This window comes from Anastrepha obliqua, chromosome 5 (genome assembly GCF_027943255.1).
Source record: "Anastrepha obliqua isolate idAnaObli1 chromosome 5, idAnaObli1_1.0, whole genome shotgun sequence".
Classification (NCBI taxonomy): Eukaryota; Metazoa; Arthropoda; class Insecta; order Diptera; family Tephritidae; genus Anastrepha; species Anastrepha obliqua.
In genome coordinates, this window is record NC_072896.1 from 91,168,239 (window position 1) to 91,312,417 (window position 144,179).

Sequence of the window (144,179 nt, forward strand, 5' to 3'; positions counted from 1 at the left end):
ATAAATTAGGAAAAGCTGGCAACCTTCTGCCAATAATCACAAGGATAACAACTACCTAGATAAGCTTAGGAAGTAAAATGTGAGCCCGGCACCAAATTTTATTCAAATCACATTAAAATTATTCCCACCACTCACCATAATTGCTCGCTTAAATTAATAAATAATCAGGCACCTGTGTCGTTAGGCCGTAAAAAAAATCACTCTAAACACCCTGTTTCCGCTCTCATATGCGTTTATATATTATATAATCGCCTATGTACGAGTCTGTATATATGTGAGTAAGTGCGATTTCAATGCCATTATGATTAATCACATTGCAAATAAAAAGAAAAACACACACTTACAACAACTACTCACACACATACACACTCGCACCTCCCATTTCACAAATAAAAGCGCACGGAGCAACGTCACCATAGCAACACGAACGGCGGAAATCAGGAAATCACTCTCACAGGTCAAACGGGATGTGCAGCGGAAGTGTAAATTGACGCTGCAACAACATCCAACGGAAGTTGGCTAATATCTGGTGGCCTTAAGCGCTTGGCTGTGGAAAAATGGATAGAGTAATTTTTAATAAGAAAATTGTGGCTAACAAAAGACGCTGCAAAGGTGCAAGAAAACATGTACATGCACACACACACACACACACACACATCTATGTATTGCCCACCGGCAACTATCGTTTATTGAATTATATAATTTCTTTTTGGATTTACATTCGAAACATTGCCTATGACTGCATTCCAAAGCGCGTAGAACGCACAGCACACATTTTGCGGTCATTCACACAAACGAGCGGTTACTTAAATAAAATATCTACTACGAGTATCTAGCGACACATTAATTTTGTAAAAACTTTTAAAAGACGTCACCTTAAACAACAAAGTTTATAAGTAGTTTGATGTTGTTTTTATTGCATTGCTTAGTCATACTTTTTCACTTTAATGGCAAGTGTGTTCTCAGCGTTGCTTTAGGTGCTTTACTACGTACATATTTGTATGTGTGTATGTTTGCTCGCATATGTGTGTGAGTATGTAGGTGTTTAGTGAATGTGGGTACTCTCTTACATTCTCCAAAAATGGTTATTATCTTTCGTGCGGCGCTACTTTTTATATTTGTTGTTGCTATCACTATTTTAACGGTATCTCTCTGCTGACCGTGGCCACACATTCACCTTTGTTCTAATGACTTTGACAAGCACCAGCGTATGTGTGTATGTAGTGTATGTAGTGTAGTGTGCTCACTAGGCATGACAATCCCGGTATTTCTTGATGAAGTTGTTTTGAAATACCGAAATTCATTGTCGATCTTATGGATTTAGCATAATTTAGGAAGTGACATCAAATACATACTACAGAATACTACTCAGATACTACAATTTTCCATGCGGAACTTTTCGCCATAATGGAAACAGTGAAAATCGTATCCAAAAGAGGGTTCGAAAAAGTAAAAAGTAAAAATAAAATACTTTCGAAAAGTCAGATAGTCCTCAAAGCCTTGAATATCTTTATCGACTCAAGTATCTTTTCTCTTGCGACCCATCCAGATTGAACTTCTCTTTGTCACTTAATACTAATTTTTCCATTCATCGGAATCTTTATTTGTAACAGACCTCTAAGCCTTGCGGTCCCTTGCAAAATCGAGACGGCGTCTTTTCCGAAATTTATTCAAAGGTGTTTTTTTGTAATTTTTTATGCACACATCCAACGCTTTCAGAATAACCCTTCGAACATGGGATTTGCTAGCTGCAACATTGCCATTTCTTTAGTTTTTGCTGTTGGATGCGCGCAATCCTAAGGATTTTGCAGGTTTCCTTTAGTGTCAAAGGCATCGCAGTCCTGCCTTTGTAGTTCTTACCATAGGAGAATTCCAATAGGAATTCTGATTAAACAGTGTTACATTTTATGAAAATTTATAGGATTTTTTTCAAAGTTGCACAAAGTTTGCAATATGTTTTTTGTATAAGAATGAGCTATATTTACAGAGTACTTTCTTTTAAGTCAGCACCTAAGGAACTGAAAAAACTGTCCATTTATGAGAAAAATGTAAAGAAAGTTAGTAATTAGTAATTAGAATTAAATGAAAAACAAATAAATTGTCTAAACTTGCCAATAATTCCAAATGCTACAGTTAATTAAGGCAGTGTGCATATGCAGCCAGTACTCTTGGTGTTTCTGGAATGGTAGCTATTCGTTATTTACAGGGTGTGGCTCATCGTCCTCAACCCATAGTAGAGTGGTAACATAGATGGGATCGATCAGTCAACCCATAGGCTTATACCTGACTAGGTGACTAGGAAACACGACGACGTTGATTGACGGACACGGATGCTTTCTGTCGTATCTCCACCACTTTAAGCTGCTCCAACACAATCGAAAAATACGGAGGATGTTATCTTGAAAAGTGACCGTTTTCGAGGCGAGATTCAAGCGTTAAAAGTGCAACTTGGACACCCGGTGGAGGTGAACAATCTGATACCAGCCATGTGTGCGTCAATCAATAACAGGAATCTGTTTCTGAATCGCATTCTGCCGATGTTACCTTTGCATCAAAAAATGGAGCAATCGAGATGACAGAAAACAACCATATGTCAAGGAGGGGACCCTGGGCGCAGAATTCAATTGTGATCAATAGACATAAATGCTGTACCATCCCGAAGTAATGCAAAAAGTAGTTCCAGGAAGGAAGTTTCCCAGAAGAGGAGGAGCGATTACTTTAGTGAACATACCCCTCAACGCAGTAGTCGAAGGTCGCTGTCAGTGAGCATTTTGAACCCTACCTCACCCACAAAACAAAAAAGGGTGTGGTTCATAGGTATTCCTCTGAAGTTTAAGCTTGCTTTCTAACTCAACTCACTCATTTAAGAGGAATTATATAGTATTCAGATCGTGCGATGAAATGTTTTTGTGAGCGCAAATACTTTTTATAAAATTTAGCTGCGGGCTTTGAGTTATTATTTAGTTAAAATACACTTATTTCACCTTAAAAAAAGATAAAACAACTTTCCATAAATTGGTAATATTGCATATTTTGTATTTTTTATTTTAAGAGCGCAAAAGTGAGGTTTTAAGTGCCATTTTTACACACTTACTGATTTCGTTTTGGCGAGAATTTCTGAGGTTGAGTGGCTCGAATTGCGTTTGCTTGTTTTAATTATTTTTAGATCCTCATAATTTTATGCTTTTTTGGGACATTCAATTCAATTGCGTCATCCTTTATAAACTTTTCTACTTTGTATTACACAGTTCGATTTGCCAAGGAGGATATTTTGCCAATTGCCAATACACCTCAATAAAAATTTCCCTTTTTTGTCATAATTTTTCTTTTTTCTTAAATTGTTAAGAATCTTGCCGCTTTATTCGACTAAACTTTGCAGAAGATGCTTCGATTATATTTATTTATTGCAAGCATTTAAAAAATAAAAATAAATGCAACAATTTTCCCAATTATATATATACCCCTTTTTGGGTGTTTGATCGAGCTCCTCCTGCTATTTGTGGCGTGCGTCTTGATGTTGGTCCACAAATGGCATCGCAAGCATTTAAGCTCCCAAATTTTTAAACTTTTACTCACTTGGCTTATTTAAAGACACTCAGATGGTTCTTTTACCGTGTAAATTGCGAAAAAAAGTTATTTTTAACAAGTGCCGTAATTGTCTTACTCCCTATTTAAAAATAAAATTCTTTTCGTTTACGCTTTCGCAATAATTGTAGTAAAATTCAATAGAAGAAAAAAACTTCCAACTATTTCAAAAATTTTACGAACATTAAAGGAAAGAATACTAAAAAACTATACAATTTTATTACGCTCGAATAGTTGGTTATTTATTTAGAAAGTCATTTTAACTCAAGAGAAGCAATTGCGAATCCCGAATTGCGAATCCCGAAAATGAATTGAATACATTCCAAAATTAGGAGATCGATCTTGACCGCTGTAGTTGACATTGTTGGTGCTTCCATATGCGCCTCTATACACAACTACTTCAATATACTCAATACTGTTTGGTTATTGAATTTTATTTATTGTTTGATGTGCAACTGCGTTTCGGCGACATCCGCTGCGGGTCAAACAGCGCTCAATGTGCGGAGAACGTGACAGTGTGACGATTTGGCAAATACTCGGAACAACACGGAAAGGTTATTTGTGTTAATTTCAGCGCTGCATGCAACGTTTGCAGGAGTCGCAATTTTACAACAAAACTAAAAGCAGTGATGATGGTAAACTGGTTTGGTCCTTTGTAGTTTCACAACCTAAAGGTCATACTATTAGTCAACGTAACTAAAGTTACCCACATCGTGGATGGAAAAGTCATGATCGTGGATGGTTCATTTCGCATTGTCAGTCAAGTTGTTCCTAGCCACGTACAGCACCCCACGGTTAGACCTTTCATCTCATTCCAGATATTTCACCGTGCGAAGGTTAAATTTGAGTAAAAAATAACAAGATTTCAGTTCATTAAATATGTGAGAGAAAATTCATTACGTGCTCCGAATGAGCTGTTAGAAGAAGAATACACTATAGAAAACAAAACAAAAAATTTTGGCGTGTAGGTCTCGTTATTTATTTATTTCGCATATTTAGTCTATAAAACAATAATTTCTTACAATTTTACTTAAATTAGGGCATCAGAATATCAGTAAAAATGGTTTTAGGCAAAGAAAAATCAAGATCGACAGAAGTTGAGATTTGGTTAAATTCACAAAGAGCCCGTCCAATAGGTGCATTGCGGGCATAATTCGTCCCAGCACTATTTACATAAAAAGGCAACGATGCAGGAAGATACCTCCGCGGAACATTAAAATTTATTCTCTCTAAAAGTGATAAACTCCTTTTATAATACAAAAAAATAAAAGTTAAATATAGAATTGGCCTTCGCTTGTCGAGCGATTTCAAATTGAACAGCGCTAAACGTGCAATATATGAAGGCATAGGTAGGGTAGTTGTCGTAGCGACACACTTAGACCTTTTGCAGGTCCATTGTGATACCACGTAATATGAAGGCGTAGGATCCGAGAAACCCAATGAACGTAAGGCAAATTTGAGAAATACCTTCTACTCGCGCTCCATCCAATCCCTGTCGAAATGCGAGCGAACGGAATAGGTATAAAGCAGTTTCAAGGCATACGGATCATCAAATTCAGTGCTACTACGCCGCATAAAAACAAGCGTAGCGACGAAATTAATATGGCTGATGAATGAAAACTTAATATCAGAAATAACACTAAGATCCTTAGCTCCTTGAAGTGATTGCAAGATTTCTCCACGGAAGCTGTACTGAGTTTTTAAACTGTGTGATTTTGAAAAAAAAAAACATGGACTCATTTTTTAATATTTAAAACAAGATGTGATCTCATGCACCAAGAATAACATTCATCTAGTTTATCATAGTTTCGGATATAATAATAAATATTTAATTTTCACAAGAAGCGAAACAAGTAATGTCTTAGTTATAAATGTTGCAAAATTACACAAAATTTATAAAAATTATAAACCCAAGCAAATAAATACGACGCAAGTAAAATTTTGCGAAACTTTTTGGAAGCAACCCAACTCTTGAGTAAAAGCGGGTAGGTTAGATTAGGTTAGGTTAGATAAGGTTAGATTAGCCAGATTGCTTGTCTAAGATAAAACACTCGGTAGCCCTAAGGCCCATTGTGATACCTGCATTTGATTTCCACCCCCTAATTAAGTTGCTTAAGCCGCTCAGCTCTTTTTAACTCTGGTAACTATTCCCTCCACATTTCGCAAATCTCTCAGGCCTTCAAAGAAATAATCACCAAGATATTTGACACGGCTTCTTTGAAGTACTGGATATTCACTGAGGACATTTTTTCTTCATCTCCATAGCTCCAGGAGAAGTTATTGTGAGGTACACCCATTCTACTGGCTAGGGTAACAATAGCGCAGTGACCCGTTACAACACTTGTGAAGACGCTGGTGGTTGATCTGTTGAATCGAAGCAAAAATTTTATCCTTTTAAGATTCAGTTTAGGCCAGAGCGCTCAGCTTCGGCAGGAGACCCAGCAATTAGTAGTTAGAGTCCACCTTATATTGGCTTCCACGATTAGGCTCAAGTCAATCGCAGTGTATAGTTTGTTTAGAGGAATGCTTCTATCCTCTACCACTCGCTGAGGGACAAGGTCAGAACCTTTCCTTGCATACTCATTCGCTCTTTCAATTCCCTCCACTCCAGAGCGATCTGTGGTGTTGTGTTGTTGGATAAGCGAGAGCCACCTCGTACATTTTTTAACACATTTGAATTGATGCGCGTTGAGGCCAATGCCTTTATCGCTGCTTCACTATCAACAAAAATGGTAAGGTTTGCTGGAGGTAAGTCCATTAGTCTTACCGCTTTTGCTGCTTTTTGAGCTCGCCCTCCTATTTGTGGTGTGCGTCTTGATGTTTTCCCACAAAATGGAGGAACCTACAGTTTTAAGCCGACTTCAAATAGTAAATGGTTTTAAGAGGAGCTTTTTCATTACAGAAATACACTCGCAGGCTTGCCATTGTCTGCCGAGGGGCGACCGTTTTTAGAAACAACTTTTTCTTTCATTAGGGCTTTCATGCACGGAGATTTGAACCTGTGTACTTTCGAATGGTAGTCATGCACCAAGCCATCCGACTACGGCAGCTAACATACATAAATATTAATGACATCGGATGAAAACCTCGCCCACTTTTTATAAATTAAGACTAAATTTTCATCCATTCATCTGGCGTTGCAAGCTAAATCTCGCATTTTCTATGAGTTTTTTGTTTCCAAAACTTAACAGTCAGCCCAAAAAAAAATTTACTAAAATGTGAGTGGATATCCTTACTTCTGGGCGTTGTTTTTGTTGTCTTGTTTTTATTTTTATTTTTTCATAACTTGATTTTATTTTTTTTTTATATATATTCCTTCAGAACCAAATTTAATCGGTCTTACTTGTTTTTAATTTTATTTATTTTTCTTCAAAACGACCCCACTGTGACTTACGAAGTAACTGAGGCTATCAAAATATTTTTAAGTGCATTGAAAGCTTTGTGCTTTGCTTGTTCATACATTTGCATTCATGCGTACCGACAAACATAAAATCGTACAATTGTGCATCTGAGTTGTTAGTATGCGGCGTGAGACAACAACCGGTCGTTCAGTCAATCGGTCAACCAGCTCGATCTAACCAGCCGAATACGTCACGTTCGCTTGCTACAGTTGGCATTTCCCCTCCCATCTCTCCTCGTTCCTATCACAGACACATACCTTTTATAACAATAACAGCAACAGTGGAGAATAACCGTTGATGACCGTTGTGTGCGTTTGATAATAGCACTAAAATAAAAACAAAAACAAAAACAGAAAGCGTCCAGTCACACAACCCACAACTTTATTCAAATGTCTGCAAAACAACAACAACAGTAGTAATAGCAAAAATAGTCGCCACAGTAACCACATAAAAGCATTAAAAGCATAAATTTCCCAAAAACAAAACCAAAGCACAACAGAACCGCATAGAAGACTCCATAAAAAATAAGTACGCACAGTCGGAAAAATACAAACTAGGTGAGAGGGTAAAGAAAACGACAAATTTATGTGGAAAGTAAAAAGTAAAGCTTGGAAAATGAAATTATTATGCACTCGTTGCGTTCCCATACATTGACACACCTATACACATACACATATACGGGCATATTTACATATAGAAATGGGCTTGTTTGGTTATTGTGTTAATGGTGTTGTTGTTGTTGCAACTAAAGAAGTAGAAATTTGTTAATGTTGCCACAATTGTTGGAACCGTTATTTCGTTTTTGTTTCTGTTTTCATCTTCATTTCCACATCTTTGAATTTAGGTTGCTTCCCGTCATATTTATTATGGCGCTCTCGCTTGCATCTGCCTGTCCCGCTCGCTTACACAATTCATTGGCAAGCAATTTAAATTAAATTGCTGCTATTTCTGACCAAACACTCACTTTGACCTGCAATAAATAGAGGCCTATAAAGCTATCGTTCCGCATATGGGCAATAAGTAGGTACTGAACAAGAGATAATAAGGGCGTCAGGCCTGATTTCTATAAGGGCAAAAAAACAAAAAAATTTCAAAAATTTCTTAGCGAGTATCCCGCAATGAGCATAAGATGCTTCATTTTAATGTTCACCATTCTTTGAAGTATTGGATTGGAAGAGGATAAATGGGTTGTCCGAAAGATCTGACAGATCGTTTTGACATACATAGATTTTTAAGAAGAGTTCCCCTGTGTTGGGCGCCTTCTCACTTACTGTCGCCTGCTGGCTAATTGCCTACTTGGGTATCAAGGCTAATGCTGTAGATGTGAAGTGTAGCATAATTTGTGTAGCAAACCGTAACCAGGCTTAATGCAATTCACAATTAATGTAGTTAGAGCCGGTATCCGATGTGGTGTATGCAGTAACCCAACTAAAACTGGAGTTACTCTCTTCACTTCAAATATAACTTTGAATTTCTGAAGTAAATTTTTCGGCGGCCACCGTAGTTCAGAAGGTTTTTGCGTGGTATTCGATAGGTCCCAGGCTTGATGCTCACTGTGGACAACCAAAAACAGTTGGTAAATGAAGCATTTAACAGAAAACGTCCGAATATATTTCGGCCATACACAAACTTTTAATAAAATTCACTGCCTTTTCGAAGACAAATAACTGTAGGTGCCTGCGTTTGGAGAACAACAATAAGATGCCACAAATTTTCGGAGAAGCTCTGCTGTAAAGTGTTTAGGAGTAATCTGAGATACTAATGAGTTTTAGCAAAGTAGGAAAGTCTGCGCCAAAACATCGATTCCATTTGCAGACATCCAGTGTATTTATATTCTACTTGAGTGGACATCTACTATATGGAAGCTTTCTCTACACCGCCTGCCACTAATCTAGATGCACTGCTGATACTAGCGTCACTGACTTTAGGGCCAAGCAGGTACATGAAGTGGAACGATATGAAAGTTTCTGGTGGTAAAGCTTTAAGGGGCTATATACAGTTAGAAGGAAAAAAAAAACGAATTTTCCAGCATTTTTTCAGAGAAAACTTTTAAATTTATTGATATAAAAATTTGTACACATATTATGTTTCTTTTAACTGTATTTTAAGACTTAGTATTAGTAAAAATATTTATTTGGAAAGGAGCTACAGCTGATCTCCGGGAGCTCCTCACCAAAAAGACGTTTTGCGGTGACCACTATGTCTCTGAACTGGATCCTTTGAAATTAAAAAACCAAACAGATTTCGTTAAAGTAATGTTAAATCTAGTAATAAGGTGAAGGAATAAGCAAAATAATTTTTTTTGACAAAATGGCGGTTTCTCAAGCAAAAGCAAAACCGATTTTTTACCAAAATTTCTGCCTTAAATTGTTTATGAAAAAATAAAATATTTATCGATAAGAAAAAATCTTCAATTAATTACTCAAAAATATATTTAAGAAGCTCGTGTTAAAATTTGAGAGTAATCGGTTTAGCTGTTTTCGAGTAATGTTGGTCACCGCCTTCGAAAACACCATTTTGAGAAAAACGCGTATAAAGTTAGAAAAGCACTTTGCATAGGATACAATTTTTTTGTTTAACTTACAAAGAGTTGTCTATTCCAGGACCGCATAATATACCCTACCTACGGCTTCGGAAGCTTCGAATAACTCGAACTGATGTTTTTTGCGGGCCACTCTTCCATCTCGGGTGCTCTCACGCGCTCTGAGATCGAAAATGTTAACTTTATTCATGCACTTTAATAGCAAACCCACAACCCATCAAGCTACTCTGGGGGCCTAGTCAAATTGGCAGACTCTTGCAGATAATGCGACAAAAACGGCAATTAGATCACCATGGGAATTCACAATTAACCAATATATTAACCAAAAAAGGCATTAAAAGCGCCGTTTACAACCATCTCTTAAAATTGTTAAATTTGTACTGGCAAAATTACACAAACTTACGAACAAAACAATAAACCTTGGCCAGTCGACACCTAAGCTTCCTTTTGAACTCCTAGAAGACAGATAGTCATTTATACACGTCTTCGTCTTGGCCACATTGCGCTTAACACATACATAAATATCTCCTCGACAAATTTCAGCTATCTGCTTGGCGCTACTGCAAAATATCTATGAACTTACCCATATATTAAAAAATTGTCCAGAACTTGAATGCATTCGCCAAGAAATAAGCAATAACGGTTCAGAACGAACACTAAAAAATTTGAATACCACTAACATAAAAAATCGGAGCGCCGTGGAGGCTAACTGGCATCGTCAAAAGGGCTGATTATACGATTCATGAATTTAGTACACAAGGAATCAATATCGGGACGTATTGTACGACACGTAGCTTAATGTCACTGAAGCCAGAGCTCGAGGGAGCAATTATTTGCTCATTTAACCGCATTTTCTTTGGCTTAACAAAATCTTCATTTTCTTTTAAAAAAATAATTAAAATTCGCAAGTAATTTTTAGATGTATTTGGCTCAATAAAGAAATAAAAATAAATAATTGGCGCATACACTTCTGTTAGGTGTTAGGACGAGCTCCTCCTCCTCCTATTTGTGGTGTGCGTCTTGATTTTGTTACACAAATGGAAGGACCTACAGTTTTAAGCCGACTCCGAATGGGGAAGTATTTGTGCCAGATTCCCCTTTATAAAATATCTGTATAAGAAATAATATTTCATATTATAATATAACTTTTCCTTATACAAATGCACATTTTAAATTTTTTTAACTAAACTAAAAATCGCATTATTTTGCTTGCTGAAGCGGCGTGCGCAATTAAGCACATTACACTGTATATAATTATAATGCAATAATTTCCTACTTTTTGTTATTCTTATTGCTCCTGCTATTATAGACATTTACTTACTTTTATTTGTTGCTATTACTTACTACTCCACTTCGTTTATTTTTGTTTTTGCTATTATAAACATTAGCACTAATAAGTTCTTGTACTACTTTAGTTGGCGCTCTCCCATAACTTCTTACTCTACTTCTCCTCATATGCACCACTGCTTGTTATTGTTGTTATATATGTTTCACAATATTTCTGTATGTTCGTTTGTTTGTATAATAACTGCGCTTCGTTCAGTTGTTAGCGACTTTTGGGGCCAACTAGTCAACAATGAAAGTATTTAAATGGGAGTAAATATGCCCGCGCGCTCAAATTACTCTCTCCAAGCCCACCAACTAACCAACAAAGCATACAGATGATGGTATGTGAGTATGTATGTACAGGCAGGCCAACAACAGACCATCGCTACTACCAGTTGGGGAGTTGTTTCGTTGATTGTCATTGTTTGGTCGTTTGGGTTACGGCGCGGTGTGCTTCGTTGAGTTTAGTTGCTCGTAACGGTTCTTTGCGTATAGACGTGTTTTCTGAATTTGGACTTAGAACAAAGTAGGCAAGTGTTTGATTGTTTTTTGCCCTGTTTCGTGTTGAATAGTGATAGTGAAGGTGCATGAATGAATCGTGGTCGTGCGTGTACTGGTTGAAGGGGAAGGGAAAGGGGGAAAAGAATGAGTGTGGCGTAAAGTTTGTAAAGCTGTTAATAGTAAAGGTAATGTGGATAAAGTAGTGTGGCCACTTTGGCTATTTCAATGTTTGGTCTCTACTGACTAAGCAAAGCAGCTGATAAGCAGTTATCAACTTACAAGAATTGTGTAAAAATATGTGTTTAAAGTGGATGTGATGCAATTTCTGCCAAGGTTAAAAATTAAGTGATTGGAAATTAATGGAAAAATTATTGTGGGCTTAGAAAAACTAGTGCAAGTTTTTATATATTAATAAAAAGCGGCGTTTTACGAAAACAAAAACACCACAAAAATGTCTAATGAATGAGAAAAAATTAATGAGAAAAAATTATTAATAATGCATTTAAAGCTAATGAGGTCAGAAAAAATTTTTGTGAAAGATTAATAATATTAAGATAATTACATAAAATTTTATATTTTAAATTACAGCAGCCAACCGGTGTGAGATTTAAGTAGACACTTATTAGAGGAAGAAATATTAGACAAAGGAAATAATTATTTATTTTTTTTTTCAATTAAATGCAAATATTTCAATAAACCAACTGAATATGTGCGCCCAAGTGAATCATAAACAATTGAAGCGAACAAATCGTTCGAAGAAGTTCAAAAGGGCAACATAGAAAAGTATAAATTTAGCAATAAATTAATTCTGTGTGCAATTAAAAAAAATTTTAGTGCAAAAAGTGTCGTAAAATTCCAAAACCACTTGCAGACGAACTCAACACTTCAGTGCTTCAACAACAAAACAAACACCGACAAAACTCTACTGTCAACAAGTCAACAACAAACGAAACCAACGAAATGCCAGCTGCCATGCGCAGCAAACACAAACGAGCCACACCGCCCAACCCACAGCACAACGCGCGCCCACCAGGATTGGCAATCGCATGCCAACGACTGCAAGCAGCACTGCAACTGCCTCCTAGCCGTCTGCACCGCGCACTCACATTCCTCATTGTCGCACTCTGTTGGGCAGGGCCGGCGCCAACCTTAGCACAATTGCAAGGCAACACAATTCTTGGCAGCAGCGGCGGCGGCGGTGACAGCAGCGAAATCGAATTCGCCAGTCTGGATGGCGCCGGCACACAACTACTCGCTCCAATGCTGTCGGAGGCGAGCAATGTGGCGCCACAACCACCATTAGAGGTGATAGAATTTGTGGAACCTGCGCCAGCGCAACCAGTGATGTCATCGGCACCGTCATCGTCATCTGCACATAGCTACACTGAGTTGCAGGGTGGTGAAATCACCGGCGAGCGAACGTTGCGTTACAGTGAAAGTCCTTTTGTTGTGCGCCAACACATTGAGGTGACCAAGGGTGCCCGGTTGATCATAGAGCCGGGTGTGCGTGTGGAATTTGCACCGACTGTGGGCATAACTGTGCGCGGCATATTACAAGCGGTGGTGAGTAGAATAAAAAATATTTACTATTTGTTTAGTTTTCTGAAATGAGTTGCCGAAAGTGGCGGCAGTCGTGTTTGTTTTCTTCAAATTTATGTGACTTCTTCTTCAATTACTTGGATATTTATTAGTGGATTGTATGAAATTCTCCTTGATGAGCTTTTTTTCATGTAAGTAGTGCAAGGGTATGGCTTCGGGTTATAGGAAATGATGATTCGGATTCATAAGTAAAGATAAAACAGAATGAAAAAAAAATTACTGAAATGAAAAAATGAAGTGACTAATAACTAAGTGTACCTGAGTGTTGTTGTTAAATCATAATAATGTGAGACGAAATAACACTGAGCTCAGGGTTTTTATATACAGTTGCGTGCACAAAAATTCGGATAAAAAATTCAAATTTCCTTAAGTTACTTTTTACGAAATAACCAAATAACAGTTAGCTGAGGGCTTTTATATACAGTCGCAGACACAAAAATTCGGATTAAAAAAATTTAATTTCATTAACCTTTCATTAAATTTTTTTTACTAAATAACGAAATAACACTTAGCTGAGGGCTTTTATATACAGTTGGTGACACAAAAATTCGGATAGAAAAAAAATCAAATTTTATTAAATTACTTTTTATTAAATAACCAAATAACACTTAGCTGAGGGCTTTTATATACAGTCACCTACACAAAAATTCGGATACAAAAAAATTCAAATTTCATTAAATTACTTTTTATTAAATAACCAAATAACACTTAGCTGAGGACTTTTATTTACAGTCGCTTACAAACAAATTCGGAATAAAAAAAATTCAAATTTCATTAAATTACTTTTTACAATTTTTTTTTGTTAATAGCTGTAAAAAAGTCTTGCTAAAAAAGTGTTTTAAAATAAAAATACAATTTTAGCTAGCTTCATAAATAGCAAATTTCCCGTATTTTACGCTTTCATTGCAACATTTTTGGTATCCTTGAGGAGCAGCACACACTGCGCGGACAGCATCACGGCAAAAAGTGGTTGTGGGCAAAAAATTGTCATTCGCACGCAATAAAGCCTTGGCCTGGTCAGTTGACCGTGACTTCCAATGCACGAAGTGGTGATTCGATAACGAGAAGGAAGTGCCACCTTGTACATCTATACATACAAATAAGTATATAAATAATATTGAGGTGCCTGGCTATGATTTTAAAATAAAATTTTCTCAAACTCAAATAGCGATGACAAAAAAAAATTACCTTAATTAGAGTATTTATTTTGTTTGTCTGTCTGAACGTCTGAAGGTCCATATATCTAGGGACTAGTCCAGAATGTTTAAGCTGAAATTTTTGTAACCATCCCTAACATTTGCTTGTTTGTTTTTTTGGTGGGTGAGCTAAGGTTCAAAATGCCTTCACACTTACAGCGACCGTCATCCGACCACTAAAACAATCCCTCCTCCTCTTCTGGTCAGGATCCCTTCCCGGAACTACTTTCTGCATTACTTCGGGAGAGCCCAGAATGGGACGTCGTTCTATTCACCCCACCCCATGCTTATAGCCAGCTTCATTCTATAGGCTCGTCTTCTGTATGTGAGGCTTCGCTTTGTTGCACTGCGTCGAGGTCTATCTTTTTTCTCCGTAGTACGCCTTCAAAGTATCTTTTAAGCGCATTCCAGTTATTCTCGCATCCTAGCATCTTGCCAATCACGTTGGTCGGCCAGATGTCGCCAATCTGCTCTCTCAGAGCATATCTTTCCACGAGCCATCTGTCGCAACAAAAGAACCTGTGTTCGGCGTCATCGCTCGGTGCTTCGCAGTATATGCTCCTGAGGTCACTTACCTTACTCATGTTAAGTAGAGAAGTTTTCGGGGCACATTGTTATGGCCCACTAAATATGAGCTGTCGTCGAAATATTTCGGAAAATAGTAGTTATTGCACGAATTTTTGTTCCAGTCGTTAAGAAATTTCACATACTCCATCTCCTCACATAAGAAAGTAAAAACAACGTTTGTTCGAACGCGACAGTCAAAGTGTGGTCGGTGTTTATTATGGTGTTATTCCACAAATGGAAGTATCTACAGTTTTAAGCGGACTCCGAACGGCAAATATTTTAAATGAGGAGCTTTTTCAGGGCAGAAATACTCTTGGGGGTTTGCCATTAGCTGCCGACCGAAATTTTTGTCTATCATTTTGCTGTTTCATGCACGGAGATTCGAACCCACGCACTACCGAATGGTCGTCCCTCACCAACCCTTCGGCTACGACGGTCCATCAATAATGCGTCATGCTTTAAGATGAGGGGAGGTTTAGGCTTCTGTAGCCAGCCCTGGCACTGCAGCTTCTCTTTCAATAACTGGTCATGCTTTAAGCTGAGGGGATGTTTAGGCCTCTGTATCCAGTCCAACAAATTTTTCATCTTTGAAGGCTTTTGCTGACAAAAAACTTAACGGCTTTTTAAAACTCTCGAAGGTGTACATTAAGAATTACATAAAATAATAATTCGACTCAAGATACATAGCACTGGTAACACTATGAACTCTAGACGTCTAAGTGGAGTCTTTTTACATATCAGTCAACACTACCTGTCATTTTACTCAAGTTTAGCTTGACTATCCGACATAAAATTTGTCCTTGCTCCGATTCTTTTTCTACGATCACTTTTGTGGACGTAAACTTTTAGTTGCAAAAATACATAAAAATACATAAATTTTTGCAACTAAAAGTTTTTGTCTGGAATATGACAAGGTATATGCCCATTTTCCAACGTTTCTAGAGTCACGGTACAAGTGCACTTGCGCCGGTATTCTCGCCCTTCCATGGATCCGTCAGACTAATAAAAATTAGCGCTTACACCATTTATTGGGTGCTTGGCCGAGCTTCTCCTCATATTTGCGCTGTGCGTCTTGTGCGTATTTTTCCAAAAATGAAGAGATCTACAGTCGTATGCCACCTCCGAATGCAGATAGTTTTTTATGAGGAGCTTTTTCGTGGTACAACTTCACTCGGAGGTTTTTATTGTCTGGCGAGGAGCGACCGTTATTAGAAAAAAAAGTGTATATAATTTCGGTGTGTCCTGCCCGAGGCTTCGAACACGGGCTCTACCGATTGTAGTCACGCATCAACCCATCCGGCTACGACAGCCGCCGATCCGCGGATCCGTTAGTCTACCACTGGCAATCCCATTCAGACATTTTTTTTATAGGTCACATTCAAGAATAGTCGGAGATTAGACTCAGTATTTGTTTAAAGACTCCCTTAGCACCCCGAAAGGCTCCACTAGGTGTCCTAGTAGCACAGCGGGCAAAGGCAATTCGCGTAGACAGAACAGCAAAATTCAAAGATATGTTTTTCTCGAAGCTTCACTAAATTATAAGTAGTTTATGCATTATTTTATATGCAATTTTTTATATTATATATCTGAGAAAACAATTTGACAATTCTTTGTTAAAGTTTTCCCAGAAAACCCACCACCACTCAAGCAAGTGCAATATTTCCACCTGCCTTTCCACCTGTTGCTACGAAAATTTCATAAGCTACCCCGCCCAAGTATTTAATTCGATTATTCATACACACAATTAATCCCACAGACAACAGAGGTATTTGCAAATACTTACCAAGCGAGAGTTCGTATAGCAAAAAATTGATTGAACAATCGCAAAGTAAGTAAACGACGTTATCAGAAATCGCTTATCAGTTGAGCGATAAAACAGTTAGTCTGCACACACACACACATTCGTATATATTGCAAATCTATACTAATATTATAAAGAGGAAAACTTTGTTTGTTTGTTTGTTACGAATAGGCTCAAAAACTACTGGACCGATTTTAAAAATTCTTTCACCATTCGAAAGCTACATCATCCACGAGTAACATGGATTATATTTTATTTTGGAAATAGGGCTCGAGATATAGGTCAAAACGTGGACCCGGGTAACCTTCGGATGTGTATGTACAATATGGGTATCAAATGGAAGCTGTTGGTGAATGCTTTAGTCCAGAGTATTTTTCATGCCGCTCTGTGACTGGGGTCTCGAGATATAGGTCAAAACGTGGACCCGAGTAACCTTTGGTTGTGTATGTACAATATGGGTATCAAATGGAAGCTGTTGGTGAATGCTTTAGTCCAGAGTATTTTTCATGCCGCTCTGTGACTGGGGTCTCGAGATATAGGTCAAAACGTGGACCCGGTTAACCTTTGGTTGTATATGTACAATATGGGTATCAAATGAAAGCTGTTGATAAGTGCTTTAATACGGGGTAATTTTCATACCTATTGATGACTAGGGTCTCGAAATATATGCCAAAACGTGGACTCGCCGTGTCTTTGAACCGAATTAAACCAAACTTACACACATTGTTAAGAAGGTATTGAAGATGATTTCCGTATAGTTTGAATACCTATTGATAGATAGGGTCCCGAGATATAGGTCAAAACGTGGACCCGGGTAACCTTCGGACGTGTATGTACAATAGGGTATCAAATGAAAGCTGTTGGTGACTACTTTAGTACAAAGTATTTTTCATGCCGCTACGTGACTGGGGTCTCGAGATATAGGTCAAAACGTGGACCCGGGTAACCTTTGGTTGTGTATGTACAATATGGGTATCAAATGAAAGCTGTTGATAAGTGCTTTAATACGGGGTAATTTTCATACCTATTGATGACTAGGGTCTCGAAATATATGCCAAAACGTGGACTCGCCGTGTCTTTGAACCGAATTAAACCAAACTTACACACATTGTTAAGTAGGTATTGAAGATGATTTCCGTATAGTTTGAATACCTATTGGTAGATAGGGTCCCGAGATATAGGTCAAAACGTGGACCCGGGTAACCTTCGGACGTGTATGTACAATATAGGTATCAAATGAAAGCTGTTGGTGACTACTTTAGTACAAAGTATTTTTCATGCCGCTACGTGACTGGGGTCTCGGGATATAGGTCAAAACGTGGACCCGGGTAACCTTTGGTTGTGTATGTACAATATGGGTATCAAATGAAAGCTGTTGATAAGTGCTTTAATACGGGGTAATTTTCATACCTATTGATGACTAGGGTCTCGAAATATATGCCAAAACGTGGACCCGCCGTGTCTTTGCACCGAATTAAACCAAACTTACGCACATTGTTAAGTAAGTATTGAAAATGGGTTTCGTAAAATGTGGTTGTAATTCGGAGCACTGGCAACGGGTACATCGTTCTTTTGAACCAGCCATAATGTCGCTTACTTTTTTAACGCTTGGGGCGGAACTGAACTGTCAAATTGACAGTGTGAGTTACAATGTGTCAATATTTCTTTCTGATTTGGATGCCATAAGGAAAAAGTAAGTGCAACATGTAAAAATTGTTTGTGAATTTTTTTGGAGTGGATTTTGGAACAGTGAATAATTTCTTACGAAATTTGAGAATTTAATGTGAAATCCGAATGAAATTATGTGTTCGTGGAAAAAAAATTTTTTTCGTTTTTTTTTTTTGAAAAATATAAATGGATAATGGTTAAAAAAGCTCCAATGCTTAATAAAACATATAAATTGAAACGAAAAATTCATGGATGATCATATGCGTTGATTTGAAATTTAAAAACAATCTTCTTTTTTCCTGATTTTCAATTTATATTTTATATTTACTCAAAAACAAATAGAAAAACAAAAAATATTGTTAATGCCAAAGCGCTTGAATAAAGAATAAAGAAATAAATAATATGAAAAGCATATATTTTCTGTTCTAAACCATATCTATTCTATTTTAGTGTGCCCAGCGAAGGGGGCCGGGTTTGCTAGTGGAATATAAAATTTAACGCAAGTGAGAAAAAAACAGAGTTTAGGGTGCTGGCACAACCGATTAAATCATCATTAGCAAGGCAGGCGCTACGAGGCTTCGCGACGAATGTTAGGAAATTTATTCTGTATAATAATTAATCCGAACCTGGTATTAGGTTTCCACTGGACTTTTTTCCAATAATTGGCCCCCAAAATAGCCCTCTACTGTTCACACGGGGCATCAAATTGTAGAGTCATTAATTTTTATGGCCCCATAAAGATGCATGCCACACATTAGAAGAGAAGCTTGGTCCGAGGGTACTTCTTGGCATCGGTAGCGGCGTAACATGAAAGCTAAGGGGAAAATTTTCCGGCTGAAATACAGGCTTTGACCCCGCTGCCATACCCAACTCAGTACATGTAAATCCACGGAGTAGGGTCCGGACCGACTTTCGTGCACTTTAACATTGAATTAATCAACTTTAACAATTTTTCCTCTGCATTTGCGTTGAACTAAACTCCATCTGAATAAAAAAAAAACATTTATTAATAAAATTTTCAAAATAGTGGGACTGTATAACCATCTAGACATATTAATGTCTTTAGAGTTTAGTTATGAATAGTGTCTATCCATTGGGGGCCAACATTCTAACAACCGTTGATACATATTACTCTTTATTGCTCCATCTATTAGGATCAAAAAAATATTTGGAAAAAAATTTCTGTAAAAAAATTTTTTGTATAAAATTTGTGGAAAACAAGTTTTAATTGTCATTTTTGAAATAAATCTTCTCTCAGTTTTTTTTTTTCTACACCCTTGGATTATATATATATATATATAATTGGCGCGTACACCCTTTTTGGGTGTTTGGCCGAGCTCCTCCTCCTATTTGAGGTGTGCGTCTTGATGTTCTTCCACAAATGGAGGGACCTACAGTTTCAACCCGACTCCGAATGGCAGATATTTTTATGAGCAGCTTTTTCATGGCAGATATACAGCCGGAGGTTTGCCATTGCCTGCCGAGGGGCGACCGCTATTAGAAAAATGTTTTTCTCAATTTTGGTGGTTCACCGAGATTCGAACCAACGTTCTCTTTGTGAATTCCGAATGGTAATCAAAAACCAACCCATTCGGCTACGGCGGCCGCCTTGGATATAGCAGGGGATAAATATCGTACACCTGGTGAGTTTCATCAGTAGCTTAAAGCGGCCTATATAAATGTTATTAGCCACTATTGGTCGTCATCCTCCAACCCAAAGCCCCTTCTTTAGTTTGGTTCTTTTCACTCTGTTTTCCCCTCTGTATGGCTACACAATGGACGAATTTTGATTCTTTGCCCAAGTGGGCCCTTCGGGTGGCAGCCGATTATCCTAAATTATAAGCAAATATGCGGCCACTGAACTTTTTCTTCGTCTGAAATTGAAATTGAAAAAGTCGAAGAAGAAGCACTGAGGGATTTGGTAACTCCTCAAACACTCAGAGCTTGTATTTAAAGCTCTAGAAAGTGAAAGGGTAGATAGTCAAGGAGGAAAGAAGAGAAAAAATAGAAAGAAAAAGATAGGATAGAATAGAGAAATAGAGGTAATTAGACTTGTGAGAATTTTCGAGATTCTTTGGTAAATCTGAAAATATCATCCAGTTTGAGAGAACGAATTTCACTCGTTCTCATGACACCGGCACCCAAAATTCGTAACCTCGCTCTAGCAAAAGCAGAACACTCACAGCGAAAATGCTCATTGCTATTCGTCTCCTCTAAGCAAGACAGGCAAGTCCTTAATGATTCGAATGGTGGTCATATGCTGACCCCATGTGTTGTGTCCTGTAAACAAAAAACACTTTACAGTTCTGCAGCGTTCTAGACCAGATCATCGTTCTTCATGTAAATTGCATACAGAATCGCTGATCGAATTTATGATTCATGTAAAACTGATTCCGATTATTGGCACTGGTCCCTGTGGAGTAACTGCTGTTACGCAGTTGGCCTATTCATCGGCAATTTCATTCTCTTGCACACCGCGATGTCCTAGAACCCATATTGTACTTATATTGCAGCGTCTTATAATCTTGAATAATCTTTGAGGTTAGCTTCACGTTCTGCAGTGCCGTTCTCCAGCTACTTTCAGAATGGGAAAATTTTCGTTTCGAAAACAGTTGCCATTCCTGCCAAAGCGTGATGATACTTATAACTATCGTTTAAGTACTATCCGGCTCCAGAACCTATTTAATTGTTGAACCCATCGGTAAAGAAAATATCCGTCAAACCTCTTTGCATGCACTTTAGATTGCTCCATTGCTCACGCAATGAAAATTTTACACCAACTTTCTTTCCAAATGAAACTATGGGTTAGATGCCCAAAACAGTGAATACTGCTCAGATACTATCTTAAAAATTTCTCTGTGTCCTGAAGTAACGTCTTAGTGCCAGAAACTATATTTATGGAGTCTACACTTGCTTTTATTGCTTCCTGCTGTATCTTAAGATCTAAGGGTAGCAAATCAAGCATAGCATTTAGGGCATCTCCGAAGGTGTATACTTCATATACTGCAGCCTGTATAGTTCCCGAAGTGTGGACTTAACGATAGTTCCTCGCCACCAAACCACAGAGTCATAAGAGATTATTGGTGTGATAAGTGAGTGTTGTGTATATCCACCAGACCACAACAGGTTTCAGACCCCAGGTTTTGCCAAAGCCTCTACGGCATTGTTGAAAAATCCTTAATGCGCGAACCATCTTCAGCGAAACAGATGTTTACCAAGTCACACCTTTCAGTGCGAGAAGACTAAGTCCAACGAATTTCCGTTTCCTGGTGAACAAAACTAAGATAGTTTTGTACGAATTGACAGAAGGACCTTATCTCGTGCACTCGATTTTATCCAGAACTCTCTGCACTTTTATGCCTTCACAGGGATATCTCCGTTGTAAGCGCACAAAAACCGTCCGCATATGAAATATCTTCTTCTTCTTAATTGGCCCGATAACCGCTTACGCGATTTTGGCCGAGTTTAACAAAGCGCGCCAGTCGTTTCTTTCTCGTGCTAACCGGCGCCAATTGGACACACCAAGTGAAGCCAAGTCCTTCTCCACCTGATCTTTCCAACGCAGAGGAGGCCTTCCTCTTCCTCTGCTACCACCACCTGGTACCGCATCGAATACTTTAAAAGCCGGAGCGTTTGTTTCCATTCGGACGACATGACCCATCCAACGTAGCCGCTGGAGCTTTATTCGCTGTGCTATGTCTATGTCGTCGTAAAGCTCATACAGCTCATCGTTCCATCGCCTGTGATATTCGCCGCTGCCAACGTGCAAAGGTCCAAAAATCTTGCGCAGAATCTTTCTCTCAAACACTCCAAGCGTCGATTCATCGGATGTTGTTAGCGTCCAAGCTTCTGCGCCATACGTTAGGACGGGCATGATGAGAGTCTTGTAGAGTGTTAGTTTTGTTCGTCGAGAGAGGACTTTACTACTCAATTGCCTACTTAGTCCAAAGTAGCAAGAGAGATTCTCCGTTGGATTTCGAGGCTGACATTGGTATGGGTGTGTTAATGCTGGTTCCTAAATAAACGAAGTCTCTTACAACTTCGACGTCATAACTGTCAACAGTGAAGTGGGTGCCGATACGCGAATGCGCCGACTGTTTGTTTGAAGACAGGAGGTACTTCGTTTTGTCCTCGTTCACCACCAAACCCATTCGCTTTGCCTCTTTATCCAGTTTGGAGAAGGCAGAACTAACAGCGCGGTTGTTAAGGCCGATGATATCGATATCATCGGCATACGCCAACAATTGTACGTTCTTATAAAATATTGTGCCTGAGCGATGCTCGGCTCGTATGATCCTCTCCAACATCAGGTTAAAGAAGTCACACGACAGCGAGTCACCCTGTTTGAAAACTCGTTTGGTATCAAACGGCTCAGAGAGGCCCTCCCCAATTCTGACGGCGCTGCTGGTGTTGAGCAACGTCATCTTGCAAAGCCGTATTAGTTTTGTGGGGATACCAAATTCAGACATCGCGACATCCAATAACTCCTTTCCGTACTGTGGAATGCAATGGTGTGTGTCGATTCTCCTTCCATGGGTCTTTTCCAAGATTTGGCGTATTGTAAATATTTAGTCGATGGTAGACTTTCCAGGTCTAAAGCCACACTGATAAGGTCCAATCAGTTGATTGACGGTGGGCTTTAGCATTTCACACAATACGCTCGCTAGAACTTTATATGTGATATTTAGAAGTCTAATCCCGCGTTAATTGGCACAGATTGCAGGATCGCCCTTCTTATGGATTGGGCAGAGCACACTTAAATTCCAATCGGCAGGCATGCTAATGCATGTACCTTACCAGCTCCTCGCCCCCATGTTTGAATAGCTCAGCCGGCAGTTCGTCGGCGCCCGCGGCTTTGTTGTTCTTGGCAATGAAACAGTGAGCTAAAAGTAGCATTATCAAAAGCCCCCTCAATGTCTCCTGCCATTTGGATATTAAAACACTTTGTGATTTAATATAGAAAGGCCATAACTCATATTTTGATCAAATTGAGTTTTTAACGATAACTATAAACTCTAAAGACATCTTAAAAATTATTTCATTACTATATAAGTAGAAACTAACGTTAATATTTGCATTGAAAATAAATATTTCACTGTTTTGGTTACATTTCGCACTCAATTTTTTCTTCTCTACACTAACATAAATATGAATTACGGATTTTCATGCATTACGGTGATAATTTCCTTATAAATTTATTTATACGTAAAATGTATCTGTTAAGTTTTATATTTTTGAATATGTGCCCGACTTTAAGCCTACAGATAAAAACTTCCCACCTGTGAGGATTTTTATGCCCTCAACTTTATATTTCGCTACTCTTTTACTGTAGGTTAGGTTAGGTTGGTATGATTGCCCATGGAATGGGCACACTTGGACGAAGAAAGATTCGTCCTTTGTGATACCATTATGAAGGGGGAGGCGGGAGAGAAAGACCGATGGGATGCAGGGAGAGGGCGGGGAGAGGGAAGATGTGGTGCTGGGATGGTTAGGAGCGTGCGGATTGCGAACCATGACTATGTTTGCGTCGACCGCTTTATGCTGCTGATGAAATTCATCAGATTTTTAATGTCAGCGCCAGCTATATCAGCAGGCGTGGCAAAGAAGTAGGAGCCAAGATGACTAGATCTTAGCCCCGCCAGAGCAGGGTAGCTAAGGAGAAGAAGCTGAGATGATTCCACCTCATCCTCCATACATCCAGCGCAAAAAGGACTCGAGGTGATTCCAAGTCTCACAGCATGCATTCCTCGCGCATTGTGTCCTGTGAGAGAACCCACGAGATTAGAAAGCTGATTTTTTGTCAGCCTCAGAAGCTCGCCCGAGCGCCTCCGGTCCACACGTGGCCAGAAGGATTTCGCTACCTTACACGTTTGTGTACTTGCCCAGCGCTCGCTGAGTTGGTGCGATGCCCATCTTTCCAGGAGCAGACCGTAGGTAGTCAGGGGGATCCCAATTCTCTCCCTTCGCGGGGAAATCACCTCGCATATCCCTTGTCTGGCCAGCTCATCCGCCTCACAGTTTCCAGCAATGTCGCTGTGACCAGGAACCCTGATGAGGCTGATGTTAAAGAATTCGGACGCAGTCGAAAGCGAGGTCAAGCATTACTTGACCAATTCCGAATGCACCGTCATAGACCCGAGGGCCCTTATTTCCGCTTGGCTGTCGAAGTAAATATTTACTTCCTTGACCGTTAGTACGCATTTGAGCAGCCAATCAGCTGCCTCCTTGATTGCGGCTACCTCTGCCTGGAACACACTGCAGTGGTCCGGTAACCTGAATTTGAGTCTGATGGGAAGCTCCTCGCAAAAGACTCCTCCGCGTTTTACTGTAAGAAATATATCACTAAAGTTCCCATCAAAGATGATTGAGAGCAGGTATATGCCTATCTCGCTCTTTACACTGGTCATAACAAACTGATCCCACGATATATTCTCTTAAGCACGTAAAAAGCTCAATAGTTTATACTAAATTGAAAACCACGAACAAGCACTCCAATTTCATTTGTATATATGTGTGAACAGATAACGCCCTGAAAGTGGGGTAAACTGATTTGGTGGAACGTAAGGTGCTTCAGTAGATAAGGAAATACAAACAAAACAGGTGCAAGCGATAAAAGTGATATTGCATGTCACATACACGCACACACACACATACATACGATTACTTCTGTAATTTGCACTGCCGCGCTGTTGTATGATATCACGATAAAAGTAAACAGAGCGCCGCGCCACTCATTTGCTCATATTAAAAGTACACACATGCGTACATATTTTTTTACGCGTATGTGTATGCATGCGCGTGTGTTCTACACCCCACATACGGCCTGCACACATGCGCACGACCGATGTCAAAAGACCAACTTTTTGGGTGGGGTAGGGCAAAAATAGCCTATGCGCCAAGTGTGGCAATGCGTCGCGGCAATTGTGTAACAGCCAAACGGCCAAACCGCCATTTAAGTAGCCGTGGCTTAGGTTAGGGTCAATGGCTATTTGACGCAAGCGCAATTTCAGAGCTGCCCAATTAAAAAGTCGCAAATGTCGACTTTGGCTTTGAGTCACGGCGTTCATCTTAGTTATTTGTTTGCTTTTATTGCTCGCTCGCTTGCTTGTCCATCGCACGAACGGAAGTTGCTTTGATTGTCTGTTGTTGTCTGTTGTCGGCGGCGGCGGTGGCGGTGATTGTGACACGCCCCTCGGTGCGGTGCCGTTAGTTGCTTTACAACGCGCCTATTTTTTATTGCCCATTTCGTGGCCTATTAGCGCGCATATCTTTCTTCACTCTTTACTTAATTCGCCATACAATTTGTGATGTTGTCGTTTGATGGTTTTTTCATTAGTTGCTGCTTTGCTGGCGATTGTCTTGACAGACGGCCACTGGGTCGCGTTGGGTTAATTAGATTAGTTGGTTGGCCTTTTTATTGTTGTTGTGTACTTAGACGTAGGTACATACGCGGATGTGTGCATGAATGTAGGAGTTGGTGTGTCAAAATGTTTGGCGCTTCAATTTAATGAGCAACTGAATGAATGAATGAATGAATAAACGAGTGAACTGCAAATTAACGGCACTTATTAGAGTTATCTGTTTTTTTCAGAGTATTATTATTAGCTGTTGTTCATGACACAGTCTATGTAAATTTATTTAAATTGGCAAAAAATAAGAAATGGACAAATAAAAACACACTTTGACCAGAGAAACTCTTACTTTTTGGATATGCAGATTATGGAGGTGAAAAAAAAATATTAATGAAAGAAGAAAAATTACACTATAGAAATATTTTTCTTTACTGCTTGCATTACCACTTGCATTACCCAACTAATTTAGAAGTACTTAGTGGACAAGCAACGCAGTAACAGATCTTTACATCTGAGGTGAACAAAATTTAGGGCAGTGATGTCAAAAAGAGGGTATTTTCAGCATTTGTGGTAATTTTTACTTGTACAACAAAAAGTTGGGATTTTTAAAATATATATTTTTTCGCATGGTGAAAACAATTCAGGGGTGCGGCCAAGATGAGACCATTAACCGGCTCTCAGCACTTTTTAAGGAATAAACTGATTGGCTGACGTCATCGGGGTCACGACAGCGGCTCGTTTACGAAAAAACTGAGATTGTGTTGTGTTATACGAAAAAAATAATACAATCTTCCCTCGTGCTGCTTCGTTGTCGTTTGAACAACGACTACTTTTTTTAATCCATTTGTTTATTGCGATCTGTTTTTTCAACATTAAGCAATATTTTTACTTAAAGCTATTTAATTTATTTAAGAAAAAAAATTTTATGATCAGTAATAATTTAATTTTATGATCAGTAATAATTTGGACTTATTTATTATGATATAGGGTCTTTTGTTGACTTTCTCTTGAGTCTGATTGAGTGACCAAAACTCATTTATAGAGCAGTAGGCAGGCGTTGCCCAGGACCCAACAGTGTCGTATCGTCGTCGCGCTCAGCATTTTGCGAATGAAACCGCAATGCGGCACATTTTAAGGGTTTCGTCGCGTAAAAAAAGGTCTATTTTCTATTTTTTTTTCTATACTCGTAAAAAAAATTATTTATTTAATTCAAACTTTTTTCTGTCTTATAGATACATATTTAAAGAATAATTTCTGAAATTAAAAAAAAAAAATTAAAACTCCTCCATTGTGTCGTCATTTCCGGTGACCCCTCGAAAAAAAGGTGCGTCCGCGTTGTCAGCATAACTCCTGACAGGCTCATCAAAAATGGAAAAACAAAAATAAGTGCTTTAGTTAAGACCATAAACTCGTGCTTGAACGAAGGAAAGAAAAAAAGAAAAATTGGAGTTTTGGCAGAAATTTTTGCAAAAAAATGAAAATTTCGGGCAAATTTGCTTGACATTTTGTTTTTTTTTTTAATAGTTGTAATTCAAAAAAAAAATTCTTCATTCAAGCACGAGTAAATTGCATTTCGAACACCTGTGTAAAATTTCATCAACATCGGTTGAGTAGTTTTCGAGAACATTTGACAACCGACTTTGAAAACACAGTTCCGAGAAAAACGCGTTTAAAGTTTTGAGTAACAATAAAAGTGGCTTGGAGCGCACACATTCCAAAGGCCGTATCTCCGAATTTATTATTCGGATCGACTTGAAAATTTAGGATAATATTCCTGAGATGTTGTAGAAATTAATAAGCCAAAAAAAAAATAAATCGATTTTCTGAACCAACGAAACCCATGTAACCCCTTAAAGGATGATTTAAATTTGTTTCCGTATATAGTACAATTGACACAAAGAATATTGCCAACAAACCATTCACGTCGCTTGGAATAAGGCCAAAAGTCGCTCGAATGGTTGACACTGAACTCAATTTTTGGAAGCAAATTTTAATGACTGACGGGGCACACTTTAACCTCTCTGGCTGCGTGAATAAACAAAATTTTCGCATTTGGGGAACTGAGAATCCACACGAGATCCATGAAACGCCATTGCATGACCGGAAAGGAAATGTTTGGGCCGGTATTTGCGTCAAAACCATCATTGGGCCATATTTGTACCGAGAAAATGAAACGGTCGACGGAAACCGATATCGATGGATGTTGACTCATTATGTCTGCTCGCAAATGCGTGAGGAAGATTTAGACGGTTACTGGTTTTAACAAAACGTTGCGCCATGCCACGTTGCGAGTGCAACAATGGAGGCGACATCGACTGGCCCCCCAGATCACCTGACTTAACCCCCGGACTTCTTTTTGTGGGGTTATTTGAAAAGTAAGGTTTCCGCCAACAAACCGCAGACTATTAACCAGCTTAGGGTGCCGTTCGTGCCGAAAAGGACGTTATAAAACCAGAAATGCTTGGCAAGGTGATGACTAACGCAGAAAAAAGATCGCAGTTTGTGATTGCTAATAAAGATGGCCACTTCATTGATATTGTATTCAAAAAATAGTTTCAATAAATTGTAAATAACCAAACCAAATAAAAATACCTCACTTATACAAATCAGTTGTTTTTTTTTTCAAAGCTATTCAATGTTTTCATACCGACATAAAAGTTGGCGCACCCTGTATCATCCTTGAATTGCTTGTAACTCATTTGAGCAGAAACTCAAAACTCAGATTTGAAAAAGCTCGAATACTAAAAAATCCGTATTTTTAGAATCGTCGTAAAAATTCTAACAAGGCTTTGTAGATTGAACTAGTTATCATCCCACTAAGACATGCACTGTTCGGATTTATCGAGAGTCCTTTGTCTTGACACTAATCTTGCACCATGTCGAGAGCTAATTGCATACGATCGACTATAGGAGAGTCAAACTTTCCTCTAACCATAATAACTAGATCTTCAGCAAAGCCCTGAACTTACATATCCGAGATCATCAAGAGTTTGTAAAAGCTCGGTAACCAATAGCCAAAGGAGCGGTGATAAAACACCTCCTTGGGTGCATGCTTTGGTTGAACTGACACATAATCTTTTCGACCCAGTTTCACATTATATTTAGCCTATATATTATATTTCCTTCCTAACCATGCCTTCCTCAATACAGCTGAAAAAATGTCAACCGATGTGCAGAGGGCATTTTTTTTACCAACCAACGCTTTTCAATCTTACTCGTAAGGCTATCTATAGCAGCCTCAGACTGCGTATTGTTTAACATGGAGAGACGAATGATTCAGAAAGTCGTCTTTAATGTATTGATCAATTACTTTATTATTATTATTAAATTTGTATAACAACAAGTTATACAAATATAAGGAGGCAGCAGCACTAGCAGCATGGGCCATCGGCTGTCTGATAACAAAAAATGTAAATGTACTTTAAATAAGGTCTAACGTTAAGTAATTATCATAAAGGTTGGCCAAAAGTCTTGCGGTATTTCCGCAAGCTTGTCTTTGCAAGCGCGTAGTTCTAGTTGTATTCGTCGCATTGGAAAGCTCTTTTCACGTGCTAACACGTGTTTTATTAATAAAGAGAAAATACGGCATATTTTACAGTACTACTACGATAAAGGCAAAAATGCATCTCATGCTGCCAATAAAATTTGTGCAGTTTATGGACCCGATACAGTTTCCATTTCCACCGCACAACGATGGTTTCAACGTTTTCGTTCTGGTGCAGAGGTGATCGAAGATGCGCCACAGTCCGGAAGGCCTGTCGTCAAAAATTGCGATAAAATCGCTGAATTGATCGAAAGAGACCGGCATAGTAGCAGCCGTAGCATTGGCCAAGAGCTGGGCATGATCATCAAACCGTTATAAACCATTTGAAGAAGCATGGATTCAAAAAGAAGCTCGATGTATGGGTGCCACACGACTTGACGCAAAAAAACATTTTTGCCCATATGGATGCATGCGAATCGCTTCTGAATCGCAACAAAATCGACCCGTTTTTGAAGCGGATGGTGACTGGTGATGAAAAGTGGGTCACTTACGACAACGTGAAGCGCAAACGGTCGTGGTCGAAAAACGGTGAAGCTGCCCAGACGGTGGCCAAGCCTGGATTGACGGCCAGGAAGGTTCTTCTGTGTGTTTGGTGGGATTGGCAGGGAATCATCCACTATGAACTGCTCCCCTATGGCCAAACGGTCAATTCGGACTTGTACTGCCAACAACTGGACCGCTTGAATGCAGCACTCATGCAGAAGAGGCCATCTTTGATCAACAGAGGCCGAATTGTCGTCCATCAGGACAACGCCAGGCCACACACATCTTTGGTGACGCGCCAGAAGCTCCGGGAGCTCGGATGGGAGGTTCTTTTGCATCCACCGTATAGTCCGGATCTCGCACCAAGTGATTACCACCTATTTCTGTCCATGGTGAACGAGGTTGGTAGTCGGAAGTTGTCCACAAGAGAGTCCTGTGAAAATTGGCTCTCCGAGCTTTTTGACAATAGGGAAGGGAGCTTCTATAAGAGGGGCATTATGAAGTTGGCATCTCGTTGAGAACTCGTCATCGAACAAAACGGCGCATATTTGACTTAAATCGCATTATTATAACCAATTTTATGAACAATTGAAAATTCAATAAAAATACCGCAAGACTTTTTTGACAACCTTTATTTAAATGCTTACAACTAAATAAAATAAACAAAGGTAAATGTTAGATCCGTCTTAACAAGTCGTTGGCTTTTAGAAATTTGTAGACAGTCAGTATATAATATTACTTGCAGATGGCTCTTTAAGAAAATCCAGTGCGGGAGAGGATCCAAAGAACTGTTGTCTAGAAGTGTGTAGATTTCGACAAGATTGTAGATTGTGATCTAAGGTTGCGGTTTCGTCACAAAAGAGGCAATCGGCTGGCAGCGTGCGTAGGAGGAGGTGTGCATGTGTGAGAATAGTGTGGCCCAGGCGTAGGCGCGAGTACGGTTTGAGAACTTTTAATGGAAGGTCGGAAGGAAGTGATATCTTTGATCTAGAAGGATTTAAGAAAGCGTAGTGGTGTTGGTAGTTTTTCCAGTTATCTAACAGATAAATGCGCCGTTGTTTTGTAATCTCTAGGAGGATGTCACTTTTAGAGTAGCATTTATGAAGTATTGACGGTAGATTAGAAACGCTTCTAGCTGCGGCATCAGGGTTTTCATTGCCGGTAACCCCGAATGTCCTGGAACCCACATTAGCTAAATTTTGTTTGGATAGCTTATGAGAATATTTCTAATTGTATTTATATGAGTTTGATCGTGTGTGGGCAACCGATGGCATTGATGCATTATTGACTATCTGTGCATATAATTATTTTGCCTTTACTTTGTTTGGCATAAATGGAAGCTTCCAACAATGCCACTGTTTCTGCTGTAAAAGCAGAGCATATTGGGTGCAAAAAAACATGTTTGATCGTGTCCCCGTTTTCCTTTGTAACGCCAAAAGATGTTGAAGTTTGGGTTTTCGATCCATCTGTAAATATAAAATTCCATCCCTGTTTGGAGTACTTTTCCTTTTCGGATGTAAACAGTGCTTTGTAAATCTCCTTCGCTGTATGTTCTTTTGGTCGCTGCAGCGTGTTGATGGCAAATGGAGTTTTGTGTATTGTCCATGGAGGTTGCGTTTCAGCTGTGCGGTAGCGAATGGTACACGGCAGTTCAAGGCTTCTTTGCAAGCTGAAACATTTGACTACAACCGACGTAATTTTAGGATGCCTTTTTCTTAAAGATGCGTTTCTGAAATCTTTAATAAGATTGACATTGTAGGTGAAAAGTAGTTTTGGTAAAGGTTTATGAGTCTGTCTTCGATCCGATCTGGAATCTTTGGCAAACCTGTTTCCGCAAACACGTTTCGAAGTGATGTAGTTGGGAACGCTCTAATGCCCCTACGTATCGCAGAGTAATAAGGCGATGATATTTGACTAATTGAGCGTTTATCTGTGTTTCCGTATATTGGAAGGCCGTAATCGATTTTTGATAGGATGAGTGCTCTGCATGCATGAACAAGTGAAGACGGATGTACAAAAGATTTCTTAGAAGATAGGTATTTAATTATATGTAACCGTGTCATAATGCAATCCTTTATGTATTTATTGTACAATGTTTTTTAAACTTATACTTAGAGTCTATAATTACACCTAGAATTTTTATTTCTTTTACTGACATTATGGAATTTTTTTTTTTTTTTTTATTTATTTAAAACTTTATTTTGTATTCTGTCTATACTTACAATTCTTAGAAGACATTTTACAAATATTTGGTTACATTTAAGAGTGGCTTTGATTTTAGTATTAAAGGAATATTTCCAGTGAAATATCCTTTCTATTAAATAAATTCAATATTTTATAGATGGCTCTTGGACGAGCTGAATTGGTGTTTTTCTTTTCAACCTTAAAAAAACACATGATGGTGACATGAGGGTAGAGGCCAGTTCATTTGGGTGCGATTGAAGTCGATTTCGGTATTTACTGGTTACATTTTGTATTTCCTCTTTTATTGAAGGGATGTCTAGGTCTCGATGAATTTGGGCATTTGTCACGTACCACGGAGCGTTGACTAGGGTGCGTAGAGTCTTGGACTGAAAACGCTGCAGGATTTCCAAGTTTGAATTTGACGCAGTTCCCCACAGTTGTATTCAGTAAGTCCAGACTGGTTTTATGACAGATTTGTAGAGGATAAGTTTGTTGTCCATTGAGAGGGTGGATTTGCGGTTTAGCAGCCAGTACATATTACGAAATATTAAACCTAGAGCTTTCCTTTTTGTAAAGATATGCGCGTTCCACGTAAGCCTTTTATCCAAATGAATGCCGAGATATTTAGCACTATCACATTGCGGAATTGGAATACGGTTTAAGTTGATTTGTGGGCAGGTGGTTCTTTTTGTGGTAAAGGTTACGTGTTGGGATTTATGTTCGTTTACTTTCAACCGCCAGCTCCGGAGCCATTTGGAGATTTTATTTATGCTTATTTGGAGCATATAAGAGGCTTCTACGGGATCCACTGCTGTCGCCATAATAGCGGTGTCATCGGCAAAAGTGCCAGTTAGTACACCTTTTGTGGTTGGCAGATCGTGTGTAAAAATTAAGTACAGGATTGGACCTAGTATACTGCCTTGTGGGACCCCAGCTTTAATTTGTTGGAAATTGGAAATTTCATTTTCGTAATTTACGTAGAACATTCGTTGGTTTAGATATGATTTAAGGAGCAAATAGGCATTTAGTGGTAATTTCTTTTTTATTTTAAAAAGTAGGCCTTGGTCGAAGGCTTGTGATATGTCCAGGAAAACTGCTGAACAGATTTGTATTTTTTCGACAAGTCTATAGACTTGCTCAATTGTCGAATGCTCATTCCTGAAACCAAACTGATGTTTCGGAATTATTTGTTTGCGATTATGGAATGGCCAAAAAATTGTGTAGGCAACCCAGAGCAACTAGATTTTTTGCAAATGTGCAAAGTTTTGGATTTTTCGAAAGAAATTGATGTGCCTGAGGTTGAGAACCCTGTCATTATGTCTCGGAGAATGCTTTCGAAAATACGCGAGACTGAAAGAAGATTAGCATTTTTCGTGAAAAAGATAACATCGTCGGCGTAGAGCTAACATTCTATACTGGGATAGTTCGCTGACAGCTTGGCAATTTCATCGAACGCTATTATAAAAAGAAGCGCGGAGAGTGGAGACCCTTGTGGCATTCTATTCTCTAGATTTACAATAATTGAGGCAAAACCATTTATTCTCACTCTGCATTTTCTGTTAGTGAGAAAACTTTTAACAAAGTTTATAATTTTGGAACCAACCTTCAACTTAGTTAATTGTTTCAAAATGATATGCACTCCGATTCGGTTGAAAGCCTTCTCCAAATCGATTGCTAGAAGTGAAACATGGTTTCTTGTTGAGAGTGCGTTTGTGACGACATAGTCAAGGTGCAAAAGGGCATCAATTGTGCCACTCCCCTTTTTATATGCAACCTGGTTAGAACTAATAACTTTGTTGTTCTTAATATACCACATCAACCTATTTGCAACCAGTTTTTCCATTAGTTTACCCAGGCATGATAACAGAGAGATGGGCCTATAGCTTTCAACAGAAGTAGGAGGTTTATTGGGTTTCAAAATTGGTACGATATAGGAAGTTTTCCACGCTTGAGGGTAAAAGCCGTAGTTAAGAATTTGGTTATAATTACTTTTTTGATTACTTTAAGTAGGAAAGAAGTTTAAGCTTATGTGTCGAAAGGCTTTTGAGGTATGGCCTGCCTTTTGTCAGCTTTCGGAAAGAAAACTACGCCAGCTTTACTTCAATTCTTAGGCATTGTACCTAATTTCAGACTTATCCATAAAATATATGCTAAGACCGACGCTAATACATTCACGCCGTGCTGAAGTAGGCAGGGCTGTATGTTATCAACACCTGGCGATTTAAATGGATTAAGAGGTGAGATCCAACATTTGGTTTTGTTCACTGCTTTTGTTCACAATTTGTACGGCTCAAGGCGAGTTTCCTACTTGTAGATATTAAGAACCGAATGTGCCCGATATCTTCTCTGTCCTTGATCACCATAATACACTCCGGAAAGTGAGTGTCCAGCAAAAGCAGTCCCGTTTTCTCCAGATTCTCCGTAAAACTTCATTTAATACTCTCCAATTTGAAATGCTATTTGATATAAAAGAGTGAGATCCAGGACTATTATTTATTACATTTATAAAGGTCGGCTTATCGCCTTTATTTGCTACCATAAAATTATTAGTAGTAATGAATCAAAAAGTGACTCTTACGTTAATGTCCGTGCTCCTCCAAACCGTGTGATGCGCATTGATATTGCAGCATATACCCCATTGGAGATTTTGTTTGCGACAATAGCCTATTAGCTGCTGTAATTCGCGAGAAACAGCATCCTCCACATCACCTGGAAGATATAGCGAGGCCAGGACAATCACTCTTCATCCTCGGGCACTGGGCACTTCTGCCTGTACTGCCACCAGATTACGTTGTATGAGCTCTGAAATTGGAAGAAACTGAACATTGGTATTGTAAATCTACTTACAAGTTTTTGCCTGCAAACCTTTGACGCTTCCGTATGAGACCCATGGTTCCTGTATGACTTGACACATTTTCTCCAAATATCAGGCACCGAGACTGATTGAGGCTCTTTCTGCGCGGTGGAGATTTATTTGGAGACAGTGAAACTGACTCCAGCGCTTGTATAGCTTTTGGAGTGAAGCCTGGCACATTATTTCCCAGACTGGCCCTTCCAAACCTTACCACCCTTTTAGCTCAGAGCCGACCAGAAAGAGCGGATGGTTTTTTTCTTTGCCACTTCCCGCCTTTGGTTTTAGGCTTAGAGAAATTGAGCCTCGTTTTAGGTTTCTGGATGCTCAACTGAGCTCGAGTTGCTGCGGGAGTTGATGGCTAATGCCCGGCATCTTTACCGCATTATCACTTCTTGTTCTGGCGCCCTTTAGCCTAGATCTGAGGACACTGCCAAAGCCGTCAGAAGCCTTGTTGCCTCGCTTTTCGACTTTTCCAGCTGAACTAGGGTCCAGAGCAATTACGAGTTCCACCAGTTCACCTTTTTGAAGGCGGTATAGTACTCGCCATTCGTTGACCAGGGAGCTAAGGCCAGGGAGCTCTTTAGGTCAGGGAGATAAGCTTGGGAAGTAGGCAACAAAGATTGCAGCCTTTAACATTTCTGCCTCGTCCACAACCTTATAGCTTCCTTAGTCCAGGCTACCGTTTCGTTGTCTAGACAGCTTAAAACTAGCCATCCAGGCTTGAAACTGTAGCCTAAAACATGGGGCTTCACTGGGCCTTCACTACTTTCTAACAAGGCATTCTAGGGGGAATATATGTACTCCTGTGGAAATTGAAAGTTCTGTAGAGGGAAAGATGAAACCGCCAAACATATACTGGCATCGTGCCCAGCACTGATGCATGAAAGGGGCAAAACACCTAGGTAAACATATTTTACCAGAGGAGGAAAAAATTCAATAAAATAGGTAGGTAGGTAGGTGAAATGGTTGAAGTGCCAGTCTGGCACTCCTCAAGTAGCACTAAAGCGCCGTTTTGATACCATTATAAGACCTACAACAAGCAGATATCTACAGCCAACTAGAGCTGTTTTTATAATGGAGAGAAAGTGCAGTCTCCTTCTCTGAAAGGTCCCCACAGCTTCTGCAATGGGGGTTATATGGTAAACCTAGCTTTTCCGTGTGTGTACCGATCGTCCAGTGACTGGTAAACGCAGCCTCCGAGTTTGGAAATTGAATGGAAAGGAGTCCAAAGGACTTTCTGAGTCCTTCGTATATAGTACTGGGACCAAAAGGTTTTCGAAATAGCACATGAAGAAATGGAGCTCCATCTTTTCTGCGCTTTCCTGCGAAATATTTTGTGCAGATCCCCTTTAACAACTGCCAGGGGGAAGCCGATGACCGGGTAGGAGGTTTCTGAGGCCAATTAGTCCTCATCCTGGCAAGCTCAAATAGGAAAGCTGAAATAGGATAAGTGCAAAAATTTATTGTGGAAATTGAGCTTAGAGAAATACTCTGAATTCATGATGGTAGCAAAATAAATATTTCATGTCGTAGTGCTAAATCTCCTCATAATAATAATATCATAATTTGAAGTAGAAATTGAAGTTAGCTGCGCTCCTTAAGCAGGAATATGGAGCACTCGTTGAAGAAGTTGCTTGGGGGAATTCAGTCTTGGGCCTTACAGCTCAGTGTGCTCATTGAAGGGTGTTTTCTCGTGGCTCCTAGGAGGCCATACTATGCAAGCAATATTAGCTTTCAATGTCATAAGCAGGTGGAGAAGTGCAGGTGCTTATTAAGTGAACGAATATAGCGTAAATGGGTTAAAAATATTTATTTCAATTACAAATATGTATAAACAGTGATTTCTTCGTAGTCATAACTTTCACTTCATTTTTCCTTTTCTTTAATTTAATAATTCCCAATAATTTTTATATAAATTTTTATTTCAGGGCACACCCACATCGCGCATTACTTTAACAGCGGAGGGCCAATCAATAGCCATCAAAGGAATAGATATTCTGGATGCGGAAGTGCGTGGCGCGCGTTTAGTCGATGGGCCCACACCTTTAGAGGGTCGTTTGCAGATTTATCACAAAGGCACGTGGCGCGATGTCTGCACCAATTCCAGAAAGTGAGTAGCTTCAAACCATTTTTAGCGCCCAAATAAACTTTTCCTTTATACTCGCTTAGTTGGACGCTCGTGGACTATGCCGTCGCTTGTCGCCAAATGGGCTACGCTGGTGGCCACTTTTGGAATTGGGTCGAACGCACACCGGGCTACCATCCACGTCTACTCTACGAGCAGCCGCGCTGCAAAGGTAGCGAGAACACACTATGGGCTTGCGCTTGGTCGTCGCGACAACTTGGCTCCGGCGTGTGTGACTACCACAACGATATCGGCATACAATGCCGGCCCGTGCACAACACACCGCTCAGTCATTGGCGTGGACTCTACTTCGAAAATGCACCGGCCACCAAAACACTTGGCAATAATAATATTGTCTATACAGCGCTGTCACAGTCCACCCTCCGCTATGTGGACATTACTTATGCAGGTGTTGGACGTGACTTCAGCGTCAATTCCGCTGTGGAGGCGATCGGTCTGCCGCCCGTCATGCAACATGTTGTAGTTAGCCATTCGGCCTACACCGGCTTCAATGCGACCTTGCCGCTTGGTGGCTTCGTCATGCAGAACGTAACTGTGCGGAAAAATAATGGCATTGGTGTGTTCGTGAACTCCAGCCAAGGTATGGTGCAATTGGACGGTTGCAATATTGTGCAGAATGTAGCGGATGGCGTCAAGTATGTGGGGCATGATTTGCGCGCCAACGAACGCATGGATCGCGCATCTATCTATGACTTTTGCACGCTGCCCACAACTTCCGGACAAACCTACCCCATTACGCTGTCATTCACGCAAAAATACTACGCCGGGTCGGAGAAGGTGTGCGGCAAATACTTTTTCACGCGTCCAGGCTACCTCCTCACTGTGCACTTCGAATCGTTCATGTTGCGCAATAATGAGACGGCGTCAGTGGAGATCTTCGACGGCACATCGGAAAGCGATCGCATGCTGTTCGCTTGGAAAGCACGCAACTACACGCGTCCGCAGAGTGTTACCAGCAATCGTGAGAAACTCTTCATACGCATACAGGCGGATGCGCGCCAAGAAGTGAATGGCTTCTTACGGCTCACCTCGGGTGATACACGCGCGTACGACTTGCGCGTTGCGAACTCTGTGGTGGAGGATAATGGTGGGCGTGGCATCGCAATCGACAACATACGCTCCAAGCTGCATGTGCACGGCAGCTTCGTCTCCGGCAATGGACATGTGTCGGGCGTGCATGTGACCAGCGGCGCGGGCGATGTGAACATTACGAGCAGCAACATTACATTCAATCAGGGTGGTGGCGTCAACATCACTTACTATGGCGGTAATCGTAATATATCGCGTAGCACCATACAAGCGAATAAAGGCTATGGTGTGGCAGTGTGGCTGAATGACACCACCGCGCCGGATCGCGTCGAATACATACCCTTCAACCAAACCACGACTCTGGAATACTCAAAAATTGGCGGCAACTTAGAAACTGGTTTCTTTCACGGCAATTGTAGTCAACCGATTTGGGTGAATATCACCGGCAACAGCTTCAATGGCAGTCTGTACAATGATGTGTTCGTGGAATCCTGCTGGCGGTTCACGCCCAACAGAGAGCCGAATATGCAGTTGCAAATTGGGCACAACACCTTCGACTACAGCCAGAAAAATTCAATATTTCTCAGTCCGGCGCTCAATTTGCAAGGAAAAATTGAATTTAACCACTTTCGTCTGGGCACTTATGGTGCCATATACATACGCAACGACTACATCTTTCAGGAGTTTAATTTCATGCCGGTGCGCCTGTTGATACAGAGTAACTTCTTTCGGCGCAACAGCGGCGTCTATGTCGTATCGCTAGGACTTTCGCCCTACAGCACACGTGAATTGCAGTCCCTGCTTTTCACGCGCAATTTTGTGCGCGACAACAAGATCGCCGAACCCTTCGGGCCGCTGATAGAGGGTAGTGAAGGCAGTGATGGCTCAGGTCGGCTCAATCCACGCTGTCGTGTGGCCGCCGCTGTGGTGGTGGCCTCAAGCAATGTGGACATCTACCGCAACATACTGCACAACTTGGACTCGGCCTACGAAGTGGGCTCGCAGCTGAGCGATCAGAGTCAGATAATCAATGCCACTTACAATTGGTTGGGTCACTCGGATGAGAACAAGATTTTCGCGCGTCTCTTCCATCGCAACAATCGCTACAATCTAGCCAAGATACAGTATATACCCTATCTATTGCACAGCTCAAACCCTGGCTCCACGACAATGATTACCATGTCCACGCTGGTGCCGCGTTTCTCGCAAGAGGGCTCCGATCTGATTGGCGGTGAAATTGATGGTCAAGAAATACTCTCCTCCGGCACTTACCGTGTCACAAAGGATATCAACATACGGCCAGGTGGCAAGCTCACGCTACAACCAGGCGTCACGCTCAAGTTTGAGCCGAGCGTTGGCATGATGGTTGCCGGCAAGTTGGAGGCGCGCGGTCGTCGGCCAGACGACATATTCTTTACGCTGAAGCGTGAAACTGTCATTGCCATGGATAATTCCACGGACGTAGAACAGCTTGATGTCGACATTATTGACATCGAGACGGAGTCGATAATAGAGAAGAATGAGCCGCCTCGTGTGCCTGTGCGACTCGTTGGTGGTGCTGGTGATTACGAGGGCCGCCTGCAGGTCTATTTGGATGGCCGCTGGGGCACGGTTTGCGACTATGGTTGGACGGTGTTGAATGCAGCGCTCGTGTGCCACCACCTCGGTTATACGCTCAACCCACGCGACTGGCGGCTGCATCGCTCACAAATGCCCACTGTAGGCGTAACAGAGGATGTGATTGTTTCGAATGTGCGTTGCACTGAGCACGACCTCGACATTACCAAGTGTCATGCGGAGTATTTGACGCGTGGTGAGTTCGAGAATTCATGTACACATGAAAATGATGTGGGCATGCGTTGTTATGAGGGCGCGTGGGCGGGTGTGCGTTTTAGCATGCTGGCCGAGCGCGCAGATTTGCAGTATTTGACCATTGAGAAGGCGGGTCTCTTCGACTACACCACGAACGTATTTAAGCCGGCCATACAAATGGATTTTGCGCGTCACAATCTCGAGAACGTGCGCGTAGTGGATAATCTGCAAGATGGTTTGGGTGTTATCTACGCAGACATCTACGGCGGCAAGTCGGTGAATAATATCAAAAACTGTGAGTTTGTAAGCAATCGTGGCAATGGCATCAGCTTGAAGCAGTTGGATTTGCGCATACAAGGCTCCATAATAAAGAACAATCGCGATAGTGGCATCTTTCATGACCCCGTCATTTCAGCGATCGAACAGAACGAGCTCGGCGGGTGGTTTAAAATGGCTGTTGATTTCAACTACTTCGAAGCCGACTATGATCCCTATGTATTGCCGCGAGATGAGGGACAGATCGACTTGGACACTTGGCAAAATAAGTACATACGCACCGAACCTGTGCGCGGTGAGTCGATCACGCGCAAGATAGTTGTGCGTTGCCCGGCTGGCTATGTGCTCGGCATACAACTGCTGAATCCCATACAAAACCTTTCCACAGAACACATTTCCATACTCGACTCACAAACAGAGAATAAGCGTTCCGCTTTGTGGCTGCTCAATCGCGATATAAATGTATTTCCTACGACGAGCAGCAGCTACGGCATCATCATCTACTATGAGAGTGGCGCTAATGCTCTAGGCGGCACCGTATTGCGTTTGTCGACCGTGACTGCACCAATACAGAATATACGCAATAAAGTAGTTAGTGGTCCTGTGCCCACGCTCAGCATACGCTCGACAAAGATACAGAAAAACTTTCGCGGTATTGCGGCCTACTACTACAATCGCTATGTAGGCGATAACGGTGAGTACTATTTGCGCAAGGCGAATGAGTCCATCAAGATTGTGAATTCGGAGATCAGTTCGAACTTTCGCGAGGCTCTGCTGGTGAAGTCACCATACTGGGATGTGCAGTACAGCAACATTTCTGAGATCACCATACATGTGAATAGCTCGATGATTACACAAAATGGCCATGGCATTAGGCAGCTCTCGAAGGACTTGCGCTCTTCAAACAATCTCTTCCACTATGTGGTGCAGGACACTACTGTTGAGGACAATGCATTCGGTGGCTTCCAGGTCGAGCTGCCTTACGTTTGGCAATACAACGAGAACTTTACGCACAGCGTCTACTTCGCCAACAGCACTTGGCAGCGAAATCGCAACTTCTTCGTCGATGTCACCGGTCACTACACAGTTTTCAATATAACGTCTAATGTGTTCTTGAGCAACCAGTGTCCGCGCAGCCTGATCACACTCGGCGGCATGGAGAAGCGCATCAAGTTCGATTACAATCGCATAGAAAGTAATAACGCAAAGTTCATCGTAGAGCTGCGCGCTGACAGCTTGAGCGAGATACTTGGTGAGGTACCCGCAATAATCGCCTACAATACGATTAAGGGCAACAGCATCGACACTATGGCGGGAAATCTGCGTAATGCACCCATGCGCAGATACAAACCACGTAAAGTACGTCCACAGAATCGTCTGCCCAGTGCTGTTGTGCGTTTGGATGGCATACAAAATGTGAAACTCTATCGCAACTTAATTGCGGAAAATCAAATGGACTACAATTTGGTGGCGGGTGTGCGCTCTGCACGTTTAAATAACTACTTTTACGCGACGGAGAACTGGTGGGGATCGAAAGACGCCAAGTATATTGAGTCGAAGATATTCGATTTCGATACTTGGAATGATCATGCAGACGTCATTTATCAGCCCTTCCTCATTGAGGACAGTTTCGATGCGAGCGTCTCGCTGATCGATGAACACGACGAGACTATTGATCTCAACAGTTGGTCGGGTGGACGCATTTACAAAGATCTCACGCTACGCAAGCGTCCCGAGCCATATCGCATACTCGCCGACATCACTGTAATGCCGGGTGTCACACTCTCGATACAACATGGCGTGCAGATCGAGTTCGAGCCAAATGTGGGCATTCTTGTGTTGGGCACTCTAAGCGCCATCGGCTATCGTGAGTCGGAAATTGTAATGCGCCCATTCTTTAATGGCTCGCATGAGTCGTATACATTGCTCACAAAGCGCGCTGTGGAGGATCTGAGTCAGTCGCAGGCGTACGATTCTATTCGACTTTGCACTAACGCACAGAACTGCACCGTGAGTCCACAACTCTCGTTTGACAGCATCAACGAAGGCTTTCTCGAGTACTTCAACCACACCACCTTGCAATGGGTGCCCATTTGCGATAGCCGTTTCACCGAACGGAATGCGCAAGTGGTGTGCCGTGAGCTCGGTTTTGATCCGCTCAATGTGTATTACGGACACGATCGCCGCATCGAGTACCACACTAATTCGTTGACGCGCATTTGGACGTGGGTGCAACCGCTCGAGTGTCGTGGTGATGAGTTGCGCATGGAGGATTGCGCAGAACGTTTGAATGGACAGGTTTATGGACGTAGGCATGAATGCCGTTGGGACGATGTGTTTGTGTTTGTGAGCTGCAACAGCGCGCCGGAGGATCAGGTGTACTGGGGTGGCATACGCTTCGCCAACTCGGACTTTGAGGAGAATCAATACGGGCATCGTTTCCACGATAGTCTTTCCCATGGACCTATCGGCAATCGGGAGAGTCATTTGGAGTTTATACGTATTGAGAATGCTGGCATACTGCACAATCAAAAATCAGCTGCCATACAAGCGATACACAAGAGTCCAACCATACGTTCGGTGACCCTCGTCAATTCTGCGCATCATGGCGTCAATTATATAGCACCGAGCGGCACAATGAATCTAAATTTGCTGAATGTTAGTAGCGCCTTTGGAGCGGGCATCAATATACTCTCGTTGACCGGAGAGGGTCGCGAAAGTGATGAGTCTAGTTTTACGCCACTCAAAGATTTGGACATACCATACAAACTCTTTTCGCTGGTTGACATTTGCGATCCCCAAAAAGTGCTAACCGTGGAAGAACGGCTGCTGGTCTACTACAAGTATGACAATAATCCCGTCAATTGCGTCAAGATATTCACTTCACTGTATCGCGCCAAACCGATCGGTTTCCGTTTGTTGCAATCGAACTTATTCAATCATTCGAAGGAGTATGGACGCACGGATGTGATACGTCTCTTCGATGGCGACATCTACAATGTGACTTCACGTTTCTTGGGCAAAATTGAATGGGATAGCGGCAATCAGCGAAAGTTTTTCAAAACTGAGAGTCCTACACTGAGTCTGCAATTGATTGCAAGTGGCGCGCCAGAATATCATGGTTTCATAGCGGAAATCGTAACTGTGCCCATATCGACTTTGGGACAATGTGAGTAGCGAAAATTCGATTTGTAGAAAGGGAATCCCCAAATTCTCTACATTTTTTTTTTTTTTTTGCGATTACTAAAAATTTACTCATGATAATTTCTGCTTCCAGTTCGCGATGCTCTGCACAACGTCACTTACTCACACATTTCAGGCGCTGTGAAAGGTGCGATCACTTATGCATCCGCTGGCGAGGTCACGCCCACACTCACACTCACCTCCAACCGCATAGAGCGTAATTGCCAACAGTTGTATGGAAATTTCTCGACCTGCAAGTCGGCGCTTAGCATCGATGTGCAAAATATGCATTCGCTTTACTTTATGGTACATTTTTGAGGCGTAACTATATTTTTGTTCGCCACTTATTTTAATTCCATTTATTTCGCCTCGCAGAATAACTTAATCAAGGACAATCAGGGCGGTCTTCGGATACGTGCCGACTCACGCGGCTCAGCCACATCACTACGCGGTTTCATACATCACAATTTATTCTTCCGCAATCGCAATCGTCCCGCATTGTACGTGGAGGGTCGTCAGTCGTCTCCATATCAAGAGATTGAGTTGTATCGCAATTACTTCGCGCAGAACAAAGCTGGCTTCGAAGATGTCATCAAGCTACGTCAAGTGGTCTCCAATTTCAGTTACAATTTTGTGCACAGCAATGTGGGTGGACGGATTGTGGAGATATCGGGCTTTGAGAAAGTGCGTTTGCCCATCTATCAGACGACCTCGCATAATGGATTTTACAGGTAAAATATTTAACGAGTTCAAATGAGTCTCAAATTATGTTTTGGGAAGCATTCTCTGGCATTTCTGGTGTCTGTAATTCTCAGTAGGCTTTTCAAGTTTCTGTTTATAAAAAATTCTTCGTTCTGAAAACCTCGCTTTTCAAACCCCAAATTTATGAGATACGGACTATGTAGGTCATTTGTTTCATAAGCATGACGAGTAGATGTTAAGGCTTGAAAGCTCTAGCACTTTTGGGTCTCCTCAAGTGCTCGATGTTTTTGGAAGGGCCAGGATTCAAAGATCTCTCGGAAAAGCCAAGAGATGTGGTAACGAACAAAGTAGAAGAAAGCAAGGTTCTGGTTGGTCGGTTAGCTGAAGTGATGAGTCTCCAAAAATCCAATTAGTGCTTCCGCACCATTTTGTCGCCACATCCTCGCTACCAACAATTCATAGTTAGTCTAAGACTAATTTTGCGGTCGTCGTAGACGATTGGTTTGGTGCGTGACTATCGTTCGGTAGTACCGAATTCGAGATCTCGGACATGAAACACCAAATGAAGTTGTTTCGTCCCTCGCCTGGCATTGGCAAACCTCCGAGTGTATATCTGCCACGACAGTCTGTGCGATTCAGAAACTTTATAAGATTGTTTACATCTATACCAACCAGCTCTTCGAGGTTTTCAAAAGGCAGTTCTTGGTTCTCTCTAATCAAGACATATTTTTAATAGCGTTACTACCTTTAAAAGTCTAAAATTAATTGAATAAGTTAAGAAAAATATTACAATAAGGGGATTGAATGAAAGGTGTTGAGGAGGCTTTAATTCTGAAAACTTTTTGAATGAAATTGTCAGCTCTCTGAAAAATATATTATGTATAGTAACAATAATTAAAGAACTTAAGCTACTGGCAATTTCGTGACACCCCAAAAATGTTGCATTTTCATTACCCTTTACTTTTTTCATGTTCGATTCCAAAATAATTTTAGTCCGGTGGAAAAATTGTGTGTTCGATCCTAAAAATGCCACATGCAACGAAGGCAAGAAAGACAAATGTTCTCGGCTGAGAAGCTTTGTTGTTGTTGTTGTAGCAGCATAAACATTCCCCATACATACACGGGGAATGCATCTGGAGTGACAGTCCTTGGCTGTATATAAATCTGGCTCGTTTTCTTAACGCAGAACTGACTGTCGTGGCAACGTTACGAAGCTTTATTAGGGAGTTGGTTGCTTTGAAAATCAGCTGACTACTTAAAACGTTAATTTTAAGAAGTGTGAGTGTCAGACAAGGATAGATACATACTCGCAGTGTTTTGTGCTCTTTTCTGAGTAAGCAAACATTGAACAATTTGCTCTTAATTTTTTCCTAGAAGCCAAAACCCCACAAGCTTACATTATTGAGATCAAACGAAAGGTGTTCAAGAAAACTTAAGTCCAGACATATTTTTAAATAGGGTTGCCATTTATCTAAAGTTTTTAATTCTTTAAATAAGTTAAGTATGCAACATTCTATTCAATATTTTTATGGAATGAAAGGAGTTAAATGAAGCTTTAATTCTGTAAACTTTTTAATAGGTTTGTCGCCTCGCTGAAAAAATAGTATAACAATAGTTAAAGAAATTAAGTTAAATTTTAAGTTTGAAGTTTACATTATTAGGATCGATGTGATCTAAAGAAAGGCGTTCAAGAAATTTAAGTTCAGACATATTTTTGAATAGGGTTGCCATTTATCTATAATGTATATACAATTAAATAAGTTAAGTATGCAATATTTAATGTAATGTTTTTATTGAAAGAAATGAGTTAAAGGAAGCTTTTCTCTTGTAAATGTGTTAATAGGGTTGTCGCCTCTCTAAAAAAATAGTATAACAATAATTAAACAAATTAAGTTAAATTTTAAGTTCAAAGTTTACATTATTATGACTAATGTGATGTAAAGAAAGGCGTTCAAGAAAACTTAAGTTCGAACATATTTCTAAATAGGGCTGCCATTTATCTAAATGTCAAATACAATTAAATAAGTTAAGTATACCAAATTCAATGCAATATTATTTTTGGACGAAAGTAGTTAAAGAAAGCTTTAATTCTGTAAACTTTTTTAATAGGGTTGTCGCTTCTCTGAAAGATTATTATTATAATTATTAAAGAATTTAAGTTAAATTTATATTATTAGGATCAATGGGGTCAAAAGAAAGGCGTTCAAGAAAACTTAAGTTCAGACAAATGATTAATAGGGTTGCCACTTATCTCTTAATAAAAATCGAATTAGTAATGGAGTCAAACGAAAGATGTTTAAGAATAATTTAATCCAGGAAAAAATATGTGCAGGGTTGCCACCTATATTTTTTGGTTTTTCTTTTTTGTAATGAGGACACTCAATACGTTAGCAAACAAGGGCCATCAAAAGAAATCAAAAAATTTTTATTAATTTTATTTAGCTTAATAGTTAAAGCACAAATTAAAAAATTAGTTTGAAATTTAAAAAAACTTGTATATTACAAGTATATTATAAGAATTTATTAATTTATTTATTTAGCACCTAAGGCCCAAGCAGCTAGTGTGCTCTGTTTTGGTTTTTTTTTTTTTTTGCTTTTAAGTTAGTGTAATATTTTATGTTATTCTAATAATAATAAAAAGTTAGATATAGTAGAAAGATTTGATTTGAGGTTTGACCTCAAGATCGTTTGTGGTCTCTACTCATCACAGTACCTCACGCAAATCCCTTATTAAACTTAAGCTAGTGTTATGTTGGGCTGAGCGTATCTGCCTTTCTTCTGGCTGCAATAGGCCGAAATGTCTCAAACATTCTCCGCGCTGTAGCGCTGCATTCAAAGAGAAGGTGTATTGGAGTCTACAGAGATTGGTCGCAGAAAACGACAAGAATCAGATGACTGCGCAATCTGCAATGGCCTGTGAGAATGCCCGTGAGCATTTCTAGATTATCTTCATTGCTTTTTATTGTATCCCATTAGTAAGGATTTCGCTTGGGGTAGCCCCATAGCCCCAGCTAACCTCCCTTAGCTTTAGCCCTTCACTCCTAAGCTGCTCCTAGATGTTGTGTTGTCCCATAGCAAGAAAGGGTTTGGGTCCTATTACCTCGTTACCTCGTTTCTAATTATATCACTGAGCCCTGGGACCCAAATTAGCTGAATGCGGTTGTGCGTACCTAACAAATTCAGTTTCTCGATACACTCAAAGACCACGTTAAGTCCTCACTGGTCCTTAAGTGATGACAGTGACTTGAGCGGTGCTTGACTTTCGCTTAGAATGGTAATTTTTTATTAATTTATTTTTAAGTCCGATAGAGTACTACCTGGGACTATTTATACCAAAGAAAGACAAGCAAAAATTGTTTTATTATTATTATTATTTTGTATTATTATTATTTTTTTCTTTTTTTTTTTGAACAGCAACGTCGCTACAAATTGGATGGGTCGCGCCACGGTTGTCGCCGGTACAGCCGGCCAGCAGTATGTGGACAATATATTTGAGAATCCCGAAAACGATTACGAAATGATAACGGTGAACAACTCAATGTAAGTAGAATGAGAGCGTACGAGAGTAATGAAAACTTTGCCTTCGAACACGAACATTTTTTCAACTTTAACCACTCAAAAATTCACATATTTATAAACCTACTTCAAACTGATGCCTCTTCTATTTTTAACCCTTTTTTATTACACCTTTACCTGCTATGCGCCTGAACTATGCATGATCGTTTACTCACACACCCGTTACTCTAACTGTAGTTTGAATGTTGATTATGTGATCAATAGGTAAGTGGAAGAAAATTTAGAGAACCTTTAGCAAATTTATCGAAGATTTTCAATTTAAGTATAGGGTGGTTCAACGGCTGGTTTATTTTTAAAACGCTGGTAGTCACTTCGAGTTCGAAAAAAAGACGAGAAATTAAAGTGAAAGAAAAAGTAAAGTTAAATTTTGAGAGTAGAAAATATCCCACTCATGTAAACAAAAACAAAGACTAAGGTTAGGTTAGATTAATGCAAACATGAAAGACAAATAAAAAGTCAGAGAAATAAAAGAGTTGCGTGTTAACAAAAAAATTTAAGCATACCTCTAAAATGACGTCAGCACAACGAGTGATTCTAGCAAATTTGTAAAGTGAAAATTAAAAAAAAACCAACCGATGACTTACCTTTTACTTAGCAAAAAAGATAACTAGCGAATTTCAATAATAGTTTTCTATTACCTTCCTTAGCACCATCGAACTCTGGCGCTCAAAGATCGATGCTAGACACAACTATTGGAGCTACAACAACACAATATCGGTGCAGTCTCGCATACGCGATAAATCAGGTGGGTCTAGGCTATTAAATTTTTATTATAAATTAAAAAATAAATAAAATGCTATTAAATTTTAATTATAAATCAATAAAGAAAATACTATTCAACTTTAATTATAAAACAAAAATAAAAAAAAAATTTATTAAATTTTAATTATAAATAAAAAATAAAAAAGTCTATTAAATTTTAATTATAAATAAAAATATTAAAAACTATTAAATTTTAATTTTAAATCAAAAATAAAAAACTAATAAATTTTACTTATAAATCAAAAATAAAAAAAAATTATTAAATTTTAATTATAAATTAAAAATAAAAAAATACTATTAAATTTTAATTATAAATTATAAATCAAAAATACTACTAAATTTTCATTACAAATTAAAAATAAAAAATTCTATTAAATTTTAATTATAAATTATAAATAAAAAAAATAAAAACTAATAAATTTTACTTATAAATCAAAAATAAAAAAATACTATTAAATTTTAATTATAAATTATAAATCAAAAATACTACTAAATTTTAATTACAAATTAAAAATAAAAAAATTTATTAAATTTTAATTATAAATTAAAAATAAATAAATACTATTAAAATTTATTTATAAATAAAAAATGAAATATTATTAAATTTTAATTATAAATTAAAAATAAAAAAAATACTATTGACTTTTAATTATATAACTTTTAATTAAAAATAAAAAATACTATTAAATTTTAATTATAAATAAAATTAAAAAAAAATTAAAAAAAAATAAAAGTTAAATACTATAAAATTTTAATTATAAAAAAAAAAAATTAAATTTTAATTATAAATTAAAAATAAAAAAAAATACTATTGACTTTTAATTATATAACTTTTAATTAAAAATAAAAAATACTATTTATTAAATTTTAATTATAAATAAAATTTAAAAAAATAAAAGTTAAATACTATAAAATTTTAATTATAAAAAAAGGAAATACTACAATATTAAATTTTAATTATAAATAAAAAAATTAAATAAAACACAAAAATTAAATTCTATAAAATTTTAAGTAATTTATTTATTATTAGAAATATAATTATAAGTCTGCAAAGGTCTTTTACTCGAAATGTTTGTTATAAGAAACACCTCTCCTCTCCCCCACAGACGATCCTCTCTTACTCGAAGTGCAGGCATTGCCATTCCAAATGAATAACCTCACCATACTCGATGGCAAATGTCCACCTGGTTGGGCGCTGGTGCATGACACCTGCTTTATTTATGTGGGCGCGCCTTTGACTTTCCACGAGGCGCGCGCTTTCTGCCGCAGCGAGAACTCCACGATGCCTTTCATACGCACAGACAGCACAACGTTGTGGAGGTATTTGCAGGGCCAAATGCGGCACTTGAAGTGAGTTGAAAGAGTTCAAAAATAAAATAAAAGAAATTAATTATAAATTTCACTAACCGTAATTTGCAGATATCCGGAGAAGGTGTGGATACAAGACTTCAATTACATTGATCGGTGCACGAGCTTTGCCTTCACCACCACTGAAGTGGAGGATTGCAACAATGAGATGGGTTTCATTTGTGAAACTGATCCAAGGGTAGGCGCAGAGCGGTTGTTACTGCGTAGCGACTTTTATTAATTTTTTGTGTATTTTGTTTCGCCCTCTCTCGCATGCAGGTCATTATCGATCCACTATCTTGGCGCGCTGATATTTTCGCGATCAGCATAATTTCGGCTTTTATTTTGGCCATCATTTTGCTGATTATGGTCGCCTTTTGTTGGTATGCCAAATCGAAGCATCGACAAGTGCAACGCTTGGAGCGCAGAAATAGTATACGACAGAGCTTGAGAAGCTTGAATAGCATCGATCAGCAGGGATCGTTGCGGCGTCGAAACTTTGTATGATTATTATATGTTTATTAGTTTTATTTTTATTTAGTTGATTAGTATTTGGTAACTTCTTATTAGTTTATTTATAATCTTATTTATTTAATATATTTATTTGTACGCGAAAAAAACATTGCACCTAAACATTTTGGGAAATTTTGACTATTTTTTTTTTAATTTTTTTTTCTAAAGCTAAAGTAAAAAAAGAACAAATCATAACATAAATTTAAATTTTTAACATAAAAAAATATCGAAAAAATTCGAAAAATCTTCATCAAAATCAAAACTAATAAAGGAAATTTGCATGCTTAGTTTTAAAGCTCATTTAATTTTATTATAATAGAATGAAAATTTGAAGTCCCGAGAAGGTCCTGTTCATTTTTAATAATTTTTCATTTTCTCCTCCTAACAAATCCATAACATTTTTGCTTTCTTCTGATCGAAAAAATACGCAAAACCATGAGGAAAAAAAATTCTCAAAAATCAACCAGAGCTTTGAGCCACTTTAAACCTGTTTTTTATTGGACTAAAATTAAATGGGTTTAAAATTGTGTACCCAATTTTTTTTTTTTATAAATTCCGATTAAAAATTAAATTAGTTCTTTGCATACCAAAAATCCATATAAATCTAAAATTTTAACTTAAAAAAAAAATCAGAAAAATTCGACAAAAAAAATTAAAAATTTTTAAATTTAAAAACTTTTATTCAAAATTAAAAAGAGAAACTTAGTTTAAAGTTTGTAGAAGATCTTATGGATTTTTAATATTTTTTCTATTTTCTGCTTGTAAAAAATTCAGAAATAATTTTTTTTGTATAGAAAAAATACTTAACACAATCAGGAAAAAAAATTATCAAAAATCAACCACAATTTTGAGATGCTTTAGACTTACCTTTTAGTGACTAAAATTGAATGGGCTTTAAAATTACGTACCAAGTTTTTTTTTATAAATTCCTATTAAAAATCAACAATTTTTTTTGTTTTTTTTTGTTTTAATGGCTCATTGCATAATAAAAAAACCACATAATTCTCTTTATTTAACTTTGAATCTATTGAATAGCAAAAAACCATATAAATCCAAATTTCTAACGTTAAACAAAATTCAGAAAAATTCGATAAATTTTCTTCAAAATTTCAAAATTTTTAATCAGAATTAAAAAATAAATTTGAGTGCTCAATTTTACAGCCCATTTAATTTTAGTATAAAGGAGTCACCAAAAGGAATAGGACATTTTTAATATACATTTTTTTCTTCATATTCTAAGTATGAAAAATCGACAAAAAAAATTGTTTATGGAAAAAATAAGCAACGAAAATTTTGACCCAATTTTTTTTTGTTCGACGGTGTTGCATTTTCTCCATAAATCCACAAAATTTTTTTTTTTTTTGTAGCGAAAAAATACGCACACCATCCGCGTAAAAAATTATTAAAAATCAATCATAATTTTGAGGGACTTTAAACTTGCTTTTTATTGACAAAAATTGAATGGGTTTTAAAACTGCGTACCCATTTTTTTTTATATTATATATTCCAAATAAAAATTAAAATTTGTATTTTTTAATTTTTTTTTCAATAACTCATTGCCTAACAAAAAAAACTACATAAATCTAAATTTCTAACTTAAAACAAAAATCAGAAAAATCCGACAAACTTTCATCAGAATTAAAAATGAAATTTGGGTGCTCAGTCTTATAGCCCATTTAATTTTTGTATAGTAGAGTGAAAGCTTGAAGTTTGTAGAAAATCTGGCTGATTTTTAATAATTTTTTTTTTTTCATTTTCGGAATACAACAAATCCACAAAAACATTTTTTATGGAAAAAGGACCATACGGGAAAAAAATTATCAAAAAATTAACCATAATTTTGAGCCCCTTTAAACCTACTTTTTATTTTATTAAAATTGCATGGGTTGTAAAACTGCGTAAGATATTTTTTTTTTAATTCTGATTAAATTTTTTTGAAAATTTCTCAAAAAAATTCGTAAAATCTCTCAAAATTTATAAATCTTGTACAAATTTAAAAATTTAATTAATAAGGTTTCTATTATAGAATGAGCTATATTTTTATAAAAAAATAACTCAGATTAAAAAAAAAAGTAGTCGAAATTCGTCAAAATGCTGAGGTGCTATATTTTTTTCGCGGACTGTATATACAATTATGGAAAATTTCGCAAATAGCGGTGCTGCCACTTGATACTCAGCGAATGTTGACAGAATTAGTTTTTGAGTTTATGTCATTTTAGAGGTTAATTTTTTTTTCGTTTTTTGTGTCAAAACCAGTCTTTCCACTTTCAATTCTCTGCCAATCTTTTCGTTCCATTAAGCTAACTTTTCATTATAAAAGTATTGTGGCACTGCACTCTTTTCCCTATCACCTCTGACATGACATCATTCATGTCCTTTTAAAGGTTTAGTAATTTTTTTGTTTCCAAACAACTCTTTACTTCCAATTCTCTTCCCATGTTTTCATATACATAACCTAACTTTTCATTCTAAAGGTATTGCGAGAGCTTAGTTTGCTCTCACTCCCTCTCGCATCACCTCTAAAATGATATGACGGCCAAGTTACTCTCAAAATTTCACTTCGATTTGAGCCCTCCCTCTTTTCAGTTTCTGCTCACATTCTGTTTGTGAATCAGCTGCTAAGTTAGTGCTTGATTAGCTTAGCGAGAACTTGAAAGACAGGCTCTTAACTAAATGCTCCCAACTCATAGTACCACTCGAATTAGAAAATTGTTTGACTAATTTTCCAGTCAGGTCCTGCACTCGAGTTTCATCTGCCAGTGTCATACTCTCAAATTCTCACCAGACTTATGATAACGAATAATTTCCGTGGTGTACTCTTAAAAGCTGAAATTGAAACTTGAAAAGTCGAGCCAAGAAGTACCGAGAGATTTGGTAACTAATAAAATAGTCAGGCTAAAAAGCCCATTGCATTTAAAGCTCTAGAAAGTGAAAGGGTAGATAGTCAAGAAGGAGTGGAGAGAAGTTGCAGAGAGAAAGAGTTATGATAAAAAAGAAACAGAGACAGAGACAGAAACAGAGACAGAGATAGCTAGTCCTGTGAGAGTTTTCCAGCTTCTTTGCTAATCTGAAAATATCCTCCAGTTTGAGAGAACGAATATTACTCATTCTCATGACAGTGGAACCCAAAATTCGTAGCTTTGACTTAGTAAAGGCAGGTCACTTAAAGAGAAAATGCGCAGTGCTATCCGCCTCCTCTAAGCACGACAGGCAAATCGGGTACTCAATGACTCCATGAGTTGTGTTCTGTACTAATACCGACCATCAACCGATCGTCTTTCCTTCCAAGTTTTAGATGAAAGGTCGACATGCAACTTACTGACTTATGCACTAAAACTCACTCCTAGGTTCCGTTTGGTGACCCATGTGACTCACAGTTGTGCAAAGCTGTTAATCGAGGTGAATGCCACTGCTTTTACTAGCCTGCTCGGCAGTACACTAACTGCTCCCGATAGCAATTGTCGTCCTGAGTCCCTTTGGAGCCTCAGCGTTCAGTAAATAAATCCAAAAGCAAAAAAATAAAGCTAGTTTTTACAACCCTCTCAATATTAACTCTTCACATCACCTCCATACAACCGAACCCGGTTTCTTATAAGTATAAGGAACTGTGGTTTAAGACACAGATACTTCACGTTGCTACTTCCCCATAGGATAACAAAGGGATAACGAAGAGAAACTGTTTCATCTAACACCCCCCTTCCTCTTGACCCAACCTGTCGAAACAGCATGTTTGCTGGGCCTACCTTTAGATGAGCTAAACGAAGACGACCGGTGATTTACGTCACGCTGACGGGACTTGTATTACTGCTACAACCCGAACCGAAACCGTCTTCAAAATAAAAAACAATCTAAATTATTCGCTTGAAATCCACGAAATACCATTAGTTATCATTTTAGTCTTCTGTAATATTGGTTTTGTCAGATAACACAATTAAGTTGAGGTTGCATTAAGTATTAAATTTTAATTTAGAAAATCAATTTAACCTGAAGATTAGCCATTACATACTTTGATTTGATATTTTTTTTCGCACTTCCTTTGTTTTTATTTATAATTTCGTTTCGCCCCCTCTTTTATTTTCTTTCCCACCAATTTCCTTGGCTCATTAGAATATGTCCACGTCGACTGGCACGCTCTCTAAACCGCTGGGTCAAGACTACAAAATGATGGGCAACGGCTCAATCGACTCCATGGACAAAAGCGTGCTCAGCTCGGACGGCAGCTTTGAGGGTTACGACAATCAAACCGCACATCCCGGTGAATATCAGAAACCGAATTACAACGAATATGTTAGTCAGCACGCGCTCAAAGGCGCCAATGGGACTAACAAAGCGAATGAACCATACAAAATTGCCACAATCGGCTCCGTCTCAAAAGCATCCACAGCACGCGGCCGCACTGCACGACTGCCAGACACATTCGAGCTCTCCTACCGCAATGAAGGTTTCCGCGACAACTCCACCTACGCCAGCACGCTTAACAACTCGGTGGCCACGAGCATTGCCGAAGATACGCCCATCATACACCAAACGGACATCGAGGACGTCAACTCGGATTACTATGGCAACGCAAGCACTTTACCGCTACACAGTGGCGGTGGCAATGAGAGTCTCTCATTCCTGCATGAATTGAAACAAAATCTACCACCGCCCGCATACAATAAGCCGCATGGACAAAGTCACAGCAGTTTCCTGCCCAGTGGTAGTGGTGGCAACGCCGCTACTGGCAATGGGAAGGTGCGTCCCACCAGCAGTTCACAATTAAGCAATGACTCACATTCGAGTACGCTGCCGTATGAGCAGAAAATCGATAATATCAACTTTACGCCTGTATCACAAAAGGCTGAAGAAATGCCGCTATTCCGCCATGAAGCAGCTGCTGCTGCAGGCGGCGGCCTACCAACGCCGCCACCCGATATGCGACGCCCCGATTCCTATTACACTGCGGTGCGTAGCAGTAAAGCGCAGCCGCAATTGGCGCGTATGGCCGCGCCGCCGCCTGCAATAAAGGCGGGCGTGTCTGCATCTCAACAGCCGGGTCAGTCGAAGCCTGGGTCGACTGGGTTGCCCCAAATCCACAGCCAGAATGGCAAACGTCCAAAGACTGTTTATCAAACTGCCAGTCCCGAACCGACGGCATACCATCGCTCCAGATCGGAAGCACTGCTAGAGACGGATTTTGACGATGAATCGCCGAGCATGGTGCCGCTTAGCACGAATAATCGTAGCTATAGCCAGCCGTTGGAGACGGCGATGTAGAGGCGAGGCGTGAATCGAACGAAGATATCAAGAAGAAGATATGAAGAAGAAAACGAAATTAATGGAGTACCGTATAAATACACCCACATGCAAAAAAAAAAAATATATCATCACAATCATCACACATTACACCTCTTTTTTACCGTTACAATTAACATTACAAAATACGCATAAATGTATTGCCTAAATTAAGCGCTTGAGAAAACAAACTAAATAATAATTTTTGTAGCATAGAAACCAAGTTAAGTACTTTCGATCTACGATCAACGATTCTGTATGCCTTAAAGCTACTATAGCTAGCCGAATGTTTAGCGAGTAAATAAAATAAGTATTTAATTAATAAAAAAAAAATTATATTAAAATAAAAGTCGCGCTTTTGCTTAAAGAGATTAAAAAATACAAGTAAAAGACCGAAGCTATACAAATAAAAAATAAGAAAACGTATTAATCGGAAAATCGTTTCAGTTCTTAAGTAATCAATCGATCCATCCATTAGCCGTAAGTTGTCATATTATAAGATCGCATAACTGTACATTCAATTATAGAGTTTCGTGTACATAAATGTAATAATAATAAATCTACAAATAATTCCAAGTGTTCAATGCTAAATCTGCATATGTATGTGTGTGCTTAGATATTGATTTTTATTAATTACTGTAGTGTTCAATAAATATTTTAGTTTTCAAAATAAGATTTTTCAATTTGGGAAAGTGAGGCTTACATCTCCATCTGGCGCTGTAGAAACCTGGGTTGCAAATGTAGATCTTTGTTTTTTTTTTACGCCCTGTTTTGGGTGTTTGGCCGAGCTCCTCCTATTTGTAGTGTGCGTCTTGATGTGGTTCCACAAATGAAATGGAGGGACCTACAGTTAAGCCGACTCCGAATGGCAAATATTTTTTATGAGGAGCTTTTTCATGGCAGAAATACACTCGGAGGTTTGCCATTGCCTGCCGAGGGGCGACCGCTATTAGAAAAAACTTTTTCTTAATTTGGTGTTTCACCGAGATACGAACCTACGTTCTCTCTGTGAATTCCGAATGGTAGTCACGCACCAACTCATTCGGCTACGGTGGCCTCAAATGTAGATCACCCAGCAAAATAAAAGCAGTATTTTCGTGAACTTTATGCGACTTGATGGAGCAGATCAGTTTTCGTGGAACATCATACTAGGTTGTTCAATAAGCTTTGCGGTTCGATAAGGAAAACACAATTTTATGGTTTGAAATACGCTTTTCTATGCAGTATAGTCTCCCTAAACACCAATACACTGGTTCCAACGCGATTCCAATTTATGAACTCCATCCCAGAAGTGAGAATCTGCAAAGAGAAGGACTACAAAATCCGCTTCCACAGCTGTTATGACCCCACCATTTCTTGAAAAACGCTTTCCACGCATGCATTTTTTAGGTCTAGAAACAGTTAAAAGTCGCTAGTGGCCAAATCTGGTGAGTACGGCGGCAGCTCCAACAATTCGAACTTTGATTTATGGATCTTAGCCATACTCAAAATGACGTCGTGCATTGTCCTGATGAAAAAGAATTTTCTACTTTTGCGAACTGGGTATTTTTTTACGATTTTTTCCTTTAGTTGCTTTAAAAAGTTACAACACAAGGTGAAGTCCAAAATAAACAAGACTGGCCTCATAAAAATGTTTTGATGGCGCCATCTTTTTCGTGAGTTAGTGCGTTGGAAGTTACATTCCTGGCTGACTTCCAGTGAAAGCTTGGTGACATTCGGTTCAGTGGAAGCGAAGCCATTGCATCTAAAGAGTCAGTATGTTTGTGTCATTGGTACAAAAATGAATGTCGAACAAAGAGCTAATATCAAATTTTGCTTTAAAATCGGTAAAACGTTTACCGAAACATTTGAATTGATGAAAAAAGTTTATGGCGATGATTGTCTATGTCGTGCCAGAGTTCATGAGTGGTTTACACGCTGCAGAAATGGTTGTGTGGACATAAATGACAACGAAATATACGGACCGCCCAAAATCAGTAATCACCGAAAACTTCATCAAAATTGTTCGTAAATGTATCAAAAATGAACCGAAATCATCGTTGAAATTCATGGAATCGGAGTTGAATATCGCCAAAAAATCGATTTATTGCATTGATCGCACTGATCATTTGGGCTTACGAAAGGTTTGTGCACGTTTCATTCCGCACAAGTTGGTCTGAGGACCAAAAATTGCTCAGAATTCAACATTCGAAAGACTTCATTAAAGAGGCGAGAAAAGGCGAGAACTAACTTCCTTTACAATATTGTAACTGCCGATGAAACGTCGTGTTTCCAATATGAACCTCAAACTAAGCGTCAAAGAGCCGAATGTCCCCAGATGAACCTCCATCAAGAAATCACATTTGGAGAAGTCAAAAATCAAGTCGATGATCATTTGTCTTTACCATTCCAAGAGAATTGTCCACGAGGAGCTCGTTCCAATGGGCCAAACCGTCCATGCAATTTTCTATCTTGGCGTTTGTTGCATCGCATTCGTCGAATTCATCCTGAGTACCGCGAAGGAGGAAGCTGGCGCTTATTGCATCATAATGCCCCATCTCATCGATCCACTCTTGTGACTGATTTTTTGACTACAAATCGCATTTTAACCATCAATCACTCACGCGCAACTCAATCAACTGTCCTAGAGCATCACCTGGCGGTTGTTCCGCAAACTTTTTGATCAAGGTGTAGAAATGGAGAATTGTAAATTGAGTGTTGTAGTTTTCGTCTTTGGTCCAATGTATTTCATTGGTCTGAGATCAAAGTGCGGTGAAGTCTTTGCGGTCTAACCAATTCCAAATCAGCGAAGCGCCTTCATGGCGTCTGATACTTCAGCATTAAAAATGTTACAATGATCAAGTAACCGAAAATAAAGACTTAGTGGTGGCCTTTCGTGAAATACTAAATGCTGCTATGGTCGGGTCTTATTATGTGCATGAGAAATGACCGCCCCCAAAAATTAATCGTGTCATACAACCACGTAGCACCTAAAGCACCAAGACTTACATGGCTTGTACAAGTTTTAATGGACCTGAAGACACTGGGTGTTTTTTTGTTTTTTTTTTTTTTTGTCGGGACAACTAGCAAAAACAGTGCTCAGACAACATTAAGTTCATTATACCGAAATCGAATTCCCTTTTAGTTTTCTTTAAGGGGTTAGGTGGGTTTGAAAATTTCAAAAAATCGATTTTTTTTTTCTTATTAAATAGTATAATATGTTTAAAATATTCTCCTAAAATTTCAAATTGATCCGAGTAAAATTCTACGAGATAGACCCTTCAGAAGTTCCGCCCATCAGGCCATGTCAGTGCAGCGTTTCGCAGGTATACGCGTTTATCTCAAAACTCGATTTTTTAAGTCGGTGGACACGATTTCTCGAAAAGTTATGAAGCGATTTTGTTCAAATTTTGCACACATCTTTGGAATAACATTATCAAGTTATTGAACGAAGGATTTTTTTTTATTTTTATTACAACTAATTTTTTCGAGCTAACACATGACGAAAATTTGACCAAAAAATGTGTTTTTTTGTTCAAAGTCTGTCAAAAATTCAAATTAAATTTTATTTTTTTTTCCTTCGTCCAGTAACGAGATTTATCCATGTACTAACGAAATATTTTTGGTTTTTTGATTTTAAATGAACCAATAATGAGTTATGCTGTCCACGGCAAGAGCATTTTTTTGTGAGACGTTAAGGGAGATGAGGTACCAACGGCTGAGTTTTCGGAATTTTTAAATAAAAATTTCACAAAATACTGTTTAAATATGTATCTTTGATATGCTAAATTGTTTAAATAAAATATATGATTGTATATATTAAAAAAAAAAAATAGTAAAAATACCCTTTTTTTGAACCTCTGTAACCCACCTAACCCCTTAAATCTACCCGACCTCCGAAGAAATCTGAGAAATCTTGTGGGGCCAAGGAGCCAAGGTGGTCGCTTATTAGTACATCAGTGCCAAAGACCTCATGCCTGATTCGAGTGAAAGCGGGGCAGACGCACAGGTCCGCCGTCTCATCATCCTCTTCACAAGCTGTCCAGAGTACACTGTCTGAGATGCCTGCCTTTTCCATGTGCTTCGCCCGCAGAAAGTGGCCCGTCATCAGTCAAACCAGCTGATTGCAGTCCCTTCTGCATAATGACAGGCGGATTTGCGACAGTCGGTCGGACATGACAGGTAACATCAGTTTAGTCCATCTGCAGCCTCTCTCAGCCTGCCAAGCTCGCTTGTAGGTTGTAGTAACCCATTTGCTAACCGTGGCTTTGATGGCAGAACGCGCTCCGGGCCAAAGAAGTTGGCCTCAGAGCCCATCCTAACTAAGGAGTCAGAGGTCTCGTTGCCCACGTGTCCCGGGACCCATGTTAGCATCAGACTATTATGTCTACCGACAAAGTTCAGCCTGAATTTACAAGACTCAACTATCCTTGTAGTGGTTGGGGGGCTGTCTAAGGCCATGAGCGCAGCTTGGTTGTCGCTGCAGACACATATAGATCTGCCTCTCCATCTGTTTTCCACAACAAAGTTTATTGCCTTTTGAACAGCATACATCTCAGCTTGAAAAACAGATGCATGCAAAGAACATCCAAGAGCAAAGTGGAGTTTCGTCCATCTGGATTCCACGTAGACCCCAGAGCCGGAACCGTGCCCGGTTCTGGAGCCAACCGTGAAAATGCGAAAACAGTGAACGAAACTAAAGCTCACCCCGAGCTGCGAAGCTGCCCGATGATGACGATGGCCTTCGTGGGAACACGCCACCTCTTGCACTGCCGCCAAGATTAGAGGTATCCGTATGAATGGCTTATTTCCACACTGAAATATTTACAAATTTCGGAAATAAATATTATATTTATTCAAAAAACATATCACAATTGCCCAATTTTACTTTTCTGTGATTTTATGTACAACCCAAATGGGGTAGAAGGTGAAAACAAAAATATTAGTTTAATGAATTTTTTATTAGTTTATTATTATATATGCAACTAAATAGCATTGATATTTAAAAATAAATTTCATTAGAAAAATTATAAAAATAAAGTAAAAAATTTAAATAAATAACAAAACAATACCCACTCATTGTTTATTTGGTTTATTTATCGCCCATTAAAAAGGCCTTGGCTGTTCAGTTGGTTGAAAACCAATGCATTATTGCTTCCATTTGCCTGGGTCGCAGCTCTCAAACTGTTCGCAGCTTGTTTTACAGTTTGAAGGGCTTACAACACGAGCGAACTACTTATTGTATGATCAGTTATTAGAAAAGTCTTGTTCGAGCAAACAACAACAACCCACCCTCAGCCTGCAACTAAAACTTGTTTGATTCATTTTCTAATTGCAACAGCAACAACTGAATTAGGTTGAGAAGGGGGTTGTTCGTGTCTCATACGAAGTGGGCGAGGAGTTTACTAATCTGTGTTGCCACTAGATGTATAATTGCTGTGCTACTTTTGATACACAGAATTGGTGGATATAAAACTCTGATGCTGAATTTAAATATAAAAAAATATTCTCAATGACGATAGCAATCGATTTAGCCAAGTACGTACATAAATACGCCCACACATGTTCGCGATAGTAATAGTTGAGATGCTTGTTTTAATAAGATTTCTAAGGTAAGTCTAGGTATGAAATAGGTACGCCCTCTATATAACGGACATTTCTAAAAACACAAGCCCATAATGATGGTTTTTCGCATTTTCGCCATGTAAAGAAAATTTAGTGCACACGTTATATGCAGAAAATGGGGAACAGCAGAACAAGGAGTTTTGAGCTACTTTAAATTGAAACTGTACTGTATTAAAATTTAGTTAAATTCGAATGAAAGAATTTGAAATTTTGATAGAAATTTGTTGCATTTTTATAGATCTTATCCTAAGCTGATCTTGCAGTTGAGCCACCATCCATAAAATTGCGTTTGGGGAAATTAAAAATCAAGTCGATGCTCATTTGTTTTTACCATTCCAAAGGAATTATCCAAAAGGAATTCGTGCCAACGGGCCAAACCGTCAATGCAATTTTCTATCTTGGCATTTTGAAGCATTCGTTGCATCGCATTCTTCGAATTCGCCCTGAATACCGCGAAGGAGGAAGCTGGCGCTTATTGCATGATAAAGCAACATCTCATCGATCCACTCTTGTGACAGATATTTTGACTAGAAATCGCATTTTAACCATCAATCACTTAGCGTATTCGTCTGATATGGCTCCCTCTAACTTCTACCTATTTGGTAGATTGCATTTGGCCGTGAAAGGAAAACGTTTTGCGTCCGTAGAAGCCATCCAAAAGGCTTTTACCGACATCTTGAAGGGCATTCCGGTCAATGACCTGAAACGCTCTTTCGAAAAACTTTTAGATCGCGCAAAACAGTGTCTCGAGGCCAGAAGCGACTATTTTGAATAAATAAACGCGAAGTTATCAGAACAAAGCTCCAGTCGTTATATTGGACGTCACCTTGTATATATAATTTATTAAAAAATAGATATAAGTGCAGGGTGCGTAAGGTATACATCTATAAAAACATGCAATAATATTTCCATTAGCTGCAGTAACCTCAACGATTTGGGTCCAGAAGCGATTGTATGCTCGAATCAAATGCTCCTTATTCAAATTGATCAACGGAGTGTTAGAGAACCCGGGATTGTCTGGCCAGACTTTTTCGACTTTGGACATAAATTTAACGTATTTCTATTATAGTTTACGGCTTGAGTTTCCAGGTAGCTTCCTAAAATTTAATTTTCTATCGATTTATTGGTATAACCTTTTAAAAAGGATTCTCGAACAGGACGAAAAAAGGTCAGAACGGGGTGCTCAACTGAAGGTTGTAAAAAAGTGTCCAACTGAGAATTAACTGCAGCCTACAGGGAAGGTTTTACGCTCAGCTACGTCCATTCGTAGTAATCCAGAGGATTAAGATCTGGCGAGTTATGCGGGTATAAGTTCGGTATTCTTACGCGCTTCAGGAGATTTCATTTCGTTTAGAAGGCGTTTTGATCGGATAACTCGCTGTTCTCGTGTTTGCTCCGGCCTAAAGTGTCTTCTGCGTATAACGTAGGACTTATACAGGAAATCTTCATGAACAACTCAACGGTTAGGACCATCAGAAATATTAAGCTTCCTCGCAGGGGCCTCGTTAATGAACGTTTGCACTTGTTCAATAAATTCTGCCAATCGGACAGTGTCAGAACGTTCCTCGTGTTTTTGGAGTTTTTCAACAGATTCTGCATCGCCGCCTGATACTTCCAATTCATGGTGAACCTTAAGGACGAATTAACGGTGCACTTAAGCAAATTTGAGATTTCTAAATCGGTGTGATTTGCACACAAATGCATGTCTTTTGATTTCTTGAGTTAAGTTGTAGTCCTCCATATCTTACCTGAAAAAGAGGAACATGAAAAGTCGTGGTTTCGGGTACGCACCCTGTATTAATTCATGGGTATCGAGAATTTTTTTCCTACATTAGCAATTTATCAGACTTCAGTTGAATATTAAGATACAGGTATCAACTGAAAGGTATTTAAAAAGACTTTAATAAAACAATATGTTTAGCTGATTTTGCCATCTATTTGTGCTTAAAAATTCAATTTTAAAAATATTTAAATTATAAAAAAATACCTATAATATATAGTATACCTATGCATATATATTATATAGTTTTCGTTCGGTAAAATAAATAAAATATATTTGTGATATTATTATCTAAAACTTATAACAATTAAAGCACTTAATATGTTTATTGGCAAAGGCTTTCAACTCAAATAATATACAAAATAATATGACAGTGTTGCGTGTCCGATTTTGCGACTAATCCACTGTATGCGTATAAGTAGATTATGTACAAGTCCAATTATGCATGAGCGTTGAAGCCGGTGGGCCGTTTTGAGCCATCTTAACTAACTCTATCATTTTAATGTTTGACGTGCTGCTGCGCTATATTTCATACATACATACATACATATATACAAATAAATACTACCAATAATGTGAATAAAAATTGTTGCCAAAAATACGCTAGCATTACCTGGTGAATAGGGATTTGCATGTCGTTTTGCTTAGATATACTTATATGTGAGCACGCGCAGAGAGAGAGAGAGAGAGAATGAGAGAGAGGGGGAGAGAAAGTTGATTGCAAAGCCAGCAGAACTTCAGGGACGGTAGCGTTGAAAAGCTGTGCGCTAGACTCTGCACGCGTCACTCACGACTGCTGCCGCAAATATACAATTGAAGTGTGAAATTGTTTTTTTATTTCTCTTCTTCGGTGCTATTTGTGATTTTTGTGTGTGGCGCGAGAGATTGCATGGTGTCTGCAAGCGCACTGCAAAAGCTCCAAAGAGCAAACTGGCAGCGCTGTGTTCTTGAATTGCTCTCCATGTTTCTTTTTTTTTTTGTTTGGTTTTTGTTTATATTGGTTTGACTTGCTGCTCTGCTGCTTTCCGGCAGCTTTACCTTTAACTCAGAGTAGTGTGTGACTTGTGCTGGTTGGAAAAAAATCTCCAACAATTCAGTGTTTAATCTTCGATTTCGTTGCCAGTCATCGGTAAATACAAAGCGGCAGCAGTTCGTACTACTACACTACTACTACTATCACTGCGTTAAATACTACCGGAGCGGGTTTCTTGTTGGATGTGGTTGTGGTTGTAGTTGTGGTTTTTCGCCCACCACCCGCGCGCAGCACGAAACTGGGAAGTTAGAAACAATAAACAAAAAGAGCTATAAACGACAGATAGTCTGCACTTTCGGCCAAAACAAGTATTTCGGTAGTAATTTGCTGCTTGTTGGTTGGGCATTGATATATTTGGACTCTGCCTGTAGGCGTCAAAACGTCACAACGCGCTTCAGTGTTCGACCAAATTGGCATGTGTAAAAAAATTGAGTAGCGTAAAATCGACAGCAGTAGTGAGCGCAGCTCTAGTGAAACTAACAAAACAAGTAGCCAAAAGTACGAACAGGCGATGTTGGATCGATTCGGGGAAGACTGAGGAAAGGAACACGAACAAACAAAGTAAAATAAAATCAAACAGGAATTACTACAACCGCCGCGGCAAACGTAACAACTACAACAAATTTACGAGTAGTAAGTAGTAATAGCTATAAACGCTAAAGCCACAGCCGCCGTGATACATCAGCCATTAATACAGCTGGTGGTAGGTGAGGCGGAAGACATTGCCAGCAACAATAATAAGAAGGGTAATAAGATAATAAGAGAAGGTGAGACGCATCAACGCGCTGCATACAAAACGCACCGCCGCTGCCGCTCGGCGCAAGTGAAAAGAAAATCCCTCAACGGCGATGAAAAAGAAATAGCGAAATAGGCGAGTAAAGTGCAAAATATTGTAGAAAAAAAATATTACAGCAGCAAAGAATAGCAATAAAAAGTGCAAGAAAGTAATACGGCAGCAACGGCGAGACTAACAAGCAGCGCGCAGTGTCATATAAGTGAATGCTGTCAGTCCAAAAACAACGAGCAGGCAGAAGATAAGCGGTAACAAAATCAAAAGCAACAACAAACAGTAAGTATAACACATCAGCCGTAATAGTAAAGCAATACCAACAAAGGCAGCAACATCAGCAGAAGCAGCAGCAGCAGCAGCGGGTGGCCTTTATTGAACAGCGCCGACAGAGCGCATCACTACAGGGACGCGCAAAGTCAGCGACGGGTAAGTACATGAAAAATCATGTAGACATGACAAACTCAGAGGACGTCGCGCGGTGCGGTGCTCGCTATTTTTATTCGGTTTAGACAAAGCTAACTCTCATGCCGTCGATGTTGATGCGCTCGATGTTCAGTGCTTATTGCTTTAATTTGTTTGAGTTTTAATGGTTGCTCAGCTTCTGTATTTTTGTTGTTTTTTCTCGCATTTTTTTAACACATCGTTGACCATTTTTTAACAAACGTTTGATAAAATAGTAGCAGTGGCAGCGCCGCAAGAGTACATTGCGCGCGGATTGAAAAAAAAAAAAAAAAAAACAAAAAACGCGAGGTAGCGCGCCAGCAGAATCTTTTGTCCGGATCAAGCGAGCGCTTACTTGGACTCTGCTATTAAAAAATATTGAAAACTCTGCTCAAACAAATATACATACATATCTCTAAAAGGCACTTGAATATACGCGTGAATATACTTACATACGTATACATACGTACATGTGTAGTCAAGTGTTTTTGTGCTATTGTGCAGCAACGCTCAGCCATTGTGTGCTGTGTTGTAGGCGCGCGGCGCAGCACGAACGGGTAGTGCGCGGTGGGCGGCTTGCGCTCTTTATTCGCACTCATCTTCCATTTTCTTACAGAACATCATTGTCTTTATCTGCATCTTCCGCTTTGTTATTTTCGCCGCCACTGTCGCGGTCGCTATTACCAGAGAACTATTGCTGTTGTACGCTGTATGCGTTACTATATTCTTCTTCTATTTATTTAGCTTGCAGTTTTTTTTTTTTTTTTGTGAGGTTTTGGAATTGCTATTAAGTACTTTTGCTCCAACACTCCTTGTTGTTTCTTTTTTTGTGCTGCTCTCAACATGTCAACATCGTCGCCGTTTTCGCCATCATCTTTGCCATCATCATCGCATTTTAACTGAAAGGCTGAGAAAATTAAGTGTGTGGGCACGTACGCGTATATAAATATTTCTACATATATGTGCACATATATGCATATGGATTTTGTATATAAAAGAGCGAATACTCTAATGAGTACTTAAATGGTAAAGAAAAGAGTGTGTAAAGGTTTGTCTGCTGCTGCTGCTACCGTCATCTTCGCGGTCGCCATCGCCACCGCCACACAGTGAGGCGCGATGCGAGTGGGTGGTTATGACTGCGTGCTCTCATTTAGCTCTTACTCGTACATTGTAATAATATGTATGTACTTGCACTCTCTGTGCGCAAATTGGATGTGGCTTGCGGCTTGCCAGATCAGCTACTAATTTTTTTTTTATATCCTACATTATGGATTATTGAAATTTTCCTGACGTCCAGCCATTGAATTATTTTTTTTATTTTATGTTAACAAAAGAACTCCGTGATGAAAGATCATATTTATAAGGCCTTAGTGGCACATCTTGTTCTGCCATTTGTTGCAGAGGACAGTTAGAAAGTAAGGAGGCAATTAACAGGGCTTTATAAACTTCTACAATAACTAAAACAGCAATGGAATGATCTGCCTGTTGATGAGCTTGTTCGTGTTACTGAACTGAAGGATTTAGTCTAGGTGTTGTCTTTCGATTTTTCATTCATTGGGACATAATATTTTCTCCTAAGTGAGTTCTATGGGTATTCGAAGAGGGAACTTAGGAATGAAATCTTTAGATACCATTTTTCTATGGTATTGCATTCTATTTTCGACGATCGTATTGTGACGTTTTTTTTTTTTTTTAGTTTTATCCCAGTTTCAAAAGCACCTAAATAGTTCTTTTTAATATAACAAATTTTAGTTTCTCACAAAGAAATTCACAACTCAATTCAACGCTTCACTTTAAAATAGGAGGAAATTTAACTACAGAAAATGTAGGATCTTTTTTGTGTTTTGCTTTCTTTGTTTGTCAATTCAGCTAAGTTCTTTAGTTGCAAATTGTTGATGGATAGATGGGTTGGGTTTGAGTTGGCCGCCAAAGGCGTCAGCACTCTAGCCTAGTTACCCTTTAGTTATGTTCGATAACGAAATTAATCCAAATATAGAGCGATTATTTCCTCCGAAAGCGAAAATTATCCATCATTTGCAAAAACTGGTAGAAGAGGCCATATTAGCTGAGTTTGTTTACAAATGTTTGTGTTGTCCAAAAAAGTTACCATAAATATATTTTATATAGTCAGGTTTTGTGTTGATAAATTGTCCATTTTATCGTTTTTGATTTCACGCAAGGACAAAAGTGCACAATAAATCAGATCCCATTGAAAACAAATTTGCTTGTTTACAAAAAGTTCAATCAAATGCTCACAGATCACTTCACTCTCTCAATTTTTGAGTGATGAATAATTTAGGACTAAAATAGGTGTAGATGTTACAAATTTTTCGAGTCTAAAACGATTATTGCATTTAAGATCTTTAAGGAAAAAGAGGATAGTGAAAACGAATATGAAATATAAGTAAACACGGCGGAGCCATTTTTGAAGTGAAACTTCTTAGGCGCCGATGGACGAGCGAGAATGAAGAGTAAAATTTCAAGGCCATGCAACGTTTTGGGCATTTTCGTTCCGCAAGAAAGAAAAAAGATATAACGTAGAGGAAAAAGAGAGAGAGAGCTATCTATACCTTATATATATCTTAGATACACCTTAGGCTATTATTCCTGAGTTTTTCTTTGTGGTTACTAATTTCTAGTGAGAATTAACACTGCCTACTTTTTGGCGCTTGTTTATTGGTGCTAACTTGTAGGAAATATATTTTTGGTGCCTACTTTTTGGCGTTATATTTCCTGGGTGCCTACCATTTGGGGCGTTTTTTGTTCCCAATTTTTTTGGCGTTTTTCTTTGGTGCCTACTTTTTTACGCTTATTTCCATTTCCTGGCTAGTGCTTGTGGGTACTATAAAGTGCTATCCATTCCGGCGTCGAATTTATTTGTTTGTTAACAGTAATAGAAGTCCCGCCAGTGTAGGGCATATCACCCGTCGCTTCGTCTAGCTCATCTAAAGGTAGGCCCAGGAAACATGCTGTTTCGACGGGTTGGGTCCAGAGGAAGAGGGGTGTTAGATGAGTCGATTTTAGAGGGCATATGAAAAGGTGGTTAGTGTCGTGGGGTGACTTCACATGCCGGACATATGTTTGGTATGTCGGGGTTGATTCTGGATAAGTAGGAGTTTAACCTGCTACAGTATCCTGAACGTAATTGTGCCAGTGTTACACGTGTCTCACGGGGAAGCTGGAGCTCTTCATGTGCTATAGGCGGTAGTTGGACTTATTGGTATTGCCTTGCGGTAATTTGTGCCGTTGCTGCGGTCCTGGAATCGCTGCGTTTGTGCGGATGATTAACGCTCGGAGTTGCCACGCGTTGTTGCCACGGTTTGTGTCCGGCGTTTACCTACACCGGTCGACTCTTCTCCGTTTTTTGTAAATTTTGTCTATTTGTATTCTCTGCAAATGTTGTGAATTTATTTAGATATATATTCTTTCTCTCTCTCTCTCTCTCTCATTCTCTCTCTGGTCTCTCCTCTTTCTTTGTCTGCCTTGAAAGTTTCACTTCTGTTATGTGCACCCACTTTTTTTAATTATTCCTTTTCCAAAATCCCTGAATTCTTGACCAAAAATCTGTGACGAGGTAGAGTGTTGCTAGTCTATTCTCAATACATCTAACCCGGAAATGAGCCCTCACAGCAACAGAGAAAATGATGTGTGTTGTTTTTCTTCTCCACACAAAACAAATAGTAAATTTTCATCACCATTTATGGTGGTCATATGTAGTCGCAATGGATTGTATCTCAATATTAGTTCAATCAAAGATCGTAACTCTTTTATCTGCGGTCTGATAAACAATTTCGCTACCCCACTGCCAGGCTATTTCAAAAAGCCCATAGTTGATCTTCAGGTGCTCAATTGCGCAATTCGACCTTATGAGGTAAGAGATTCCAACTAACTTAAGTCCATGTAGTTGTTGTTGCACTAAGTCCATAACTGACTAAGTTGCTTTTGGGTTATATTGTACACAGATCTGTGGATTTCCACTTCATCGGTTAATTACGACGACACTCAACCTAAACTTATATTTTTGAGAACACGCATGGTTTATAGAGTCGTAGGGTCAGTATACTTGTATTTGAAGGCTATTATCAGGTATCCATGACACCTCCTCCTACTCACCTAACATCCCTCCCCTTCTGGATCCAACCTATCGAAACAACACGTTTTCTGGGCCTATCGTTGGATGAGTTAGACGAAGACGAGTCACTGGTCGCACGAACAGGGTTTAGTAAGTTGCTACAACAACAACAACACCTCCTAATTTCTATTCCGATGCCTTAAGTATTCCACAAACTTCCCAATGAAATACTGTGGCAACAACTGAGGAATAAAAGGATCTGATCACAACAGTCGGTTCTACTTGGCCACAATATCATTGCTACACCATCATCATTGCTCAAACATCTATGGGAAATGTTTATAGTGTTACAACAACAAAAACAACAGGGGAATGCATACTCAACACTAACTTGAGTGCACAGCTTGATCGACGTCTGTTTGCTTCAGTATATTTTTACCACATAGTAGGGTCATGATCTATCAGATTTTGAAATGATAAAACGAAGGCAATATAACAAAAAATTATTGAAGCTTTGAAAAAGCCTCAAGCCTAAACTTGCCACCTGGCAACCTTTCACCAGATGCACATTTTTGCAGAAAGCTGAAACCAAAAATACTTAAACTCTTTGCAACAGCTCTGAGATGTGGCGCTCAGCAGCACTCTCTGCTGCTCATCATGTGGCGAGTTAAATGTCACAAAAAATGGTTTATCTCTCGGCGCACCGCCAACAAACATGACGCAAAGCGGCGTGACGCTGCACTCGTAATTCAGTTTTACGCGCACCACCTTCTAGTTATTGTTGTTGTTGTTGTTGGCATGCATGGACACCATTCATCCGCATGGTGAAGCAGTGTGCAGCCATTACACCGTGCTCCAACTGCAGCAACAACAACAATGCGCTGCTGGGTGAGTACTATGCAAAAGAGTAGTACTGCATACGCGCCTACAAATATGACATGAGCTTAGGTATACATGCACCTAGGCATGTATGTATGTATGTATGCATGTATGTATGTATGTATATACAAGTAGAAAGAAGTCCATACGTTGTGTAAATACGCTGCTGCTGCTGCCGTTTCCAAAACTCTTGTGGCTAATAAGTTTTGGTATTTTTGGCTAGCGCTGCTAACGCTAAGCTTTTACTCTGCAGTCAGCGCGCTTTTCACTCATTCACTGGGCATAAACCTCGCCTTCGACGACGCGTTGCTTGTACATAGACAAACCGTTTTTCAATTTCAGTTTCGATTTCGGTTTCAGTTCCCTTTTGCAGCTTCAACAGGACACATAGCAGATCATAGCCGCTGAAGCTGCTCACCCTACTCTACAAAATACTATCATAGTTCTGCTTATTCAAAAAACAAAATCATACAAAATACTAACGCGCCACTCCGTGCATTGTGTATATGTAAATGTATCTTGGCTAGTGTGAGTGATTGTGACTTTGAAACTGAGATTGTGTGTCCGCCGCCGTCAACGCGTTGGTCTACCATTGCGCGAGTGCAGTACAATTTAGTTGCCAGTCAGGCAGCCAGCCAGTGCAGTGCCATAGGAATAGCCATAGCCCGTGGAAGGTAACGGAGTTGAAATCAACTCCAGTGTCAGCGCCATATAGCCACGACCACTGTCGTCACTAGACGGCAGCTCCAATGCCAGTGCCATAGCTTCAGAGACGCAGCCATACTACACGACACACTACCGTCAGCAGTCAATGGATTTTTCGACGCCATCAGCGCCACTGCATCTCTCCAACCAACACGAGCGTAAAGTGCAGTGAAGTGAAGTAAAGTAAGTGTAGTACAACGACGACTCGCAAAATTTGTAAAAAGTTGATGATTTACAACACCGATCTGCTACTTTAGCAATTTATTTGTGAAAAGTTTTATTTAGGCTTATTTTCGCTTTGGCTGCTATATTAAATCAGCTCGATATATTCTCAATTGGTGTTCTTCTACCTCTAATCCGGTCCTTTCCATTTCGTGAGTTCTCTTATAGACAATTTTGTATGCATTCCGTTGGCGGTTATGTCAGCGCGTTGATTTCTTTTGGACCGCACTGGCCTTCATCGTCTTTATTGCCATCATCATCGTCGTCGTTGTGGTCGTTGTTATTGTAGGTGCCGTCGCCGCCGTCATAGTAATAATCAGCGCTGCTGCGCCATGCAGTTATGAGTAACTCTTGAAAGGGAGCGGGTTGTGTATTGACACAGTGTGAAAGAGAAAAAGGCAGAGAGAAAGTGATAGAGCTGGCAAGTGTAGGTAAATATATATATACGCCAGCTACCAGTAAAAAAAAAAAATGCAAAAACAAATGTGCTTAAAAGTGCGAAAATTGCTAAAATAATAATAATAAAAAAATAAAAAATAATAATAAAAACAAAAAAAAAAAACTCAACATCATCGAGTGCTCTAAGAAAAATTGTAAGCAAATCGTGTAGTGTGAAAAATGAAAATATAAAATGAATATAATTTCTGTGTTAATAGTTTCGGCACACACTGTTTGTATGCTGGTTGTGCCTCAAATGAATTGATGAAGCGACAAACAAAGCACATTTGAATATTTTATTAAATGAATGAAAAATCGGCCGATCAATTGACATCGCGAATCAATATAATTGGACTTAATTGCTATAATTAACTAACTGCAGAAAAGTAATTAATTGAATTACTCAATAACAGTAAATCTCGTTTTGTGGCAGTAATGGTGGTAAAAGTGTCCACCATAGAATTTGGCGAGTGTAACCAAAATTAAAAATGTAACTTTAATTGACTTTTTTTTAATCGATATCTCGAAAACTAGGCGAGACATGAAAATGCAAAATAAAATAAATCAAATTATAAATTAAAAAAAAAAATACAAAGCTAACCAGACTTATCCTACAATACATGTTTTTATGTAATTGTAATGCTTTTACTAATACATAAATTCTACAAATGTGCCGTCAGATGTAGTAAGGAACGTTGTTTCAGCAAGTCTTTCAAAATAAGGGTGCCAACAGGCGTGGCAAGGAAAGCGCTTTCAGCAAGCCTGTCAAAGTAAGAGTGATATCAGACGTGGTAAAGGAGATTTCGGCAAGTCTGCCAAATTAAAGGTGATGCCTAATGCGGCAAGGAAAGTGCTGTCAAAAAAGCTGCTAAGCTAAAAGCAGCGTCAGATGGGAGAAAAAATGTTTCAAAGTAAACACTTTTGGAAAGAAATTGCACTAAGCGGTTGCACTAAGCATGGAAAGTACTTTTCGAAGATTATTTTTTTTTATGAACAAAAAGTGCGGAGAGATCTGACAATGGTAAAATATAAATAAATAATTGGCGAGTAGACCTGGTAGCGGCACACAGTGCGGCCGATTCCCAAAAAGCTGGCCAAAAGTCGAAAAAAAAGTTTCTAGATAGAGTTTTTTTTGTCTTTGGGTTGGCTACAGTAATGCCTTGAGTAGTGAAAACCGTTCATAGCAACGTCCTGTACCCTAAGTATCCTCTGTATTTTCAGTCGCAACGTGGCCTTCGTTTGAGCATCGTATTACTGTCGATGAATAGTGAAAGTTGTACACATTTGAAAGATTTTGTAATGGAGTAAATTGAACAAAACCAAATGGAATCATCTTCGGAAGGTTAGTAAAATACGAGAAATCTTTAGTACATATCAATACCTCGACACAAAATTTTTAGCTGCAGCAATACGTAGATAAATTTTTTGCAATTTTTTTAATAAAATTTAAGTTTTCAAACTGTATAGTAATACAACGCCGTCATATGCTGCTTTGAAACCTATTAAAGGTTACTCAGAAAAGTAATGGTTACTGAATAAAACAAGATTCAGCTGCTACCACTTGCTACCTTGCGACCCCGAAAACATATACATTTACATGCATCTTGATTATGTTCTTGAATATACGCTATATCACGTGAGGGGGTGGCCAATAGGGGTGGAAAGGGGTGGATTTTCAAAATTTTAAGATCAAATTCGTAATCAGCGACCCCGACAACCCCCGAGTAAAAAATTTTGAATCAATTACTTAATTTTTTGAGTTTTGGCCAGCTTTTCGGGAATCGGCCGCACTGTGCGGCAGGCTAATCATCTATCCTGCCAGAAATCAAAATAGTTTAACGAAACCAACGCAAGACTGAGTCTTGTCGAGGCCCTATGCTCCCGAGTGAAGTGAACAAGGAAACAAAAAAAAACCTCTGTTAGGTGTTTGGTCTTCCTCATTGTCTCTGAGTTTTTTTTTTTTGTTTCCAAAAATCAAACAGTCAGCTCTAAATAAATTTTACTAAAATGTGCGCGGGTACATAAAATTCGGTACGAACCTCCTCAGTCGACGGTCATCGATCCCATTTAGTTTCACGGTCTTAGACACATAGAGAGCGCCAGAATTTGCTTGCATAAAAGCCTGCCTGGTTGAATCCATGCCGATAATGCTAAAATGTGTTCTCAGTCTAAACCAAAAAGGAATCTGATTATACTTTTTTGGACTATCAATGAGTAGGAGCTGGCCAGACATTTCAAAATATGAAATAACCAGACAGCCTTAGCTTGATTACTGCTTTCCGGAAAGTAATGGATTTGCTAACCAAATAAAGACAAAAGGCGGGCGTATTTCAAATTCTCGAATCAATGTTTTGCGGAACTCTGACTCTTATGGAATAGAGCTTGATTATAACATCTGTCTCCAAGAGTGTCGCATCTCCTCTCCCAGCGGGTCGGCGAAAAGAATCCATCCGCCGTAAGGCATTCCTGTCGTAAAAGGTGACTAAACTCCTGCAGGAGAGTAAGGGTTCTGCTCGAAAGGATCGATACCAGTAAGATCTTGATTAAGGTATACTGGAATATATATGATATATCAGATTAGACAGTCTATGGACTGATGAAAGTAGTATTCTATCACCTCAGTACAGGAGGGTGACACCTCACTAAAATGGCTGATAAGCTAATAAAAGATCCGATTTTTAATTCATTATAAAGAGGAAGGTATGCCGTTAATAGTGGAAAATAACATGAGACAAATGAACACCACGACCACGCTTACAGGACAAAATTCTATTCATGAAATTTTCAATAACCGAATTGCAAAGTGGCTGCCCTATGTCCTCGATAGCCTTACGAATTCCATCTTTGAGGTCTTGAATCGACCCTGGGCTGTTGGCATAGACCTTCTTTTTCACGTGACCCCCTAAAAAACAAGTCAAAAAGTGATCACCTCTTCGAGAAATAAGACGGTCCGGAAACATTTCCCGTAAAATATCAAGCGTTTCGTTGCTTGTGTGGCACGTAGCGCCGTCTTGTTGAAAATAAACCTTGTCCAGATCAATACCATCTAATTCCGGCCATAAAAAATTGTCAATCATCTCTCGATAGCGCAATCCATTCACCTGTGACACCTGTTATTGGAAAACCCTTTACTATAACCGCCTCCGCCTTGTTAAAACTCTAACAAGCCTCCGAGTACATTCCTTACACGTCATCATTAAGTTGGTGGCGCAGGCTCAGTTGAGAAATCCGAACTAGTTCCTCTCCTGGCTCTGAACTCTATTGCCCGTGAAGCGTAGAGTCAACCCTCGCATGGCCTTCATGTTTGCATAGATAACCATGGGTACAATTAGGGATACTGCACTTTCTGTCACTTTCTGAGGAAACTGTTTATCATTTCTTGTGCGGATGTTGTCTACGCTAGCATCCCCATGGCAAAGAATGCTCGGGAGGTATGTGGTGCGGCAAGAAAAAGACTTATCCGGTTACACAATAACTTGATAACTTGAGTTGTTGTTGTTGTTGTATCAGCATAAACACTCACCATAAATATAGGGGTAATACAGCTGAAAGTACAGTGCATGGGCTGTCTGGGACTGTCTTGGTAACGGGATAACTTGAATAAATTTATTAGAATATATTCTTTTTTATTCACTTTTTATTAAACTAAATTTCAATACCTCAACAAATAATACTTAGATTCTTTGCGAGCATCACTCTTCCACTCGCAAGATTGAGTAGGCAGATACAAATTATTTGTGTTATTTATCGAAAGTCATTTAAATAAACAGCATTTCTAATTGCCAGACCAGTGAGCGAAAAATTTAAAAAAAAATCTATAAAAATACTGAAACTAGTAAAACTCGTACCGCTTATTGCAATAATTAACTCTCCATCAATGAAGCCAAAGTTGACTATCACTCGCACTGCTGAATGATTGACTATTTAAATGGCATAACATACAGATGAAGCTCGTTGGATAACGTAATCGATGGCTGACTAATAAGCCAATACTACAACTGATCATTACCTCATTACTAAAACTAGTACTTTGTTGGATCGTTTTTTTTTTGTTTTGTTTTGGTAGTTAAATAAAATGTCTATTATTTGACGGCATTGCTTGAAGGCGATTGGAGCGGTTAATAGTTGATAAATTGTATTTGAACAGAGATTAATATTTATGATTCATCGTCTTAATTAATAATTCAATAAGAAGTAGTGATTATTCAAATGAAGCAACGATTAAGAACTTTTTGATTAGGAAGAGTAAAGTGGCCAATTGCCTTAATGAGAATTTTAGTGGCTCTTTCAAACACTCCACAACTACTTAAGGGGCGATTGACAATTAGTACATTCAGCCGCTTAGTGAGATACCTGACTAGTTGAATCGGGGTTAAATAATTAATTAAACCCACGGCGTTTGCTTTACATTGTTGTTGTTGTAGCAGCTATTCCCTATGAATAAATATTTGGGAAATGCTGCTGAAGGGGCTGCCCTTGGGCGAATATAATGCCGGGTCGTTCCCGTAGCATAGAGCCGTGGGATCCTGACTCAATAACTTTTGATTGTCACTCACTAAAGGAACTACTTATATGATTTAACAATCTCCACAAAACTGAATGATAATCTTTTCGGATAAGTAACGAGAAGTCTTACTTATTACTACAATAAATCAGCTTAAGTGAAACTTATCACACACAAATCTAGAAAAGACTTACAATTCTCATCAGGTTTGTGGAATATTTGATATAAAGTACATACATACCTACAGTCAGCGTCGAAAGAAAGTATACACCGCGCTTTGATAAGTTTTTATTATTTATTTATTCATTTTGTAATTTCAATTATTTATTTTTTTAATATAGTTCTTACGCCAACAAGAACCCCATATAAAGCAACGTTTCGAACTTCGTATACAATTTATAATAAATAAAAAAAATATGAAAATTCGGCAAATTTTCATCAAAATTTAAAACTTTTTTCTTAGAATTCCTGAATTTCAAACAATATTCAAATTATACATTTTTTTATTAGAATTTCTGGGAAGAATTCGAGCTCATTGAATCTTTGTAGCCCATTTGTAAAAATTCGTCTAATTTTCATCAAAATTTCAAACTTTTTTCTCAGAATATATATATGTATAATTCCTCAGAATATTTAGAGAGATTTTAAGTATGCAATTTTATAGCTCATTAAAATTTGATGCAGTAAAGTGTAAGTTTCAAGTAGGACAAAAATCACACTGATTTTTTCAAAATTTTTTGCACTTTCCTCATTGAAGCCTATTCCTAATTTTTTTTATATGGAACAAAACATGCAACACTGACCGCAGAAAAAATTGTCAAAATTCAACGCGATTTTTCAACCACTTGAAACTTGCTCTTTATTATACCGAAATTCAATGATCAATAAAATTGCATACCCATAATATAAAATTAAAAATTAAAATTTAAAAAATATTCAATTTATCTAAACATTCTTATTAAAAAATGTAAAATTAAAACAAAAGTCTTGAATTTTTCTAAAAATTCTAATTAAAAACTGTAAAATTAAAAAAAAAAATTGTTGAATTATTTTAAAAATTCAAAGTACCAAATGTAAAATTAAAAAAAATTTTTGAATTTTTCTAAAAATTCCAATTAAAAAATGTAAAATTAAAAAAAAAAATGTTTGAATTTTTCTAAAAATTCTAATTAAAAAATTTTAAATTAAAAAGCATGTATTGAATTAAATTAAAAAATTTTAAATTAAAGAAAAATTTTAATTAAAAGATTTAAAATTAAAACAAAAACAATTGTTGATTTTTTCTAAAAATTCAATTCAGAAAATGTAAAAAAATTCTAAAAAAATGTAATGTTAAAAAAAAAATTGTGAATAAAAATTTCAATGAAAATTTCAAAAATGTAAAATTAAAAAAAATGTTGAATTTTTCTAAAAATTTTAATTAAAAAACTGAAAATTGAAAAAAAAAAGTTAAATTTTTCTAAACATTCGAATTGAAAAATGTGAAATTATAAAGATTTTCTTGAATTTTTCTAAAAATGCGAATTAAGAAATATATAAAAAAAAAAACAAAAAATCCTTGATTTTTTCCAAAAATTCGAATTAAAAAAATATAAAATGGAACAACAAATTTTTTAATTTTTCTAAAAATTCTAATTAAAAAATATTGAATTTTTCCAAAAATTCTAATTAAAAAATGTAAAATTAAAAAAAAAGCAATTGTTGAGTTTATCTAAAAGTTCAATTTAAAAAATGTGAGAAAATTCTACAAAAATGTAATGTTAAAAAAAATTGTTGAATAAAAAAAACTAAAAAAACTGGTAATTTTTCTAAAAATTCCAATTCAAAAATGTAAAATTAAAAAAAATGTTGAGTTCTTCTAAAAATTCAAATTAAAAATTTGAAAATTAAAAAAAATGTATTTTTCTAAAAATTCGAATTAAAAAATAAAAAATTTTTTTTTTAATTTTTCTAAGAATTCGAATTAAAAAAATATTAAATTTTTCTAAAAATTGTAATTAAAAAATGTAAAGTTAAAAAAAAAAATGTTGAATTTTCCCAAAAATTCTAATTAAAAAATGTAAAATTAAAAAAAAAGTTCAGCAAATTCAAAAATTAAAGTCTTTAGAGAAATTTCGAGAATGCTGCTTTATAAGCCCATTGAATTGTTGAAGCCCATTAAAATGTATAAAAATTCGGCAAATTCTCATCAAAATTTCAAACTTTTTAATGAGAATTTTTAGAAAAATTTTGGGTAAGCAGTTTTATGTGGGCCATTGAATTTGGAAATACAACATTTTTTGATTTTTAATTTCTGCACAGTTTGAAACTTCAATTTATAAAGCCTGCTACAAAGCTTTATTAAAAAAACAAAAAATAAATAACTAGAAAGAATTGTAAAATGAAATAAGAAACAAGTAAGTGGTCAAAACTGGTCAATAAATCCTAATGTCATAGTTATTTTACGCAGTGTAGTAATTCAATCTTCAAAAGTATCCCCAACACTATCGAATCCTCGTTTGATAGGCAGAACCGTTCACGCTATCTGGCTTAAATAAATAATTCTGCGAGTCTCAGCCTCAGAAATTTACTCTGGGTCTTTAGTAGCTCATTATGCGTATAGTGAGTACTGCAAGCTCATGCAAAATTCAGTGTTTTGCCTAAGTTGAAGTCGCCAAGCACAATTTCAATGTCATAGTGGTAGTTCTTGGTAGCATCGTCCTATTGTTCTGTTGGAGCGTGGATACAGTTGGGCGAGATGTCGAAGAATCTTTGATATGCATTGTGACGAAACATTCATAAGCGATGTCTCCCTCCCTCTACAAATCTGGTAATGAATTTGCACTACTTTACTTGGCAGCTGTAGAAGACGTTGCTGTTTTTGTAAAAGCATAAGCATTCCCTATAAATGTACGGGGAAGTGACAGTCCTTGGCCAGATATTAGTACAGATCGTTTCGGTAACGTAGAACTGACTGGCGTGAGAATGTCGATGGTCATCTTGCGGTGCCACGGTTATCGCATTTCTAAACTCTCACCAGAAGTATTTTATTTCATGGATTTTTTCAGATTTCACGCGGCTGGTCCTGAGCCCAGCGCACAACCAGATCGTTGCAGATCAAGTTCATGCAACGAATTGCTTCACAGTTTGTAGTTATTGTTGTTGTTGTAGCAGCAAGAACATTCCCCATACTAGTACGGGGAGTACTACTGGAGTGACAGGCCTTGGTCGGATATATAGTAAATCCAGGTCGTTCCGGTAACATAGAACCGACTGTCTGGGGAACGCAACTACACCGCTTTCAGTCATACCCACTGGTAAACAGACTCTGCACCTGTTTCTACAATTTCAAGTCTAAGACTTTTAAACAAACTTGGTTGAACTATAACTAATCTTCAGCAGAGGCGAGTGAATGAGTTAATTGAGTTAGATTGGGGCAGCTTACTGGGAAGGCCATTTACTAAGTAACTGTTTCTCAGAACACTTGAATTTGATTTGTGTCTGAATTAAGGCCTCCTCCAAGGTATTCGGTGTGCACCACGTGCACCACTCCACTCTGCCGGACTAAGACCACATACCAGACCGACGAGTGCGTGATACGAGAGCAAGATTCGCTGCAGGTCGCACAGTAAACGCTCGGTTGGTGCAGCTTTTGTATTCTGTGCTAAAATTAGATATACCTCAAAGCATTTAAAAAAAAAATACAATATAATACTATTCACAGTGCAAAGCAGAGCGGCGCAAAACAACAATTTTCTTTCATTGCTTTACGCTTCCAGTGCATTGTTACTGTCGCGTTGTTCTTTTTGCTTTTTTTTCTTGTTGGCACTGCATACAACTACTTAGTACAAGTAGAGTGTATGTTATGCTTTGTACTATGTTATTTCCAACGACCACCTCCCCACCACCTGCACATTTTCACTGCCAATATGTGTACACATGAATGGCACATGAAGCGCACGATGATGATGCCGTAGCAGCGCGGCGTCGTCGCACAACACAAGTCCATTTTCGAGTGCAAATATTACAAAAAGTGAATCAATAGATACAGAACGCAGAACGCGGAAGGCGGAAGGCGAAGCAGAGTGCAATGTAGTGCTGTGCAGCGGAGCGCTAGGGGCGCGCAGACTTGCAGCCATGAATGTGTAGTGCAGTCACAAGCATGGCAAAGAAGCAGAAAAGTAAAAGATTAAGAATGAGAAGAAGTACGTAGAAGAGGCAAAAACATACAACATAACCAACTACAAGCAACGGTGTGCGAAGTTAAGCCGTGCGGGGCATGATTTTGTGTGCGAAAAGGGAGGCAGCGAACGCGGCGGAGGGTTTGCAATAGTACGATGTACTTGCACATACATATGAGCGCATATAAATGTATATATGTATGTGTGTGCTACCGACATTGAGTGACCGAAAAGTAGCTAATTTGGAAAATGCGTACTATGCGCGTAAAAAATTTAATGTGCGTAGACAAACCAATGTCAGCCAGCAAAATGCGCATAAAGTAAGAGGGAAGTCAAGTAGATGAGATGCCTCAGGTGCACCTCTTCAAATAGTTAAATAGATACAAATATGCGCTAGAATTTTTGCTGCAAAGTGTAAAGATGCGTAAAAATATAGTGGAAAATTTGAGCAACTTTTGAAATTATTTGTTGCTCAAAAGCTTTTGTCACGCGCACGCACGCCTTTCACACTTCCTAGCGCTTACTACAGCATGCGTAACGCGGCGCTGTCACTAAAAGCGTACTATGTTTGTAAATGCGACGCATTTCATACCGCCTATCTACATGAATACATGCATATACATACATACATATGTGTGTGTGTGTGTGTGTGTGTGTGTGTGTGTATGTCGTCTGCCCCTACAGCTCAGTGGGGCGCATAAATTGTGACATCAAAGGCGCAGCACACGCATATCAATGATTTTTTTTCGGTTGTTGTTTTTGTTTATATTATTGCTATTTTCCATAGGAAAAGGTCCTGCGTCCTGCGCGCTGCATATTGCTCTCTTTCCGATGGACGCTTGCCAACGCCGTCACTCGCCTCACAAAAGCGAAAACAGTCGCACACAAATCAAATGAAAATTCGACTACCAGCAGGCAACAAGAACAATAATCAGCAGTGCGTTACTCGAAACACAAAAACAAAAAAAAAACAACAACAGCAACGTCAAGCACACTCATAGAGCGCTTCCGTAACACGAGCAATTGCATGTATGTATGTATGTGTGTAAACGCACTCAAACGCACATACCGTTAATTTGACTATCAGTCATTTCGACACACGTTTGCTTAGACGCTTATAACTGCTGAACGAACATTTGCGTCAATATGCCACTTTGCCAAATAGCCAGCCAGCACACATCAGTTCAAAGCCTTGTAAAGCCTGTACACATTTTCGCATACTTCCACCTACACGCCAACGAAAAACATACCCAATCATAAATAAATTGCAAAGAGCACGCGCGCAACACCAAACCGTGTACCCGAAACCAACACCTACCACGCGACCTGAACCCAGTGTGACAGGCCCTCCGCCACCTTTCGACTGCTATTCCTGTAATCTCTGTGCATCACTACATTTGGCTAGGTCCCCGCAGGTCTGACAACTCAAAATAAGCACCCTCCGGAAAATACCCACCTACGCACTACGAACCTACAATGCTTTCACATCACTACCACTATATACCGACCATACAAGCCGATTAGTGACGAAGTTCACTCGTATTTACACCTTGGCGCGCGTAATCATAGCCTTCTGGCACTCTCGCACGTTTGTGAGTACACACTCGTTGTACGTTACAACAAAACACTCCCACATACGTGCGCCTTCTAGTACACATACAAGCAGCTGCAAGGTGCTGTGCTCGTAGAACGTACGTTTACTCGTAGTTATATGCGCAAGCAAGTGTGTACTCGACAAACGTACTCACATACATGCATGTACATGCATACTTAGTTTTTTGTTTGTGTATGTTTGTGAGCAATTGAATATTTGGAGGTGATCCCAGAGATTCTTAAATAGTTATCTAGCATTATTGCACTATCAGAGGCGTTGATTGGCAAAATTTGCTTAGGAGACTTGTTGAGGTAAGAGGAGAAATTACCCTCACGCTGGAGAGATTACCCTCGCACTAGCAACGTAAGAACGGTTCTGATGTGTGTCGAATTTAAGGTAGTATTTTGAAAACTTTTTTGGCATGTAGGATAAGATGATGTAAGGCAAAATAATTTAACATAAAATAAAATAATATGAAAGAAATTTTATCAGTTAAGGCCAAATAAAAAATAAAATAAGATGAGATAAAATTAAATTAACTAAGATGATATGGTTTATGATAAGACAAGAAAGATAAATAAAAAAAAGATAATATTTGATTACAACAAGAACGGGAGGCTCTAGATCTCTTATAAACCGTTATCACATTCGTTGTTGAGGACCTTTACTCAAAGTATAGAACCTTAATATTCGTTCTCACTACAATCGGATGTACATATACCCAAAGCGGCCTCGGTAGACTAGCGTAAGTGCACTAGCCTGCTATCCCAGAGGCTGTGGATTCGAATCCCACGTAAATGACGGTCCACGCACTTTTCCAAATTTACCTACTTTCCCTGTTTCTAAAACAAACCTCATTCTCCAAACCCAAATACGTATCGTTTCCATCCTTACTCCCGCACAGCGCATTATTTGCATTGTGGCTGCTAGAAACAAACAAGCAAAAACAGTTACACATTGCGGGCAATCGCGATAATAGCGCAGACACACAAATTTAGCGAAGTCCTCAACCATCTGTGCGATCCTTCTGCCAGAAAAATGTGAAACACAGATGGCATTCCAAGCAGTAAGAAGGCGTTGTTCCTAAACAACGACTGGTGGGCATTTCCACCACTTAAGACTGGAAGCGGCAGGCTAATCACCTGCACTCTCAGAAATCAAATAGATGAACGAAACCAACGCAAAGCAAGTCTTGTCGAGGCCCTATGCTCCCGAGAGGAGTGAACAAGGAAACAAAAATATTCCCAAACTGAACTTATTTCATATTTGGCACTCCAGTAGTTTCAAAAAAATATATGGCGCATGCGTTAGTATGCACAAAGTTCTTAAAGATGTTTTCGGACAAACCGCCACTCTGTCTCAGTAGACAATGCGAGAATTAAAACGTTTATATTTTTGTCATGAAAACTATTATTATGAAAACTGCAAATTTGAAGAAACTTAATTTTTTTTTAGAGTCTTAGACTCAGTCATAGCCACTGAAAAATATTATTTGAAAATCCCTCTTCTAGGGCAGCTTAAACATTTAAGGGGTAAAATCTATTTAAGCAAATATTAGAAACATATAAAATGAAGTGGTTCTCTAAAGCAAGATGTCATTAAATATACCTTGGTGGATATAAAAATCTAAGCTGCACTTTGTGTAATTTCATTGAGACAGAAAATTTAACGCACTTTTTGGGAAAATGATAGATATTTGGGGAAATACTTTTTAGAATTAGGAGAAACAATTGACGCATTAAATGTGAAAATGGGATAGGAAAGTCTAGTTAAGTTAATTTTTGGTGCTTTAGTTTATAGAAAAATGATTTTGAATGAATATGAGACAACTTAATATGCAAAATGTGATAAATATAACCGCGATAACTGTTCTTTGCAATTTAATTTAATTCGCTTATTGTAATTTGTTAACTCTGTGGGTATTTTAAAGTTCTAATAAAATTCAGATTGTATTTAGTTAACCGACAGATGACCTTAGAGTCAATGTCGTATGTTCTTTAATTAAGTTTTTTGTAGTGTTTAAAGTGTATAAATATTTTTCTTTTAATAAAGTCACTATTTATTTATCATTTAAGGGATTAGTACAAAAGCTTTCACTTTTTTGCCAAAAAATTTTATTTTCATATTAAAATTTATTTTATTGATTTAACCTTGTACACATTATTATTGACAACAAATACTATTAAAAACAATTTTTTTTTTGTTTTTTCCTTTTTCAATGACAAGTCCAGTTGGTATGGCTACCTGACTTTATAACACAAAGCGACACATTTATAAAATTCGGCTAATTTTCATCAAAATTACAAAATTTTTAATCAGAATTTCTGAAAAAATTACGAGAAGCAGTTTTGCAGTCCAACAAGTATATCATCTCATCATCATATACAGCAGTACAACGCGGGGTGCGTCAAAGCTTCCTTCACAAAACTCCTCCAAAGTGTTCTATCGCTTGCTTTTCTTTCGTAGTTGCGAATTCCCATTGCTGTGAGATCGCTTCCTACTGCGTCTATCCATCGGTTTCTCGGTCTTCCCTTCGCCTTCGCACCAATTATCTTTCCAGTCATGGCTTTCCTTACAGCGGATTCAGCAGGCATACGGAGCACGTGACCCAGCCACCGCATACGCTGCGCCTTTACAAAACGCAAAGCTGTCTCGTCTTGGAAAAGTTCGTTCAATTCCGAGTTGTACCTAATTCTGTAGCTGCCATCATTCCTTAAAATTTTCCTTTCGAAGTTAGCAATAAGCGCACTGTCATTAATTTTCATAGTCCACACCTCGCAACCATATATCAAAATTGGTCGTATAAGAGTTTTATACATGGTCAGCTTCTGAGATCTAGATAAAAGACGAGACCTGGACAAACTAAGGTGTGAATAGTACGCTCTATTGGCGGCGTTGACGCGATCTTTGATTGCGGGTGTTGAGTTACCGCTACAAGTGAACATAACACCTAGATATTTAAATTGTGGCACCGCTTCAAAAGTATATGCACCTACATGAAGATTTTGTGCATTTGTGTGCCGTCTTGACTTCAGCATGTATTTCGTTTATTGGAAACTAATTTTTCCTTCATTTGGGGTTTCATGAACAGGGTTTCGAACCCGGGCACCAACTCATTCGGCTACGGCGGCCTGCCTGAAGTTACTTTACTAAAAAACGGTTGACATTATATGACAAATTTGTAAGATTTGAAACGAAAAAACAAAAAATATTTAGTAGTAAAGGGTAAAGAGTAGACTTAGAACTTTCCGAAAAAGAAAATTCAAAATGGTGTACTTAAAAATTTTGGAAATTTTTTAAAAGTAAATTGTTGCAAAAAGTGTAAATAATAATGAAATAAGGACATGAAATAAAGACATACAAGGTTGTCAATATTCGACGGACCCATCTAGCAACCCTGTATCTTTTCACAGAGACGTCAGATCACTTAATGACATACCGCGTTGGAAGCGTTAGTCCAAGCAGATTTTTACCATGGAACAGTACACGCCACGCGAGTGCTCCCAAATTGTTGAAATTAACATTCAACAAAAGAAATCAATTGTGAAAACTCAGCGTGCGTATAAAAATTTAAATAATGTGAAAAGTGCGCCTTCTAAGAACACCATTAAACGTTTGTACGAAAGGTTTTCGACTGGTGATGCTCTTTCTAATCCAAAGAGGCGAAATCAAAATCGACCAAGGCGTCGCCAAGGACATCCCAAAATCGCCGTTCTCAGCAGTGCTTGGACCACTTTACAACGAATTATCCGCATTGATTTGCATTTATTGCCGTATAAGATTCAATTGACGCAATGATTGTTGCCTGCGGACAAGCCTCGTCGATTGGAATGGGCGCAAAGAGGCATCGAAATCCGTCGGGTCCGTCGAATATGGGCAATCCTGTATGTGTGCATGTGCAGAATAAACTGCAAAAATGTAGTATGTTGACCGATCGGGTCAATAGTTGTTTTCTGAATCATGTCAACCAGGTCGTAAAAAGTTTGTTCGAAAAAAACGCGCTTAAGATATTTTCACTCTTTCGCTTTTTTCGACTTCAACTACGTTTCCGCCTGTTTCTTTAATAATTCTACAAAATTTTACTGTAAAAATTTGAGCTTTCAGAAAGGCGGGTTTTTGAAAATATTCTTTTCCCCTTACGGCGTATTTCTATACACAAAGCCCTGAAAGAAACCTAGACAAACATACAGGGTTTGATTGAAAAGTAATGAGCCTTCCCGCGCGGAGCGTCTGCCAAGCGATCAACCGAATCGGCTGGTGGGGGAAAATAATCGTGGGACCTTCCCCTTCCACTAGAAACCGGTCCCAGTTCGCTGGCAACAGCGGTGCAGTCAAAATCGCTCCGCGCGGGAAAGGTGTTTTAAAAGTGTGTTAGGATTTTGCCGTGGCGAAAATGCAGCGATCGTTGGAGCAACGTTACTCGATCAAATTTTGCGTAAAGCTAAACAAAACGAGTATCGAAACCATTGGGCTACTCAAGGAAGCTTACGGGGACCAATCTCTGTCCAGTGCCCAGGTAAAACGGTGGCCGAAGAAGGCGCGCATGTCTAAATCCAAGCTCAAAACCATGCTGATCATCTTTTTCAACTCTCGAGGCATCGTCCACAACGAGTTTGTACCTCCAGGACGCACTGTAAACGCGGCATTTTACAAAGAAGTGCTCCTTCGGCTGAAAAACCGCGTCGCCCGGGTTCGGCCCGACCTCGTCAACAATTGGGCCCTTCATCACGACAATGCGCCCGCGCACACCGCTTTCCTCTGCACCTCTGCATTGGCCAAGATGGGGATTCCGGTGCTTCTCCATCCTCCCTACAGCCCAGACGGGTCCCCTCCGGACTTCTTCTTGTTCCCGCGCCTGAAAAGAAAGCTGAAGGGGAGGCGTTTCGACGCCATCGAGGTGATCTAAAAAACTGTGTTAGCCGAATTGAACGCGATTCCAGCGGATGAGTTTAAAAAATGTTTCCTGCAGTGGAAGGACCGCTACCAACGGTGTATTGACGCTCAAGGGTCCTATTTTCAAGGATATTAGTTGTATAAACCAAAAGGTTTAATAAAACTGCTTAAAAAAATAAGGCTCAAGGCCTTTTATCATTTGAATAGCAATTTTCTTCCTTTTGGCCTCTGTATAAGATTTTTTTTCATTTACCTTTATTGTTTTCAAACTTTACTTCTAATGAAAAATCTAATATCCAAAAACTATAGTCAAACTATATACGAGGAAAGTAAGACCACTTTACAATTATTTTCACAATCTACTCTTTGATAGAAAAAAACATTATTTTCGTTCACTGTTTTCCCTTCGAAAACTCCAATTCGTTCAATGGAAACTTTGACCATCCACAACATTTGCTGTTGCGACAGTCGATTACCCAAGAGTTGTACTTCCGTTAATCGACCATTCGCTACTCGCACCGTTCACATATGATTTTTTTGCTTTGCTTTATTTTTGTTTTTGTGCTTTTGCTGCACTTTTCATTGCAACTATGAGCTGTGAGTCGAAAACAAAATGCATTGACGCATTTCCAGTCTGTTTCCATTCTGTTTTGTTTTCGATGAATTAAAAGCGTAAACCCCGCCACACCACCGCGGTCAACAAGCGCGCTCCACCAGAGTACGACACGTCAAGCAGTAGTACGCTCTGACAAGGGTGCTAGGCAGCAAGCGATAAAAGGCTTGCGAGCGCCTGCGCCAAGAGAGCGTAAAAGCAGAAAAAAATAGGGGGAGAGCACAAGCGAATTCTAACGCGCGCCGAAGGTCCTTTACGTAGTTTACGTTACGCTTTTACTATGTAGGCGTACAAACGATGGCGGCGGCGGCCATGAGCGTGATTGCCTTGCCTGCTGCGTGCACAGGTGCAGGTGAAGGTGTGCCAGCGAGGGTGTCAGTCGGTTAGCGGGTGTGTGTGCGTGCGTGCGCGCGCGCCTATAAATCGGCAACGTTTTTCCACACATTTTGTAGTAGAGATGCTCGAATGCAACGAGAGCAGCGCCGCATAGTTTTAGTTTGAGAAAGGAGCTTGCCGGCGACAGGCGTAAAGGCAAAGGCGTGCGTGCGTGTTTGTTGTTTTGTTTTTTTGGTACTGGATAACTATTTATAAGCAAGCAAGCGCTAACATTGCATACATACACAGAGAAGGGCATACAAAATTCAAAAAACAAAAAACAAGAAACCAAAAAAAATATTAAATTGAAAGTACATTCATGCAATCATGTAGAGACATTGCGGTACGCTTCGAACAATGCAGTAGCGCGTCAATTGCGATTTGTGCGCACAAGTGAAAAGGACTACTCCAAATAAGTTTGGAATTAGTGAAAACTGCAAAATGTTTTACAAGTGAATATAGTGAGCACTTTTCAGTCGCACTTCAGTGCATCGGCGATATTGAAAATTGCAGTGATTTATTTATTTAGTGGCTTCCGTGTTGTGAAAAAGCGCAGCACTTGAGAAATGCGTTTGGCAGGATTCGTTGGTCGTCTGCCGTTGCCGTTGTCGTTGTCGTCGTAGAAATAAAATCGATATTTCCGTGCTGTATCTTACGGCGAAAGGTGCTCAGTAGCAGCGCCGTTGCGGCAGCAGCAGTGACGTAGCCGGCAGCGGCAGCTGCGACGTCAGCAGCGTGCGCTAAGTGACAGCAACAGCAGCAGTTGAAATAACAATAAAAATAAAAACAGCAAATCGCATAACGGTAAAACAGTTTGGAATACGGTAACTACAATTACAACTACGACTAGCCGAACAACAAAAACCACAGCGACCAGGAAGACAAGGAAGACGACCACAGCAGCGACCGCGCTAGTGCTGGCGCTGGTAGTGTTGATGTTGCTGATGATGATGATGATGATGAGGACTTCTGCGTCTACGATTATATCTACGACTATGTCTATGATTACCACGAAGGCTTTGGCGATGACGATGACGAAGACGACGTCGTTTAAAGCTGCGTTTTCGTTGGCGTATCCGTGTCTCGTTAACTTGTGCCGTTCGGCTATAACCACTACCACTACCAATACCACTACTACTACTATGCAACATACACGCTTCTCGTTGTCATCGGCTATATTGTACGTGTTGGTGTTGTTGTTGTTCTTGTTGCTACCGTCTGCAGTCATACCATATGCCGTAAAAAATCTAAACGTGACTCCTCGTGTGGCGTTGATGGTGGCAGCAGCGGCGTTGTTTTAAAGGAAGCTATAAAGCCAGTTAGCATTTAGCCAACGCGAGCCAACAGCCAGCCAGTCAGGTAGCCAGTCAGGTAGCCAGTCTACCAAGCAGCTCTCAACTCAAGTATCAAGCGGCTAACGCGCTAGACATCTAGCCGACCAGGCCGGCCAACAACAGCCCCAAAGTGTCAATTGCGCCCTAAAAGCCGCGTCAGCTACTTGATCGTGTTTTTATGGAGCTCGTCGTAGTTCAGTAGTTATTGTTGTAGTCACTCAGAAGCTGAGTCTGAGTTGTGCTAAAAATAATAATGATAAAGTTTGTTAGGCAAAAGAGTCGCGAGCATTCAGTTAAAGCATCAAAAAGTTTTTTTAAGAAAAAGGTGAGCAGCCACCGCCGTTGCGTTACATAGTTGCAGATACTCTGACACACACACGCGTACGCAAATTCACGCGCCGCGCGCACATGCACACACCTAAGCAGGCACAGAAGTGCATAGACGTCGTCGCCGTGGTTGTGGTTGTAGTCGACGTTTCCGTCGCCGTTTGCAGTGTCTACTTATTTACTTTTTCGATGTTTTTCAATTTTTCGGCGCTATAGTTTTTGCTCGCTTTCAAGCTGAGAATTATTTCATATTTTGTTTTTGTTTTTTTTTTGCTTCTTTTTTTTGCTTGCTTCTTGTTCCGTAAATAAAATTGTTTAGCGAACGCGTCCGTGTCGCGTAAGTCCGGAAATTCCGTCGCGCACCATTACAATGATATTTGTTGCTTAAACAATTGTATGTGTGTATATTTGAATCGCATGTGTGTGTGCGTTTTCAATTTGTGTATACTACATCATTTACGTATATGTATGTGTGTATATATATATGTGTTTGTGTTTGCATTGCTTTCAGGGCGAGTCGAATGATTCCGGTACCGAATCTGATGGTGACGTCCTAGATGTTGACAAGCATCGCCCCTTAGACTTGGACATGGAAACCAGTGAGTTTAATGATGCATCTCTTGTTTATTTAAAAGCTGTGAAATTTTAAAAAGTGATTCGTCGAGAAAGCGTGAAAAAAGAGAAGCTATTTATGAAAAATTTATAAAAAACCACGAATGATTAGAAAAAGGAAACTACTTAGGGAGGGAAGTGAAGTGATGTCGTTGAAAGACAACTCGGCTTGAAAGAATTCAAAATTGCACTGTTTGGAGGTTTCAGCGAGTGCAATCAGACAGACTACTCGTCACGATAAGACAGACAGTGCACGAATTCTATTCGCCTTGAAATAGACTATTCGGTTTTCTTCCTCGATTGACATCTGACTGGGGCAGTGAGGTCAAGACAAGCTTGTCTGGAACTAGACTGGGAGGGGCTAGGATTTTTCTTTGACTCTCTGGAGGTGTGAATAATTTGAAATATCTGCCTGGGACGACCTGCCGTTGTATAGACAGCTCCGAACTGGTGTGCACTGTAGTGCACTGCTACGGCAACAACAACTAGTCGCCTGAAAAATTCAGAACTCAATTTACCTAGAACTCCTTTGATTAGCTTCTGTAGTCAGCACTTGGAAAACTTAACTTTGATTTCTGACTTTTGCTGAGTTTTTTGACAACCTCAAGTGGGAAGTGGACACCTACTCTAATGGGTTTGGATAGTAAAGGCATCCGTCCAAATCAACTTCAGAGATCGGGTCATAGGTGCCTTACAGTATGGCCTTAATTGAGCCTCAAGATGAAATTCAATATTTTAGGAAAGCTCAGACCAGACGATGCAATGGTCATGGTCGTTATTAATGAGTTTTAACCTTTTACTGGCAGTGATACTAGAAGGCTAAGTATTGCTTAAGAATGATTACGTCACTACAGAAGAATGAAAAGGAGGAAGTGATCTTTAGTTAAGCAGGGGTTTTCACATCCTGTGAGCAGTGACCCCACCGGGATTCGCCAATCGTTCTACTTGAGATATTGTTTCATCATTTTCCTGCCCTTTTTTTAGGTTTTTTTTATTTGGTTGTGAAGTGATGTGCAGAAGCATACAAATTCACCTGGCAGGCACGGGAAACCTTTGGCCTCACTACCGTGATCTAACCTTTGTTAGATCAGCCAACGGCACAAAAAGGTTCCTCTCATCAACAGGAGTGCCCCAGTTCGTCGTTACCACCGCAACTGGTTCTACGTTAACGAAACCTCCGAATTAATATCCGGCCAGGGAATGCCTAATTGTCGAATAAAAAATATATGTTTGAGAGAGCATAACGAATTTATGTCTATGACTGAATTTTTTACCACCTTGTTAGCTATTTTTTAATTGGGTTATAAAACCCCACCCATGCTTTGATATCCATAAAGCAATTTTTTTCATATTGGACATTTACGAGAGCATTCGTGTGCATTAAGGAAAAATAACATTGAAAACCTGTCGGGTCCAAACTTGTTGCCTTAAATTTATATTATCAAAGAGTCATACTGCTTATTGCACATGAGGCGTGTTGTCCCACTGGTGCAGTTGCGTGAGAAAAATTTGAAAGCGGAATAGTGGCACAAGGTTGGCAGACCCACCTTTGTATTCTGTGCATCGGGGGTACATAAATCTTGAAAAGAAACATTATCTCTTTCGAAAAAAAAATCTCACGCTCGACGTTTCACTGTGCTTATTTTGGAATATTTCATCCTAGCATACTTTTCTTAGAAAGCCCTCCCATTCTAGAAACAGGATTTTCCTTAGCTTCTTTAGGCATTAGTTACATTTTTTATTGGGTAGTGTTCTGAGTTTGTAACAAGCGACCGGCGCGGAGTTTCCAAAAGTACGCATTTTGCTTTCCGGTATACTGGAAAAACTTCCTCAGCATGTTTTTTCAACAAAATGTTAGAGCAGTTCACTTTTTTATTTATTTTTTTTGCCTCAATTCAACACAAGAATTCCATCAAGGGAAGAGTAGAGTGTGAAATGTAGCCGTTTTACTGACGCTTCAAATTATGATGGTCAGGCCCAGCCCTAAGTCACTCCTTTCAAAGGTCTTCGTTCACTACAAAGTGTTCCAGGCTGTGATTTCAGTGATTCTGCAGACTATAGAGCAACTCGAAACCAAGTCACTAGGAGAAGAGGTATTCATATCTAGTGATAGCCAGACTGCAATTAGAGTTCTTGGTTCATTAACGTTCAACTCTCAACATGCGTTGAATCTCTTAAAGAGATGGCAACACAGAACAGAATCAATCTCACTTGACTTTCAAGTTATAAAAAAATCAACGTTAGATTCTACAAAGCTCTCATCGTGCCTGTCCTAACGTATGGCGCAGATGCGTGGACGATGACATCATCCGATTAAGTGTCCCGTAAAGTATTTGAGCGAAAGATTCTGCGAAAGATTTTTGGACTTTTGCACGTTGGCGACCTGCGAATATCGCAGGCGATGGAATAATGAGCTGTATGAGCTTTACAGCGCCATTGAACGTGTGATTGTGATGCTGCCTGAAAGATGGCAAAAGGTCATTGCTCAAAATGGGTAATACATTACAGAAGGAAGTTGTTTAATATAGTTCCATAAAAAATTGTCTTTGATTTTCTAAAAAAAAATCCGCAATTACCTAGTTGCAAACCCAATATATAACCAGCGAATAAAGATTCAGCAGCTTTATTGGCTGGCTCATGCCGTCCAAATGGATACAGATACTCCAGCTCTGAAAGTACCAGCTGATGGTTGCTGAAGAAGAGGAAGACCTCCGCTGCATTGGAAAGATCAGGAGCCAGGGAGTACGAAAAATAAACGGCTGGCGCGCTTTGTTTTGAACTCGGCACTCCAACCTACTTATCAACCAGTGGCAGTAGCTTCTCTGTTCGATGCTCACTGTGGGCTTCAAAACACCGAAAAGTTGTTTCTAATGGCGACCGAACTTTTTCTTCATTTTGGTGTTTTATGCACTCAGATTCGAACCTGCGCACTTCCTTCCGAATAGTAGTCACCCATTCGGCTACGCCGACCGCTATTTGTGGAACAACATACCAAACTCTGTTGTTATCGAAAATTTTAGCATGAAATTTGTAGAGTTGTTAAATAATGAAAATTTCTTCTTTCACTTTCTCGTGGAATCGCAAGTCTATGCATAACTCAAAGCGTCTATGAACCTTTGCAAAAATATTCTAATTCTCTGCTCATTTTTAGGCTTAAGCTCCTGCGCCGATGTGAATTCACCAACCACAGACACCGCCTGCTCCTCGTCAGCGTCTTCTGCGATGATGTGTCAATCCCACCTTTTATACGATCAACACAGCTCCGAGGAGGAACTGGAAGTGATCAATGGGCCATCATCGGTTGCAGCCGCTGAGGCGGCGTCCAATGTATTGGTGGTGCGGGGCACCGCTTCATCACTCATATCGGAGCGTGGCTCGTCGTCGTTGGAGCCCGAAGAGCTATTCGGCGAAGCATCGACATCAAAACGTTCCAGCTCAACATTAGTTGAGAATCGCAAAAGATCTCTGGCACACAGCTCCGATGATGACGTAAGCTGGCAACCTATGAAATTAATTATTATTTTCATATTATTTTCGAAACTCTATACGGTTACTGATATCCATTTATTGTTCTTTATAATTATTTTGCGTTTAGCAGCTGAGGAACTTCTTGGAACCAGTGTTGACCCCAGTGAATTTTCGCACATCACCACCATTGGAAGCTTTCAAGCCAAACCGCAGCCACAAATATCGCTCCACAACGCCACTGATACTATCGGAGGCGCGTTGCGGCATCGAAAATATTAAATTATGTGATAATAGTGTTAATGACGAAAATGGTGAGGCTGGCGCCGCGTCGTGTGCGTCCGGCGCGAGTAGCAGTGCCGGCAGCCATGCCGGTGCTTGTGCTAGCGGCGGCGGTAGCGGTGGCGCCTGCGGTGAGGCCAGTTCAACGAGTGTGATTAAGGCGTGCGCCTCATCGCTCAAGATGAGCAACAGCAGCCATCATATCTATCAACCGCAACCCAAATATAATTTCCACTATAATAGTTCGCGCAGCAGTCCCGCATCTACGACCGGTCTTGATGCGATGGAGGTGCGCTCGGTAAGTCCACCGGCGAAACTCTTCCATTCGGCTAGATCACCACACCGCCGACCGATACGCACACAACACGCCACACAGAGGCTACAGCGACCACATCGGCCGTGCTTAGATTTCGACAAAATGCAGCAAGTAAGTCTCTAATGCAGCGCCAAATCAAAGACTTTTTACTTCTCACTAATTACAAGTAAATGTACCTAAAAGCTCGCATTACCCATAACGAAAATGATAAAAGATGATGATGATGGAGAAGATGATGATGAAGATGGTGATGATGATGTTGAAGGGAGGATGAAGCTTAAGTGGTGATAATGATGATGATGATGAAGATGATTATGTTTATAGCGGTGTGGATGGTAGTAGGTTTTGTACAGCAAAAGAAAAAAAACAAAAAACAAATAGCCGCAAAATTAATGTTATGTTAAAAAAGAAGAAGAGCAAAGCGTCAGAAGCAAAGGAAGATGATAAGAAGTGGACTTGTGGAAGAGAGCGATTTTTAATAACGTTTGGCACCATATATAATATTTAACAGCGAAAAAAATGAAATAAAACTAAAACAATAAAAAAATGCAACAAAACTACAACAACAATAGCCCCAATTATCCAAAAGCTAAATTTACCGAAAATAGACTTTTAGAAACATAAAATCAAAACCAATGCATGTTTAGATGAAGAAACAGTTAAAACAAAAACAAAGAAGAAAAAGAAAAACAAATTCCATTTTTATTATTTTAAGCAAAAAAATAATAGAATTTTGTTTTCCATTTGCAATGAGCCACAACAAATGCCAGTTATAATATTTAAGTTCTTCATCAAGGCTGCCAATAATGCCAACTACTGCTGCTCATTTTGATAATATTATGATCTCGCCAGATTGTCAACGTGCAGAACTTTAAATGCTTGAAGACGGAGATTTCGTATTCAAATGCACTACGCCAAACAGAGGCAAACTTAGATTAATTCTGGAAACCCCTTGAACTCACGAGTGGCCCTACTGAATCTCACTATCAAGTGATGTTGTTGTTGTTGTAGCAGTAATATATGTAGTAAGTGATGTATCGCTACGCCTGCCACTTTGTTTTGTTCAGCTAAGAAAGTTGCTTCTGAAGCTTTGATCGCTATTAAGCTGATCAGCGTTAGAGAAGATTTGTTAAGCTTCTGCAGCAAGGGGTGCAAGACACCCATAACCTTTCCGCATGTTGCACATTAGCGCCTATAATATTTTTATTAGCAGTAAAACTGTGGTGTTGTTGTTGTTGGTGCAGCAGCATAAATATTCCTCACACATGTACGGTAAATGCCGCTGAAGTGACAGTACTTGGCCCTTTATACATTCGGGTCGTTCCAGTCGAACCGACTGTCGTGGAAACTGTTGAGTGCATCTGGGCTCTCTTTGCCTACTTCTATAGCCCCAACAAATCGTAATCTCTTTGAAAAAAGTTATCAGCTGTATGTCCGTAAAACCAAAGCACTCTGGCCTAAACTGAATTTTAAAAGCACAAAATGTCTGCTTGGATTGGATTCAACAGATCAACTACCAGCGTCCTCACTGGTGTTATAAAGGGTCACTGCACTATTGGCACTCTAGCCAGTAGAATGGTGTACCTCACAATGATTGCTGCAGGAGTTGTAGAAATAAAGAAGAAATTGAACAACTCCTCCTCTGTTAATGTCCTGCACTCCAAAGAAGCCGCGTCAAACATCTTGGCGATTACTTCTTTGAAGACCCGGTTAATTCGCATAATCTTTCACTGGAGCAGAGACTAGTTGCCATCTTAGAAAGATCTAAGTGGTTTACGCAACTTAGTTAGGGTATGGAAATCAAATGCAGGTATCACAATGCGCGTTGGAGCCACCGCGTGTCTTGTCTTAGACAAGCAACCTGGCTAACCATGTCCTTAAAACTTACAAGCGTCCTTTTTCTGAAAAAATCGACCTCGAATATTAATGCTAACCACTTTCTTTGTTGGGTATTTCGGAACTGCTCCTCCTATTTGTGGTATTTGGCTTGGTGTCGTACATATGAAGGTTTAAACCGCTTCCGCCGGATTTGCTTTTTCATGGCAGAGACTATGCACTAAGAGATTTGTCATTGGCCGCCGATATGTGGTCGCTTTTTCATAAAATGCTTTTTTCTATCATTTGACGTTTCGAATCCACGATCGTCATTCAACCTGTGACCTACCGAATGGTAGTTACGCACAAACTCACTCGGCTGCATCGGCCGCTCGTACGTTCAATCTATCTAAAATATGAAATAAAAAGCTCAAGATGATGTTAAATTCATAACATTTAGGGTTAAAGGCATACCTATATTCAATCCAACCCAGCTCTATCCTGAGTATAATAAGAGAACTGGGTGTGGATGAGGTACTACGATGAGTAGAGGACACAAAAATTCATAAGGTCGAAATGCAAACCTCGTAGGGAATCTAATCTAATCTAATCTAACATTTAGGGTTACATATACATAGAGGAAGAGGCCAAGCACACTAGACCACGCGTCCCCGCACGACACTTACCGCCCTATTCACGTGCCCGCTTAAAGCTACTCATCTGACGCCTCTTTCTTTCGGGACTCACTCCTTCGAAACAGCATGTTTTCTGGGCTTAAAGTTAGATGAGATTGATGAGGACGATTTACGGCTTCATCGCGCAACAACAACAACGTGTCCTTAATTAAAATCAGAAAATGTAAATTTTGTCTTCTGTATTGTCAGTGACTTTTGCATATGAAATACGCACGAAATCAGATGATTATTATTATTATTGTTAGGCTACTGCGCACTGAGACTCTCTGAACCCAACCTGTCGAAACAGCAAGTTTTCTGAGCCTACCGGTAGATGAGGCGAGACGAAGACGACCGCTGATTTACACTACACTGACATGGTTTACATAGTATTGCATCTACAGCAACAACACCAACAACCAAAAGAGATCTATTGTGCAAAGCTTGCTGCGGTACCCTGTATTTTAGCGCTTTTTTTTAATTTTCGCACATTCTGGAGTTTTCTGCCTAGTGCAGGACATTTATAAAGGATGTCTTCTGAATTTTCAGTGTCCATTTCTTAATAACGGGAGATGATGAACCAGTTTTGTTTGAGTGGTATCTCAGGCGGCCTTTAAAATAACCAGTTGGAAGTCTTAACTCTAAGAAAAAATGATAGCATCTCCAAGCATGGCTGGGCGTGTCCAGGCAGTCATAGCAAATCTACTAGCAGCAGGGTGAAATACTTCAAATTGCGTACCCACTCATCTAACACCCCTCTCCCTCTGTAGCCAACCCGTCGAAACAGCTAGTTTCCTGGGCCTACGACCGGTGATTACACTCCACTAACAGGGTAAAGTTACTGCTACAACAACAACAACAACAACTTCAAATTGCGTAAGCTCTTTTGTCTGCTAAAATTTAAAATCTGCATTTGACAATCTCGCTTCGGGTTTTTTAAAAATCCACTTTAAATGGGCAAAATAAATTCCTGCAAAAAAATTTTTTTTTCTGGTACCTTAACCAGCTATTTTTATGGCGAGGTAGTTATTTTTCGAAAATGTGGCATTTAAAATTCTGATCTCGTTTATTTGTATAGACTAAAAATATTGATTAAGTAAAAATATTGTTTAAGTAAAAGCCACACAACCGCAATTGAAACTCTTTCGCTGATAAAAATTTAATTTAAGAGCTTTACGTTTTCGAACGCTGCAAACAGTAAAAACGAAAAAGGCCTGAGTTGAGCAAATAAAAGCCAATAACAAATTACAAACCAAAATATTACCACAGGAATACGCTGAATACGACAGCACAACAATAAAATAAAAAACAAAAAACAAAAACACAATTGAAAATTAATAATTCTTTACTACAATAAATCACACAAACAACAAGACAGCGAAAAACAATAAACAAAAACTAAACTGAAGAAACCAAAAACAAACGCAAAATAACAACGCATAAGTCTAAAAACAAAAACAAAGCAACAAAAATAAAAAACAAAAACAAAAACAGTTGAATATCAAGTAGCGCGCATGCGCACACCCTTTGCATATTAAACAAAATCAAATACAACTACAACAAATAAAAATAAAACAAAACATGAAAATATACATAGAAACAATAAAAATTTTGAAATACATTTTTGTAATAGGTGAGCTAAAGTATATGAGGAGAAGGAAGAGTAGGAGGAGGAGAAGAGGGACCAATGTGGAAGTGGAAGGTGGAAGCAAATGCGGGCAAGACAGGCGGCGCAGATGGATGCAGTGAGCGAGAACGAACGCACGAATAGCGAGAGTAAGAGTTAAAGAGCGAGAGAGTATGAAAGACCGAGCGTGCGAGATGTAGGGAACCCCGAGAAAATTTGTTTAAACCAAACAAACAAACAAAAAATAGATGAAGAAACGTAAATATTTTTTCACAATTTTAAATTACAACAAAACAAGCAAAAACAATATATTGAAAATTACAAAATAATTACAACATAAGGAAGCATGTAAAAACCGTATGAATACATAAATATAAAACTAAATAAATAAAGTATGTAAGAAGTGAAATGAAATGCAGGAAAAATTAATGAAAAGCAAATAGAAATAAACGCGAACACAACAACAGTTAATTAAACGAAGCGAAAATCAAGTACGACGGGGACTTTAAATTAGGATAAAAGCAAAGGAATTAAGAATTAGAACAACAAAAACAAAAAAAAATTAACATAAAAGTTTGTAAATATTGTATTTGTGCAGTAAAATAAAGATAGAAATAAATAAGAAATGAAGACGTAGCATACAAAAAACAAAGAAAATACCGAAACACGATTCAAAGCAGGCAAACAAACAGAAGAATAAATTTAAATTTTCATTGAAAAAAGCAGCAAAAGTATACATACAAACAAACAACAACTCAAACTCAAAAAATGCTAACTGAAAATAACGGATTAAGGCAAAAACGAAAGTATAAAAATAAGAAATAAACAATTAAACGAATACAAAAACAAAGCAAAAGCAGTCAAACGAAAGTTTAAAAAATATATGAAAAAAGAAACAAATACAAAATCCAGAAAACTGCAAATATATACATACACAAAAACAACAATTTAGTAATGCGAACTCATTGTATTTTAATTAATGGCATATAAAGGATGAATGGCAATTGTCTGACAGCGTACGAGTATAATAGCGTAGTAATACGAAAACAAAAACAAAAGCAAAGACAAATACACAACAACAACAAAGTACAGAGAAAACAAAGAAACGTACGAAAGCAGGAAATATTTGAAAACCACAAGCAAATAGTGAACAGATGAGCATAAAAGTAAATTAAATTAAAAATAAAATTACAAACCTACAAACAATAAAAAGTCTGCAAGGACTTGTACGATTTTATACAGCAAACCAAGATCCAAACCGCAAAATAAAAAACAAAAAATATTAAAAGCAAAAAATATGAAAAAAAACAAAGAAAATACTACAAAAATAAACTAGCCTAGAGCAGCGAAATCATGCCACAATCAAAATACGCCCACACCAACACACTCCTACATACATACATACATAGATGCAAAAGCAAATTCGAACCAAACACAAACTCACAAGCAAATATTTTTATTAAAGAAAAGGCAACAAAAAATAGCATTATAACTGTATATGTACATATGTATGCCAAAAAATCCTATTAGTTTAGTAGACAAGCAGGCCGGCAATCAGTTAATAAGCAAAACACGAAAAAAAACATAGCGAGCCGAGAAAAAGTAATCACTCCCATAGCAAGCAACCAGCCACCAAAGTAAATACAACCCTGCGAACTACGCTCAAATTTATACGCGTATTAAAAAGTACCATTTCGAGAGTATTTTTGTCGTTACGTCATTTTAGAGAAGCTACCAAGGAGAGAAGAGATGAAAGTGTCGAAATAGCCAATTTTTGTAAGCAAAACAAATAAACGTGAAATGAGTGGGCAAAATTCTTCTTCCGAGTACCTGGTTATCTTTCCAAATAGGCAGGATTCGATCGAGGGAAAAATCTGCATAGAAGCTGGCACCTCTGTCTTCACTGACGGTGCCAAGATAGAATCAGGAGTCGGAGCAGGGATTTTCTCCAAATCAGCCAATTTATCTATCTCCTTTAAACTGCCGAACACTGCTAGTGTTTTTCAAGCAGAAGTCTTTGTGATCCTGCAGGCATGCAAAATGCTTAGGGAACGCGGGAGCGAGGGAGATATTAACATTTTCTCCGATAGTCAAGCCGCGATTAAAGCTCTGACGACGCCATGGTGCAGAACGAAATTAGTAAACTCCTGTAAGGAGGAGATCAAATCTCTTGGGTGGGTGTGCAGGTAAAATTTCTCTGATCTGGATTCCATAGAAACATAGCGGGAAATGAAATTGCTGATGAGTTTGCAAGGAAGGGAAATGAATTGGCCTCAGAGACTTCCTACCCTGTCATCGGCATTCCCCTGACAGTTGTTAAAAGTGAACTACAAAAATTATTTCTCAGGAAAGCGCAGAAAAGATGGAGCTCCATTTTGTCATGTGCTATTTCGTAACCCCTTTGGCCCCAATACGATATACGAAGCACTCAGAAAGTCCTTTGGACTCCTCCCCATTCAATTTCCAAACTTGTAGCTGTGTTTACCGGTTACTGGACGATCGGCACACACGTGGAAAAGCTAGGGTTACCATTTAACCCCCATTGCAGAAGCTATGGGGACATTTCAGAGAAGCAGACTGTAGAGAATTTTCTTTGTAAATTGTGCAGGACGCCAACCGAAATCCAATCAATCTCCTCCATTATATCAACAGCTCTGGCTGGCTATAGATATCTGCCTGTTGGAGGCTCAGAATGGTATCAAAACGGCGCTTTATTGCTACTTGAGGACTGACAGACCGGCACTTCAACCAGGTGAAAGTACCTACCTGGTTACGTGGCAGTCGAAGTTACACGCAAAACTTTCTTTTTCCCCCATAGCTGAAGGAGAAACCTGGTAGTCTCTAGCATCCTTGCCTTCTGATGTGGCAGCCGAAGTGACCTGCATAATTTTGTTTTTCACCATAGCGGATGGCAAAACCTGGTTATCTATCATCTGTCGCTTATTCTTACTTAAGTTTTCCCGATCTGACAAAAATTTTCTGCATTTTTTCTGCCAACCAGCATTGCTAATCAGCCGGATGTTTTTAGTTTTATAGAAATTCTCGCCGACCTTCAAACTTTCCGTGCCACCAAGCATTCTTCTGGTTAAATTTTCCCTAGTGTTTTCGCTATCGCTCAGGAGATCAAGCTATTCATATATTTGCATGTAAAGGGTGATTAATTTGGTGGTATCGGATTTTAAATTGAAATAAAACAACGTAGCCATTAAGCTAAAAATTGGCTTCATCGCTGAATAAAATTCGAGTCACGAAATGCGGATCTTCGGCGAGTTTTTCAAGAGCCCAAAGACTGAATATATGACGCTTTGGAATATCGGCTGGCTTCAAATCTTGGATTTGCTGTATTTTATACGCTTTCAAATTAAGATCTTTGCGTAAAATCGCGATGAACACAGAGCGTCGATTTTCGTAACAAAAGTGTACGATTTCTAAACGTTGTTCAGGCGTAAGCCTTCCATGATGAAATGTCAATGAATACTGAAAAAAATTATGTATTAAGCTTGGCAATAGTCACATGTGATCTGTGAAAAAAAACACTATTGGAAAAAGTACGTCCAATCTGCTCACCCGTTATATGCGTCTCTCTTTGCTTCTTTCGAAAAAAAGTGTCTCTCTTCCCTCTTCAATACACGATAAAGGTCAGTCGCTCCGTAGCATTGCAAAATGCAATGAAGCTTTTCTCTCTGTGTTGAAAAGTACTTCAGGCCATTTTTGGATATCTATGGCGTTTGCGGCTTCTCCACGCCCAATTTGTGCTCCATTACAAGGAAGATGTTGTAGATTTCTACGTATTATATTTCTTTGTATTTGTAGTTATCGTTTCTCATCGCATCTCATTTGTAATTGCCTTCACGAGACGGGTCACAAAATAGGCGCTTGGTGGAATTCGACTTTTTTCCCCTTGTTCACTCCTCTCGGGAGCATAGGGCCTCGACAATACTCTTGTCTTGCGTTGGTTTCTGACAGGGTAGGTGATTAGCTTGCCACTAGTGGGAATACCCATTTGCCGTTGCTTAGGAACAACGCCTTCTAGCTGCTTATAGCGTCATCTGTGTTTTACATTTGGCTGCCAGAAGGATCGCACAGATGGTTGAGGACTTCGCTAAATTTGGTTTGTCTGCGCTATTACCGCGGTTGGCCGCTTCCTCTTGCTGTCTCCACTGATGCAATGTTACTGTGTGTTTTTCTTTGTTTTTGCTTGGTTTAGCAGTCACAATGCAAATAATGCGCTAACTATTGGACGGGAGGAAGGTTGGAAAGGATGAGTTGTTGGGGTTGAGGAATGAGATTTTTGTTTTTTTTTTAGAAATAGGGAAAGTAGGTAAATTTGGAAAAGTGCGTGGACCGTCCTTTACGTGGGATTCGAACCCACAACCGCTGGGATGGAAGGCAAGTGCACTTACGCTAGACTACCGAGGCCGAGGAACTCGACTTTCCATTGGTTGTCCATTTATCTTCCGAGCCACTTGCTTGCAATGAAACTTCCTGAGGACCAGATACTGCGCACTTTAGTTGGCTTTTAGATCAAACGAGCTTTAAGCTTTAAGTCTCTCTCTCAAAGTATTTCTCTTCTTTGGTTTTTCATCTCAATATTTTTCAGCGCTTGTTGCGTGAGCATGGCAGGGTTGTATTTACATAAACCTCACCAAAACTTTTTTCAAAAATATTTACTCGTACTAAGAAGCAAATTTCACAAGGAAAAAAACAATAATAGTAAAAATCGGCCAAACCGTATAAATGCAACTTTTTCTAAGAAAACAAAAATTAAGAAACTTACAAATAATAATTATTGCACTTGGATTTCAGTTTCCTGAATTAATTAACCAACTAAATTGCTAAACAATAAACTAAACTACTTACATACATATATTGAATTATGTAACTATGGAAAATGGAAAAAGAAGGTTAGGATACACAATTCTTAGCGAAAATTATTTGTATGTATGCGTGCGTATGGACTTACATACATCTGTGTAGCCTTAAAAGTTTCGAAGTTTTTTTTTATTAAAAAAAAGACAGCTACACAGCCTTTGGCAGGCATTTAAGTCGATGACTTTATCATAAAGTTTTTCATTAAAAATCACAAAAACAAAATATGCTTATAAAAAAACAAAAACAGAACCTCGATACCATACAACTTTCTTTAAAGGAAAGCCAACATCCACCATATTTACACAGGCCAGAAAGTTATGTAAATCTTAAAAAAATATCTAATTTTGTCAGTGTTAACTATTTTTTACATCCCCAAAAAAATATTTTTGGAACAAAAATACCAATTCCAAAAGCCTTATTCGTCTCTTTATAACAGCCCCTAAAAACATTTCTAACCTTTCACTTACAGCTCTTTTAATATTGTACTATTCAAATATGCTTCCTCAAATATGCTCCTAGACCACTCAACTCCTAATCTCTTCAGAAAAAACAAAAAAAATTATCCAATGATCCTAAAAATCGCCAGAGAACACAAAATTCTACTTGACCTCAAACAACTTACGCAAATTTGAGTGGATCCGTTGACCAGATGTGATGAACTGCTACAACAACAACAAACAGATCTCCACATTAACTCCACATTTCATTTTAGACCCGTTGGAGAATATATGTAGATAAATCGAAGCCACCGAAAAATTATTTATATTTTCAATAAATTGCATCGAATACTATTGTGGCGCTGACATTCGCTCTTTCCATAGGTCCAATTATCTCATCATTCACCCGGACATTATTTTATTCTTCATCTTTTAATATAATATAATTCATTTTCAATATCTCTCTGCGTTAGGTTTCCTGTGATAGGAACAGAGAGAAATTTAAGTCAATAAAGCTGAAGATCCAACTAGACAAGGAAACCTTGTGATGATTTCTGGGAGTTCCTTTGCCAACCTTTGAGCTGCTCTGAGAGTGATAGACTCTAGTTGATGCTAGGCTAACACTGAAGCATGCAATGTTGCAAGGTACCACGACACACGGCTAGTGACTCGCAATGGACACAGCTCTAGACCGATCCGAATACTGGTATCAGGAGAGCCACGGGATACCTTCTTCACAATGAGACTTTCATGCTCCCGGTCAAGGAGCACAGTAAAATGCTCAGCAATTAATTCCTGCCTGCCTGCAGACATTCGCTAGAGCCTGAGCCATGTTCCAGACGAGTTCGAGAGCATCTGTTCGACTACGCCGACGAGATCCAGGATCAAGCACGACTGCAGCTACTGGATCGGATAGTATATAGACAGATTTTAAACGACATTCATCGAGAGACTCTCACCACCTTCCCAAATATCCGACTCCCATATGCTGTTGTTGGAGTCTAACTACCACCCATTGTAAACGAAGAGCTTCAGCTCGATACGTCGGTTCTACGTTACCGGAACGACCCGGTTTTATATTCGGCCAAGGATTGTCAGCTCAGCAGCATTCCCGTACATGTATGGGAAATGTTTATACTGCAACAACAATGCAAGAGCTTCAGCTGATTCGCGAGACCCAAGTAACTTTGGCTTTATTACGGCCTGAATATTGTAGCAGATTAAGCTCCTGCTTATTTAGAATCGTCTCCGACACACTCAATATATGTCCGACGTGTGAAGGTGCCCCGTGTATTAACTAACCTATTCACATGCCCACTTAAACCCACACAGCTAACATCCGTTTCCCTCTGGACCCAAACTGTCGAAACAGTACGTTTCTTGAGCCTGCCCTTAGATGAGTTAGGAGAACACGTTCGGTAACTTCACCGCACAGGCAGGGTCAGTGAACTTACTTACTTAGCTGACAACTACAACTGATGGTCGGTCTTGGCGGCTACCAAAATGTTGTGCCAATCGCCTCTGCATTGCGCGTGTTGATGCCAGTTAGAAACACCACCGATGGTCAGATCGTCGTTGACTTAAATTTTCCAACTTAGATGAGGACGTTCCTTTTTGCGAGTTCCACTAGTGCTTTTCGAAAAGAGCATCTTTGCTGGAGCGTTATTGTCCATTCGCTCAACGTGACCTACCCAGCGCAACCGCTGAAGTTTAATGCGTTAAACTACGTCGATGTCGGGGTACAGCTCGTGGTGCCATCTTTTTCGATATGCTTCATTCACGCAAATCGGGTCAAAGATCTTGCGAAGAATTTGCCTCTCGAAAGCTCCAAATAACCGTCCATCGATGTTCGTCAATGTCCAGGACTCAGCGCAATACAGTAAAACCGGGAGGATGAATGATTGATATAGCTTTTTTCGTGCATCGAGAGAGGGCTCTGCTTTTCAATTGCCTAGCTTGTCGAAAGTAGCACCTGTTGACAAGAGTTATTCTTTGCTGGATCTCTTGGTAGACGTTGTTGTTGGTGCTACTGCTGGGTCCTAGGTAGAGAAAGTCTTTGACTACCTAGTGAATTGCTACAACCACAACAACACACGGCTGTAAGGAAGGCTGTCAAATGAGCTTCTGAAACTGATCAGGTAATAACTCTCAGATATGCGCTTAGTGCACTATTCTTTGAGTAAACTCCGCTTTTAACTACCGTTAACGAAAGCGATAGTGTTGCTGGTTGATTTTGTGATTAAAGAATTTTTTAATGGAGGAAATCAAGTACTCACTACCATTATTATTTTTAGTGCGAGCGCAACAGACTCTCCACTTCAGCCAGGTCATCTTCAATTTGGTCCTTCTACCGGACACGAGGACACCCTCTGGCCAATTACCGTTTCAAACACACGACGGACGACATACCCAGCTGCCTTAGTCGCTGCATGATTTGTTTATCTCAATATCTAGTTTGACTATCTCAATATCTCTGTAAAGCTCATACAGCTCGTGGTTCATTCGAATGCGGTAGTACTTTCCTATGCGAAGTACTTTCCTCTGCATCTGATTGTTTGACTGTCCAAGCTTCAGCGCCATAGAAAAGTGCCGGGATGATGAGCGTCTTGTAGAATTTTTTTTTTTTTGTCAACTTAGCCCAAAGTAACACCTGTTGGTCCGGTCTAGAACGCTGCAGAACTGCAAAGTGTTTTGTGACAAGTCCGAACAGAAAACTGTCAAACTTTCTACTAAAACTTGGAAGGAAAGATGTTGGGTTGATGGTCGGTATTATTGCAGGAACAATGTCCACCATTGGAATCATTGAGGGCCCAATGTGTCTGTCATGCTTGGAGGAGGCTGATAGCACTGAGCACTTTCTCTGTGAGTGTCCTGCCTTTGCTAGAGCACGGCTACGAGTTTTGGGTTTCGATGTCGTGAGAAAGAGTAATATTCGTTCTCTAAAACTGGAGGATACTTACAGATTTGCCAAAGAATCTGGAAAATTCTCACAGGACTAACTATCTCTATCTCTGTCTCTATTCTTTCCTATCTCTTTCTCTGATACTTTTTTCTTCCCTCCTTGACTATCTACCCCCTTTCCAGAGCTTTGAATACAATGGGCTTTTTAGTCTGAGCATTTTAGGAGCCATCAAATCTCCTGGTGCTCCTTGGTTCGACCTTTTCAAATATCAATTTTCAACACCTGTTGGCAAGAATTACCCTACGCGTGATTTCAAGGCTCATTCAATAAAGATGGTGGCACTAGCCCAACAACAATGTTTTGCACGTTTGATTGTCAAAGCAAAGTATTGGCAAAGTAGAAAACAAATAATGAAATCGCCTTGTTTGATTCTGGGCTGACAGCCACATGGACACGGCGAAAGAAAAAAACAAAATCAGCTGATTTAGCGATACTACTCTTAATAGATTCGCCTTACTTAATTTCAAGGCTAACAAGGTTGACAAACGTCAAAGATGATGTTAAAAAAGGTACTCTCTAGGAATGATTCACTACTGACATCTAGGCGACATCGGTTTATTGATTTTAAAGCTACTCTCCATTCTTAGATTTAGATTTATTGGAAGTTTGTTTTTTTGTGCCCTGAATCGCCTCCCTTCCATATCCTACTCTCTCTCTACCTACCTGTACTTTATGGGTACTTTAGGGACCAGGTTACAACCAATTAACCAGGTTACATATATAACTAATTCCTCCCTTAGACAATACTTTTCATCCTTAAAATGTGTCATTAACTGCGCCTTCATTTTAAATGTGCAATATTCTCTGTTTACTTTAATCTGTTTTTTTTTTAACTAAGCAAAAGGCCTCCCTTTAAAAAATTACATAACCAAATAACTGAGAATTTTTAATGGAAATAAATACCACTTTATGTTTTGTGTTTGTATGTATGTTTACGAAAGACAGCGAACGCAAAGAAAATGAAAACCATGAATGTGTATTTGTATGTAACTCAATTTGAATAAAATAAAAAAATTTAAATTTTAATTATTTGCCTATTGTACTCAAATAGTTGGAAGATGTATATCAAAAAACAGACCAAACAAGAAAAAAATAAAATATTTCTTAAAATATAATTATAAATACAAAAATTAAAAAATATGGCAACTACAGCTACAACTCAACCACCCCACCCCGTAACCCGCTTATCAGTAAAAGACACCAACAAAACGAAAAAAAAACAAAAACAAACACTCCTCAACAATAAAAGGCATCTGAAATTATACAAAAAAGAAAGGAAAAAAACAAAAATAAAATCGAAAAGGCCGAGAAGGAATTACAACTCACACAAGCCATTTACATCCACATACAAAAAACATAAAGTCGTAAAACTGGAGAGCCCAAAAACAAACACACAAAAGACGAAAGAAAATTAAACGATTGTAAAATCAGCAAAACAAAAAAAAAACAACAAAAATGTTTTTACTGTAACAGCTATTAGTATGCGTACAAAGTGTTCTTGTATCAGACGCTAGGCCTAGGCATTGCAAGTGGGCCAAAACAGTGGTGCACGAAAGTCAGTGGGCGCAGTGCGAAGCACTTTTACGAGTATGCGCACGTGAGACAAGCGTCGTGAACGTGAGAGAATTCTTAATTTAGGTATTTGAACATTGAATATCATTGACTGAGAAAATACGTATAGTTTGTAAGCATAAGAAGTACTTATAAATACATTATTATTATGATTATAAATAATGAATATAAATATGTATGAAAGAAAATTTCAATAAAGTCAAGACATAAACTAAATAAGGAATAAACAAGCAAAAGAATATTAATATAAAAACAAAAAACATGACAATGAAGTAAAGCAAGGAGAAAGAAGAATGAGAGGGAGAGCGAGAGCGAGAGCAAGAGAGGGGAAAAAGAGAGGCAGCGAGGGGAGAGACAGGGGGGAAAGCAAACTCCGTAAAATTTAAGGAGTCGTGAAGGCGTAAATTATTAATAAAGATAATAAGTTTGAAAAAAAAAATACAAAAATAAAGCGAAAAAAAGAACAAAAATAAGAAAACAACAGTAAATAATTACGAATGTAAGCAGATAAGTAAAAAAATTAAATAAAATAAAAATAAAAATAAAAACACAAACGAAAAACATTCTCATCTAAATATTGTACATATAAATAAGTACAAGTGCAAGAAAATAAAATAAATTAAAAATAAAAATAAAGACAAAATAAAGGATGCTCTGCAATAGCAAAAAGTCCTTTGGTTTTTCAATTTAAACAGGCACAATTCTTTAGGTTGGCGAATAAGTTCGTAGCATTTTTACCGCAGACTTTTATTTAAACAAAAAAAAAATAATTATGTCAATAAGTTAATCAGTTATATATTCGCCGTTGCTGTTTACAACCTCTTCCCACCTCGGGACCAATTCGTTGATGCTGTTCCGCCAAAAATCGCCTGGTCTGGGGTCAGAGATGTTGTTAAGCCAGTTTTTAAGGGGTCATATACAGTTAAAAGGCAGAAAAAAGCGAATTTTTCAGCATTTTTTCTGAGAAAACTTTTAAATTTATTGATCTAAAAATTTTTACACATATTATTTTATCTTTTAACTGTATTTGAATACTTAGTATTAGTAAAAATATTTGTTTGGAAAGAGCTACAGCTGATCTCCGGGAGTTCCTCTCAAAACAGACGTTTTGCGGTGACTACTACATCTCTGAACTGGATCCTCTGAAAAACCAAAATAGATTTCGTTAAAGTAATGTTAAATCTAGTAATTAATCGAAGGAATAAGATAAGTAAATTTTTTTGACAAAATGGCGGTTTCTAAAAAAAATTAATTTTTGATTTCGGCTACGACAAAATGGCGGTTTCTATAAAAAAAATTGATTTTTGACAAAAATTTCGGCCTTAAATTGTTTATAAAAAAAATAAAATATTTATCGGTGAGAAAAAATCTTCAATTAATTACTAAAAAATATATTTAAAAAGCTCGTGTTAAAATTTGAGACTAATCGAGTTTTCGAGTAATTTTAGTCACCGACTTTGAAAGATTTTGAGAAAAAGTTTGAAAATCACTTTCAAGCACTCTGAAACGCCTTCTCAAATTTGCGTGTAACTTAGAAAATATTCACCGGAACGATATTAAATTTTCTGTATATTGAGAAAAAAAAAATGGATGAAAATTCAAACCGTATATAATCCCTTAAGGATCTCTTTGTTATCGAAGGAAAAAATGGTAATCGGGCGGTGCAATGTCCGCAAAGTACGGCAGATGCCGAAGGACCTCCCATTCGAGCTGTTTGAGTGCGGCTTTGACGACTTGTACAACATTTAGGCTTGGCGTTGTCGTGAAGGACTATGGCTTGACCATGACCTGGACGACGGTCTTTTCATTCGAATAGCTTTATTAACGCAGTGTAGCTGAGCAATGTAGAGCTCCTTGTTGACCGTGACATTCATTTCGAGCATTTGGCAGTGCACTATGCCCTGCCAGTCCCCCGAAACACATATCCTGACCTTATTTGGAAGAAGATCCGGCTTGACTCTCGGCTTTGGTATCTCTCCTGGAGCCCTCTTCTTTCTTTGCTTTCATATTGGTGTATAGGTACCATTTCTCAACTCCCGTAATGATCCGGTACAAAAAGCGCTGTTTATGACCGCGTGTTGCTCGATGGCGGGCGAATTGCTGAGAAGCAATTTGAAGACGAATTTCTTTATTTTTTTCCATCGAGAGGAGCCCAGGCTCTAAATTTTTTGGTAAATCCCATTGAATGAAGGTGATTGAGAATCGTTTTATGATCGCAGTTAATTTTTTTCCGCCAATTCACGACTGATTTGGCGACGGAGAACGGTCACTAACACAATCTTAGTTCTTTCGTAAACAAACCATTTCATAACCCCAGTTACGTCAGCCTATCAGCTGGTTCTGCCAAATGTGCTGAGAGCCGGATAACGGTTTGTCATTGGCCACACCTTCTCAATTCTTTTCACCCTCATTTGAATAGGCACACTTTTTTGTTTGTTTTTATATTAATAATTGGATGTAGTCCCGATTTACACAGGGAAACATTTTGTACGCGGGAGAAGGACGGACGCGGAAGATAGAAGTGATTTTGTCTCCTGTACTGGCGACACGCTTTGTGCTCTTATTCGTATTTTCAATTTTTGACAGTTCCTTCATTCGTTTTCTTCTTTTTTTGTGAAAAAAGGCCGAGTTCTGTGTTGGTTTCCAATCGAAGAGAAGAAATCAACGATAACAAACGTCAGAACGCTGCTTAGAATATACAGGCTGACTTTTGCTAGTAAAGTAGGCATGATTTAAAAAACTTATGGGACATGTTCATGTTGAATTCTAAAGTTTCTTTCCATTTCTAGATATATACATATATATATATATATATATATATATATAATTGGCGCGTACACCCTTTTTGGGTGTTTGGCCGAGCTCCTCCTCCTATTTGTGGTGTGCGTCTTGATGTTGTTCCACAAATGGAGGGACCTGCAGTTTCAAGTCGACTCTGAGCGGCAGATATTTTTACGAGGAGCTTTTTCATGGCAGAAGTACACTCGGAGCTTTGCCATTGCCTGCCGAGGGGCGACCGCTTTTAGAAGTCTCTTCCTTAATTTTGGTGTTTCACCGAGATTCGAACCGACGTTCTCTCTGTGAATTCCGAATTGTAGTCACGCACCAACCCATTCGGCTACGGCGGCCGCATTTCTAGATACTCAAGATAATTTTAAGTTAAGTTTTTATGCATGAAGTATTTTTAATTATTTTTTTTTTTATTCGAGTAAAAAATTTATATATACTTAGTCCTGCCAGAAGTTCTGTTACCAGTTCGGTCCGTTATAGATATGAAATTATAATACTTTTTTAATGATTAGGCCATTCAGCTATTGCAGCACGTCGCTGCTCGAACCAAAGATTGTTTGAGACCCTCCAAGTTTCTCCGAGATCTTCGACAGGCCAAGTTCTCCAATCCTGACCAAAAACTGTAGTCCAATGGATTCAAATCTGGACTTCCAGATGACCAAAAACCGCAGAATATGAATTCAGGAATATCGTTTTTTAGCCACTGCTGGGTGGTTTTTGCCTTAAGGGCTGGAGCGGAATTTCGCTGGAAGATCTAACGCTCTCTGTTGAAGAGAGAACTGCTTCACCACGTCTTCTAAGACATCCTCCTGGTACACTTATGTCGCGATCTTAACCTCTTGTGCGTAGAAATGAAGAGATGTAACGCATTTACAAAACACTCCCACCAAACCATTACGGAGGAGGCTGGATGGTGGCGACGCTGAACCCTTGGAACAATATTTTTTGCGTCTTTAGACGTTTTAGCAGAGATTTTGTCGTTTTGCTTATTAAAAACGTCTTCAACAGTGAAAATTTTCTTATCAGTGAAAAGAATATTTTCTTGGCCGTGGACCGCGTGCCACCGAAGAAGCTGCTTGTATCTGTCGAGTCGAAATTTCTTCAAGCGCGTTGCGAAAAGATGACCAGTTGAGCGACGGAAGGCTTTAATGTGGAAATCATCTCTGATTAGTCTTGACATGGAGCTGGTCGCTACATTCATTTCCCTGGACATAATTTTCTGCTTTCTAAGGGGATTTTTGCGAATTATTTCTCGAACGTTCTCCGCTTTACATGTTCGCGGATTGTAGAATATATCCGAACCAGCAGATGCTAAAGAGGTAAACATCAAAAGCAACGAATTTTGCCCAAAACAATTTTACGCGTATGACAGCGGCTGAAATATCAAAAGAGGATTTCCAGTGTCTCCCTTCCAGATGTCGCTGTGTGTAAATCGGCACTTAGTCAGGCTGGAGCTGAGGTGGAATTGGTTTTTATTCGCGTACTTCTTATTCAGTTAATACAAAAAAATATTTATTTAAATATTTCTGTCCAGCGTACTTGCAACTTTTTTTTTTTAAGTAAATTAAATAAAAACTAATTTAATAAATCCATATTCAATTAATTACAGTGATTGTGAGCGGCACCCGAGTTTTGCCCTCACTTCATTCAGTTCTTCTTTTAATAATTCTAGAGAGTTTTCGCTTGTATTCGGCATTCTTATGTACAAAATTTTAATGTATTTTTCACTTGCAAATACAAACTAAAAGGCTGCCTCTGCAAATATACAAATTTATTTACTGTTGCGTCTACGAGTAGCAACAGCTGTGGGTATATTTACATGTCTGTTGGTGTAAGAAATTACTGTGGTTTTTTTGTACATTTACGTTACGTTGCGCCAGTTCAAACAAGCAATCGGCTACGTCAACTAATATATGTACACACTGATATGTACACTAGTGCTCACATAATTGGGTCATTTCATCTTTTTACTACATTCGCAATATTTTTCATGACAAATTTTTTTTTGTTAAACTATATTTAAAATTATAAATATCATTGCATAAGAAAACAAACGTTTCATTAAAATCATATCAAAGCTCAAAACTTTGCGTAAAATTCATAAAAATTTAACAAACTTAAAAATTTAACAAAAAAAAAATTATGATTAAAATTTCTGACTTTTTTAATTTATTTTTTTAGAGAACTTTAAAGAGGTTTAAAGCCAATTTAAATTTAGGATAATGAAATGAAATTTTTAAAAAATTATCCTTAAAAAATTGAGGATCAAAATGCCCACCTTTTTTAATCAGAATTTTTAGAAAATTTTCGGGTATACAAAATTAAAGTCAATTTAAATTTAGAATAATAAAATGAAAGTTTAAATTCGTCCAAAAATTATTATTAAAAAAAACAAAGAATCACTACAATAATAGCCATTAAACTTTACATTTTTTTTTTCGTTTTAACGCCAATTTCAATTTAGGATAATAAAATGAAAGTTTGAAATCATTAAAAAATTATCATAAAAAATATACAAAAAATATAAAAAAAAAGTTTACAAGTTATAAACATTTTTAATTTTTTTAATTAGAATTTTTAGAAAACTTTCGGTTTTGCAGATTTAAAGCCAATTTAAATTTGGAATAATAAAGTTTGAAGTAATAAAAAAATTATATAAAAAAAAAAATTATTAAAATTTCCTACGTTTTAATTAGAATTTCGGTTTTACAGATTTAAAGCCAATTTAAATGAAAGATAATAAAATGAAAGTTGAAAGTCAGTAAAAAAATTATAAAAAAAATATATAAAAAAATATATAAAAAAAATATATAAAAAAAATATTTAAAAAAATTATTAAAATTTTCAACTCTTTTAATAAAATTTTTTTAGAAAACTTTCGAATATGCAGATTTAAAGTCAATTTAAATTAAGGAGAATATAATGAAAGTTTGAAGTAATTAAAAAATTATGATTAAAAAAATTGTATTAAAAAAATTATCACTAAAAAATGATCATCAAAATTCCACACTTTTTTAATCAGAATTTTTAGAAAACTTTCGGATATGCAAATTTAAAGTCAATTTAAATTTAGGATAATGAAATAAATTTTGAAGTAAATAAAAAATTATAATTAAAAAAAAATATTTCCAACTTTTATGATCAAAATTTTTAAAAAATTTCCGGGTATGCAGATTTGAAGCCAATTTATGTTTAGGATACTAAATTGAAAGTTTGAACTCATTCAAAAATTAAATTTGAAGTCAATTTAAATTTAGAAAAATAAACTGAAAGTTTGAATTAAAAAAAATTATCATACAAAAAAAAATTATTCAAATTTTCATTTTTTTAATCAGAATTTTTAGAAAACTTTCGGATATGCAGATTGAAAGCCAATTTAAATTAAGATTAATAAAATGAAAGTTGGATGTCATTAAAAATTATGAAGGAAACAAATTATTAAAATGTTCAACTTTTTTAATAAAATTTTTTTTAGAAAACTTTCGGGTATGCAATTTTAAGGCCAATTTAAATTTAGAATAATAAGGTGAAAGTTTGAAGCCGTTAAAGGAATTAAAAAAATTTAAGTAAAAAAAATTATCACCAAAATTTCATCAGAGTTTTTAGAAAACTTCCAGGTATGCAGATTTGAAGCCAATTAAAATGGGGGATAGTAAAATTACAAACTTTCATTAAAAGAATATTATAAAAAAATTATTAAAACTTCCAATTTTTTAGTCAAGAGTTTTAGAAAATGTCTGCATACCCGAGATTTAAAGCCAATTTAAATTAAGGGTAATAAAATGTAAGTTGGAAGTCATTAAAAAAAAAAATTATAAAAAAATATATAAATTGAAACAAAATATAAAAAAAATATATTAAAAAAAACATTAACAAAAATATTTAAAAAAAAATTATTAAAAAAAATTATTCAAAAAATTATTAAAATTTTCAATTTTTTAACAACATTTTATGCAGATTTGAAGCCAATTTAAATTTAGAATAATGAAATGAAAGTTTGAAGTCATTAAAAATGATCATAAAACAAAAAAAATATCATTAAAAAAAAATGATCATCGAAATTTCCAATTTTTTTAATCAGAATTTTCCAGAAACTTCCAGGTATGCAGATTTGAAGGCAATTTAAATTGGGGATAATAAAATGAAAGTTGGAAGTCATTAAAAAAATCATAAAAAAAAATTATTAAAAAAATATATAAATTGAAATATAAAAAAAAATATATATTAAAAAACATTAACAAAAATATTTAAAAAAAAAATATTAAAAACAAAACATTAAAAAAAATATATTAAAAATAAATTATTAAAAAAAAAAATATTCAAAAAATTATTAAAATTTCCAATTTTTTACACAAAATTTTATTATGTTTTGGAAAACGTTCGGATATGCAGATTTTTAGCCAATTTAAATTTAGAATAATGAAATGAAAGTTTGAAGTCATTACAAATGATCATAAAACAAAAAAATATCATTAAAAAAAATGATCACCGAAATTTCCAACTTTTTTAATCAGAATTTTCCAGGTATGCAGATTTGAAGGCAATTTAAATTGGGGATAATAAAATGGAAGTTTGAAGTCATTACAAAATTTGCATTAAAAAAAATTATCATCAAAATTTCCAACTTTTTTAAGCAGAATTTTTGGAGAGTCACAGAAAATTTCCAGAATTTTTGGAAAACTTCTGTGTATGCCCCTTTTAAATGTAGGATAGTAAAGTTAAAGTTTGAAGTCGGTGAAAAATCGCGTTGATTTTTGACAATTTTTTTTGCAACGATATCGAGAGTTTTGTGCCATATAAGCACATTTCGATTTTCACATATATCAAATTTTTAGGAATTTGGCACAAAGTTTATTTTTGTAAAGTTTTTGTTATACAATGATTTATTTTTTTTTTTTTCATAAAAAAAACTAACCAAAAAAATGTTACATGAAAAATAAAGCGAATATTGTAAAACGATAAAGTGACTTAATTATGTGAGCACCAGTGTACCTGCATACAAGTCGTGGAAAGCTAATTCTATAAAACAAACAGCTTACATACATACAGCTTATTGTTGAATGTAGACTTGCCACGTTGATGGACGCTTTGAATTGTATCCTACTTTGCTTAGGCCTAAAACTACAAATGAACTTATCTACATACATAACTATTTTTCTTGCCAATTGTCACTTTGCTACATTTGGCTTCAGTCGATTGATCTACATAACTATTTTGCGCTGACAGCGCGTTTGGTTGACTTTTTAGCGCGCGGCCGCTGATGAATACGTTCGTGGCGGCGCAGGTCACCGTGCATGCGAAATCTTTTCGCACAAACTGCGCACTCGTGTGGCTTTTCACCTAAAGGACGAGAGAGGGAAGGAAGAGTTCAATAATGAAAAATAAAATTTTATTTAAAATAGTTTACCAGTGTGGATTTTCCGATGATTCTGCAGATAAGCGCTCGCACGAAATGTTTTTTGGCAATATTCGCACTTGAAATTGCGTTCGCAAGTGTGTATGCGCCGATGCAGCACCAATGAGTATCTGCGCGAAAACGCCTTGCCACAGAACTCGCACTGATGATTCTTGTCCTTCGTGTGCTTCGATATGAAATGGTACTGCAGGTCACCCCATTGCCCGAAGTTACGTTGGCAAACCTCACATTTGAATGGCTTATCGCCGGTGTGTACACGCGTGTGCGCTTTGAGCGCATTTAAAGCCAGGAACGATTTGCCACACACATCACACTTATGCGGACGTAAGCCAGTGTGTGTGCGCGCGTGATATTTCAGCGCATTGGTCGAATTGAAATTGCGTCCACACTTTGTGCAAACGAGTTTTTTGTAGTTGGTTTCGAGATCGTCGTTTAGAGGACTGGGCGCGTACGATTCAATTCCCTGGTCGCCCTCGTCAAGGCATTCATCATTGTCTTCAAAGTCATACGTCTGTGGTTCTTCTTTGCAAAATTCCTCTTCCACCACCACCAGACTATCGTCTACACCGGCTTCACCTTTCACTTGTGCTAGCCCAACAGCCGCTAAATGCGCATTCTCGTCGGGTATCGCCTGTGTTGCCTGTGGTTCGGGTAATTCAAATTCTGACACCCGTAAAGGCTGGAGTAAATCGGTTGGTGTTGTTGATTGTTGAGGCGACTGGCATTGCAGTTGTCGATCGTCGGTATCGACGCAGGGTAAGCGTATGAGGGATAACGGGCCATTGTAGAATGTGCCACGATCTGTTTCCGCTTCATCGACAACGTTGACACCACCGCCAACGTCGTCTGGTGGTAACGCTAAAACGATTTTTTTTCTTCTACGATCTGACTTTTGGTAGGAGAGTAATTTCGCAGCAGGTGGCAGCGGCGTTGGTTCTTTTGGCGGTGTACCTGTTGTCAAGGAATTGCTAGCCATCATAGGCATGGGAGGAAGCGGTTCAGTAAAGGAAACGTCGTTGAATGGTTTATTCTTGAAAGTGATGCCACTAAAGTTGTCGTTGCTGAACCTGTAAGCGAAGCAATTTGAGAATTATTAGATTCTGATAGCTGCTAATGAACTTGCCATGAAGCGCGCATGCCATTGGAGTTCATCAAATCAAGCGCGTCGCAAGTGTCTTCAATTGACACCTTATCCACAACATTGCGTATGCCTTCTAGCATATCCTCACTGTCGCTAAACTCCACTTCGACGGTGCGCTTCAACGTTGGGGATGATGTTCGAGCCACGTAACTTATTTCATTTCCCTCATCACCTGAATCCATAACATGACGAATGGGTGTTTCGTCAACGCCCGAAAAATCGGGGAAGTTCAAATGCACGTCATTGAAGACTTGGTCCACGTTATCATTGGGAGACTATGGTATTTAAAAATAAAAGTACATTTGGGAGTAAGCAATCAAGGTAGACAATTTAACCAGTGCAGTGGTGGAATGGAAAGAATTACTGTCACGAAATAACAACTATAGTAGCTGCAAATGGTAAAATGTACGCCATCAAATTCTGCCCATGTAATTGGATTGCTTTCTTGTAGCATACTTTTAGGCGCATGCTCAAATTTCATAAGCATTTCACACATTGCACTACTGCACATCAATAGAATTATTTCCTTTCTTATCTAACTGCACTCACTTTTTTATCCACTGCGCACATTTTTTGCGGCTCCAAATCTTCCAGAGATGTCTTCATCGCCGCCAATATCGTATCCGGCGTAGTGGGTTCATAGTGCTGCTTCAGATGGGCAAAAAACTGCAATTGCGAGTCCGATGTATTGCCACAAATCTCACAACTATAAATTGGCACTTTCAGCCACTTCTCCCGCACTTTGTGCAAACCACCTAGTGGTTTGGGCAAAACATTGTCCGCACCGCTTTGCGATACGCGTAACTTGCGAGAAATACGTTTCTTGTGTGGCAGAACTTTACGTGCGATGGACACATGCTGTGCAGACAAAACATCGGCACTGGCATTCATCAGATCTGCGGCATCATCCAAACTCACATTGGCATCGGTTAGAAGGAACTCTTGCACGGCGGCATCCTCACCAGCCTCATGCACCACCTGATTGTCATTGCAATAGCTTTTGCCCACACTACCGGCGAGAAAGTCACTATTCAATCCTATATATTCCGTGTGTTTGCCATGGAATGTAGCGGCATTGTTACCAGAGTTGTTCGCACTGCCACCGATTACTAAAGGAAGCGGCGCTGTTGGTTGCGCTGATGTATTCAATGCATTCAATGCCGCTTCCGCCACACTCGCGACATTACCGGCTGCTACATCACTTTGCGTGGGGCGGTAGTGGAAAATAGAGCTGGGAAAATGCAAATCGGGTGCGATTGAAACTGTATCATCGCCGGCTGCGCTGGTTACGTTTGTTGCTGCAGTCGTGTGTGTGCTCCCATTGTTGCCGGACACATGCACAATGGTTTTATTGGGAAATACCAATGGCGTGGATTCTATAAAATCGATTATGAAGTTGTTGGAATCACGTATGTAGGTGGGTGTGAGTAGCGACTGCAAAGGAAGATCCTATAGAATCTCCGGTTAACAGGAGCAAAACTGTGTGGCGCACAACTTACATGGTCAATGAATTCGGGTTCTTTGCGGGCTAGCGCCTGCTGTAGCGGCGGCTGATCCATTAGCGTACCGCTGTCTTCTTCTTCCCGCTGTTTGGATGCCCTCCTCGCTCTGTCACGCTGTCACGTTGCTTGCATTGAAAGGTATAAATAAGTTTTCGCTTGATTTTGCAAAAGCGTTGGAAATATCTTAACCACTTTTCCACAACAAATGGAATAAAATAAACTTTTTAAAATATTTTGTAAGCCGCTCGAGTGAAGAAATGTATAAACAGCCGATTGACATTTAAATGCGAATGTGAGGCGAAAAACAAAATGTCAAAATACGTTTGACAATTCGTGCCGGCGAAGCCAAACAGCAGAGAACGTTAAGGTTAAGGTACATGATTCAATTCTTAAAGGTTTGCTCACTTGTGACATTAGAATTTTGACACTCCCTTAGAAAAGGTCGCATTTAAGAAGGGCGAAGAAAGTGGAAAAATTAAATATCTTTTTGGTAAAAATGGTAGCAAAAAATGTTTTCTTTTTACTTAAATTATAAATGGTACAAACAGAAATTGCCAAGAATGATATTAAAAAAAAAGAGGTTGTCTGTAAAGTCGGTTTACTGACCATAGTTTAACGTGATAACGTCATAAGAAAATACTGATTGAATGGTTGCATTTTTCAAAAGAAAATTTTAATTTTATTTGTTTGATTTATATTTTGTATGGATATAGAGAATGAGGTAACATTAACATAGCATAATATACTTTAACATAACATAACATAACATAACATAACATAACATAACATAACATAACATAACATAACATAACATAACATAACATAACATATTGTAACATAACATAACATAACATAACATAACATATTGTAACATAACATAACATAACATAACATAACATAACATAACATAACATAACATAACATAACATAACATAACATAACATAACATAACATAACATAACATAACATAACATAACATAACATAACATAACATAACATAACATAACATAACATAACATATCATAACATAACATAACATAACATGCTGTTCAAGCAAGGTAACGACGCATTTTTTGGTGCGTGCAGACAGCTACATAGAATTATAAGACGTTATCACGTCAAAAAATAATAATAACATTAAAACAACAGGTATTATTAACAAACTTGGTTTTATTTTAAATTCTTCAAGTAAATCAAATTACTAATAATCAATAAGAAGGCATATGCAAATACAAATACGTGAATTTATTTATGTACATATGCGCATATACATACATATATACGATCACTTAAGTAGGAGAGAGCAAGATGTCGAACGTTGCCGTTCGTTTGCTTTGTTCGTTCCGCGCTTTCGCTTGCAGTTCATTCAAGGTAACGGCAATGAGCAAGGTAACGGCAATGAGCAAGGTAACACTAATGAGCAAGGTAATGACACATTTTTTTCGTGCGTGCAGCCTGTTAATATAAATCGAATTATAAGACGTTATCACGTCAAAAAAATGTTATTAAGTTAAACCCAGATTAATATTTTGTGAATTAATTTTTAAATTGAAAACTGATCTCGAAGTTGTGAAGTTCTGCCAATATGAAGCTATTATATTACCTAAGCATTATGGCCCTAATGAAAGCCTTTCAGAGGAGAAGCGAACTCATCATAAATTTAGTTGACTAACAACTAGCTGTGAACATACTCACGCCTTGCTTTACTATACTATGCCCACGTAAGTTCGCAGTTTTGACCCCCAAGTCGCGTTTATTCTTACATTCATAACTAAAGAGTGGTTAAATTTCAAGGGCCGATATTGAATGTAAACCACACCTAAACGTCAAGTTTTTTCCTGCATTTCATGTGACATTTTTCAATCTCGGACTAACTCAATTTGAACCATTGAAAGACAAATAATCAAGCAAAGCGTTCAAGTTATTCAGGCTTATTATAAAAATGGGCGTTCAAATCAAATTGCATATCGAAGAAAATCATCTTCAGTGATGAGGCACATTTTCACCTCAGTGGATTCGTCAATAAGCAGAATTGCCGCATTTGGGTGAATGATAATCCAAGACTGATTGCTGAAAAACCAATGCACCTACAAAGAGTGACTATTTGGTGCGGTTTATGGGCCGGCGGCATCATTGGCGGTCATTCCAAAATGAGACCGGTCAGGCAGTTACTGTGAATAGTGTTCGCTTTCGTGAGATGATAACGAACTTTTTATGGCCCGAATTGGAAGATATGGATGTGGACGATATGTGGTTTCAACAGGACGGTGCCACTTGTCACACAGCTAACGAAACAATGGCTCTTTGCGCGAAAAATTTGATGGCCGAATAATCTCACGTCGCGGCGATGTCAATTGGCCGCCAAGGTCATGTGATTTGACACCGTTGAATTTCTTTCTTTGGGGTTATTTGAAAGAAAAAGTATACGTCGATAAGTTAGAACCTCAATTATGCCTCAGCGTCATCGAAAATTTGGACCATTGGATGAAGGTGTGCCGCCGAGGCCGCGGCAGCTATTTGGCCGATATATTCTTCTATGCGTAATTGAACCATACCAGTATTATCGTAATAAATAGAAATTACTATAATTTCTTCAAAAAATTTTATTTTATTCAATATTAAACCCGGCCCTTGAAACTTAACCACCCTTTACTTGACAAACTACCATGGGCATGAAACAGCAAATGATAGGAAATGTTGTTTGTAATAGCAAAGGCACCTCGACAGGCAATGGCACACCTCCGAGTGTATATTTGAAAAAAACTTCTCATAGAAACCATCACGAGGCTATGATTAGTTACATATTGCTAAATGAGCTTTTGTTGGTAACTTATGTGTCTTTAAAGTAACGTAGTAAGTACTTTCCCAACCTGTATTTCAAAGACATCGGACTCAAAAATTGTCAAAACGTCCATCTTTCACGTTCATTGCCCCAAAAAGATGCCTTATGATATCCTGATTTAAGCTGCATGGCAGTATGTTTTCCTTATCGTTTTGGTTATTCACATACGGAGCAAGTGCTTATACACCCTTTTGAAAACGAAATGTTTTTCCTACGAATTTTACTTTTCTTCCACTTTTGCTAACAATTTCTGGAGTTAGCAACGCAGTGTCTTGTTAAGGGAGCCGATTTGTCAAGAGGGAATGAGAAAGCTGCCTACTGAGCAAACCTTTTATTATTGAATCATGGTTAAGGTACATTAACGTCAGAGAGCGTTCACTGTTAACGAGAGAACGTCAGATTATCATAGATGACATTATTATCTATTAAAGCTAGTGCATGGAAAGCGCATTTTTATCCCTTTTTTATTGCTCAACATAAAATTTTCTCTCAATTTGTTCTCCTTTTTTGTTTCAGTGACATTTCGTTTTCTCTACACAAGGTTGCACCGAGAATATGGCTCAATTTATGCCCAATTATGGTCTTCTTTGCGAAATCCGATATTTCATTTTATAATAAGCTTCAGCAGGCCAAAGCGTGCATGGACTCACGTTTAGTATGTAATATGAATGCATTACTAATAATATAAAAAAAGTTTATTATAATTATGTCTACAAATCTCTTTTATTTGACGTCGTCCATTTTATTTAGTTTTTACTTTGACGTTTCTCCTTAGATTCGTAATAACAATTATCGATAACACAAAAAACTCAGGGTTGTAGCGAAGAAAATATCTTTATAATCTAAGATTATTTTATAATCACTGATTTTCCTAATAGAAATTTTTATGGACAATCTCGCTTTTTAATTACTGATTGGGAGTTAAAATCGAAAAAGTAGATAATTTAGTTATACATATGTCAAACTATTATAAATTTCACACTTGCGCAATTGGGGTGCATGACTGAAAATACAGGGTGGGCCATATAGCGTTTGCTTTTTGAACCACCTATTTTTTGAGAATGGTAACACAAATGACATGTCAAATGTGTTCATAATTTACTTAAAGGTTTGACATTTACGAAATGGGACGCTATACGCTTGAAGAAAATTGGGAAATATTGAAAACCTATTTGCAAAGTGGTGAGTCTTCTTCTTCTTTTCTGATTTTCACATCGGTGGCTACGTCAATAAGCAAAATTGTCGGATTTGGGGCTCAGAAAATCCACACGTTACTGTAGAGAAGCAAATGCATCCACAACGAGTCACTGTTTGGTGCGGTTTTTGGTCTGGCGGCATCATCGGGCCATTTTTTTCGAAACTTGTCACACTGCCAAAGTTACACTCGAACTTTTGGCTACCGTTTTTGAAATCCGATATCAATTGGCCGCCTCGGAGCTGTGATTTAAGCCCGTTGGACTATTTTTTGTTGGGAGCCGTTAAGGACGAATCCTATGCGAACCATCCAGAGACGATTGATGTTTTAAAACACGAAATCGAAGTTGTCATTCATGAAATTGGAGCCCAAACAATCGAAAATGTGCTTAAAAATTGGGTTGATCGAATGGCCTACTGTAAAGCCAGTCGTGACAGTCATTTGAACGATAATATTTTTCATTCATAAATGACAATGTTCAATCTTCAAAAAAAAAAAACAGTTTGAAAAAATATTGATTAGTTTTTTTTCATAGCCGATTCAAAAAGCAAATTTTACATGGCCACCCTATAGTAAAAAAGTTGTTGTTGCAAAGAAGTAGAAAAGTTATATGTGAAAAAGGTTTTTACCAAAATGAGAAAATTTTACATTTAAATTTCACTCGTCGCTTTATTTTTCTCTATTATTCTGACTTCATTGAAAGCCACCGTCTGGAAAGAAAGCAAAACGCCTGCATTGAGCCACTTTGTTTTTTTTATTTTGTCGGACAACTAGCAAGAACAGCACTCAGACATAATTAGGTCCATTGTACCGCACTCGGATTCATTTTTAATTTTCTCTAAACCTACCCAATTTCCGAAGAAATCTGAGTAGGTCCTGTGGTGCCAAGGAGCCAAGATGGTCGCTTCTAAACACATCAGTGCCAAAGACCTCAAATCTGATTCGAGTGAAGGGGTGCAGACGCAACCCATTTGCTAACCGTAGCTTTGATGGCTGCAGAAGGGAGTGGCAGAACGGGTTCCGGGCCAAAGAAGTTGGCCTTATTGGGCCACTTAGTGCATTTTTTTAATGTATGAAAAAATTTTTAATTAAGGTTTTTTGCCGGCGATTAATTGAAACAAAAGTTAAATGAGAGGTCGATTGTAAAAAAGTTGCTTACCCTGTTTACATGAAGCGATTTTTTGTTGAACAGCACTTCATTTAAACAGTCTTTTTAGCAAAAGAATTCCAGTTAAAATGCGAAATGATAGCAATTGGTATTCTTAGCATTCCAAACATTTTGAAACATTGATTTTATTCAATTTGGAATATTTTTTTAATAGCAATCTTAACAAGTTGTACATTGACATAAGAAGAGCATCACAAGTAGTGAGTGAAACCAACGAATGTTAACCTGTATGAACGCGGTCTTACTGATGCTCATCAAGTGCTTTCAAACAAATGCAATTTTTGGCAACTCTTTTCCAGTTTATTTATACCACTTGTTTCATCTTTTCGCCACTTGCTAAAGCTGCAATTAGTGGTGCCGTAGCCATAACGCCATACCCGTAACCATAATCAAGCCGCAATACTACAGCATTTTCTCGATTGGTCTTAAAGTAACCAAAAACAGCTGATATTAAACTAAAATTAATAATAGCATTTGCATTTTTTCATATAAACAGCGATAATTTTCCACTAAGTAAATTTTTTATCGCCCATTTCGAATATTCAAATTTTTATCGCAAATATTAAAACAAAAGTAAAGTATTTCACAATCGTTTACGGTTAAGGAGACAAAATAAAATTCAATAGATACATACGGTTGCGGTTACGGTTATGGCTAAGGTACGGCACTTATAATCGTTTAAAGCGATGCCTATACGTTTGACAAGAACAGCTGATTGCTATGGTTACGGGCATGGCTAAGGTACGCCTCGACTAACTGCAGCTTGACACTGCCTAATAAAAAAAATTAGATTCAAAATAATTATAAAATAAAAATAAAAAAATAAAATAAAAAAAAATAGTTAAAAAAATGTATGAATTATCTTTCTACTCTAGCCCAGTTCTACGAGTTGTGTTCAAAAAGTATCGCGAATTTTGTGTTTTTTTCAAAAATTATTTATTTATTAATATTTATTTTGTCCCCTTCAAAGTAATCTTACTTACTTACTTACTTATTTAGGTGGCCATAACAACCCGTTACCGAGTTACGGCCGACCTCACTAGCTCTCTCCAGGCGCCTCTGCTCCACGCGCGCCTTCTCCAATTCTGTACACCAAGCGAGCATAGTGTTTCCTCCACCTGGTCTTTCCACCGAAGCAATGGTCTTCCTCTGCGTCGGCTCCCTTGGACTTCGTCCTCGAACACCTTCTTTCCTGGAGCTTCTTCATTCCTTACGCACGACATGCCCTAGCCAACGCAGGCGTTGGATGGCGATGTCGGCGTAGAGCTCATACAGCTCGTGGTTCATTCTTGAACGGTAGTCTTCGCCAATCCGCACAGGACCGAAGATCTTACGAAGAACTTTTCTCTCCAACACCCCAAGAGCGGCTGCATCGCTTTGTGACACTACCCATGCATCTGCGCCATAAAGCAACACGTGTATGATGAGCGTCTTGTAAAGTGTCAGTTTGGTCATGCGAGAGAGGGCTCGACTACTCAATTGCTTACTTAGCCCATAGTAACACCTATTAGCAAGAGTGATTCTCCATTTAATCTCCAGGCTGATATCGTTGTTGCTGTTAACGGCGGTGCCAAGATAAATAAATTCTGGCACAACTTCGAAAGTATAGTTGTCCGCAATGACGTGCGTTCCTACACGCCGTGTGTTCCGCGTTGTAGACAGCATATACTTCGTTTTACACTCGTTCACCGCCAGACCCACTCGTGATGATTCCTTCTCGATAGCAGAAAACGCAGCCGTGACATCTCGCTTACAGCGGCCGATAATGTCAATGTCATCGGCGTACGCAAGGAGCTAGACACATTTGTAGAAAATAGTGCCATTACGATGCACACCTGCTTTTCGGAGCACCCCTTCCATCACGAAGTTGAAGAGGTTGCATGACAGTGGATCGCCTTGTCTGAAACCTCGAACGGTACTGAATGGCTCGGAGAGGTTATTTCTTACCTTGACGGAGCAGATTGTGTTGCTCAACGTCATTCTGCCAAGCCGTATGAGCTTCGCTGGTATACCGAACTCAGACATGTTGGCGTACAGGCAATCCCTTATCGGGCTATCGAACGCAGCTTTATAGTTAGAGTTAGTATAGAGATGATGGGTGTCGACTTGCTTTTCATGGGTCTTTTCCAGGATTTAGCGTAATGTGAAAATCTGGTCGATGGTGGACTTACCACTTCTGAAGCCGCACTGATAAGGCCCGATCAGTGTGTTGGCAAACGGCTTGAGTCTTCAACATAGGACGCTAGACAGGACCTTGTAAGCAATGGTTAGAAGACTGATGCCCCGGTAGTTGGTGCAGATCGTCGGGTCACCCTTCTTCAGTACAGGACAAAGGACACTGAGATTCCAATCGTCGGGCATGCTTTCTGCTAGTCATATTTTGCAGATGAGCTGATGCATGCTCCCTATCAGCACATCGCCGCCAGTCTTGAACAATTCAGCGGGCAAGCCGTCAGCGCCAGCCGCTTTGTTATTTTGAGCCGCTGAATGGCAACTCAGACTTCGGCATGACTAGGTGGTGGAACGTCCAAATTATCGTCGATTGGCGGTATCGGGTCATCTTCTACTGGGTCGGAATTGTGTGCGTCATCGCCAGCAAGTAAATTTCAGAAGTGTTCCCTCCATATGCCCAGTGTGGACTGTGTATCCATAACCAGATTTCCGATTTTCCTTGTGTCAGACGCTTGACTTGTTGGTAGAATTTTCGAGCATCATTCCTGCCCCTGTACTCCTCTAACAGCTCACGCTCACGCTTCTCCTGTTCTCGTTTCTTCAAAGTAATCCCCTTGAGATATTATGCACTTGTGCCAACGTTTTTTTCCAATCTTCGAAGCACCTCAAAAAATATTTTTTTTTTAACTTGTTCAGCTCCTTCTTCGATGCCGTCTTTATCTCGTTAATCGCTTCTTCAGTTTTGGGAACAAGGAAAAGTCACGGGGGACCAGATCTGGGGAATACGGTGGCTGTGGAATCATTAGTGTGTTGTTTTTGGTCAAAAAGTCGCGCACAAGCAAAGATGTGTGAGCAGGGGCGTTATCGTGATGCAAGAGTCAATTTTTGTTTTGGAGCAAATTTGGGTCGTCGCGGACAGAGTCCAACATCTCATTAGAAATGTTCATGCGATGCTGCTTCTGGTTGGAATTGAGCAGTTTTGGTACGAATTTTGCGGCGACCCGTCTCATTCCCAAATCATTGAAAAAAATCGAATGGTACGAGCCAATCGATATGTCTAGGTCATCAGCAACTTCTCTAACGGTGATTCGACGATTAGCCAATACCATTTTTTTCACTTCATCAATTTTTTTGTATGTTGTTCTCGGGCTCTCTTGTTGTTGCTCGGGCGTCCGGCACGCTTTGCGTCGTTCACATCTTCTCGGCTTTCTGAGAACATTTTGTACCACTGATAAACGTTGCTTTGGTCCAAAGTAGCTTCTCCGTATGGCACAGTCAACATTCGGAAAGCATCCGCGCACTTAATTTCGTTTTTCACACAAAATTTGATACAGGTTCTTTGATCCATCTTTTTGAATAGGTAAAAATCGCAGACGAGCCGAAACACGTGCAAGCAAAGCAGCTGTCAAAACAAACTAACTTAACATTCAAAATGGCCGAACTCGTCGGCATGAGTGAAAGACATGAGTACCAACATATCGCCACAAGAAAATCGAAATTCGAATATACGTAACCTGCGGAAATTCAAGATTCGCGATACTTTTTGAACACACCTCGTATATTGTATCTAAAGATATAATGGCACCATCCCATTTCCCTACCAAAAGTCCCTACCCAAAATGCCAGTTAATCCGACAGCTGTAAAATTAGAACCAATCGTTTTTTGGGTGGTGAAATAAGAGAGGAGAGTTTTGATAGTGGAGCGGGTCGAGAGTGCTACTTTTCTGTTTTTGTTCATTCTCTGATTTTACTGTTACATATCTGTGCACAGTCCCCACAAATGTTTGAGAAATATCCCTAAAAATTTCTGGGATCGACTGTGCGGGGGTAACTCATAGATCTTATAGATTGCTTTAATTCACTTGCGAATTTGTGCTCGCCGAACATGGGTTCGGAACTCTACATCACTTAACTCAAAAGCTTAAAGCCAGAACCCCAACACTATGACTTTTTCAATTTGCACATTCTGCGGAGGGTTGCCCAATTTTTTTTATTTTTTTTAATTTCCTTAAAAACACAAGTGTTTTTGTATGTAGACAATTATGTGCATTCATTCAAGTGCTTTCTTGGTAGCGCTAGTTAGCTTCCATGATATCAGCCTCTCCCCTACAATAAACGGCAACATCAAAACGCGCCCACAACATCAGAAATATTCATTTCAACATCAACAATTTGCGCCAAATGATGTTTGTTTGACAGGAAAATCCGGCAGCGTGAAGTACTTGAGGCAAATCGGCACATGAAAGAAATTAATGACGTTGCAGAGTAAATACACTTTGGCTTTGACTTTCACTGTATTGTAAGTTTCTTAAAATAATCACAAAAAGAGAAAATTAAAAAAAAAACATTTATTGAAAAAAAGGTTCAAAAATTTAATGCGTTTGAGAAATATCCCAATTTTTTTATTAATGTATCTCAATACAGTTTATTTAGTTTTTAAATCGGTTTCTTGCATTGAGTCCTTACTGTATCACTTCATAATCGATCGTCATCTGCTCCAAACTTCTTGTTAATTAATTGTTTACTTCTTTATAATTCGTAGGGCAAGTGTGTAGTCCTATTTTAAAAAAAGCGAGGCGTCAGTTTTACATACATTCTGGAATACGAGGAAGTACATACATACATACATACATATATGTATAAGTAATATATATGAGATACTAGCAAACCCGGCCCCCTTCGCTGGGCACACTAAAATAGAATAGATATGGTTTAGAACAGAAAATATATGGTTTTCATATTATTTATTTCTTTATTCTTTATTCAAGCGCTTTGGCATAAACAATATTTTTTGTTTTTCTATTTGTTTTTGAGTAAATATAAAATATAAATTGAAAATCAGGAAAAAAGAAAATTGTTTTTAAATTTCAAATCAACGCATATGAATAAACAATCGTCTTTTTTCCTGATCATCCATGAATTTTTCGTTTCAATTTATATGTTTTATTAAGCATTCGAGCTTTTTTAACCATTATCCATTTATATTTTTCAGAAAAAAACGAAAAAAAAATTTTTTTCCACGAACACATAATTTCATTCGGATTTCACATTAAATTCTCAAATTTCGTAAGAAATTATTCACTGTTCCAAAATCCACTCCAAAAAAATTCACAAACAATTTTTACATGTTGCACTTACGTTTTTTCCTTATGGCATCCAAATCAGAAAGAAATATTGACACATTGTAACTCACACTGTCAATTTGACAGTTCAGTTCCGCCCCAAGCGTTAAAAAAGTAAGCGACATTATGGCTGGCTCAAAAGAACGCTGTACGCGTTGCCACTGCTCCGAATTACAACTAAACTTTACGAAACCCATTTTCAATACTTACTTAACAATGTGCATAAGTTTGGTTTAATTCGGTGCAAAGACACGGCGGGTCCACGTTAAAGCACTTATCAACAGCTTTCATTTGATACCCATATTGTACATACACAACCAAAGGTTACCCGGGTCCACGTTTTGACCTATATCTCGAGACCCCAGTCACGTAGCGGCATGAAAAATACTCTGAACTAAAGCATTCACCAACAGCTTCAATTTGATATCCATATTGTACAAACACATTCTAGGCTCCACGTTTTGGTCTCTATCTCGAGACCCTAGTCACGGAGCGGCATGAAAAATACTCTGAACTAAAGCATTCACCAACAGCTTCCATTTGATACCCATATTGTACATACACGTCCGAAGGTTACCCGGGTCCACGTTTTGACCTATATCTCGAGACCCTATCTACCAATAGGTATTCAAACTATACGGAAATCATCTTCAATACCTACTTAACAATGTGTGTAAGTTTGGTTTAATTCGGTGCAAAGACACGGCGGGTCCACGTTTTGGCATATTTTTCGAGACCCTAGTCATCAATAGGTATGAAAATTACTCCGTATTAAAGGACTTATCAAGAGCTTTCATTTGATATCCATATTGTACAAACACATTCTAGGGTCCACGTTTTGGTCTCTATCTCGAGACCCTAGTCATGGAGCGTATGGAAATACTCTGAACTAAAGCATTCACCAACAGCTTCAATTTGATACCCATATTGTACATATACATCCGAAGGTTACCCGGGTCCACGTTTTGACCTATATCTCAAGACCCTATCTACCAATAGGTATCCAAACTATACGGAAACCATGTTCAATACCTCCTCAACAATGTGTGTAAGTTTGGTTTAATTCGGTGCAAAGACACGGCGGGTCCACGTTTTGGCATATATTTCGAGACCCTAGTCATCAATAGGTATGAAAATTACCCCGTATTAAAGCACTTATCAACAGCTTTCATTTGATATCCATATTGTACATACACAACCAAAGGTTACCCGGGTCCACGTTTTGATCTATATCTCGAGACCCCAGTCACGGAGCGGCATGAAAAATACTCTGTACTAAAGCATTCACCAACAGCTTCAATTTGATACCCATATTGTACATACACAACCAAAGGTTACCCGGGTCCACGTTTTGACCTATATCTCGAGCCCTATCCACCAATAGGTATCCAAACTATACGGAAACCATCTTCAATACCTTCTTAACAATGTGTGTAAGTTTGGTTTAATTCGGTGCAGACACGGCCGGTTAGCGAACACACACAAAAAGTTGACTTTATTTTATATATAAGATTTTTTTCAGTTTGTGTCCGAAAAATCCAAATATCTTACGGAACCCTATTTTTTTCCAAAATAAAATGTAATCCATGTTACTCGTGGATAATGTAGTTTTCGAATGGTGAAAGAATTTTTAAAATCGGTCCAGTAGTAGAGCCTATTCGTTACAAACAAACAAACAAACAAACAAAGTTTTCCTCTTTATAATATTAGTATAGATAATTTATTGCTTAGATAGTGATAAAAATTCTTGCTTCTCACATTCGCAGGGCTCATTAACTACCAACTTAAAATGGGCAAATGGGGTTGGTGGCGAGCATACATAGTCTATGCCTCCCAACGAAAAGGAGTTTCCTGTATGCCGCGATGTCTGAATTTAGTAACCCCGCAAAACTAATACGTTGCTCAACACCAGCAGTGTCGTCAGAATTGGGAAGGACCTCTCCGAGTCGTTTGATACCAAACGAGGTTTCAGACAGGGTGACTCGCTGTCGTATGACTTCTTTAACTCTTTCCGTCTCGGTGGTTAGCAACGCTATTTTTTATTTTTTTACGACGGTTGGCGACACTTATGTTTTTAATTTTGCACGAATATTGATTATTGCTTCCTTTTAAGTGAAGAGGGCGCTAATAGCTAGAAATACACCCACCACGTGTTGAGAAAATTTAAAGTAAAAATCCGTGGCCGCGCGTTTTTGTGAAAGCTAGAAGTAAAAATTCATAATAAATTCAATAACGCAATTTATGGTTTGATTTTTGTGCAAATTTAGTTCTTGTGGTGTGTTTGATACAGTGTAGTTGCTTTCTCGCTTAAATTTCGATTATTTTACGAATATTTTTTATAATCAGTGGTGGTTAGCAACAATAACCACCGTGACGTAAGTATTCCTAGAATTTGCTTTTTATACGGTCACTATGAGTGGGACTTTCTTTGGTATTTGCAATATTTTAGGCAATTATTTCAATAATGCAACTATCATTGACGCAAAGGGAAATTGAAGAATGTTTGTATTAAGATTTACCTTCAGGACCTGAAAGTGAAGCCAGTTCCGATGAGGATGAGGCCAGTGTCAAAATCGATATTGGATGTGTGTGGGACAGATGTACAGAATATCCATGAAGAGCTATTCGACGACGAGGATGACATACCATTATCAAACTTTGTAAGTCAGAATAATATTGTTAGCTCTACGACCTTGCAGCCTCCTAAATGGAAAAGGACATTCTCTATCGATATACCTGGCGAGTTTGTTGAGAGTGTGGGCTTAGCTGATCATATAATCAGCTTGGAACATGTAACACCATTCCGATTGTTTTGCATGTTTTGGGCAGAGGACTTGGTTGAGGTCATAAGCTTTCAAACTAACCTATATGCAACACAAGAAGGTAAACCTCCTTTTTCTCCTACCAGTCCTTCTGAAATACAAACTTTCTTGGCCATAAATATGGTGATGGGTATAAAAAAGCTACCGAGTTACAAAGGTTACTAGCCCTTTGCTCCTGATTTACGTGACTCCTACATTTCCTCTTGTTATCAATAGCTATATAGCTTACAAAGATCTTCTGATTAACAGACCTCATTTGGATGAGTTGACATTGAACGACTTTCGCCGCTCAATTTATCAGGGGCTGTTAGCACCTTGCTACGTAAACAAGCGAGCTCCAGGAAGTTCCGCGATCAGCAATGGATCAAGCCCAAGATCTCCTGTACCAGTTGCTATAAAACGGTATAAGCCTAGCGTGCCTGCTGAAATCCGCCATGAGAGTAATCGACACCAACCGCTTAGAGGCACACCTAGAAGATGCGCCTTTTGCAGTACCAAAAGAGTCCCTGTCCGCACAGTATGGCGATGCCGAACATGCCACGTCCCACTTTGCCTCCGAAAAGGAAAGGCATGTTTTTCAGACTTTCACAAGAAATAATTATTTGTAAATTTATTACCAAATTTTGTATTGTCTTTTTTCTAAAAATAAATAAAAAAGTGAAGTAATTGAGTGCATTAGTTTTAATAAATTTTTGTACCCTTCAGTCATGGTGGTTACTGGTGGTGACCACCTTGTTTCTCAAAAACCTAACGGTAAAATTTTTTTTTTTTTGCATTCGTGTGTTACTTGTATTCCATATTCACCAATTAACAACAAAAAATAATTTTTTTATGTCGCAGTAAAAAGCGTGACGGAAAGAGTTAACCTGATGTTGGAGAGGATCGTGCGAACCGCAGAACTTAATCGCTTAGGCACAATTTTTTATAAGAGCGTACAATTGCTAGCGTATGCCGCTGATATTGACATCATCGGCCTTCTCCAAACTGGATAAAGAGGCAAATCGAATGGATCTGGTGGTGAACGAGGACAAAACGAAGTACCTCCTGTCATCAAACAAACATTCGGCACACTCGCGTATCGGCACCCACGTCGCTGCTGACAGTTATGATTTCGAGGTTGTAAAAGACTTCGTTTATTTAGGAACCAGCATTAACACCTATAACAAAGTCAGCCTGGAGATCCAACGTAGAATCTTTCTTGCCAACAAGTGCTACTTTGGACTAAGTTGACAATTGAGTAGTAAAGTCCTCTCTCGACGAACAAAACTAACACTCTACATTGTAGAGTAGAGTCAACAAGGCTCTCATCATGCCCGTCCTAACGTATGGCGCAGAAGAGTGGACGATGAGAATATCCGATGAAGCGTCACTGGCTGAGTCATGTCGTCCGAACGGATACAAACGCTCCAGCTCGGAAAGTATTCGATGCGGTACCAGCTGGTGGTAGCAGACGAAAGGAAAACCTCCTTTGCGTTGGAAAGATCAGGTGGAGAAGGACTTGGTTTCACTTGGTGTGTGTTCAAATGGCGCTGGTTAGCACGAGAAAGAAACAACAGGCGCGCTTTGTTAAACTCGGCCAAAATCGCGTTAGAGGTTATCGCTCCAATTAAGAAGGAGAAGAAGGAGAATCGCACTACTGACGTGTTTTTCAAATGTTGATCTGCAACGCGTATTTAGTTTCCCGATTCCAATTTCTTTTGATATTGTGAGCTCGCAATTTGAAAATTACGCGAGAATGGAATGTTGTGAGTGTATCACAGTTCCTACTTTTTGACATAGTTTTGATTCATATAAGTGGAGTACAGAGCAAACATCAAGAACTATGTACATCTGTTTATTTTTGTTTCATGATATTATTTGCACTTATTTGGTATGGAAAAGCCGTTTCTAAAAGCGCAAATCGGAATAGTACAGTCTGATTGCTTAAGTGCCAAAAGCTCCTAAGCTGACGTCCGGAAATCGTATGCCTTTTCAACTTTTTAATGCGTTCAGTCTTATTACGTACAACTGGGAGAAGCTTAAGTACGGCTTCTCTTATGCTCTCCTTATCGAAACACTGTGCGTCAGTCAAAATAAAAAGTGTTGTTGGCATATTTTTCAATGCATGCCACATATTCACCCTTTCCAATGTTTGAGCTCATTCACACAAATGCATTCGAAATTGTGGGTATGTGGGTATGTGTGTATTTTTGTATATTTGTGAATTTGTGTATTTGTATATTTGTATGCATTGCTATATGCCTTTATAAACGCGAGAATTACTCATATAAAATACTTTTCCTTCCAATTTGAATGTTTCTAATCCCGGCGTCCACTTGAATTACTACGGTTTCCCCATGACAGCCACTTTCCAGTTTTATGAAGCCATAATAATTGTTTATTAAACATTATCGAATTGTTTGAATGACTGTTCCGATACACTGCAAATGCCACTAATACCAGCGAAGAAAAAAAAACCCCAACCAGCGGGAAAAGCAGCCGCCGAGTCACCGAACCAAAGCAAGTTATTAATGCCAAGGAAAAGTGTCAGAGAGCTCATTAAAAATCAAGAAAAGATATATGAGCGATTTGCGCCTGCCAATGCTGCTAGTACTCATATTTTGTGTTCCCGAATTGCCCAAATGTGCACACAATTCAACCAACCACTTAGCGAGTCTCTAAAATCAAATTTACGAGCTGTTACGCGTAATTTTACTGCTTTGACGGCTGCTGTGGTGGAGTTGGAGTCGAAGACGGAAGTGCTAGCATGTCTGTGTGTTCACATTTCGCTGTGGCGTTAATCCAACCTTGGCATTGCACCCATCCAGAAATTTTTGAAATTATTTTACTGCTGATGCAACACAGCTCGATGGGATTAGTGGAGCGATTAGTGGTTGTATGGTGTTGGGGATGACGACGGTTGTGGCCATATGGCAGTGGAGGGGAAAACTAAAGTTTATGAGCTACTTGTAGCTGTCATCAAATCTATTGAATTGTAAAAGTGTGAGGGCGCGTGCGTGTGTGTGTGTTTACATTTTGTGAATGATTTGTTGGTTGTGGGTTAATTTGTAATTAGTAACTTTATGAATGGAATAAATTTATAAATATATGAATCTACGTGTATTTGGCCTATTAGGGTCTCTTTATAAGTGTCTAAGAAATGACACCAAAAATAAAAATCACGAGTGCGATGCTTTTTTTTTTAAATTCTGAGAGGGTTTCGGGCCCTTGTAAAAAATGCTTAACTCGTGTTTTTTTTAAATAAAGTTAGGACGATAGTTGGTAGAAGTACCACTCTCGTTCTCGCAAGTAGCACTAAAACGCCGTTTTGATGAAACTGCCAACGGGCAGATATCTACAGCCAGACAGAGCTGCTGATGTAATGTAGAAGATTTACGAGATTTAGGTTGGCGCACTGTTCAGGTTGTTGCCCTTAATCGTCTTGCTTCCCGAACCGGACATTTACACAGAAACTGCTCAACAGTCTCCTTCTCTGAAAGGTTCTCACAGCTTCTGCAACGGGGGTTAAATGGTAAACGTAGCTTCTCCTCCGTTGAATGCCGTGGAGCCGCCAGAACTTTCTGAGTATTCCTGCTATTGAACTGTCTATATATTTGGGTTTTTGGCCAAGCTCCTCCTCCTATTTGTGGCGTGCGTTTTGATGTTATTCTACAAATGGAGGGACCTACAGATTCAAGCCGACTCCGAATAGCAGATATTTTTTTATGAGAAGCTTTTTCATGGCAGAAATACACTCAGAGGTTTGCCATTGCCTATTTGAAAAATGTTTTTCTTAATTTCGGTGTTTCATCGAGATTCCATCCTACATACGTTCTCTCTTGATTCCGAATGATAATTACGCACCAACCCATTCGTCTACGGCGGCCGTCTATTGAACTGCAGATGAAGAAATTGAGCTCCATATTTTCTGCGCTTTCCTGATAAATCAGTTGTGCATTCCCCCTTAAGAACGAGCCGATGGCCGAGTAAGAGGTCTCGGAGATCAATTCAGTGCCCTTCCTGGCAAACTCATCAGCAATTTCATTTCCTTCTATGTTTCGATATGCTGTAACCCAGATCAGAGAATTGTCACCTGCATAGCTAAGAGATTTGATCTCCTCCTTGAAAGAGAGATTTGAAACCCTTGCCCCGACTCCCGATTCTATCTTGGAGCCGTTAGTGGAGCAAATTTTGGTGCAGATTTTCTTCTTGTCTCAAGCCTGCCTATTTAGAAACATTGCCCTGGCACGACCCTCAAACTCTAGTTTGCAGATTGATAAATCTGTCAGAAGCTCAGAGAAATACGGTCTTAACTGCCTAGAGATGCGACCATGCCCTTTGAGAGATTGACTCCAAAGGCCAACCTCCTTTAACCTGTTTGCACTCTGAGCAACGAACGACATTCAGGGCAGCACTGGTGCAAGTTCTACATGCTCCGATGATGCCAGCGCATGCAGTCCTTTGCACCCTCCCCAATTTAGTGAAATTATAGGCCTCCCGAAGAGGCAGTACCACTACGTTGTACATCCAAAGCACGACCTGTGACTTGAGTCCCCATTTTTTGCCGAACATAGATTTGCAGAAGCGTAAAGCTATACTGGCCTCATTCGCCCGATTTTCAATGTGTAGCTTCCAATGGAGCTTGAAGTCAAGTTTTACTTCGAGATACTTAACTTCCGACGAGATCGGATGAAGTCTAAAGTGTGGAGGTTTATATTTTCTGGTAAATAGTACATTTTGTTAGAGTTGTAGTTGAAGTTTTTAATAAAACTAAGGGGTTTACATTTTTGGATATTTGCGAAAGGAAATCAAGGGAGGAGGTTAAATATTATCGAAATTAAACATGTCGATGCCCGATGACGCGTCAATTTGTCATAAAAAGGGACTTAAAAGTGTTAGTTTTGTTCATCGAGAGAAGACTTCGCCACTCATTTGCCACTCCAAAGCAGCACTTGTTGACAAAAGAGGTACTCCGTTGGATTTCAAGGTTGATTGCTAGTTGCTCATGTGTTAGTGCGGGTTCCTAATTAGGCGAAGTTTCTTCCTATTGTCGATAAGTGAGCGCGCTGACTGTTTGTTTGATGACAGGAGGTAACAGGTGGCGCTAAAGTAATCCTCCTATCAAAAAATGCTATAAATTTTGCGATTGGCCCCTAATGTCAGTTCTGTTTTGACATTTGTGTAGTAAACACATGCGAAATACGCGTTAATAAACAGTGTTACGCTATACTGCTCCAGAACGCGGAATATTGCTGACTATTTATTTGACCAATAATCGGTCGGTGACTTTGGCACAACGTGAATTTCGTCGCAGATTTCCTCGCCGTCCAACGCCTACTGGTGAAACACTGCGACGTTTAGCCGCTCGCTTCGAAGAGACTGGCACAATACGAGATGCTGCCAGGAGTGGCAGACCCGGGGTAGCCGTTCTGCAGAGAATATTGCTGCTGTAGCCGAGGATGTCATGGAAGGGCCGTCGACATCGACCAGACGACGTGCCACGCAAATGGGTATCAGTCGACGGCCTTTACAGTGAATTTTGGTACAAGATTTGAAGATGTTTCCGTACAAAGTTCAGACGGTGCATCACCTGTTACCTGCTGACCGCCAATCGCGTCTAACATACGCTCAAGCCATCCTTAATCACCACCAAGAGGAAGATGATTTTTCATCAAAAATAATCATTTCCATCTTAGCGGGTACGTAAATAAGCAAAATTTACGCTTCTGGGGCACTGAAAATCCGCGTGTAACCCACGAAGAGCCATTACACCCGCTCAAAGTCACTGTATGGTGTGCTGTTTTTGCTGGAGGAGTCATCGGACCTTTTTTCTTCGAAGACGTCGCGGGCCAAACGGTTACTGTGAATGGTGACTTGATGAATTGTGGGGCTTCAGACTTCTTTTTGTGTGGCTTTTTGAAGTCGCGGGTTTATGTCAACAAGCCTCAGACTCTTGCAGCTCTTAAAGACAATATCCGTCAAGAATGTGAGGACCTATCGCCGGAAGTTTTGGCCAAAATGATGGAAAATTCCATAAAAAGGGCTCAAATGGCAATCAACTGTGGCGGCGGCCATTTACAAGACATCATATTCTCGACTTGATGTAAAAAAAATTAAAAGACCAAATAAAAGTAATCCACAAGAAGAATCAAAGTTTCTCATTTTTTTTTTAATTACAGCCAAAAAACATCGCAAGGTTACTTTTACGCCACTTTGTGCATCGTCTTGTCCTCATTCACTACCAGACCCATACGATTTGCTTCTCTATCCCGCTTAGAAAAGGCAGAACCAATAGCGCAGTTAGTGAGGCCGATGACATCGGCATAAGCCAGCATTTGTACGCTTCTGTATCGCTCCTGAATTATGCAGATGACATCAAAATTAAAATATTAAAAATCGGATGCGATCAAATTTTAGCTCGTAGGTAGCCAGTTAAGATCACTGAGACCACTTTGAACACCATAACTGAAGTAAGTGCGCAAAAAACTGTTTGCTTGTTGAACCGTGCACGAGCTCAGATATCTGCCTACTTTAAGGTATACATTTTGATAAAAATCAGTTTGAAGTGATCGTGATTAACCGAAATGGCATTGCCAACTAGAGTTACGAAAAACATTCCCTACTAGATTTACGACCCCTGATGGCAAAACTAAAGGATGCCATGACTAGAAACTTGTCAGCTGCTTGTCAAAATACTGGCCACGCCCATCAAAAGGTATATACATATATAATTGGCGCTTACACCCTTTTCCGGTGTTTCGCTCTATTTGATCTTTTACAGTTTTAAGCCGACTTCGAACGGCAGATGGTTTTTTAAGAGGAGTCTTTTCATGGCAGAAATACACTCGGAGATTTGCCATTGCCTGCCGAGAGGCGACCCCTTTTTAGAAAAAACTTTTGTAATTTTAGTGTTTCATGGAGATTCGAACCTTTGTTCTCTCCGAATTCCGAATGGTAGCTACGGCGGCCACCATCCGCACATCCAATGGTAGACCCAAGAAAATAGCTATTGTTCTGTAACTCCCTCAATTTTGCTCTGATAGACCTGCAACTTTGACATATTACCTTTTTTTTCCTGGGCCTACCGTTAGATGAGTTAGACGATGCCGATCGGTGCCTACAACGTACTATCAGGGATTGATGAACTACTACAACAACAATAACAAAATTAGACTAAAGGGTGAAGAGTGTTAGATGAGTTGGCTTAGTGGAGCAGGGGAAGAGATGGTTAATGTTGTGCGTTATGTTTGGTATGTCTTGATCATTTATGGGTAAACGTAAAACAAACTGAGAGCAAAGAAACTTTAATTGGCTCATTCTGCCTGTATACACACACATTTTCAGATATGTATAAATAAAACTCCATACAAAAAATATGGTAAATCTTAATCTCTGCACCTTTCTGCGCCTTGAAAACGAAACGCCATAATTTTTGTAGCAAATATTTAATTTTCCCAAATCAAGAAATTTCAAATCCACTGTAACGAATTTTCATATTTAATTTTAAGCTGCGTGAATAAAGTAAATATGAAAAAAGGCAATGCCTGGCCATGAGTGAGTTTGCATTTATGTGGGATGCAGCATTCATATTTACAACAACAGGTAGCAGAGCAGGTAGCTGTTGCACATTGTCCAAACAGCCAATTGTCTCTTCATCTATTTTCCAACTTTTTCTATTTTTCTATTCACGTATTTATTTATTTATATATGTGTGTGTTTGTACGCATATTTATGCATATTTTGGCAAGTAGAATTTCTAATTAAAAGAAAATATTTGCTTTTGCCCAACGACAAGGCAAAGGATCGCATTGGTAAGGGAAATTTAATATTTACGTTAGCAGGAAAGAAGAAAAGAGTTTGAAAAAATTGAGGAAATTAATTTTTGGCTTTCAGGAGGCACAACAGCAGCTGCCGTACAAATTGGCTATTCATTTTAATTTTCTTTGCTTTCTTTGATTTTTTTTTATGCCATTTGGTTATTAATCTTGTTTATTTTCTTTAGTAAATTTAAGAAAAATAAATATCGTTTAAAAATGTGAAAATATTGAAAAATAAACAACATGCCTTAGAGTTTGCAAATATTTGGTGTTTATTTTTCAAATAAAAAAATAAAAATCTAATGAGCTGGCTGGCGGTTGTGGATAGACCAAATAATTTGCTGTTGGTTTTTCAGCAGAGAAATGAGTGAGCACTTTTTCAGATATGCGGCGTAGGCGTGGCGTGGCGTATTCGCTTAGCGTTAATGTGTACTTTTGTGGGGACAAACAGTAACGGGATTTTGGTTGGGAAAAGTTGCCCACAAACATATTTGCACTTGTGCATGCATTTATTTATATTTGTTTAAAGGATTTGCAACCAAACCGAATTTAAAATATGTCAATAAATTCTTTTCAAATATTTTTATAGGCAGCCTTTTCCGACTAAATACCGTCAGCAGCTAGAGTAAGTACATGCATACACACACATGTATAGCATATAGAACGCCTGAATATTTACATACATATGGATGTACAATGTACATTGTACATACTGACATGTAGCCACCGGTGGCTGCAATCTTTGCCATGTACTAAATGTTAATTCTACAAACTCATCAAGATCTCAATAAGGTTATTAACGTAGTGAATCGCGAGAGAGAGAGCGTTGCAGCTACTCTCACAAGAATGATAGAAATAAGATTACGCCCATCAGAGAGTGCCTGTCGTCACACTAGCCTAGTTGAGCAGCCCTTTGCTCTGCGCAATAAATTTATTGCTTTTTTATACCCAAAATGCGAGAATTTTTGAGTTTGGTGTTTGTTTCCTTTTTTAATTTAAAGCTATCAAAATTGTGTGTTAAAAAAAAATATAATATAAAAAAGCTAGAAAGGCCATTCTGAGAAAATTTCAGTGCTACTGAAAATTTATTAATTTTTTATAAAATTTGATGTTTCGAAAGTGCAAATCTCATTTTTTACTCCTTTTGAGTATATGCAAGAATATCGGATCTTCTTCTCTTAACTCTTCTTAGCATTTGAAACCCTTTTAAACATTTTAAAAAGCCTTTGAATTTACGAAATACGAACTAAGCAAGGCATGATCAAAAAACAACAACAAAAATTGCTAGATAATACTGAAGAAACCCATCAACCTTCTCCATACATCAAAAGCTCTGGTTGACTGTAGATATCTGACAAAGAGCTACATAGCTATCTCGCGCGGTTGTACATATACCAGGTGTATGCCTATGAAATGAGAATTTTTTTTCGATTCCAAACGTTTATTAACAAAAAATGGTTACAAATTTAATCTTCAAAATAATAGCCATCGCTAGCGACACATTTTTCTCATCTCTCAGGCAATTTGTGGATGCCGCGCCAAAAAAATTGGCCGTCTTTGGCCGCAAGCTTATCATCAAGCCATTTTTTGGCTTCTTCGTGAGAATTGGAAAGTGCGTGGCCCATCGATGCAAAATATTGATAATCGGAAGGCGCCAAGTCTGGTGAGTATGCCGCATGCACCAGCGGTTCCCAATCGCACGTCTCCATTAATTCCCGGGTCGCTCTTGTTCGATGTGGCGATGCATTGTCATCAAGAAAAATTACTTTGTACGCCGATCGGCATATTCTGGGCGTTTTCGGTGTATAGCGCTGTTCAAATCGGCCAATCACCTGGTTTAATAGCTCGTACCAAATCATACCACGCTGATCCCAGAAAACACACAGCATTGCCTTGCGGTCGAAGCGATTTGGTTTGGCCGTTGTTTTTGGCTTGTGACCGGGCAGACCATACGATCGTTCACGCTTGGGATTGGAGAAATACACCCATTTTTCATCACCCAGCAGCATTTCACGAGTGGTTTTCGATGTCCGCAAATCGTAGTTTGAAGGCACGAAATTCGACATTTTTAAGAGCGACAAAAATGCATTGTTGTATGAAAGGTAACAAACAATGAACTGAATATTGTTGACAGATGACAGACGAAAAAAACAAGACATTTGTGAAGGTTTAAAAATACTCCTAGCGAGATGCATGGACTAATAGCTGAAAGTCTCACTTCATAGGTATATCTGGTAAATATATATAGGCGAAAATTTTTGGGAAACGTGTTTATTTGCAGGCATCCAACCTCCATAGAGGCATTCTCTAGTTTTATTTTAATGTACTAGAAAAATAAATTAAGCTACGATCTTTTTCAGCTTCTGGTAGGGAACAAGCAATTGAAGCCATTCAGCCAATTAAAGCTTTCTGAGCGCAATTGTTATAAATGGGTTAAGATGGCTGGTTCATATAACAAGAATGGACAGTACGAGGGCGCAGAAGAAAATTGTCGAAGCCAGAGCAATCAGCACTAGAGCAAGAGGAAGATAGGTCGATAAACTAGAGGAGGACATCACTAAATTTAGGTTAAGTAATTGGAAAAAAGTCGCAAGCGATCGAGATGTAAGGAGGTCCCACGTTCAGCAGGCCAAAGCTCAGAAAGAGCTGTAGTGTCAAAAGACGATGATGATGATGAACTAGTAGAAAGGAAATAAGGTTATACAATGGCTACCAAACTGAACGTAATCGTCTAGATTCTCTCATGGATGGGATGAATCTGTCTATTGAGTCAGAATGCCAACTATATTTTGGAAACAATGAAGTATTTGAACATATTTTATATGAATGTTTTGTGTTCCAATTCCGAATCGTGGACCGTAGCAACCGCCTTGAATTTGTGCATTGACCTCGCTAAACTATTTGTTGTAGAGTCTCTTTAAATATCGATGTCATGCGCACATTCCACAAAAGATTCAAAGCCTTAAAGCTAATATATCCGAATTACGTGAAACTATAGATTTTAATTTAAGTATATGCATATAATAGGGTTCCCCTTTATATTTTGCGTCTTTGATACACTACGTGTGATGAGCTGTAATTCGATATGTTTATGGAAAAATTTGGCATTCTTAATGTTTTCACTTACGAGTTTTATTTGTTCTTTTTTCAGATGAAAGTTGAAAAATTCATCGTGCTCAAAAATTGGAATTAACTCGTGAAAATTTTCGTGCGATGATTTTCAACGTGGATTATCGAGATAGTAGTGCATTGATCAACTTATCTCGTACTTTTGGCAATGAAGTACCACATTTCGCCACTATAAAAGGCTGGTACAACGTGTTCGACGTGATCATCGATCCTTGCAGGATGAGTTTCGTGAAGGTCGTCCAAAAATGATAGAGGGACCAGCATAACTTCAATATTGCATGAACAGTCAAGAAGATTTTTCCTCTTTGGATGCCGCGATATTTGCCAATTGCCCAAAAAAAAGGACTGTAGGATAAATTCAGCCCGGTGGCTCAAATTACGTCGATGAAATTGCACGAGTAACAGGTGAGAATTATCGGATCTATGCATATGAGCCGGAAATAAAACAGCAATCGAAAATATGGATGTTCCAAGGCGAGCTTAATCCAATTCTGAGTGGTACAGTATCATTTGATTGTCAGAAATTTTGGAGAATTAAGGAAAATCAAACGCCGGAGATGAATTATCGTCCATCAAGCCAATGTGAGCTCACACGTATCGGCTCACATAAGAGAGGTTTTGAGCATCAAAAAAATCGAATTAATGGGCCATTCGCCTTACAGCTCTGTTTTAGCGCCTAGTGATTTATTTTTGTTGCCGAACATCACACGTAAAATGCGAGGTTAACGTTTTTCAACGCCTGAAAAAGCTTTTGAAGCCTTTAAGCAGCTCGTTTTGGTGGCATCCACTTCTGAGTGTCAAAAGTGCTTTGAAAATCGATTCAAGCGATTGCAGAAGTGTAGTGATTTCCTAGAAAAACATTTTGAAAAGCAATAAAACCATTTTAGCTATTATTTTTATTTTACTGTGTTTTCATTTTTAGGCGCAAAATATAAGGGGCAACCCTCGTAATATTGCTTACTCAGGTCTCATTTTCAATAAAATTTTTATTGAGAACTTTGATGAGAAACTGAAAGCTGAGTATTACTAGATAAAATCTATAGCTTCACTTGCATATAAAATTTTTCCCGGATAACAGGATTTTTGTCGCACGCTGTAATCAGTTAGAATATTGGACGATCAAGTAACAACTCTGTGAGACCAGTCGAAGTAGACTTATGAATGAAATCATAATTCATAAATATTGGGAATTTTAGCACTTCTTAGTGTTGCCCTATCTGACTGAAAACATAGATTTTATTTAATATTATGGTTTGGGAATAAGTTTCCGTCCTTTCTTAGCCAAAGTTACGAATTATTTAAACAATTAAATAATACATGATATTGTGTGAAGTATGTTCCATTGGATGCTACAACTTTACCCCATCTTCCAGGCAGCATACGGATTCCTCTAACGAAAAATTCAAGTTTTTTTTACTTGACCCATTCATAGAGCCACTTTGCGATGCTCTCGTAAGAAGCGA

General features: G+C 38.6%; 3 protein-coding genes across 9 annotated transcripts; 2 read left to right on the plus strand and 1 right to left on the minus strand.

Moving 5' to 3' along the window:
* Positions 1-12,063: 12,063 nt before the first annotated feature.
* LOC129247044 (protein bark beetle) lies at positions 12,064-55,851 on the plus strand. Of its 2 annotated transcripts, XM_054885911.1 has the most exons (12): positions 12,064-12,918; positions 36,532-36,713; positions 36,773-43,035; positions 43,144-43,355; positions 43,425-43,780; positions 47,166-47,291; positions 47,505-47,531; positions 47,975-48,072; positions 49,196-49,439; positions 49,509-49,635; positions 49,716-49,937; positions 54,057-55,851. In XM_054885911.1, the coding sequence occupies exons 1-12, from the start codon at positions 12,316-12,318 to the stop codon at positions 55,203-55,205; spliced, it is 9,609 nt and encodes a 3,202-aa protein (XP_054741886.1). In that variant the 5' UTR covers positions 12,064-12,315; the 3' UTR covers positions 55,206-55,851. The 2 variants fall into 2 exon arrangements, with proteins under 2 accessions (XP_054741886.1, XP_054741887.1); XM_054885912.1 differs by lacking the exon at positions 47,505-47,531.
* Positions 55,852-63,688: 7,837 nt separating this feature from the next.
* Positions 63,689-95,377, plus strand: LOC129247624 (uncharacterized). Of its 6 annotated transcripts, none has more exons than XM_054886819.1 (5): positions 63,689-64,709; positions 89,499-89,586; positions 92,751-93,088; positions 93,195-93,773; positions 93,846-95,373. In XM_054886819.1, exons 2-5 carry the CDS (start codon positions 89,577-89,579, stop codon positions 93,948-93,950), a joined length of 1,032 nt encoding a protein of 343 aa, XP_054742794.1. In that variant the 5' UTR covers positions 63,689-64,709; positions 89,499-89,576; the 3' UTR covers positions 93,951-95,373. The 6 variants fall into 6 exon arrangements, with proteins under 6 accessions (XP_054742794.1, XP_054742792.1, XP_054742793.1 ...); XM_054886817.1 differs by having other exon boundaries at positions 63,690-64,856; XM_054886818.1 differs by lacking the exon at positions 63,689-64,709 and adding an exon at positions 70,206-70,710.
* Positions 95,378-115,363: 19,986 nt separating this feature from the next.
* On the minus strand, positions 115,364-118,730 carry LOC129249243 (uncharacterized). Its single transcript, XM_054888936.1, has 5 exons — positions 118,468-118,730; positions 117,518-118,417; positions 116,951-117,243; positions 115,819-116,894; positions 115,364-115,751 (listed from the first exon to the last, which is right to left on the minus strand). The coding sequence occupies exons 1-5, from the start codon at positions 118,525-118,527 to the stop codon at positions 115,621-115,623; spliced, it is 2,460 nt and encodes an 819-aa protein (XP_054744911.1). The 5' UTR covers positions 118,528-118,730; the 3' UTR covers positions 115,364-115,620.
* Positions 118,731-144,179: the final 25,449 nt, after the last annotated feature.

Bases quoted from the DNA above. Each gene is read 5' to 3' on its own strand.
- LOC129247044 (XM_054885911.1), top strand. From the start codon at position 12,316: ATGCCAGCTGCCATGCGCAGCAAACACAAACGAGCCACACCGCCCAAC. The intron at 36,714-36,772 runs GTGAGTAGCTTC...ATACTCGCTTAG, and splicing joins GTCTGCACCAATTCCAGAAA to TTGGACGCTCGTGGACTATG. The intron at 43,781-47,165 runs GTAAAATATTTA...TTTTTTGAACAG, and splicing joins TCGCATAATGGATTTTACAG to CAACGTCGCTACAAATTGGA.
- LOC129247624 (XM_054886814.1), top strand. From the start codon at position 88,914: ATGATAAAGTTTGTTAGGCAAAAGAGTCGCGAGCATTCAGTTAAAGCA. The intron at 88,986-89,498 runs GTGAGCAGCCAC...CATTGCTTTCAG, and splicing joins AAAGTTTTTTTAAGAAAAAG to GGCGAGTCGAATGATTCCGG. The intron at 93,089-93,194 runs GTAAGCTGGCAA...TTTTGCGTTTAG, and splicing joins CACACAGCTCCGATGATGAC to CAGCTGAGGAACTTCTTGGA.
- LOC129249243 (XM_054888936.1), bottom strand. From the start codon at position 118,527: ATGGATCAGCCGCCGCTACAGCAGGCGCTAGCCCGCAAAGAACCCGAA. The intron at 118,418-118,467 runs GTAAGTTGTGCG...GAGATTCTATAG, and splicing joins AACCCGAATTCATTGACCAT to GATCTTCCTTTGCAGTCGCT. The intron at 116,895-116,950 runs GCAAGTTCATTA...CTTCGCTTACAG, and splicing joins AATGGCATGCGCGCTTCATG to GTTCAGCAACGACAACTTTA.